The sequence below is a fragment of the Parasteatoda tepidariorum genome, chromosome 1 (genome assembly GCF_982258835.1).
Source record: "Parasteatoda tepidariorum strain Cologne lab strain chromosome 1, Ptep-v5.0, whole genome shotgun sequence".
Lineage (NCBI taxonomy): Eukaryota > Metazoa > Arthropoda > Arachnida > Araneae > Theridiidae > Parasteatoda > Parasteatoda tepidariorum.
The window spans coordinates 116,126,231-116,270,409 of NC_141755.1; positions in this window are offsets into that span (position 1 = coordinate 116,126,231).

A 144,179-nucleotide genomic window follows, 5' to 3' on the forward strand; every position below is an offset into this window, starting at 1 on the left:
ACACTTTTCAATGTTAACTAACGCCACGGTATCGGATCTTAATATTGGCCAATAATATTTTACTTGGTCCAGGTATTATATTACAGGGTAATAGTGTACACTTCTACAGGAAATAATTATAGGTCAATTAGGGGGCACACAGCGTGACCCTAAAGTTTACTAGGTATGCCTATGTGAAATAAAGTGTTCTGAGAAGCTTAAAATGAAGAAATAAGACTTCTAAAATGCTTTAAAAATTCAAAGACATCTTTCAATGGTTAACTAACGCAAGGCGCGATATCAGACCTTAATATTGACCTATAATATTTTAGTTGGACCAGGTATTGTATTACAGGGTAATAGTGTACCCTACCACGGGAAATAATTATATGTCAATTAGAGGGAACACAATGAGTTCCTGTATTTTACTATGTGTGCGTATCTAAAATAAGTGTTCGGAAGAGCTTAAAATGAGGAAATTCGCCTTCTAAAACCCTTTAAAGATAGGAAGCGAGAAGTCCCTCTTCACTGTTAGCCCGATTTCGGACCTTAATATTGACCTATAATATTTTAATTGGACCAGGTATTATATTGCAGGGTAATAGTGTACCCTACCACAGGAAATAATTATAGGTGAATTAGGGGGTACACTATGTATATTTTAAATAGTGCATTAAAACAAGGAAATTCGAAGACACTTTTCAATGTTAACTAACGCCACGGTATCGGATCTTAATATTGGCCTATAATATTTTAGTTGGACCAGGTATTATATTACTGGGTAATAGTGTACACTTCTACAGGAAATAATTATAGGTCAATTGGGGGCCAACAGCGTGACCCTAAAGTTTACTATGTATGCCTATGTGAAATAAAGTGTTCTGAGAAGCTTAAAATGAAGAAATAAGACTTCTAAAATGCTTTAAAAATTCAAAGACATCTTTCAATGGTTAACTAACGCAAGGCGCGATATCAGACCTTAATATTGACCTATAATATTTTAGTTGGACCAGGTATTTTATTACAGGGTAATAGTGTACCCAACCACGGGAAATAATTATATGTTAATTAGAGGGAACACAATGAGTTCCTGTATTTTACTATGTGTGCGTATCTAAAATAAGTGTTCGGAAGAGCTTAAAATGAGGAAATTCGCCTTCTAAAACCCTTTAAAGATAGGAAGCGCGAAGTCCCTCTTCACTGTTAGCCCGATTTCGGACCTTAATATTGACCTATATTATTTTAATTGGACCAGGTATTATATTGCAGGGTAATAGTGTACACTTCTACAGAAAATAATTATAGGTCAATTAGGGGGCACACAGCGTGACCCTAAAGTTTACTATGTATGCCTATGTGAAATAAAGTGTTCTGAGAAGTTTAAAATGAAGAAATAAGACTTCTAAAATGCTTTAAAAATTCAAAGACATCTTTCAATGGTTAACTAACGCAAGGCGCGATATCAGACCTTAATATTGACCAATAATATTTTAGTTTGACCAGGTATTATATTACAGGGTAATAGTGTACCCTACCACGGGAAATAATTATATGTCAATTAGAGGGAACACAATGAGTTCCTGTATTTTACTATGTGTAAGTATCTAAAATAAGTGTTCGGAAGAGCTTAAAATGAGGAAATTCGCCTTCTAAAACCCTTTAAAGATAGGAAGCGCGAAGTCCCTCTTCACTGTTAGCCCGATTTCGGACCTTAATATTGACCTATAATATTTTAATTGGACCAGGTATTATATTGCAAGGTAATAGTGTACCCTACCACAGGAAATAATTATAGGTGAATTAGGGGGTACACTATGTATATTTTAAATAGTGCATTAAAACAAGGAAATTCGAAGACACTTTTCAATGCTAACAAACGGCACGATATCTGACCTTAAAAATGACTTAATTCACTATTGCTCAAAACGAGTAAATTCGCTTTCTAAAACCCTTTAAAGATAGGAAGCGCGAAGTCACTTTTCAATGTTAACGTAAAGATCGATTTCAGATCCTAATATTGACCCATAATATTTAAATTGGACCACATATTATATTACAGGGTGATAGTGTACCCTACCACAGGAAATAATTATAGGTGAATTAGGGGGTACACTATGTATATTTAAAATAGTGCCTTAAAACAAGGAAATTCAAAGACACTTTTCAATGTTAACTAACGCCACGGTATCGGATCTTACTATTGGCCAATAATATTTTAGTTGGTCCAGGTATTATATTACAGGGTAATAGTGTACACTTCTACAGGAAATAATTATAGGTCAATTAGGGGGCACACAGCGTGACCCTAAAGTTTACTAGGTATGCCTATGTGAAATAAAGTGTTCTGAGAAGCTTAAAATGAAGAAATAAGACTTCTAAAATGCTTTAAAAATTCAAAGACATCTTTCAATGGTTAACTAACGCAAGGCGCGATATCAGACCTTAATATTGACCTATAATATTTTAGTTGGACCAGGTATTATATTACAGGGTAATAGTGTACCCTACCACGGGAAATAATTATATGTCAATTAGAGGGAACACAATGAGTTCCTGTATTTTACTATGTGTGCGTATCTAAAATAAGTGTTCGGAAGAGCTTAAAATGAGGAAATTCGTCTTCTAAAACCCTTTAAAGATAGGAAGCGCGAAATCCGTCTTCACTGTTAGCCCGATTTCGGACCTTAATATTGACCTATAATATTTTAAATGGACCAGGTATTATATTGCAGGGTAATAGTGTACCCTACCACAGGAAATAATTATAGGTTAATTAGGGGGTACACTATGTGTATTTTAAATAGTGCATTAAAACAAGGAAATTCGAAGACACTTTTCAATGCTAACAAACGGCACGATATCTGATCTTAAAAATGACTTAATTCACTATTGCTCAAAACCAGGAAATTCGCCTTCTAAAACCCTTTAAAGATAGGAAGCGTGAAGTCACTTTTCAATGTTAACGTAAAGATCGATTTCAGATCTTAATATTGACCCATAATATTTAAATTGGACGTCATATTATTTTACAGGATGATAGTGTACCCTACCACAGGAAATAATTATAGGTGAATTAGGGGGTACACTATGTATATTTTAAATAGTGCATTAAAACAAGGAAATTCAAAGACACTTTTCAATGTTAACTAACGCCACGGTATCGGATCTTAATATTGGCCCATAATATTTTATTTGGTCCATGTATTATATTACAGGGTAATAGTGTACTCTTCTGCAGGAAATAATTATAGGTCAATTAGGGGGCACACAGCGTGACCCTAAAGTTTACTATGTATGCCTATGTGAAACAAAGTGTTCTGAGAAGCTTAAAATGAAGAAATAAGACTTCTAAAATGCTTTAAAAATTCAAAGACATCTTTCAATGGTTAACTAACGCAAGGCGCGATATCAGACCTTAATATTGACCTATAATATTTTAGTTGGACCAGGTATTATATTACAGGGTAATAGTGTACCCTACCACGGGAAATAATTATATGTCAATTAGAGGGAACACAATGAGTTCCTGTATTTTACTATGTGTGCGTATCTAAAATAAGTGTTCGGAAGAGCTTAAAATGAGGAAATTCGCCTTCTAAAACCCTTTAAAGATAGGAAGCGAGAAGTCCCTCTTCACTGTTAGCCCGATTTCGGACCTTAATATTGACCTATAATATTTTAATTGGACCAGGTATTATATTGCAGGGTAATAGTGTACCCTACCACAGGAAATAATTATAGGTGAATTAGGGGGTACACTATGTATATTTTAAATAGTGCATTAAAACAAGGAAATTCGAAGACACTTTTCAATGTTAACTAACGCCACGGTATCGGATCTTAATATTGGCCTATAATATTTTAGTTGGACCAGGTATTATATTACTGGGAAATAGTGTACACTTCTACAGGAAATAATTATAGGTCAATTGGGGGCCAACAGCGTGACCCTAAAGTTTACTATGTATGCCTATGTGAAATAAAGTGTTCTGAGAAGCTTAAAATGAAGAAATAAGACTTCTAAAATGCTTTAAAAATTCAAAGACATCTTTCAATGGTTAACTAACGCAAGGCGCGATATCAGACCTTAATAATGACCTATAATATTTTAGTTGGACCAGGTATTTTATTACAGGGTAATAGTGTACCCAACCACGGGAAATAATTATATGTTAATTAGAGGGAACACAATGAGTTCCTGTATTTTACTATGTGTGCGTATCTAAAATAAGTGTTCGGAAGAGCTTAAAATGAGGAAATTCGCCTTCTAAAACCCTTTAAAGATAGGAAGCGCGAAGTCCCTCTTCACTGTTAGCCCGATTTCGGACCTTAATATTGACCTATATTATTTTAATTGGACCAGGTATTATATTGCAGGGTAATAGTGTACACTTCTACAGAAAATAATTATAGGTCAATTAGGGGGCACACAGCGTGACCCTAAAGTTTACTATGTATGCCTATGTGAAATAAAGTGTTCTGAGAAGCTTAAAATGAAGAAATAAGACTTCTAAAATGCTTTAAAAATTCAAAGACATCTTTCAATGGTTAACTAACGCAAGGCGCGATATCAGATCTTAATATTGACCTATAATATTTTAGTTGGACCAGGTATTATATTACAGGGTAATAGTGTACCCTACCACGGGAAATAATTATATGTCAATTAGAGGGAACACAATGAGTTCCTGTATTTTACTATGTGTGCGTATCTAAAATAAGTGTTCGGAAGAGCTTAAAATGAGGAAATTCGCCTTCTAAAACCCTTTAAAGATAGGAAGCGCGAAATCCGTCTTCACTGTTAGCCCGATTTCGGACCTTAATATTGACCTATAATATTTTAATTGGACCAGGTATTATATTGCAGGGTAATAGTGTACCCTACCACAGGAAATAATTATAGGTTAATTAGGGGGTACACTATGTGTATTTTAAATAGTGCATTAAAACAAGGAAATTCGAAGACACTTTTCAATGCTAACAAACGGCACGATATCTGATCTTAAAAATGACTTAATTCACTATTGCTCAAAACCAGGAAATTCGCCTTCTAAAACCCTTTAAAGATAGGAAGCGTGAAGTCACTTTTCAATGTTAACGTAAAGATCGATTTCAGATCTTAATATTGACCCATAATATTTAAATTGGACGTCATATTATTTTACAGGATGATAGTGTACCCTACCACAGGAAATAATTATAGGTGAATTAGGGGGTACACTATGTATATTTTAAATAGTGCATTAAAATAAGGAAATTCAAAGACACTTTTCAATGTTAACTAACGCCACGGTATCGGATCTTAATATTGGCCCATAATATTTTAGTTGGTCCATGTATTATATTACAGGGTAATAGTGTACTCTTCTACAGGAAATAATTATAGGTCAATTAGGGGGCACACAGCGTGACCCTAAAGTTTACTATGTATGCCTATGTGAAACAAAGTGTTCTGAGAAGCTTAAAATGAAGAAATAAGACTTCTAAAATGCTTTAAAAATTCAAAGACATCTTTCAATGGTTAACTAACGCAAGGCGCGATATCAGACCTTAATACTGACCTATAATATTTTAGTTGGACCAGGTATTATATTACAGGGTAATAGTGTACCCTACCACGGGAAATAATTATATGTCAATTAGAGGGAACACAATGAGTTCCTGTATTTTACTATGTGTGCGTATCTAAAATAAGTGTTCGGAAGAGCTTAAAATGAGGAAATTCGCCTTCTAAAACCCTTTAAAGATAGGAAGCGAGAAGTCCCTCTTCACTGTTAGCCCGATTTCGGACCTTAATATTGACCTATAATATTTTAATTGGACCAGGTATTATATTGCAGGGTAATAGTGTACCCTACCACAGGAAATAATTATAGGTGAATTAGGGGGTACACTATGTATATTTTAAATAGTGCATTAAAACAAGGAAATTCGAAGACACTTTTCAATGTTAACTAACGCCACGGTATCGGATCTTAATATTGGCCTATAATATTTTAGTTGGACCAGGTATTATATTACTGGGTAATAGTGTACACTTCTACAGGAAATAATTATAGGTCAATTGGGGGCCAACAGCGTGACCCTAAAGTTTACTATGTATGCCTATGTGAAATAAAGTGTTCTGAGAAGCTTAAAATGAAGAAATAAGACTTCTAAAATGCTTTAAAAATTCAAAGACATCTTTCAATGGTTAACTAACGCAAGGCGCGATATCATACCTTAATATTGACCAATAATATTTTAGTTGGACCAGGTATTATATTACAGGGTAATAGTGTACCCTACCACGGGAAATAATTATATGTCAATTAGAGGGAACACAATGAGTTCCTGTATTTTACTATGTGTAAGTATCTAAAATAAGTGTTCGGAAGAGCTTAAAATTAGGAAATTCGCCTTCTAAAACCCTTTAAAGATAGGAAGCGCGAAGTCCCTCTTCACTGTTAGCTCGATTTCGGACCTTAATATTGACCTATAATATTTTAATTGGACCAGGTATTATAATGCAGGGTAATAGTGTACATTTCTACAGGAAATAATTATAGGTCAATTAGGGGGCACACAGCTTGACCCTAAAGTTTACTATATATGCCTATGAGAAATAAAGTGTTCTGGGAAGCTTAAAATGAAGAAATAAGACTTCTAAAATGCTTTAAAAATTTAAAGACATCTTTCAATGGTTAACTAACGCAAGACGCGATATCAGACCTTAATATTGACCTATAATATTTTAGTTGGAAAAGGTATTATATTACAGGGTAATAGTGTACCCTTCCACGGGAAATAATTATATGTCAATTAGAGGGAACACAATGAGTTCCTGTATTTTACTATGTGTGCGTATCTAAAATAAGTGTTCGGAAGAGCTTAAAATGAGGAAATTCGCCTTCTAAAACCCTTTAAAGATAGGAAGCGCTAAGTCCCTCTTCACTGTTAGCCCGATTTCGGACCTTAATATTGACCTATAATATTTTAATTGGACCAGGTATTATATTGCAGGGTAATAGTGTACACTTCTACAGGAAATAATTATAGGTCAATTAGGGGGCACACAGCGTGACCCTAAAGTTTACTATGTATGCCTATGTGAAATAAAGTGTTCTGAGAAGCTTAAAATGAAGAAATAAGACTTCTAAAATGCTTTAAAAATTTAAAGACATCTTTCAATGGTTAACTAACGCAAGGCGCGATATCAGACCTTAATATTGACCTGTAATATTTTAGTTGGAAAAGGTATTATATTACAGGGTAATAGTGTACCCTTCCACGGGAAATAATTATATGTCAATTAGAGGGAACACAATGAGTTCCTGTATTTTACTACGTGTGCGTATCTAAAATAAGTGTTCGGAAGAGCTTAAAATGAGGAAATTCGCCTTCTAAAACCCTTTAAAGATAGAAAGCGCGAAGTCCCTCTTCACTGTTAGCCCGATTTCGGACCTTAATATTGACCTATAATATTTTAATTGGACCAGGTATTATATTGCAGGGTAATAGTGTACACTTCTACAGGAAATAATTATAGGTCAATTAGGGGGCACACAGCGTGACCCTTAAGTTTACTATGTATGCCTATGTGAAATAAAGTGTTCTGAGAAGCTTAAAATGAAGAAATAAGACTTCTAAAATGCTTTAAAAATTCAAAGACATCTTTCAATGGTTAACTAACGCAAGGCGCGATATCAGACCTTAATATTGACCTATAATATTTTAGTTGGACCAGGCATTATATTACAGGGTAATAGTGTACCCTACCACGGGAAATAATTATATGTCAATTAGAGGGAACACAATGAGTTCCTGTATTTTACTATGTGTGCGTATCTAAAATAAGTGTTCGGAAGAGCTTAAAATGAGGAAATTCGCCTTCTAAAACCCTTTAAAGATAGGAAGCGAGAAGTCCCTCTTCACTGTTAGCCCGATTTCGGACCTTAATATTGACCTATAATATATTAATTGTACCATGTATTATATTGCAGGGTAATAGTGTACCCTACCACAGGAAATAATTATAGGTGAATTAGGGGGTACACTATGTATATTTTAAATAGTGCATTAAAACAAGGAAATTCGAAGACACTTTTCAATGTTAACTAACGCCACGGTATCGGATCTTAATATTGGCCTATAATATTTTAGTTGGTCCAGGTATTATATTACAGGGAAATAGTGTACACTTCTACAGGAAATAATTATAGGTCAATTAGGGGGCACACAGCGTGACCCTAAAGTTTACTATGTATGTCTATGTGAAATAAAGTGTTCTGAGAAGCTTAAAATGAAGAAATAAGACTTCTAAAATGCTTTAAAAATTCAAAGACATCTTTCAATTGTTAACTAACGCAAGGCGCGATATCAGACCTTAATATTGACTTATAATATTGTAGTTGGACCAGGTATTATATTACAGGGTAATAGTGTACCCTACCACGGGAAATAATTATATGTCAATTAGAGGGAACACAATGAGTTCCTGTATTTTACTATGTGTGCGTATCTAAAATAAGTGTTCGGAAGAGCTTAAAATGAGGAAATTCGCCTTCTAAAACCCTTTAAAGATAGGAAGCGCGAAGTCCCTCTTCACTGTTAGCCCGATTTCGGACCTTAATATTGACCTATAATATTTAAATTGGACCAGGTATTATATTGCAGGGTAATAGTGTACACTTCTACAGGAAATAATTATAGGTCAATTAGGGGGCACACAGCGTGACCCTAAAGTTTACTATGTATGCCTCTGTGAAATAAAGTGTTCTGAGAAGCTTAAAATGAAGAAATAAGACTTCTAAAATGATTTAAAAATTCAAAGACATCTTTCAATGGTTAACTAACGCAAGGCGCGATATCAGACCTTAATATTGACCTATAATATTTTAGTTGGACCAGGTATTATATAACAGGGTAATAGTGTACCCTACCACGGGAAATAATTATATGTCAATTAGAGGGAACACAATGAGTTCCTGTATTTTACTATGTGTGCGTATCTAAAATAAGTGTTCGGAAGAGCTTAAAATGAGGAAATTCGCCTTCTAAAACCCTTTAAAGATAGGAAGCGCGAAATCCCTCTTCACTGTTAGCCCGATTTCAGACCTTAATATTGACCTATAATATTTTAATTGGACCAGGTATTATATTGCAGGGTAATAGTGTACCCTGCCACAGGAAATAATTATAGGTGAATTAGGGGGTACACTATGTATATTTTAAATAGTGCATTAAAACAGGGAAATTCGAAGACACTTTTCAATGCTAACAAACTCCACGGTATCGGATCTTAATATTGGCCTATAATATTTTAATTGGACCAGGTATTATATTGCAGGGTAATAGTGTACCCTACCACAGGAAATAATTATAGTTTTAATTAGGGGGTACACTATGTGTATTTTAAATAGTGCATTAAAACAAGGAAATTCGAAGACACTTTTCAATGCTAACAAACAGCACGATATCTGACCTTAAAAATGACTTAATTCACTATTGCTCAAAACCAGGAAATTCGCCTTCTAAAACCCTTTAAAGATAGGAAGCGCGAAGTCACTTCTCAATGTTAACGTAAAGATCGATTTCAGATCTTAATATTGACCCATAATATTTAAATTGGACCACATATTATATTACAGGGTGATAGTGTACCCTACCACAGGAAATAATTATAGGTGAATTAGGGGGTACACTATGTATATTTAAAATAGTGCCTTAAAACAAGGAAATTCAAAGACACTTTTCAATGTTAACTAACGCCACGGTATCGGATCTTAATATTGGCCTATAATATTTTAGTTGGTCCAGGTATTATATTACAGGGTAATAGTGTACACTTCTACAGGAAATAATTATAGGTCAATTAGGGGGCACACAGCGTGACCCTAAAGTTTACTATGTATGCCTATGTGAAATAAAGTGTTCTGAGAAGCTTAAAATGAAGAAATAAGACTTCTAAAATGCTTTAAAAATTCAAAGACATCTTTCAATGGTTAACTAACGCAAGGCGCGATATCAGACCTTAATATTGACCTATAATATTTTAGTTGGACCAGGTATTATATTACAGGCTAATAGTGTACCCTACCACGGGAAATAATTATATGTCAATTAGAGGGAACACAATGAGTTCCTGTATTTTACTATGTGTGCGTATCTAAAATAAGTGTTCGGAAGAGCTTAAAATGAGGAAATTCGCCTTCTAAAACCCTTTAAAGATAGGAAGCGCGAAATCCCTCTTCACTGTTAGCCCGATTTCAGACCTTAATATTGACCTATAATATTTTAATTGGACCAGGTATTATATTGCAGGGTAATAGTGTACCCTGCCACAGGAAATAATTATAGGTGAATTAGGGGGTACACTATGTATATTTTAAATAGTGCATTAAAACAGGGAAATTCGAAGACACTTTTCAATGCTAACAAACTCCACGGTATCGGATCTTAATATTGGCCTATAATATTTTAATTGGACCAGGTATTATATTGCAGGGTAATAGTGTACCCTACCACAGGAAATAATTATAGGTTAATTAGGGGGTACACTATGTGTATTTTAAATAGTGCATTAAAACAAGGAAATTCGAAGACACTTTTCAATGCTAACAAACAGCACGATATCTGACCTTAAAAATGACTTAATTCACTATTGCTCAAAACGAGGAAATTCGCCTTCTAAAACCCTTTAAAGATAGGAAGCGCGAAGTCACTTTTCAATGTTAACGTAAAGATCTATTTCAGATCTTAATATTGACCCATAATATTTAAATTGGACCACATATTATATTACAGGGTGATAGTGTACCCTACCACAGGAAATAATTATAGGTGAATTAGGGGGTACACTATGTATATTTAAAATAGTGCCTTAAAACAAGGAAATTCAAAGACACTTTTCAATGTTAACTAACGCCACGGTATCGGATCTTAATATTGGCCTATAATATTTTAGTTGGTCCAGGTATTATATTACAGGGTAATAGTGTACACTTCTACAGGAAATAATTATAGGTCAATTAGGGGGCACACAGCGTGACCCTAAAGTTTACTATGTATGCCTATGTGAAATAAAGTGAAGCTTAAAATGAAGAAATAAGACTTCTAAAATGCTTTAAAAATTCAAAGACATCTTTCAATGGTTAACTAACGCAAGGCGCGATATCAGACCTTAATATTGACCTATAATATTTTAGTTGGACCAGGTATTATATTACAGGCTAATAGTGTACCCTACCACGGGAAATAATTATATGTCAATTAGAGGGAACACAATGAGTTCCTGTATTTTACTATGTGTGCGTATCTAAAATAAGTGTTCGGAAGAGCTTAAAATGAGGAAATTCGCCTTCTAAAACCCTTTAAAGATAGGAAGCGCGAAATCCCTCTTCACTGTTAGCCCGATTTCAGACCTTAATATTGACCTATAATATTTTAATTGGACCAGGTATTATATTGCAGGGTAATAGTGTACCCTGCCACAGGAAATAATTATAGGTGAATTAGGGGGTACACTATGTATATTTTAAATAGTGCATTAAAACAGGGAAATTCGAAGACACTTTTCAATGCTAACAAACTCCACGGTATCGGATCTTAATATTGGCCTATAATATTTTAATTGGACCAGGTATTATATTGCAGGGTAATAGTGTACCCTACCACAGGAAATAATTATAGGTTAATTAGGGGGTACACTATGTGTATTTTAAATAGTGCATTAAAACAAGGAAATTCGAAGACACTTTTCAATGCTAACAAACAGCACGATATCTGACCTTAAAAATGACTTAATTCACTATTGCTCAAAACCAGGAAATTCGCCTTCTAAAACCCTTTAAAGATAGGAAGCGCGAAGTCACTTTTCAATGTTAACGTAAAGATCGATTTCAGATCTTAATATTGACCCATAATATTTAAATTGGACGTCATATTATGTTACAGGGTGATAGTGTACCCTACCACAGGAAATAATTATAGGTGAATTAGGGGGTACACTATGTATATTTTAAATAGTGCATTAAAACAAGGAAATTCAAAGACACTTTTCAATGTTAACTAACGCCACGGTATCGGATCTTAATATTGGCCCATAATATTTTAGTTGGTCCAGGTATTATATTACAGGGTAATAGAGTACTCTTCTACAGGAAATAATTATAGGTCAATTAGGGGGCACACAGCGTGACCCTAAAGTTTACTATGTATGCCTATGTGAAATAAAGTGTTCTGAGAAGCTTAAAATGAAGAAATAAGACTTCTAAAATGCTTTAAAAACTCAAAGACATCTTTCAATGGTTAACTAACGCAAGGCGCGATATCAGACCTTAATATTGACCTATAATATTTTAGTTGGACCAGGTATTATATTACAGGGTAATAGTGTACCCTACCACGGGAAATAATTATATGTCAATTAGAGGGAACACAATGAGTTCCTGTATTTTACTATGGGTGCGTATCTAAAATAAGTGTTCGGAAGAGCTTAAAATGAGGAAATTCGCCTTCTAAAACCCTTTAAAGATAGGAAGCGAGAAGTCCCTCTTCACTGTTAGCCCGATTTCGGACCTTAATATTGACCTATAATATTTTAATTGGACCAGGTATTATATTGCAGGGTAAACGTGTACCCTACCACAGGAAATAATTATAGGTGAATTGGGGGGTACACATTATGTATATTTTAAATAGTGCATTAAAACAAGGAAATTCGAAGACACTTTTCAATGCAAACAAACGGCACGATATCTGACCTTAAAAATGACTTAATTCACTATTGCTCAAAACGAGGAAATTCGCCTTCTAAAATCCTTTAAAGATAGGAAGCGCGAAGTCACTTTTCAATGTTAACGTAAAGATCGTTTTCAGATCTTAATATTGACCCATAATATTTAAATTGGACCACATATTATATTACTGGGTGATAGTGTACCCTACCACAGGAAATAATTATAGGTGAATTAGGGGGTATACTATGTATATTTAAAATAGTGCCTTAAAACAAAGAAATTCAAAGACACTTTTTAATGTTAACTAACGCCACGGTATCGGATCTTAATATTGGCCTATAATATTTTAGTTGGTCCAGGTATTATATTACAGGGTAATAGTGTACACTTCAACAGGAAATAATTATAGGTCAATTAGGGGGCACACAGCGTGACCCTAAAGTTTACTATGTATGCCTATGTGAAATAAAGTGTTCTGAGAAGCTTAAAATGAAGAAATAAGACTTCTAAAATGCTTTAAAAATTCAAAGACATCTTTCAATGGTTAACTAACGCAAGGCGCGATATCAGACCTTAATATTGACCTATAATATTTTAGTTGGACCAGGTATTATATTACAGGGTAATAGTGTACCCTACCACGGGAAATAATTATATGTCAATTAGAGGGAACACAATGAGTTCCTGTATTTTACTATGTGTGCGTATCTAAAATAAGTGTTCGGAAGAGCTTAAAATGAGGAAATTCGCCTTCTAAAACCCTTTAAAGATAGGAAGCGCGAAATCCCTCTTCACTGTTAGCCCGATTTCAGACCTTAATATTGACCTATAATAGTTTAATTGGACCAGGTATTATATTGCAGTGTAATAGTGTACCCTGCCACAGGAAATAATTATAGGTGAATTAGGGGGTACACTATGTATATTTTAAATAGTGCATTTAAACAAGGAAATTCGAAGACACTTTTCAATGCTAACAAACTCCACGGTATCGGATCTTAATATTGGCCTATAATATTTTAATTGGACCGGGTATTATATTGCAGGGAAATAGTGTACCCTACCACAGGAAGTAATTATAGGTTAATTAGGGGGTACACTATGTGTATTTTAAATAGTGCATTAAAACAAGGAAATTCGAAGATACTTTTCGATGCTAACAAACGGCACGATATCTGACCTTAAAAATGACTTAATTCACTATTGCTCAAAACCAGGAAATTTGCCTTCTAAAACCCTTTAAAGATAGGAAGCGCGAAGTCACTTTTCAATGTTAACGTAAAGATCGATTTCAGATCTTAATATTGACCCATAATATTTAAATTGGACGTCATATTATGTTACAGGGTGATAGTGTACCCTACCACAGGAAATAATTATAGGTGAATTAGGGGGTACACTATGTATATTTTAAATAGTGCATTAAAACAAGGAAATTCAAAGACACTTTTCAATGTTAACTAACGCCACGGTATCGGATCTTAATATTGGCCCATAATATTTTAGTTGGTCCAGGTATTATATTACAGGGTAATAGTGTACTCTTCTACAGGAAATAATTATAGGTCAATTAGGGGGCACACAGCGTGACCCTAAAGTTTACTATGTATGCCTATGTGAAATAAAGTGTTCTGAGAAGCTTAAAATGAAGAAATAAGACTTCTAAAATGCTTTAAAAATTCAAAGACATCTTTCAATGGTTAACTAACGCAAGGCGCGATATCAGACCTTAATATTGACCTATAATATTTTAGTTGGACCAGGTATTATATTACAGGGTAATAGTGTACCCTACCACGGGAAATAATTATATGTCAATTAGAGGGAACACAATGAGTTCCTGTATTTTACTATGTGTGCGTATCTAAAATAAGTGTTCGGAAGAGCTTAAATTGAGGAAATTCGCCTTCTAAAACCCTTTAAAGATAGGAAGCGAGAAGTCCCTCTTCACTGTTAGCCCGATTTCGGACCTTAATATTGACCTATAATATTTTAATTGGACCAGGTATTATATTGCAGGGTAATAGTGTACCCTACCACAGGAAATAATTATAGGTGAATTAGGGGGTACACTATGTATATTTTAAATAGTGCATTAAAACAAGGAAATTCGAAGACACTTTTCAATGTTAACTAACGCCACGGTATCGGATCTTAATATTGGCCTATAATATTTTAGTTGGTCCAGGTATTATATTACAGGGAAATAGTGTACACTTCTACAGGAAATAATTATAGGTCAATTAGGGGGCACACAGCGTTACCCTAAAGTTTACTATGTATGCCTATGTGAAATAAAGTGTTTTGAGAAGCTTAAAATGAAGAAATAAGACTTCTAAAATGCTTTAAAAATTCAAAGACATCTTTCAATTGTTAACTAACGCAAGGCGCGATATCAGACCTTAATATTGACTTATAATATTTTAGTTGGACCAGGTATTATATTACAGGGTAATAGTGTACCCTACCACGGGAAATAATTATATGTCAATTAGAGGGAACACAATGAGTTCTTGTATTTTACTATGTGTGCGTATCTAAAATAAGTGTTCGGAAGAGCTTAAAATGAGGAAATTCGCCTTCTAAAACCCTTTAAAGATAGGAAGCGCGAAGTCCCTCTTCACTGTTAGCCCGATTTCGGACCTTAATATTGACCTATAATATTTAAATTGGACCAGGTATTATATTGCAGGGTAATAGTGCACACTTCTACAGGAAATAATTATAGGTCAATTAGGGGGCACACAGCGTGACCCTAAAGTTTACTATGTATGCCTATGTGAAATAAAGTGTTCTGAGAAGCTTAAAATGAAGAAATAAGACTTCTAAAATGATTTAAAAATTCAAAGACATCTTTCAATGGTTAACTAACGCAAGGCGCGATATCAGACCTTAATATTGACCTATAATATTTTAGTTGGACCAGATATTATATTACAGGGTAATAGTGTACACTTCTACAGGAAATAATTATAGGTCAATTGGGGGCCAACAGCGTGACCCTAAAGTTTACTATGTATGCCTATGTGAAATAAAGTGTTCTGAGAAGCTGAAAATGAAGAAATAAGACTTCTAAAATGCTTTGAAAATTCAAAGACATCTTTCAATGGTTAACTAACGCAAGGCGCGATATCAGACCTTAATATTGAACTATAATATTTTAGTTGGACCAGGTATTTTATTACAGGGTAATAGTGTACCCTACCACGGGAAATAATTATATGTTAATTAGAGGGAACACAATGAGTTCCTGTATTTTACTATGTGTGCGTATCTAAAATAAGTGTTCGGAAGAGCTTAAAATGAGGAAATTCGCCTTCTAAAACCCTTTAAAGATAGGAAGCGCGAAGTTTCTCTTCACTGTTAGCCCGATTTCGGACCTTAATATTGACCTATAATATTTTAATTGGACCAGGTATTATATTGCAGGGTAATAGTGTACACTTCTACAGGAAATAATTATAGGTCAATTAGGGGGCACACAGCGTGACCCTAAAGTTTACTATGTATGCCTATGTGAAATAAAGTGTTCTGAGAAGCTTAAAATGAAGAAATAAGACTTCTAAAATGCTTTAAAAATTCAAAGACATCTTTCAATGGCTAACAAACGCAAGGCGCGATATCAGACCTTAATATTGACCTATAATATTTTAGTTGGACCAGGTATTATATTACAGGGTAATAGTGTACACTTCTTCAGGAAATAATTATAGGTCAATTAGGGGGCACACAGCGTGACCCTAAAGTTTACTATGTATGCCTATGTGAAATAAAGTGTTCTGAGAAGCTTAAAATGAAGAAATAAGACTTCTAAAATGCTTTAAAAATTCAAAGACATCTTTCAATGGTTAAGTAACGCAAGGCGCGATATCAGACCTTAATATTGACCAATAATATTTTAGTTGGACGAGGTATTATATTACAGGGTAATAGTGTACCCTACCACGTGAAATAATTATATGTCAATTAGAGGGAACACAATGAGTTCCTGTATTTTACTATGTGTGTGTATCTAAAATAAGTGTTCGGAAGAGCTTAAAGTGAGGAAATTCGCCTTCTAAAACCCTTTAAAGATAGGAAGCGCGAAGTCCCTCTTCACTGTTAGCCCGATTTCGGACCTTAATATTGACCTATAATATTTTAATTGGACCAGATATTATATTGCAGGGTAATAGTGTACACTTCTGCAGGAAATAATTATAGGTCAATTAGGGGGCACACAGCGTGACCCTAAAGTTTACTATGTATGCCTATGTGAAATAAAGTGTTCTGAGAAGCTTAAAATGAAGAAATAAGACTTCTAAAATGCTTTAAAAATTCAATGACATTTTTCAATGGTTAACTAACGCAAGGCGCGATATCAGACCTTAATATTGACCTATAATATTTTAGTTGGACCAGGTATTATATTACAGGGTAATAGTGTACCCTACCACGGGAAATAATTATATGTCAATTAGAGGGAACACAATGAGTTCCTGTATTTTACTATGTGTGCGTATCTAAAATAAGTGTTCGGAAGAGCTTAAAATGAGGAAATTCGCCTTCTAAAACCCTTTAAAGATAGGAAGCGCGAAGTCCCTCTTCACTGTTAGCCCGATTTCGGACCTTAATATTGACCTATAATATTTTAATTGGACCAGGTATTATATTGCAGGGTAATAGTGTACACTTCTACAGGAAATAATTATAGGTCAATTAGGTTGCACACAGCGTGACCCTAAAGTTTACTATGTATGCCTATGTGAAACAAAGTGTTCTGAGAAGCTTAAAATGAAGAAATAAGACTTCAAAAAGGCTTTAAAAATTCAAAGACATCTTTCAATGGTTAACTAACGCTAGGCGCGATATCAGACCTTAATATTGACCTATAATATTTTAGTTGGACCAGGTATTATATTACAGGGTTATAGTGTTCCCTACCACGGGAAATAATTATATGTCAATTAGAGGGAACACAATGAGTTCCTGTATTTTACTATGTGTGCGTATCTAAAATAAGTGTTCAGAAGAGCTTAAAATGAGGAAATTCGCCTTCTAAAACCCTTTAAAGATAGGAAGCGCAAATTCCCTCTTCACTGTTAGCCCGATTTCGGACCTTAATATTGAACTATAATATTTTAATTGGACCAGGTATTATATTGCAGGGTAATAGTGTACACTTCTTCAGGAAATAATTATAGGTCAATTAGGGGGCACACAGCGTGACCCTAAAGTTTACTATGTATGCCTATGTGAAATAAAGTGTTCTGAGAAGCTTAAAATGAAGAAATAAGAGTTCTAAAATGCTTTTAGAATTCAAAGACATCTTTCAATGGATAACTAACGCAAGGCGCGATATCAGACCTTAATATTGACCTATAATATTTTAGTTGGACCGGGTATTATATTTCAGGGTAATAGTGTACCCTACCACGGGAAATAATTATATGTCAATTTGAGTGAACACAATGAGTTCCTGTATTTTACTATGTGTGCGTATCTAAAATAAGTGTTCGGAAGAGCTTAAAATGAGGAAATTCGCCTTCTAAAACCCTTTAAAGATAAGAAGCGCGAAGTCCCTCTTCACTGTTAGCCCGATTTCGGACCTTAATATTGACCTGTAATATTTTAATTGGACCAGGTATTATATTGCAGGGTAATTGTGTACACTTCTACATGAAATAATTATAGGTCAATTAGGGGGCACACAGCGTGACCCTAAAGTTTACTATGTATGCCTATGTGAAATAAAGTGTTCTGAGAAGCTTAAAATGAAGAAATAAGACTTCTAAAATGCTTTAAAAATTCAAACACATCTTTCAATGGTTAACTAACGCAAGGCGCGATATCAGACCTTAATATTGACCTATAATATTTTAATTGGACCAGATATTATATTGAAGGGTACTAGTGTACACTTCTGCAGGAAATAATTATAGGTCAATTAGGGGGCACACAGCGTGACCCTAAAGTTTACTATGTATGCCTATGTGAAATAAAGTGTTCTGAGAAGCCATAAATGAAGAAATAAGACTTCTAAAATGCTTTAAAAATTCAATGACATCTTTCAATGGTTAACTAACGCAAGGCGCGATATCAGACCTTAATATTGACCTATAATATTTTAGTTGGACCAGGTATTATATTACAGGGTAATAGTGTCCCCTACCACGGGAAATAATTATATGTCAATTAGAGGGAACACAATGAGTTCCTGTATTTTACTATGTGTGTGTATCTAAAATAAGTGTTCGGAAGAGCTTAAAGTGAGGAAATTCGCCTTCTAAAACCCTTTAAAGATAGGAAGCGCGAAGTCCCTCTTCACTGTTAGCCCGATTTCGGACCTTAATATTGACCTATAATATTTTAATTGGACCAGATATTATATTGCAGGGTAATAGTGTACACTTCTGCAGGAAATAATTATAGGTCAATTAGGGGGCACACAGCGTGACCCTAAAGTTTACTATGTATGCCTATGTGAAATAAAGTGTTCTGAGAAGCTTAAAATGAAGAAATAAGACTTCTAAAATGCTTTAAAAATTCAATGACATTTTTCAATGGTTAACTAACGCAAGGCGCGATATCAGACCTTAATATTGACCTATAATATTTTAGTTGGACCAGGTATTATATTACAGGGTAATAGTGTACCCTACCACGGGAAATAATTATATGTCAATTAGAGGGAACACAATGAGTTCCTGTATTTTACTATGTGTGCGTATCTAAAATAAGTGTTCGGAAGAGCTTAAAATGAGGAAATTCGCCTTCTAAAACCCTTTAAAGATAGGAAGCGCGAAGTCCCTCTTCACTTTTAGCCCGATTTCGGACCTTAATATTGACCTATAATATTTTAATTGGACCAGGTATTATATTGCAGGGTAATAGTGTACACTTCTACAGGAAATAATTATAGGTCAATTGGGGGCCAACAGCGTGACCCTAAAGTTTACTATGTATGCCTATGTGAAATAAAGTGTTCTGAGAAGCTGAAAATGAAGAAATAAGACTTCTAAAATGCTTTGAAAATTCAAAGACATCTTTCAATGGTTAACTAACGCAAGGCGCGATATCAGACCTTAATATTGAACTATAATATTTTAGTTGGACCAGGTATTTTATTACAGGGTAATAGTGTACCCTACCACGGGAAATAATTATATGTTAATTAGAGGGAACACAATGAGTTCCTGTATTTTACTATGTGTGCGTATCTAAAATAAGTGTTCGGAAGAGCTTAAAATGAGGAAATTCGCCTTCTAAAACCCTTTAAAGATAGGAAGCGCGAAGTTTCTCTTCACTGTTAGCCCGATTTCGGACCTTAATATTGACCTATAATATTTTAATTGGACCAGGTATTATATTGCAGGGTAATAGTGTACACTTCTACAGGAAATAATTATAGGTCAATTAGGGGGCACACAGCGTGACCCTAAAGTTTACTATGTATGCCTATGTGAAATAAAGTGTTCTGAGAAGCTTAAAATGAAGAAATAAGACTTCTAAAATGCTTTAAAAATTCAAAGACATCTTTCAATGGCTAACAAACGCAAGGCGCGATATCAGACCTTAATATTGACCTATAATATTTTAGTTGGACCAGGTATTATATTACAGGGTAATAGTGTACACTTCTTCAGGAAATAATTATAGGTCAATTAGGGGGCACACAGCGTGACCCTAAAGTTTACTATGTATGCCTATGTGAAATAAAGTGTTCTGAGAAGCTTAAAATGAAGAAATAAGACTTCTAAAATGCTTTAAAAATTCAAAGACATCTTTCAATGGTTAAGTAACGCAAGGCGCGATATCAGACCTTAATATTGACCAATAATATTTTAGTTGGACGAGGTATTATATTACAGGGTAATAGTGTACCCTACCACGGGAAATAATTATATGTCAATTAGAGGGAACACAATGAGTTCCTGTATTTTACTATGTGTGCGTATCTAAAATAAGTGTTCGGAAGAGCTTAAAATGAGGAAATTCGCCTTCTAAAACCCTTTAAAGATAGGAAGCGCGAAGTCCCTCTTCACTGTTAGCTCGATTTCGGACCTTAATATTGACCTATAATATTTTAATTGGACCAGGTATTATAATGCAGGGTAACAGTGTACACTTCTCCAGGAAATAATTATAGGTCAATTAGGGGGCACACAGCGTGACCCTAAAGTTTACTATGTATGCCTATGTGAAATAAAGTGTTCTGAGAAGCTTAAAACGAAGAAATAAGACTTCTAAAATGCTTTAAAAATTCAAAGACATCTTTCAATGGTTAACTAACGCAAGGCGCGATATCATACCTTAATATTGACCTATAATATTTTAGTTGGAAAAGGTATTATATTACAGGGTAATAGTGTACCCTTCCACGGGAAATAATTATCTGTCAATTAGAGGGAACACAATGAGTTCCTGTATTTTACTATGAGTGCGTATCTAAAATAAGTGTTCGGAAGAGCTTAAAATGAGGAAATTCGCCTTCTAAAACCCTTTAAAGATAGGAAGCGCGAAGTCCCTCTTCACTGTTAGCCCGATTTCGGACCTTAATATTGACAAATAATATTTTAATTGGACCAGATATTATATTGAAGGGTACTAGTGTACACTTCTGCAGGAAATAATTATAGGTCAATTAGGGGGCACACAGCGTGACCCTAAAGTTTACTATGTATGCCTATGTGAAATAAAGTGTTCTGAGAAGCCATAAATGAAGAAATAAGACTTCTAAAATGCTTTAAAAATTCAATGACATCTTTCAATGGTTAACTAACGCAAGGCGCGATATCAGACCTTAATATTGACCTATAATATTTTAGTTGGACCAGGTATTATATTACAGGGTAATAGTGTCCCCTACCACGGGAAATAATTATATGTCAATTAGAGGGAACACAATGAGTTCCTGTATTTTACTATGTGTGTGTATCTAAAATAAGTGTTCGGAAGAGCTTAAAGTGAGGAAATTCGCCTTCTAAAACCCTTTAAAGATAGGAAGCGCGAAGTCCCTCTTCACTGTTAGCCCGATTTCGGACCTTAATATTGACCTATAATATTTTAATTGGACCAGATATTATATTGCAGGGTAATAGTGTACACTTCTGCAGGAAATAATTATAGGTCAATTAGGGGGCACACAGCGTGACCCTAAAGTTTACTATGTATGCCTATGTGAAATAAAGTGTTCTGAGAAGCTTAAAATGAAGAAATAAGACTTCTAAAATGCTTTAAAAATTCAATGACATTTTTCAATGGTTAACTAACGCAAGGCGCGATATCAGACCTTAATATTGACCTATAATATTTTAGTTGGACCAGGTATTATATTACAGGGTAATAGTGTACCCTACCACGGGAAATAATTATATGTCAATTAGAGGGAACACAATGAGTTCCTGTATTTTACTATGTGTGCGTATCTAAAATAAGTGTTCGGAAGAGCTTAAAATGAGGAAATTCGCCTTCTAAAACCCTTTAAAGATAGGAAGCGCGAAGTCCCTCTTCACTGTTAGCCCGATTTCGGACCTTAATATTGACCTATAATATTTTAATTGGACCAGGTATTATATTGCAGGGTAATAGTGTACACTTCTACAGGAAATAATTATAGGTCAATTAGGTTGCACACAGCGTGACCCTAAAGTTTACTATGTATGCCTATGTGAAACAAAGTGTTCTGAGAAGCTTAAAATGAAGAAATAAGACTTCTAAAATGCTTTAAAAATTCAAAGACATCTTTCAATGGTTAACTAACGCTAGGCGCGATATCAGACCTTAATATTGACCTATAATATTTTAGTTGGACCAGGTATTATATTACAGGGTTATAGTGTTCCCTACCACGGGAAATAATTATATGTCAATTAGAGGGAACACAATGAGTTCCTGTATTTTACTATGTGTGCGTATCTAAAATAAGTGTTCAGAAGAGCTTAAAATGAGGAAATTCGCCTTCTAAAACCCTTTAAAGATAGGAAGCGCAAATTCCCTCTTCACTGTTAGCCCGATTTCGGACCTTAATATTGAACTATAATATTTTAATTGGACCAGGTATTATATTGCAGGGTAATAGTGTACACTTCTTCAGGAAATAATTATAGGTCAATTAGGGGGCACACAGCGTGACCCTAAAGTTTACTATGTATGCCTATGTGAAATAAAGTGTTCTGAGAAGCTTAAAATGAAGAAATAAGAGTTCTAAAATGCTTTTAGAATTCAAAGACATCTTTCAATGGATAACTAACGCAAGGCGCGATATCAGACCTTAATATTGACCTATAATATTTTAGTTGGACCGGGTATTATATTTCAGGGTAATAGTGTACCCTACCACGGGAAATAATTATATGTCAATTTGAGTGAACACAATGAGTTCCTGTATTTTACTATGTGTGCGTATCTAAAATAAGTGTTCGGAAGAGCTTAAAATGAGGAAATTCGCCTTCTAAAACCCTTTAAAGATAAGAAGCGCGAAGTCCCTCTTCACTGTTAGCCCGATTTCGGACCTTAATATTGACCTGTAATATTTTAATTGGACCAGGTATTATATTGCAGGGTAATTGTGTACACTTCTACATGAAATAATTATAGGTCAATTAGGGGGCACACAGCGTGACCCTAAAGTTTACTATGTATGCCTATGTGAAATAAAGTGTTCTGAGAAGCTTAAAATGAAGAAATAAGACTTCTAAAATGCTTTAAAAATTCAAACACATCTTTCAATGGTTAACTAACGCAAGGCGCGATATCAGACCTTAATATTGACCTATAATATTTTAATTGGACCAGATATTATATTGAAGGGTACTAGTGTACACTTCTGCAGGAAATAATTATAGGTCAATTAGGGGGCACACAGCGTGACCCTAAAGTTTACTATGTATGCCTATGTGAAATAAAGTGTTCTGAGAAGCCATAAATGAAGAAATAAGACTTCTAAAATGCTTTAAAAATTCAATGACATCTTTCAATGGTTAACTAACGCAAGGCGCGATATCAGACCTTAATATTGACCTATAATATTTTAGTTGGACCAGGTATTATATTACAGGGTAATAGTGTCCCCTACCACGGGAAATAATTATATGTCAATTAGAGGGAACACAATGAGTTCCTGTATTTTACTATGTGTGTGTATCTAAAATAAGTGTTCGGAAGAGCTTAAAGTGAGGAAATTCGCCTTCTAAAACCCTTTAAAGATAGGAAGCGCGAAGTCCCTCTTCACTGTTAGCCCGATTTCGGACCTTAATATTGACCTATAATATTTTAATTGGACCAGATATTATATTGCAGGGTAATAGTGTACACTTCTGCAGGAAATAATTATAGGTCAATTAGGGGGCACACAGCGTGACCCTAAAGTTTACTATGTATGCCTATGTGAAATAAAGTGTTCTGAGAAGCTTAAAATGAAGAAATAAGACTTCTAAAATGCTTTAAAAATTCAATGACATTTTTCAATGGTTAACTAACGCAAGGCGCGATATCAGACCTTAATATTGACCTATAATATTTTAGTTGGACCAGGTATTATATTACAGGGTAATAGTGTACCCTACCACGGGAAATAATTATATGTCAATTAGAGGGAACACAATGAGTTCCTGTATTTTACTATGTGTGCGTATCTAAAATAAGTGTTCGGAAGAGCTTAAAATGAGGAAATTCGCCTTCTAAAACCCTTTAAAGATAGGAAGCGCGAAGTCCCTCTTCACTTTTAGCCCGATTTCGGACCTTAATATTGACCTATAATATTTTAATTGGACCAGGTATTATATTGCAGGGTAATAGTGTACACTTCTACAGGAAATAATTATAGGTCAATTAGGTTGCACACAGCGTGACCCTAAAGTTTACTATGTATGCCTATGTGAAACAAAGTGTTCTGAGAAGCTTAAAATGAAGAAATAAGACTTCTAAAATGCTTTAAAAATTCAAAGACATCTTTCAATGGTTAACTAACGCTAGGCGCGATATCAGACCTTAATATTGACCTATAATATTTTAGTTGGACCAGGTATTATATTACAGGGTTATAGTGTTCCCTACCACGGGAAATAATTATATGTCAATTAGAGGGAACACAATGAGTTCCTGTATTTTACTATGTGTGCGTATCTAAAATAAGTGTTCAGAAGAGCTTAAAATGAGGAAATTCGCCTTCTAAAACCCTTTAAAGATAGGAAGCGCAAATTCCCTCTTCACTGTTAGCCCGATTTCGGACCTTAATATTGAACTATAATATTTTAATTGGACCAGGTATTATATTGCAGGGTAATAGTGTACACTTCTTCAGGAAATAATTATAGGTCAATTAGGGGGCACACAGCGTGACCCTAAAGTTTACTATGTATGCCTATGTGAAATAAAGTGTTCTGAGAAGCTTAAAATGAAGAAATAAGAGTTCTAAAATGCTTTTAGAATTCAAAGACATCTTTCAATGGATAACTAACGCAAGGCGCGATATCAGACCTTAATATTGACCTATAATATTTTAGTTGGACCGGGTATTATATTTCAGGGTAATAGTGTATCCTACCACGGGAAATAATTATATGTCAATTTGAGTGAACACAATGAGTTCCTGTATTTTACTATGTGTGCGTATCTAAAATAAGTGTTCGGAAGAGCTTAAAATGAGGAAATTCGCCTTCTAAAACCCTTTAAAGATAAGAAGCGCGAAGTCCCTCTTCACTGTTAGCCCGATTTCGGACCTTAATATTGACCTGTAATATTTTAATTGGACCAGGTATTATATTGCAGGGTAATTGTGTACACTTCTACATGAAATAATTATAGGTCAATTAGGGGGCACACAGCGTGACCCTAAAGTTTACTATGTATGCCTATGTGAAATAAAGTGTTCTGAGAAGCTTAAAATGAAGAAATAAGACTTCTAAAATGCTTTAAAAATTCAAACACATCTTTCAATGGTTAACTAACGCAAGGCGCGATATCAGACCTTAATATTGACCTATAATATTTTAGTTGGACCAGGTATTATATTACAGGGTAATAGTATACACTTCTACAGGAAATAATTATAGGTCAATTAGGGGGCACACAGCGTGACCCTAAAGTTTACTATGTATGCCTATGTGAAATAAAGTGTTCTGAGAAGCTTAAAATGAAGAAATAAGACTTCTAAAATTCTTTAAAAATTCAAAGACATCTTTCAATGGTTAACTAACGCAAGGCGAATTATCAGACCTTAATATTGACCTATAATATTTTAGTTGGACCGGGTATTTTATTACAGGGTAATAGTGTACCCTACCACGGGAAATAATTATATGTCAATTTGAGTGAACACAATGAGTTCCTGTATTTTACTATGTGTGCGTATCTAAAATAAGTGTTCGGAAGAGCTTAAAATGAGGAAATTCGCCTTCTAAAACCCTTTAAAGATAAGAAGCGCGAAGTCCCTCTTCACTGTTAGCCCGATTTCGGACCTTAATATTGACCTGTAATATTTTAATTGGACCAGGTATTATATTGCAGGGTAATTGTGTACACTTCTACATGAAAAAATTATAGGTCAATTAGGGGGCACACAGCGTGACCCTAAAGTTTACTATGTATGCCTATGTGAAATAAAGTGTTCTGAGAAGCTTAAAATGAAGAAATAAGACTTCTAAAATGCTTTAAATATTCAAAGACATCTTTCAATGGTTAACTAACGCAAGGCGCGATATCAGACCTTAATATTGACCTATAATATTTTTGTTGGACCAGGTATTATATTACAGGGTAATAGTGTACACTTCTACAGGAAATAATTATAGGTCAATTAGGGGGCACACAGCGTGACCCTAAAGTTTACTATGTATGCCTATGTGAAATAAAGTGTTCTGAGAAGCTTAAAATGAAGAAATAAGACTTCTAAAATGCTTTAAAAATTCAAAGACATCTTTCAATGGTTAACTAACGCAAGGCGCGATATCAGACCTTAATATTGACCTATAATATTTTAGTTGGACTGGGTATTTTATTACAGGGTAATAGTGTACCCTACCACGGGAAATAATTATATGTCAATTAGAGGGAACACAATAAGATCCTGTATTTTACTATGTGTGCGTATCTAAAATATGTGTTCGGAAGAGCTTAAAATGAGGAAATTCGCCTTCTAAAACCCTTTAAAGATAGGAAGCGCGAGGTCCCTCTTCACTGTTAGCCCGATTTCGGACCTTAATATTGACCTATAATATTTTAGTTGGACCAGGTATTATATTACAGGGTAATAGTGTACACTTCTACAGGAAATAATTATAGGTCAATTAGGGGGCACACAGCGTGACCCTAAAGTTTACTATGTATATCTATGTGAAATAAAGTGTTCTGAGAAGCTTAAAATGAAGAAATAAGACTTCTAAAATGCTTTAAAAATTCAAAGACATCTTTCAATGGTTAACTAACGCAAGGCGCGATATCAGACCTTAATATTGACCTATAATATTTTAGTTGGACCGGGTATTATATTACAGGGTAATAGTGTACCCTACCACGGGAAATAATTATATGTCAATTAGAGGGAACACAATGAGTTTCTGTATTTCACTATGTGTGCGTATCTAAAATAAGTGTTCGGAAGAGCTTAAAATGAGGAAATTCGCCTTCTAAAACCCTTTAAAGATAGGAAGCGCGAAGTCCCTCTTCACTGTTAGCCCGATTTCAGACCTTAATATTGACCTATACTATTTTAATTGGACCAGGTATTATATTGCAGGGTAATTGTGTACACTTCTACATGAAATAATTATAGGTCAATTAGGGGGCACACAGCGTGACCCTAAAGTTTACTATGTATGCCTATGTGAAATAAAGTGTTCTGAGAAGCTTAAAATGAAGAAATAAGACTTCTAAAATGCTTTAAAAATTCAAAGACATCTTTCAATGGTTAACTAACGCAAGGCGTGATATCAGACCTTAATATTGACCTATAATATTTTTGTTTACCAGGTATTATATTACAGGGTAATAGTGTACACTTCTACAGGAAATAATTATAGGTCAATTAAGGGGAACACAGCGTGACCCTAAAGTTTACTATGTATGCCTATGTGAAATAAAGTGTTCTGAGAAGCTTAAAATGAAGAAATAAGACTTCTAAAATGCTTTAAAAATTCAAAGACATCTTTCAATGGTTAACTAACGCAAGGCGCGATATCAGACCTTAATATTGACCTATAATATTTTAGTTGGACCCGGTATTTTATTACAGGGTAATAGTGTACCCTACCACGGGAAATAATTATATGTCAATTAGAGGGAACACAATGAGTTCCTGTATTTTACTATGTGTGCGTATCTAAAATAAGTGTTCGGAAGAGCTTAAAATGAGGAAATTCGCCTTCTAAAACCCTTTAAAGATAGGAAGCGCGAAGTCCCTCTTCACTGTTAGCCCGATTTCGGACCTTAATATTGACCTATAATATTTTAATTGGACCAGGTATTATATTGCAGGGTAATAGTGTACTCTTCTGCAGGAAATAATTATAGGTCAATTAGGGGGCACACAGCGTGACCCTAAAGTTTACTATGTATGCCTATGTGAAATAAAGTGTTCTAAGAAGCTTAAAACGAAGAAATAAGACTTCTAAAATGCTTTAAAAATTCAAAGACATCTTTCAATGGTTAACTAACGCAAGGCGCGATATCAGACCTTAATATTGACCTATAATATTTTAGTTGGACCAGGTATTATATTACAGGGTAATAGTGTACACTTCTACAGGAAATAATTATAGGTCAATTGAGGGGCACACAGCGTGACCCTAAAGTTTACTATGTATGCCTATGTGAAATAAAGTGTTCTGAGAAGCTTAAAATGAAGAAATAAGACTTCGAAAATGCTTTAAAAATTCAAAGACATCTTTCAATGGTTAACTAACGCAAGGCGCGATATCAGACCTTAATATTGACCTATAATATTTTAGTTGGACCAGGTATTATATTACAGGGTAATAGTGTACCCTACCACGGGAAATAATTATATGTCAATTAGAGGGAACACAATGAGTTCCTGTATTTTACTATGTGTGCGTATCTAAAATAAGTGTTCGGAAGAGCTTAAAATGAGGAAATTCGCCTTCTAAAACCCTTTAAAGATAGGAAGCGCGAAGTCCCTCTTCACTGTTAGCCCGATTTTGGACCTTAATATTGACCTATAATATTTTAATTGGACCAGGTATTATATTGCAGGGTAATAGTGTACCCTACCACAGGAAATAATTATAGGTGAATTAGGGGGTACATTATGTATATTTTAAATAGTGCATTAAAACAAGGAAATTCGAAGACACTTTTCAATGCTAAGAAACGCCACGGTATCGGATCTTAATATTGGCCTATAATATTTTAGTTGGACCAGGTATTATATTACAGGGTAATAGTGTACCCTACCACGGGAAATAATTATATGTCAATTAGAGGGAACACAATGAGTTCCTGTATTTTACTATGTGTGCGTATCTAAAATAAGTGTTCGGAAGAGCTTAAAATGAGGAAATTCGCCTTCTAAAACCCTTTAAAGATAGGAAGCGCGAAGTCCCTCTTCACTGTTAGCACGATTTTGGACCTTAATATTGACCTATAATATTTTAATTGGACCAGGTATTATATTGCAGGGTAATAGTGTACCCTACCACAGGAAATAATTATAGGTGAATTAGGGGGTACACTATGTATATTTTAAATAGTGCATTAAAACAAGGAAATTCGAAGACACTTTTCAATGCTAAGAAACGCCTCGGTATCGGATCTTAAAATTGGCCTATAATATTTTAGTTGGACCAGGTATTATATTACAGGGTAATAGTGTACCCTACCACGGGAAATAATTATATGTCAATTAGAGGGAACACAATGAGTTCCTGTATTTTACTATGTGTGCGTATCTAAAATAAGTGTTCGGAAGAGCTTAAAATGAGGAAATTCGACTTCTAAAACCCTTTAAAGATAGGAAGCGCGAAGTCCCTCTTCACTGTTAGCACGATTTTGGACCTTAATATTGACCTATAATATTTTAATTGGACCAGGTATTATATTGCCGGGTAATAGTGTACCCTACCACAGGAAATAATTATAGGTGAACTAGGGGGTACACTATGTATATTTTAAATGGTGCATTAAAACAAGGATATTCGAAGACACTTTTCAATGCTAACAAACGGCACGATATCTGACCTTAAAAATGACTTAATTCACTATTGCTCAAAACGAGAAAATTCGCCTTCTAAAACCCTTTAAAGATAGGAAGCGCGAAGTCACTTTTCAATGTTAACGTAAAGATCGATTTCAGATCTTAATATTGACCCATAATATTTTAATTGGACCAGGTATTATATTGCAGGGTAATAGTGTACCCTACCACAGGAAATAATTATAGGTGTATTAGGGGGTACATTATGTATATTTTAAATAGTGCATTAAAACAAGGAAATTCGAAGACACTTTTCAATGCTAAGAAACGCCACGGTATCGGATCTTAATATTGGCCTATAATATTTTAGTTGGACCAGGTATTATATTACAGGGTAATAGTGTACCCTACCACGGGAAATAATTATATGTCAATTAGAGGGAACACAATGAGTTCCTGTATTTTACTATGTGTGCGTATCTAAAATAAGTGTTCGGAAGAGCTTAAAATGAGGAAATTCGCCTTCTAAAACCCTTTAAAGATAGGAAGCGCGAAGTCCCTCTTCACTGTTAGCACGATTTTGGACCTTAATATTGACCTATAATATTTTAATTGGACCAGGTATTATATTGCATGGTAATAGTGTACCCTACCACAGGAAATAATTATAGGTGAATTAGGGGGTACACTATGTATATTTTAAATAGTGCATTAAAACAAGGAAATTCGAAGACACTTTTCAATGCTAAGAAACGCCTCGGTATCGGATCTTAAAATTGGCCTATAATATTTTAGTTGGACCAGGTATTATATTACAGGGTAATAGTGTACCCTACCACGGGAAATAATTATATGTCAATTAGAGGGAACACAATGAGTTCCTGTATTTTACTATGTCTGCGTATCTAAAATAAGTGTTCGGAAGAGCTTAAAATGAGGAAATTCGCCTTCTAAAACCCATTAAAGATAGGAAGCGCGAAGTCCCTCTTCACTGTTAGCACGATTTTGGACCTTAATATTGACCTATAATATTTTAATTGGACCAGGTATTATATTGCCGGGTAATAGTGTACCCTACCACGGGAAATAATTATAGGTGAACTAGGGGGTACACTATGTATATTTTAAATGGTGCATTAAAACAAGGATATTCGAAGACACTTTTCAATGCTAACAAACGGCACGATATCTGACCTTAAAAATGACTTAATTCACTATTGCTCAAAACGAGAAAATTCGCCTTCTAAAACCCTTTAAAGATAGGAAGCGCGAAGTCACTTTTCAATGTTAACGTAAAGATCGATTTCAGATCTTAATATTGACCCATAATATTTTAATTGGACCAGGTATTATATTGCAGGGTAATAGTGTACCCTACCACAGGAAATAATTATAGGTGAATTAGGGGGTACATTATGTATATTTTAAATAGTGCATTAAAACAAGGAAATTCGAAGACACTTTTCAATGTTAACTAACGCCACGGTATCGGATCTTAATATTGGCCTATAATATTTTAGTTGGTCCAGGTATTATATTACAGGGTAATAGTGTACACTTCTACAGGAAATAATTATAGGTCAAATAGGGGGCACACAGCGTGACCCTAAAGTTTACTATGTATGCCTATGCGAAATAAAGTGTTCTGAGAAACTTAAAATGAAGAAATAAAACTTCTAAAATGCTTTAAAAATTCAAAGACATCTTTCAATGGTTAACTAACGCAAGGCGCGATATCAGACCTTAATATTGACCTATAATATTTTAGTTGGACCAGGTATTATATTACAGGGTAATAGTGTACCCTACCACGGGAATGTTATATATATGTCAATTAGAGGGAACACAATGAGTTCCTGTATTTTACTATGTGTGCGTATCTAAAATAAGTGTTCGGAAGAGCTTAAAATGAGGAAATTCGCCTTCTAAAACCCTTTAAAGATAGGAAGCGCGAAGTCCCTCTTCACTGTTAGCCCGATTTCGGAAATTAATATTGACCTATAATATTTTAATTGGACCAGGTATTATATTGCAGGGTAATAGTGTACCCTACCACAGGAAATAATTATATGTGAATTAGGGGGTACACTAAGTATATTTTAAATAGTGCATTAAAACAAGGATATTCGAAGACACTTTTTAATGTTAACTAACGCCACGGTATCGGATCTTAATATTGGCCTATAATATTTTAGTTGGTCCAGGTATTATATTACAGGGTAATAGTGTACACTTCTACAGGAAATAATTATAGGTCAATTAGGGGGCACACAGCGTGACCATAAAGTTTACTATGTATGCCTATGTGAAATAAAGTGTTCTAAGAAGCTTAAAACGAAGAAATAAGACTTCTAAAATGCTTTAAAAATTCAAAGACATCTTTCAATGGTTAACTAACGCAAGGCGCGATATCAGACCTTAATATTGACCTATAATATTTTAGTTGGACCAGGTATTATATTACAGGGTAATAGTGTACACTTCTACAGGAAATAATTATAGGTCAATTGAGGGGCACACAGCGTGACCCTAAAGTTTACTATGTATGCCTATGTGAAATAAAGTGTTCTGAGAAGCTTAAAATGAAGAAATAAGACTTCGAAAATGCTTTAAAAATTCAAAGACATCTTTCAATGGTTAACTAACGCAAGGCGCGATATCAGACCTTAATATTGACCTATAATATTTTAGTTGGACCTGGTATTATATTACAGGGTAATAGTGTACCCTACCACGGGAAATAATTATATGTCAATTAGAGGGAACACAATGAGTTCCTGTATTTTACTATGTGTGCGTATCTAAAATAAGTGTTCGGAAGAGCTTAAAATGAGGAAATTCGCCTTCTAAAACCCTTTAAAGATAGGAAGCGCGAAGTCCCTCTTCACTGTTAGCCCGATTTTGGACCTTAATATTGACCTATAATATTTTAATTGGACCAGGTATTATATTGCAGGGTAATAGTGTACCCTACCACAGGAAATAATTATAGGTGAATTAGGGGGTACATTATGTATATTTTAAATAGTGCATTAAAACAAGGAAATTCGAAGACACTTTTCAATGCTAAGAAACGCCACGGTATCGGATCTTAATATTGGCCTATAATATTTTAGTTGGACCAGGTATTATATTACAGGGTAATAGTGTACCCTACCACGGGAAATAATTATATGTCAATTAGAGGGAACACAATGAGTTCCTGTATTTTACTATGTGTGCGTATCTAAAATAAGTGTTCGGAAGAGCTTAAAATGAGGAAATTCGCCTTCTAAAACCCTTTAAAGATAGGAAGCGCGAAGTCCCTCTTCACTGTTAGCACGATTTTGGACCTTAATATTGACCTATAATATTTTAATTGGACCAGGTATTATATTGCAGGGTAATAGTGTACCCTACCACAGGAAATAATTATAGGTGAATTAGGGGGTACACTATGTATATTTTAAATAGTGCATTAAAACAAGGAAATTCGAAGACACTTTTCAATGCTAAGAAACGCCTCGGTATCGGATCTTAAAATTGGCCTATAATATTTTAGTTGGACCAGGTATTATATTACAGGGTAATAGTGTACCCTACCACGGGAAATAATTATATGTCAATTAGAGGGAACACAATGAGTTCCTGTATTTTACTATGTGTGCGTATCTAAAATAAGTGTTCGGAAGAGCTTAAAATGAGGAAATTCGCCTTCTAAAACCCTTTAAAGATAGGAAGCGCGAAGTCCCTCTTCACTGTTAGCACGATTTTGGACCTTAATATTGACCTATAATATTTTAATTGGACCAGGTATTATATTGCCGGGTAATAGTGTACCCTACCACAGGAAATAATTATAGGTGAACTAGGGGGTACACTATGTATATTTTAAATGGTGCATTAAAACAAGGATATTCGAAGACACTTTTCAATGCTAACAAACGGCACGATATCTGACCTTAAAAATGACTTAATTCACTATTGCTCAAAACGAGAAAATTCGCCTTCTAAAACCCTTTAAAGATAGGAAGCGCGAAGTCACTTTTCAATGTTAACGTAAAGATCGATTTCAGATCTTAATATTGACCCATAATATTTTAATTGGACCAGGTATTATATTGCAGGGTAATAGTGTACCCTACCACAGGAAATAATTATAGGTGTATTAGGGGGTACATTATGTATAGTTTAAATAGTGCATTAAAACAAGGAAATTCGAAGACACTTTTCAATGCTAAGAAACGCCACGGTATCGGATCTTAATATTGGCCTATAATATTTTAGTTGGACCAGGTATTATATTACAGGGTAATAGTGTACCCTACCACGGGAAATAATTATATGTCAATTAGAGGGAACACAATGAGTTCCTGTATTTTACTATGTGTGCGTATCTAAAATAAGTGTTCGGAAGAGCTTAAAATGAGGAAATTCGCCTTCTAAAACCCTTTAAAGATAGGAAGCGCGAAGTCCCTCTTCACTGTTAGCACGATTTTGGACCTTAATATTGACCTATAATATTTTAATTGGACCAGGTATTATATTGCAGGGTAATAGTGTACCCTACCACAGGAAATAATTATAGGTGAATTAGGGGGTACACTATGTATATTTTAAATAGTGCATTAAAACAAGGAAATTCGAAGACACTTTTCAATGCTAAGAAACGCCTCGGTATCGGATCTTAAAATTGGCCTATAATATTTTAGTTGGACCAGGTATTATATTACAGGGTAATAGTGTACCCTACCACGGGAAATAATTATATGTCAATTAGAGGGAACACAATGAGTTCCTGTATTTTACTATGTGTGCGTATCTAAAATAAGTGTTCGGAAGAGCTTAAAATGAGGAAATTCGCCTTCTAAAACCCTTTAAAGATAGGAAGCGCGAAGTCCCTCTTCACTGTTAACACGATTTTGGACCTTAATATTGACCTATAATATTTTAATTGGACCAGGTATTATATTGCCGGGTAATAGTGTACCCTACCACAGGAAATAATTATAGGTGAACTAGGGGGTACACTATGTATATTTTAAATGGTGCATTAAAACAAGGATATTCGAAGACACTTTTCAATGCTAACAAACGGCACGATATCTGACCTTAAAAATGACTTAATTCACTATTGCTCAAAACGAGAAAATTCGCCTTCTAAAACCCTTTAAAGATAGGAAGCGCGAAGTCACTTTTCAATGTTAACGTAAAGATCGATTTCAGATCTTAATATTGACCCATAATATTTTAATTGGACCAGGTATTATATTGCAGGGTAATAGTGTACCCTACCACAGGAAATAATTATAGGTGAATTAGGGGGTACACTATGTATATTTTAAATAGTGCATTAAAACAAGGAAATTCAAAGACACTTTTCAATGTTAACTAACGCCACGGTATCGGATCTTAATATTGGCCTATAATATTTTAGTTGGTCCAGGTATTATATTACAGGGTAATAGTGTACACTTCTACAGGAAATAATTATAGGTCAAATAGGGGGCACACAGCGTGACCCTAAAGTTTACTATGTATGCCTATGCGAAATAAAGTGTTCTGAGAAACTTAAAATGAAGAAATAAAACTTCTAAAATGCTTTAAAAATTCAAAGACATCTTTCAATGGTTAACTAACGCAAGGCGCGATATCAGACCTTAATATTGACCTATAATATTTTAGTTGGACCAGGTATTATATTACAGGGTAATAGTGTACCCTACCACGGGAATGTTATATATATGTCAATTAGAGGGAACACAATGAGTTCCTGTATTTTACTATGTGTGCGTATCTAAAATAAGTGTTCGGAAGAGCTTAAAATGAGGAAATTCGCCTTCTAAAACCCTTTAAAGATAGGAAGCGCGAAGTCCCTCTTCACTGTTAGCCCGATTTCGGAAATTAATATTGACCTATAATATTTTAATTGGACCAGGTATTATATTGCAGGGTAATAGTGTACCCTACCACAGGAAATAATTATAGGTGAATTAGGGGGTACACTAAGTATATTTTAAATAGTGCATTAAAACAAGGATATTCGAAGACACTTTTCAATGCTAACAAACGGCACGATATCTGACCTTAAAAATGACTTAATTCACTATTGCTCAAAACGAGAAAATTCGCCTTCTAAAACCCTTTAAAGATAGGAAGCGCGAAGTCACTTTTCAATGTTAACGTAAAGATCGATTTCAGATCTTAATATTGACCCATAATATTTTAATTGGACCAGGTATTATATTGCAGGGTAATAGTGTACCCTACCACAGGAAATAATTATAGGTGAATTAGGGGGTACATTATGTATATTTTAAATAGTGCATTAAAACAAGGAAATTCGAAGACACTTTTCAATGCTAAGAAACGCCACGGTATCGGATCTTAATATTGGCCTATAATATTTTAGTTGGACCAGGTATTATATTACAGGGTAATAGTGTACCCTACCACGGGAAATAATTATATGTCAATTAGAGGGAACACAATGAGTTCCTGTATTTTACTATGTGTGCGTATCTAAAATAAGTGTTCGGAAGAGCTTAAAATGAGGAAATTCGCCTTCTAAAACCCTTTAAAGATAGGAAGCGCGAAGTCCCTCTTCACTGTTAGCACGATTTTGGACCTTAATATTGACCTATAATATTTTAATTGGACCAGGTATTATATTGCAGGGTAATAGTGTACCCTACCACAGGAAATAATTATAGGTGAATTAGGGGGTACACTATGTATATTTTAAATAGTGCATTAAAACAAGGAAATTCGAAGACACTTTTCAATGCTAAGAAACGCCTCGGTATCGGATCTTAAAATTGGCCTATAATATTTTAGTTGGACCAGGTATTATATTACAGGGTAATAGTGTACCCTACCACGGGAAATAATTATATGTCAATTAGAGGGAACACAATGAGTTCCTGTATTTTACTATGTGTGCGTATCTAAAATAAGTGTTCGGAAGAGCTTAAAATGAGGAAATTCGCCTTCTAAAACCATTTAAAGATAGGAAGCGCGAAGTCCCTCTTCACTGTTAACACGATTTTGGACCTTAATATTGACCTATAATATTTTAATTGGACCAGGTATTATATTGCCGGGTAATAGTGTACCCTACCACAGGAAATAATTATAGGTGAACTAGGGGTACACTATGTATATTTTAAATGGTGCATTAAAACAAGGATATTCGAAGACACTTTTCAATGCTAACAAACGGCACGATATCTGACCTTAAAAATGACTTAATTCACTATTGCTCAAAACGAGAAAATTCGCCTTCTAAAACCCTTTAAAGATAGGAAGCGCGAAGTCACTTTTCAATGTTAACGTAAAGATCGATTTCAGATCTTAATATTGACCCATAATATTTTAATTGGACCAGGTATTATATTGCAGGGTAATAGTGTACCCTACCACAGGAAATAATTATAGGTGAATTAGGGGGTACACTATGTATATTTTAAATAGTGCATTAAAACAAGGAAATTCAAAGACACTTTTCAATGTTAACTAACGCCACGGTATCGGATCTTAATATTGGCCTATAATATTTTAGTTGGTCCAGGTATTATATTACAGGGTAATAGTGTACACTTCTACAGGAAATAATTATAGGTCAAATAGGGGGCACACAGCGTGACCCTAAAGTTTACTATGTATGCCTATGCGAAATAAAGTGTTCTGAGAAACTTAAAATGAAGAAATAAAACTTCTAAAATGCTTTAAAAATTCAAAGACATCTTTCAATGGTTAACTAACGCAAGGCGCGATATCAGACCTTAATATTGACCTATAATATTTTAGTTGGACCAGGTATTATATTACAGGGTAATAGTGTACCCTACCACGGGAATGTTATATATATGTCAATTAGAGGGAACACAATGAGTTCCTGTATTTTACTATGTGTGCGTATCTAAAATAAGTGTTCGGAAGAGCTTAAAATGAGGAAATTCGCCTTCTAAAACCCTTTAAAGATAGGAAGCGCGAAGTCCCTCTTCACTGTTAGCCCGATTTCGGAAATTAATATTGACCTATAATATTTTAATTGGACCAGGTATTATATTGCAGGGTAATAGTGTACCCTACCACAGGAAATAATTATAGGTGAATTAGGGGGTACACTAAGTATATTTTAAATAGTGCATTAAAACAAGGATATTCGAAGACACTTTTCAATGCTAACAAACGGCACGATATCTGACCTTAAAAATGATTTAATTCACTATTGCTCAAAACGAGAAAATTCGCCTTCTAAAACCCTTTAAAGATAGGAAGCGCGAAGTCACTTTTCAATGTTAACGTAAAGATAGATTTCAGATCTTAATATTGACCCATAATATTTTAATTGGTCCAGGTATTATATTGCAGGGTAATAGTGTACCCTACCACAGGAAATAATTATAGGTGAATTAGGGGGTACACTATGTATATTTCAAATAGTGCATTAAAACAAGGAAATTCAAAGACACTTTTCAATGCTAACTAACGCCACGGTATCGGATCTTAATATTGGCCTATAATATTTTAGTTGGTCCAGGTATTATATTACAGGGTAATAGTGTACACTTCTACAGGAAATAATTATAGGTCAAATAGGGGGCACAAAGCGTGACCCTAAAGTTTACTATGTATGCCTATGCGAAATAAAGTGTTCTGAGAAGCTTAAAATGAAGAAATAAAACTTCTAAAATGCTTTAAAAATTCAAAGACATCTTTCAATGGTTAACTAACGCAAGGCGCGATATCAGACCTTAATATTGACCTATAATATTTTAGTTGGACCAGGTATTATATTACAGGGTAATAGTGTACCCTACCACGGGAATGTTATATATATGTCAATTAGAGGGAACACAATGAGTTCCTGTATTTTACTATGTGTGCGTATCTAAAATAAGTGTTCGGAAGAGCTTAAAATGAGGAAATTCGCCTTCTAAAACCCTTTAAAGACAGGAAGCGCGAAGTCCCTCTTCACTGTTAGCCCGATTTCAGACCTTAATATTGACCTATAATATTTTAATTGGACCAGGTATTATATTGCAGGGTAATAGTGTACCCTACCACAGGAAATAATTATAGGTGAATTAGGGGGTACAATATGTATATTTTAAATAGTGCATTAAAACAAGGAAATTCGAAGACACTTTTTAATGTTAACTAACGCCACGGTATCGGATCTTAATATTGGCCTATAATATTTTAGTTGGTCCAGGTATTATATTACAGGGTAATAGTGTACACTTCTACAGGAAATAATTATAGGTCAATTAGGGGGCACACAGCGTGACCATAAAGTTTACTATGTATGCCTATGTGAAATAAAGTGTTCTGAGAAGCTTAAAATGAAGAAATAAAACTTCTAAAATGCTTTAAAAATTCAAAGACATCTTTCAATGGTTAACTAACGCAAGGCGCGATATCAGACCTTAATATTGACCTATAATATTTTAGTTGGACCAGGTATTATATTTCAGGGTAATAGTGTACCCTACCACGGGAAATAATTATATGTCAATTAGAGGGAACACAATGAGTTCCTGTATTTTACTATGTGTGCGTATCTAAAATAAGTGTTTGGAAGAGCTTAAAATGAGGAAATTCGCCTTCTAAAACCCTTTAAAGATAGGAAGCGCGAAGTCCCTCTTCACAGTTAGCCCGATTTCAGACCTTAATATTGACCTATAATATTTTAATTGGACCAGGTATTATATTGCAGGGTAATAGTGTACCCTACCACAGGAAATAATTATAGGAGAATTAGGGGGTACACTATGTATATTTAAAATAGTGCGTTAAAACAAGGAAATTCGAAGACACTTTTCAATGCTAACAAACGGCACGATATCTGACCTTAAAAATGACTTAATTCACTATTGCTCAAAACGAGGAAATTCGCCTTCTAAAACCCTTTAAAGATAGGAAGCGCGAAGTCACTTTTCAATGTTAACGTAAAGATCGATTTCAGATCTTAATATTTACCCATAATATTTTAATTGGACCAGGTATTATATTGCAGGGTAATAGTGTACCCTACCACAGGAAATAATTATAGGTGAATTAGGGGGTACACTATGTATATTTTAAATAGGGCATTAAAACAAGGAAATTCAAAGACACTTTTCAATGTTAACTAACGCCACGGTATCGGATCTTAATATTGGCCTATAATATTTTAGTTGGTCCAGGTATTATATTACAGGGTTATAGTGTACACTTCTACAGGAAATAATTATAGGTCAATTAGGGGGCACACAATGAGTTCCTGTATTTTACTATGTGTGCGTATCTAAAATAAGTGTTCGGAAGAGCTTGAAATGAGGAAATTCGCCTTCTAAAACCCCTTAAAGATAGGAAGCGCGAAGTCCCTCTTCACTGTTAGCCCGATTTCGGACCTTAATATTGACCTATAATATTTTAATTGGACCAGGTATTATATTGCAGGGTAATAGTGTACCCTACCTTAGGAAATAATTATAGGTGAATCAGGGGGTACACTAAGTATATTTTAAATAGTGCATTAAAACAAGGAAATTCGAAGACACTTTTCAATGCTAACAAACGGCACGATATCTGACTTTAAAAATGACTTAATTCACTATTGCTCAAAACGAGGAAATTCGCCTTCTTAAACCCTTTAAAGATAGGAAGCGCGAAGTCACTTTGCAATGTTAACGTAAAGATCGATTTCAGATCTTAATATTGACACATAATATTTAAATTGGACCACATATTATATTACAGGGTGATAGTGTACCCTACCACAGGAAATAATTATAGGCGAATTAGGGGGTACACTATGTATATTTTAAATTGTGCATTAAAACAAGGAAATTCGAAGACACTTTTCAATGTTAACTAACGCCACGGTATCGGATCTTAATATTGGCTTAAAATATTTTAGTTGGTCCAGGTATTATATTACAGGGTAATAGTGTACACTTCTACAGGAAATAATTATAGGTCAATTAGGGGGCACACAGCGTGACCCTAAAGTTTACTATGTATGCCTATGTGAAATAAAGTGTTCTGAGAAGCTTAAAATGAAGAAATAAGACTTCTAAAATGCTTTAAAAATTCAAAGACATCTTTCAATGGTTAACTAACGCAAGGCGCGATATCAGACCTTAATATTGACCTATAATATTTTAGTTGGACCAGGTATTATATTACAGGGTAATAGTGTACCCTACCACGGAAAATAATTATATGTCAATTAGAGGGAACACAATGAGTTCCTGTATTTTACTATGTGTGCGTATCTAAAATAAGTGTTCGGAGGAGCTTAAAATGAGGAAATTCGCCTTCTAAAACCCTTTAAAGATAGGAAGCGCGAAGTCCCTCTTCACTGTTAGCCCGATTTCGGACCTTAATATTGACCTATAATATTTTAATTGGACCAGGTATTATATTGCAGGGTAATAGTGTACCCTACCACAGGAAATAATTATAGGTGAATTAGGGGGTACACTATGTATATTTAAAATAGTGCATTAAAACAAGGGAATTCGAAGACACTTTTCAATGCTAAGAAACGGCACGATATCTGACCTTAAAAATGACTTAATTCACTATTGCTCAAAACGAGGAAATTCGCCTTCTAAAACCCTTTAAAGATAGGAAGCGCGAAGTCACTTTTCAATGTTAACGTAAAGATCGATTTCAGATCTTAATATTTACCCATAATATTTTAATTGGACCAGGTATTATATTGCAGGGTAATAGTGTACCCTACCACAGGAAATAATTATAGGTGAATTAGGGGGTACACTATGTATATTTTAAATAGGGCATTAAAACAAGGAAATTCAAAAACACTTTTCAATGTTAACTAACGCCACGGTATCGGATCTTAATATTGGCCTATAATATTTTAGTTGGTCCAGGTATTATATTACAGGGTTATAGTGTACACTTCTACAGGAAATAATTATAGGTCAATTAGGGGGCACACAATGAGTTCCTGTATTTTACTATGTGTGCGTATCTAAAATAAGTGTTCGGAAGAGCTTGAAATGAGGAAATTCGCCTTCTAAAACCCCTTAAAGATAGGAAGCGCGAAGTCCCTCTTCACTGTTAGCCCGATTTCGGACCTTAATATTGACTTATAATATTTTAATTGGACCAGGTATTATATTGCAGGGTAATAGTGTACCCTACCTTAGGAAATAATTATAGGTGAATTAGGGGGTACACTAAGTATATTTTAAATAGTGCATTAAAACAAGGAAATTCGAAGACACTTTTCAATGCTAACAAACGGCACGATATCTGACTTTAAAAATGACTTAATTCACTATTGCTCAAAACGAGGAAATTCGCCTTCTTAAACCCTTTAAAGATAGGAAGCGCGAAGTCACTTTTCAATGTTAACGTAAAGATCGATTTCAGATCTTAATATTGACACATAATATTTAAATTGGACCACATATTATATTACAGGGTGATAGTGTACCCTACCACAGGAAATAATTATAGGTGAATTAGGGGGTACACTATGTATATTTTAAATAGTGCATTAAAACAAGGAAATTCAAAGACACTTTTCAATGTTAACTAACGCCACGGTATCGGATCTTAATATTGGCCTATAATATTTTAGTTGGTCCAGGTATTATATTACAGGGTAATAGTGTACACTACTACAGGAAATAATTATAGGTCAATTAGGGGGCACACAGCGTGACCCTAAAGTTTACTATGTATGCCTATGTGAAATAAAGTGTTCTGAGAAGCTTAAAATGAAGAAATAAGACTTCGAAATTGCTTTAAAAATTCAAAGACATCTTTCAATGGTTAACTAACGCAAGGCGCGATATCAGACCTTAATATTGACCTATAATATTTTAGTTGGACCAGGTATTATATTACAGGGTAATAGTGTACCCTACCACGGGAAATAATTATATGTCAATTAGAGGGAACACAATGAGTTCCTGTATTTTACTATGTGTGCGTATCTAAAATAAGTGTTCGGAAGAGCTTAAAATGAGGAAATTCTCCTTCTAAAACCCTTTAAAGATAGGAAACGCAAAGTCCCTCTTCACTGTTAGCCTGATTTCGGACCTTAATATTGACCTATAATATTTTAATTGGACCAGGTATTATATTGCAGGGTAATAGTGTTCCCTACCACAGGAAATAGTTATAGGTGAATTAGGGGGTACACTAAGTATATTTTAAATAGTGCATTAAAACAAGGAAATTCGAAGACACTTTTCAATGCTAACAAACGGCAGGATATCTGACTTTAAAAATGACTTAATTCACTATTGCTCAAAACGAGGAAATTCGCCTTCTAAAACCCTTTAAAGATAGGAAGCGCGAAGTCACTTTTCAATGTTAACGTAAAGATCGATTTCAGATCTTAATATTGACACATAATATTTAAATTGGACCACATATTATATTACAGGGTGATAGTGTACCTTACCAAAGGAAATAATTATAGGTGAATTAGGGGGTACACTATGTATATTTTAAATAGTGCATTAAAACAAGGAAATTCGAAGACACTTTTCAATGTTAACTAACGCCACGGTATCGGATCTTAATATTGGCTTAAAATATTTTAGTTGGTCCAGGTATTATATTACAGGGTAATAGTGTACACTTCTACAGGAAATAATTATAGGTCAATTAGAGGGAACACAATGAGTTCCTGTATTTTACTATGTGTGCGTATCTAAAATAAGTGTTCGGAAGAGCTTAAAATGAGGAAATTCGCCTTCTAAAACCCTTTAAAGATAGGAAGCGCGAAGTCCCTCTTCACTGTTAGCCCGATTTTGGACCTTAATATTGACCTATAATATTTTAATTGGACCAGGTATTATATTGCAGGGTAATAGTGTTCCCCACCACAGGAAATAATTATAGGTGAATTAGGGGGTACACTATGTATATTTTAAATAGTGCATTAAAACAAGGAAATTCGAAGACACTTTTCAATGCTAACAAACGGCCCGATATCTGACCTTAAAAATGCCTTAATTCACTATTGCTCTAAACGAGGAAATTCGCCTTCTAAAACCCTTTAAAGATAGGAAGCGCGAAGTCACTTTTCAATGTTAACGTAAAGATCGATTTCAGATCTTAATATTGACCCATAATATTTTAATTGGACCAGGTATTATATTGCAGGGTAATAGTGTACCCTACCACAGGAAATAATTATAAGTGAATTAGGGGGTACACTACGTATATTTTAAATAGTGCATTAAAACAAGGAAATTCAAAGACACTTTTCAATGTTAACTAACGCCACGATATCGGATCTTAATATTGGCCTATAATATTTTAGTTGGTCCAGGTATTATATTACAGGGTAATAGTGTACACTTCTACAGGAAATAATTATAGGTCAATTAGGGGGCACACAGCGTGACCCTAAAGTTTACTATGTATGATTATGTGAAATAAAGTGTTCTGAGAAGCTTAAAATGAAGAAATAAGACTTCTAAAATGTTTTAAAAATTCAAAGACATCTTTCAATGGTTAACTAACGCAAGGCGCGATATCAGACCTTAATATTGACCTATAATATTTTAGTTGGACCAGGTATTATATTACAGGGTAATAGTGTACCCTACCACGGGAAATAATTATATGTCAATTAGAGGGAACACAATGAGTTCCTGTATTTTACTATGTGTGCGTATCTAAAATAAGTGTTCGGAAGAGCTTAAAATGAGGAAATTCGCCTTCTAAAACCCTTTAAAGATAGGAAGCGCGAAGTCCCTCTTCACTGTTAGTCCGATTTCGGACGTTAATATTGACCTATAATATTTTAATTGAATCAGGTATTATGTTGCAGGGTAATAGTGTACACTTCTACAGGAAATAATTATAGGTCAATTAGGGGGCACACAGCGTGACCCTAAAGTTTACTATGTATGCCTATGTGAAATAAAGTGTTCTAAGAAGCTTAAAATGAAGAAATAAGACTTCTAAAATGCTTTAAAATTTCAAAGACATCTTTCAATGGTTAACTAACGCAAGGCGCGATATCAGACCTTAATATTGACCTATAATATTTTAGTTGGACCAGGTATTATATTGCAGGGTAATAGTGTACCCTACCACGGGAAATAATTATATGTCAATTAGAGGGAACACAATGAGTTCCTGTATTTTACTATGTGTGCGTATCTAAAATAAGTGTTCGGAAGAGCTTAAAATGAGGAAATTCGCCTTCTAAAACCCTTTAAAGATAGGAAGCGCGAAGTCCCTCTTCACTGTTATCCCGATTTCGGAAATTAATATTGACCTATAATATTTTAATTGGACCAGGTATTATATTGCAGGGTAATAGTGTACCCTACCACAGGAAATAATTATAGGTGAATTAGGGGGTACACTATGTATATTTTAAATAGTGCATTAAAACAAGGAAATTCGAAGACACTTTTCAATGCTAACAAACGCCACGGTATCGGATCTTAATATTGGCCTATAATATTTTAGTTGGACCAGGTATTATATTACAGGGTAGTAGTGTACCCTACCTCGGGAAATAATTAAGTGTCATATAGAGGGAACACAATGAGTTCCTGTATTTTACTATGTGTGCGTATCTAAAATAAGTGTTCGGAAGAGCTTAAAATGAGGAAATTCGCCTTCTAAAACCCTTTAAGGATAGGAAGCGCGAAGTCCATCTTCACTGTTAGCCCGATTTTGGACCTTAATATTGACCTATAATATTTTAATTGGACCAGGTATTATATTGCAGGGTAATAGTGTACCCTGCCACAGGAAATAATAATAGGTGAATTAGGGGGTACACCATGTATATTTTAAATAGTGCATTAAAACAAGGAAATTCGAAGACATTTTTCAATGCTAACAAACGGCAAGATATCTGACCTTAAAAATGACTTAATTCACTATTGCTCAAAACGAGGAAATTCGCCTTCTAAAACCCTTTAAAGATAGGAAGCGCGAAGTCACTTTTCAATGTTAACGTAAAGATCGATTTCAGATCTTAATATTGACCCATAATATTTTAATTGGACCAGGTATTATATTGCAGGGTAATAGTGTACCCTACCACAGGAAATAATTATAGGTGAATTAGGGGGTACACTATGTATATTTTAAATAGTGCATTAAAACAAGGAAATTCGAAGACACTTTTCAATGTTAACTAACGCCACGTAATCGGATCTTAATATTGGCTATAATATTTTAGTTGGTCCAGGTATTATATTACAGGGTAATAGTGTGCACTTCTACAGGAAATAATTATAGGTCAATTAGGGGGCACACAGCGTGACCCTAAAGTTTACTATGTATGGCCATGTGAAATAAAGTGTTCTGAGAAGCTTAAAATGAAGAAATAAGACTTCTAAAATGCTTTAAAAATTCAAAGACATCTTTCAATGTTTAACTAACGCAAGGCGCGATATCAGACCTTAATATTGACCTATAATATTTTAGTTGGACCAGGTATTATATTACAGGGTAATAGTGTACCCTACCACGGGAAATTATTATATGTCAATTAGAGGGAACACAATGAGTTCCTGTATTTTACTATGTGTGCGTATCTAAAATAAGTGTTCGGAAGAGCTTAAAATGAGGAAATTCGCCTTCTAAAACCCTTTAAAGATAGGAAGCGCGAAGTCCCTCTTCACTGTTAGCCCGATTTCGGACCTTAATATTGACCTATAATATTTTAATTGGACCAGGTATTATATTGCAGGGTAATAGTGTACCCTACCACAGTAAATAATTATAGGTGAATTAGGGGGTACACTATGTATATTTTAAATAGTGCATTAAAACAAGGAAATTCAAAGACACTTTTCACTGTTAACTAACGCCACGGTATCGGATCTTAATATTGGCCTATAATATTTTAGTTGGTCCAGGTATTATATTGCAGGGTAATAGTGTACACTTCTACTGGAAATATTAATAGGTCAATTAGGGGGCACACAGCGTGACCCTAAAGTTTACTATGTATGCCTATGTGAAATAAAGTGTTCTGAGAAGCTTAAAAGGAAGAAATAAGACTTCTAAAATGCTTTAAAAATTCAAAGACATCTTTCAATGGTTAACTAACGCAAGGCGCGATATCAGACCTTAATATTGAAATATAATATTTTAGTTGGTCCAGGTTTTATATTACAGGGTAATAGTGTACCCTACCACGGGAAATAATTATATGTCAATTAGAGGGAACACAATGAGTTCCTGTATTTTACTATGTGTGCGTATCTAAAATAAGTGTTCGGAAGAGCTTAAAATGAGGAAATTCGCCTTCTAAAACCCTTTAAAGATAGGAAGCGCGAAGTCCCTCTTCACTGTTAGCCCGATTTCGGACCTTAATATTGACCTATAATATTTTAATTGGACCAGGTATTATATTGCAGGGTAATAGTGTACCCTACCACAGGAAATAATTATAGGTGAATTAGGGGGTACACTATGTATATTTTAAATAGTGCATTAAAACAAGGAAATTCGAAGATACTTTTCAATGCTAACAAACGCCACGGTATCGGATCTTAATCTTGGCCTATAATATTTTAGTAGGACCAGGTATTATATTACAGGGTAATAGTGTACCCTACCACGGGAAATAATTTTATGTCATATAGAGGGAACACAATGAGTTCCTGTATTTTACTATGTGTGCGTATCTAAAATAAGTGTTCGGAAGAGCTTAAAATGAGGAAATTCGCCTTCTAAATCCCTTTATGGATAGGAAGCGCGAAGTCCATCTTCACTGTTAGCCCGATTTTGGACCTTAATATTGACCTATAATATTTTAATTGGACCAGGTATTATATTGCAGGGTAATAGTGTACCCTACCACAGGAAATAATAATAGGTGAATTAGGGGGTACACAATGAGTTCCTGTATTTTACTATGTGTGCGTATCTAAAATAAGTGTTCGGAAGAGCTTAAAATGAGGAAATTCGCCTTCTAAAACCCTTTAAAGATAGGAAGCGCGAAGTCCCTCTTCACTGTTAGCTCGATTTCGGACCTTAATATTGACCTATAATATTTTAATTGGACCAGGTATTAAATTGCAGGGTAATAGTGTACCCTACCACAGGAAATAATTATAGGTGAATTAGGGGGTACACTATGTATATTTTAAATAGTGCATTAAAACAAGGAAATTCAAAGACACTTTTCAATGTTAACTAACGCCACGGTATCGGATCTTAATATTGGCCTATAATATTTTAGTTGGTCCAGGTATTATATTGCAGGGTAATAGTGTACACTTCTACTGGAAATATTTATAGGTCAATTAGGGGGCACACAGCGTGACCCTAAAGTTTACTATGTATGCCTATGTGAAATAAAGTGTTCTGAGAAGCTTAAAATGAAGAAATAAGACTTCTAAAATGCTTTAAAAATTCAAAGACATCTTTCAATGGTTAACTAACGCAAGGCGCGATATCAGACCTTAATATTGACCTATAATATTTTAGTTGGACCAGGTATTATATTACAGGGTAATAGTGTACCCTACCACGGGAAATAATTATATGTCAATTAGAGGGAACACAATGAGTTCCTGTATTTTACTATGTGTGCGTATCTAAAATAAGTGTTCGGAAGAGCTTAAAATGAGGAAATTCGCCTTCCAAAACCCTTAAAAGATAGGACGCGCGAAGTCCCTCTTCTCTGTTAGCCCGATTTTGGACCTTAATATTGACCTATAATATTTTAATTGGACCAGGTATTATATTGCAGGGTAATAGTGCACCCTACCACAGGAAATAATTATAGGTGAATTAGGGGGTACACTATGTATATTTTAAATAGTGCATTAAAACAAGGAAATTCGAAGACACTTTTCAATGCTAACAAACGGCACGATATCTGACCTTAAAAATGACTTAATTCACTATTTCTCAAAACGAGGAAATTCGCCTTCTAAAACCCTTTAAAGATAGGAAGCGCGAAGTCACTTTTCAATGTTAGCCCGATTTTGGACCTTAATATTGACCTATAATATTTTAATTGGACCACATATTATATTACAGGGTGATAGTGTACCCTACCACAGGAAATAATTGTAGGTGAATTAGGGGTTACACTATGTATATTTTAAATAGTGCATTAAAACAAGGAAATTCGAAGACACTTTTCAATGCTAACAAACGTCACGGTATCGGATCTTAATATTGGCCTATAATATTTTAATTGGACCAGGTATTATATTGCAGGGTAATAGTGTACCCTACCACAGGAAATAATTATAGGTGAATTAGGGGGTACACTATGTATATTTTAAATAGTGCATTAAAACAAGGAAATTCGAAGACACTTTTCAATGCTAACAAACGCCACGGTATCGGATCTTAATATTGGCCTATAATATTTTAGTTGGACCAGGTATTATATTACAGGGTAGTAGTGTACCCTACCTCGGGAAATAATTAAGTGTCATATAGAGGGAACACAATGAGTTCCTGTATTTTACTATGTGTGCGTATCTAAAATAAGTGTTCGGAAGAGCTTAAAATGAGGAAATTCGCCTTCTAAAACCCTTTAAGGATAGGAAGCGCGAAGTCCATCTTCACTGTTAGCCCGATTTTGGACCTTAATATTGACCTATAATATTTTAATTGGACCAGGTATTATATTGCAGGGTAATAGTGTACCCTGCCACAGGAAATAATAATAGGTGAATTAGGGGGTACACCATGTATATTTTAAATAGTGCATTAAAACAAGGAAATTCGAAGACATTTTTCAATGCTAACAAACGGCAAGATATCTGACCTTAAAAATGACTTAATTCACTATTGCTCAAAACGAGGAAATTCGCCTTCTAAAACCCTTTAAAGATAGGAAGCGCGAAGTCACTTTTCAATGTTAACGTAAAGATCGATTTCAGATCTTAATATTGACCCATAATATTTTAATTGGACCAGGTATTATATTGCAGGGTAATAGTGTACCCTACCACAGGAAATAATTATAGGTGAATTAGGGGGTACACTATGTATATTTTAAATAGTGCATTAAAACAAGGAAATTCGAAGACACTTTTCAATGTTAACTAACGCCACGTAATCGGATCTTAATATTGGCTATAATATTTTAGTTGGTCCAGGTATTATATTACAGGGTAATAGTGTGCACTTCTACAGGAAATAATTATAGGTCAATTAGGGGGCACACAGCGTGACCCTAAAGTTTACTATGTATGGCCATGTGAAATAAAGTGTTCTGAGAAGCTTAAAATGAAGAAATAAGACTTCTAAAATGCTTTAAAAATTCAAAGACATCTTTCAATGGTTAACTAACGCAAGGCGCGATATCAGACCTTAATTTTGGCCTATAATATTTTAGTTGGATAAGGTATTATATTACAGGGTAATAGTGTACCCTACCACGGGAAATAATTATATGTCAATTAGAGGGAACACAATGAGTTCCTGTATTTTACTATGTGTGCGTATCTAAAATAAGTGTTCGGAAGAGCTTAAAATGAGGAAATTCGCCTTCTAAAACCCTTTAAAGATAGGAAGCGCGAAGTCCCTCTTCACTGTTAGCCCGATTTCGGACCTTAATATTGACCTATAATATTTTAATTGGACCAGGTATTATATTGCAGGGTAATAGTGTACCCTACCACAGGAAATAATTATAGGTGAATTAGGGGGTACACTATGTATATTTTAAATAGTGCATTAAAACAAGGAAATTCGAAGACACTTTTCAATGTTAACTAACGCCACGGTATCGGATCTTAATATTGGCCTATAATATTTTAGTTGGTCCAGGTATTATATTGCAGGGTAATAGTGTACACTTCTACTGGAAATATTTATAGGTCAATTAGGGTTCACACAGCGTGACCCTAAAGTTTACTATGTATGCCTATGTGAAATAAAGTGTTCTGAGAAGCTTAAAATGAAGAAATAAGACTTCTAAAATGCTTTAAAAATTCAAAGACATCTTTCAATGTTTAACTAACGCAAGGCGCGATATCAGACCTTAATATTGACCTATAATATTTTAGTTGGACCAGGTATTATATTACAGGGTAATAGTGTACCCTACCACGGGAAATTATTATATGTCAATTAGAGGGAACACAATGAGTTCCTGTATTTTACTATGTGTGCGTATCTAAAATAAGTGTTCGGAAGAGCTTAAAATGAGGAAATTCGCCTTCTAAAACCCTTTAAAGATAGGAAGCGCGAAGTCCCTCTTCACTGTTAGCCCGATTTCGGACCTTAATATTGACCTATAATATTTTAATTGGACCAGGTATTATATTGCAGGGTAATAGTGTACCCTACCACAGTAAATAATTATAGGTGAATTAGGGGGTACACTATGTATATTTTAAATAGTGCATTAAAACAAGGAAATTCAAAGACACTTTTCACTGTTAACTAACGCCACGGTATCGGATCTTAATATTGGCCTATAATATTTTAGTTGGTCCAGGTATTATATTGCAGGGTAATAGTGTACACTTCTACTGGAAATATTAATAGGTCAATTAGGGGGCACACAGCGTGACCCTAAAGTTTACTATGTATGCCTATGTGAAATAAAGTGTTCTGAGAAGCTTAAAAGGAAGAAATAAGACTTCTAAAATGCTTTAAAAATTCAAAGACATCTTTCAATGGTTAACTAACGCAAGGCGCGATATCAGACCTTAATATTGAAATATAATATTTTAGTTGGTCCAGGTATTATATTACAGGGTAATAGTGTACCCTACCACGGGAAATAATTATATGTCAATTAGAGGGAACACAATGAGTTCCTGTATTTTACTATGTGTGCGTATCTAAAATAAGTGTTCGGAAGAGCTTAAAATGAGGAAATTCGCCTTCTAAAACCCTTTAAAGATAGGAAGCGCGAAGTCCCTCTTCACTGTTAGCCCGATTTCGGACCTTAATATTGACCTATAATATTTTAATTGGACCAGGTATTATATTGCAGGGTAATAGTGTACCCTACCACAGGAAATAATTATAGGTGAATTAGGGGGTACACTATGTATATTTTAAATAGTGCATTAAAACAAGGAAATTCGAAGATACTTTTCAATGCTAACAAACGCCACGGTATCGGATCTTAATATTGGCCTATAATATTTTAGTAGGACCAGGTATTATATTACAGGGTAATAGTGTACCCTACCACGGGAAATAATTTTATGTCATATAGAGGGAACACAATGAGTTCCTGTATTTTACTATGTGTGCGTATCTAAAATAAGTGTTCGGAAGAGCTTAAAATGAGGAAATTCGCCTTCTAAATCCCTTTATGGATAGGAAGCGCGAAGTCCATCTTCACTGTTAGCCCGATTTTGGACCTTAATATTGACCTATAATATTTTAATTGGACCAGGTATTATATTGCAGGGTAATAGTGTACCCTACCACAGGAAATAATAATAGGTGAATTAGGGGGTACACAATGAGTTCCTGTATTTTACTATGTGTGCGTATCTAAAATAAGTGTTCGGAAGAGCTTAAAATGAGGAAATTCGCCTTCTAAAACCCTTTAAAGATAGGAAGCGCGAAGTCCCTCTTCACTGTTAGCTCGATTTCGGACCTTAATATTGACCTATAATATTTTAATTGGACCAGGTATTAAATTGCAGGGTAATAGTGTACCCTACCACAGGAAATAATTATAGGTGAATTAGGGGGTACACTATGTATATTTTAAATAGTGCATTAAAACAAGGAAATTCAAAGACACTTTTCAATGTTAACTAACGCCACGGTATCGGATCTTAATATTGGCCTATAATATTTTAGTTGGTCCAGGTATTATATTGCAGGGTAATAGTGTACACTTCTACTGGAAATATTTATAGGTCAATTAGGGGGCACACAGCGTGACCCTAAAGTTTACTATGTATGCCTATGTGAAATAAAGTGTTCTGAGAAGCTTAAAATGAAGAAATAAGACTTCTAAAATGCTTTAAAAATTCAAAGACATCTTTCAATGGTTAACTAACGCAAGGCGCGATATCAGACCTTAATATTGACCTATAATATTTTAGTTGGACCAGGTATTATATTACAGGGTAATAGTGTACCCTACCACGGGAAATAATTATATGTCAATTAGAGGGAACACAATGAGTTCCTGTATTTTACTATGTGTGCGTATCTAAAATAAGTGTTCGGAAGAGCTTAAAATGAGGAAATTCGCCTTCCAAAACCCTTAAAAGATAGGACGCGCGAAGTCCCTCTTCTCTGTTAGCCCGATTTTGGACCTTAATATTGACCTATAATATTTTAATTGGACCAGGTATTATATTGCAGGGTAATAGTGCACCCTACCACAGGAAATAATTATAGGTGAATTAGGGGGTACACTATGTATATTTTAAATAGTGCATTAAAACAAGGAAATTCGAAGACACTTTTCAATGCTAACAAACGGCACGATATCTGACCTTAAAAATGACTTAATTCACTATTTCTCAAAACGAGGAAATTCGCCTTCTAAAACCCTTTAAAGATAGGAAGCGCGAAGTCACTTTTCAATGTTAGCCCGATTTTGGACCTTAATATTGACCTATAATATTTTAATTGGACCACATATTATATTACAGGGTGATAGTGTACCCTACCACAGGAAATAATTGTAGGTGAATTAGGGGTTACACTATGTATATTTTAAATAGTGCATTAAAACAAGGAAATTCGAAGACACTTTTCAATGCTAACAAACGTCACGGTATCGGGTCTTAATATTGGCCTATAATATTTTAATTGGACCAGGTATTATATTGCAGGGTAATAGTGTACCCTACCACAGGAAATAATTATAGGTGAATTAGGGGGTACACTATGTATATTTTAAATAGTGCATTAAAACAAGGAAATTCGAAGACACTTTTCAATGCTAACAAACGGCACGATATCTGTCCTTAAAAATGACTTAATTCACTATTGCTCAAAACGAGGAAATTCGGCTTCTAAAACCCTTTAAAGATAGGAAGCGCGAAGTCACTTTTCAATGTTAACGTAAAGATCGATTTCAGATCTTAATATTGACCCATAATATTTAAATTGGACCTCATATTATATTACAGGGTGATAGTGTACCCTACCACAGGAAATAATTATAGGTGAATTAGGGGGTACACTATGTATATTTTAAATAGTGCATTAAAACAAGGAAATTCTAAGACACTTTTCAATGTTAACTAACGCCACGGTATCGGATCTTAATATTGGCCTATAATATTTTAGTTGGTCCAGGTATTATATTGCAGGGTAATAGTGTACACTTCTACTGGAAATATTTATAGGTCAATTAGGGGGCAAACAGCGTGACCCTAAAGTTTACTATGTATGCCTATGTGAAATAAAGTGTTCTGAGAAGCTTAAAATGAAGAAATAAGACTTCTAAAATGCTTTAAAAATTCAAAGACATCTTTCAATGGTTAACTAACGCAAGGCGCGATATCAGACCTTAATATTGACCTATAATATTTTAGTTGGACCAGGTATTATATTACAGGGTAATAGTGTACCCTACCACGGGAAATAATTATATGTCAATTAGAGGGAACACAATGAGTTCCTGTATTTTACTATGTGTGCGTATCTAAAATAAGTGTTCGGAAGAGCTTAAAATGAGGAAATTCGCCTTCCAAAACCCTTAAAAGATAGGACGCGCGAAGTCCCTCTTCTCTGTTAGCCCGATTTTGGACCTTAATATTGACCTATAATATTTTAATTGGACCAGGTATTATATTGCAGGGTAATAGTGCACCCTACCACAGGAAATAATTATAGGTGAATTAGGGGGTACACTATGTATATTTTAAATAGTGCATTAAAACAAGGAAATTCGAAGACACTTTTCAATGCTAACAAACGGCACGATATCTGACCTTAAAAATGACTTAATTCACTATTTCTCAAAACGAGGAAATTCGCCTTCTAAAACCCTTTAAAGATAGGAAGCGCGAAGTCACTTTTCAATGTTAGCCCGATTTTGGACCTTAATATTGACCTATAATATTTTAATTGGACCACATATTATATTACAGGGTGATAGTGTACCCTACCACAGGAAATAATTGTAGGTGAATTAGGGGTTACACTATGTATATTTTAAATAGTGCATTAAAACAAGGAAATTCGAAGACACTTTTCAATGCTAACAAACGTCACGGTATCGGGTCTTAATATTGGCCTATAATATTTTAATTGGACCAGGTATTATATTGCAGGGTAATAGTGTACCCTACCACAGGAAATAATTATAGGTGAATTAGGGGGTACACTATGTATATTTTAAATAGTGCATTAAAACAAGGAAATTCGAAGACACTTTTCAATGCTAACAAACGGCACGATATCTGTCCTTAAAAATGACTTAATTCACTATTGCTCAAAACGAGGAAATTCGGCTTCTAAAACCCTTTAAAGATAGGAAGCGCGAAGTCACTTTTCAATGTTAACGTAAAGATCGATTTCAGATCTTAATATTGACCCATAATATTTAAATTGGACCTCATATTATATTACAGGGTGATAGTGTACCCTACCACAGGAAATAATTATAGGTGAATTAGGGGGTACACTATGTATATTTTAAATAGTGCATTAAAACAAGGAAATTCTAAGACACTTTTCAATGTTAACTAACGCCACGGTATCGGATCTTAATATTGGCCTATAATATTTTAGTTGGTCCAGGTATTATATTACAGGGTAATAGTGTACACTTCTACAGGAAATAATTATAGGTCAATTAGGGGGCACAAAGCGTGACCCTGAAGTTTACTATGAATGCCTATGTGAAATAAAGTGTTCTGAGAAGCTTAAAATGAAAATATAAGACTTCTAAAATGCTTTAAAAATTCAAACACATCTTTCAAGGGTTAACTAACGCAAGGCGCGATATCAGACCTTAATATTGACCTATAATATTTTAGTTGGACAGGGTATTGTATTACAGGGTAATAGTGTACCCTACCACGGGAAATAATTATATGTCAATTAGAGGGAACACAATGAGTTCCTGTATTTTACTATGTGTGCGTATCTAAAATAAGTGTTCGGAAGAGCTTAAAATGAGAAAATTCGCCTTCTAAAACCCTTTAAAGATAGGAAGCGTGAAGTCCCTCTTCACTGTTAGCCCGATTTCGGATCTTAATATTGACCTATAATATTTTAATTGGATCAGGTATTATATTGCAGGGTAATAGTGTACACTTCTACAGGAAATAATTATAGGTCAATTAGGGGGCACACAGCGTGACCCTAAAGTTTACTATGTATGCCCATGTGAAATAAAGTGTTCTGAGAAGCTTAAAATGAAGAAATAAGACTTCTAAAATGCTTTAAAAATTCAAAGACATCTTTCAATGGTTAACTAACGCAAGGCGCAATATCAGACTTTAATATTGACCTATAATATTTTAGTTGGACCAGGTATTATATTACAGGGTAATAGTGTACCCCACCTCGGGAAATAATTATATGTCAAATAGAGGGAACACAATGAGTTCCTGTATTTTACTATGTGTGCGTATCTAAAATAAGTGTTCGGAAGAGCTTAAAATGAAGAAATTCGCCTTCTAAAACCCTTAAAAGATAGGAAGCGCGAAGTCCCTCTTAACTGTTAGCCCGATTTCGGACCTTAATATTGACCTATAATATTTTAATTGGACCAGGTATTATATTGCAGGGTAATAGTGTACCCAACCACAGGAAATAATTATAGGTGAATTAGGGGGTACACTATGTATATTTTAAATAGTGCATTAAAACAAGGAAATTCGAAGACACTTTTCAATGTTAACTAACGCCACGATATCGGATCTTAATATTGGCCTATAATATTTTAGTTGGTCCAGGTATTATATTACAGGGAAATAGTGTACACTTCTACCGGAAATAATTATAGGTCAATTAGGGGGCACACAGCGTGACCCTAAAGTTTACTATGTATGCCAATGAGAAATAAAGTGTTCTGAGAAGCTTAAAATGAAGAAATAAGACTTCTAAAATGCTTTTAAAAATTCAAAGAAATCTTTCAATGGTTAACTAACGCAAGGCGCGATATCAGACCTTAATATTGACCTATAATATTTTAGTTGGACCACTTATTATATTACAGGGTAATAGTGTACCCTACCACGGGAAATAATTATATGACAATTAGAGGGAACACAATGAGTTCCTGTATTTTACTATGTGTGCGTATCTAAAATAAGTGTTCGGAAGAGCTTAAAATGAGGAAATTCGCCTTCTATAACCCTATAAAGATAGGTAGCGCGAAGTCCCTCTTCACTGTTAGCCCGATTTCGGACCTTAATATTAACCTATAATATTTTAATTGGACCAGGTATTATATTGCAGGGTAATAGTGTACCCTACCACAGGAAATAATTATAGGTGAATTAGGGGGTACACTATGTATATTTTAAATAGTGCATTAAAACAAGGAAAGTCGAAGACACTTTTCAATGCTAACAAACGGCACGATATCTGACCTTAAAAATGACTTAATTCACTATTGCTCAAATCGAGGAAATTCGCCTTCTAAAACACTTTAAAGATAGGAAGCGCGAAGTCCCTCTTCACTGTTAGCCCGATTTCGGACCTTAATAATGACCTATAATATTTTAATTGGACCAGGTATTATATTGCAGGGTAATAGTGTACCCTACCACAGGAAATAATTATAGGTGAATTAGGGGGTACACTATGTATATCTTAAATAGTGCATTAAAACAAGGAAATTCGAAGACACTTTTCAATGTTAACTAACGCCACGGTATCGGATCTTAATATTGGCCTATAATATTTTAGTTGGTCCAGGTATTATATTACAGGGTAATATTGTACACTTCTACAGAAAATATTTATAGGTCAATTACGGGGCACACAGCGTGACCCTAAAGTTTACTATGTATGCCTATTTGAAATAAAGTGTTCTGAGAAGCTTAAAATGAAGAAATAAGACTTCTAAAATGCTTTAAAAATTCAAAGTCATCTTTCAATGGTTAACTAACGCAAGGCGCAATATCAGACCTTAATATTGACCTATAATATTTTTGTTGGACCAGGTATTATATTACAGGGTAATAGTGTACCCTACCTCGGGAAATAATTATATGTCAATTAGAGGGAAGACAATGAGTTCCTGTATTTTACTATGTGTGCGTATCTAAAATAAGTGTTCGGAAGAGCTTAAAATGAGGAAACTCGCCTTCTAAAACCCTTAAAAGATAGGAAGCGCGAAGTCCCTCTTCACTGTTAGCCCGATTTCGGACCTTAATATTGACCTATAATATTTTAATTGAACCAGGTATTATATTGCAGGGTAATAGTGTACCCTACCACAGGAAATAATTATAGGTGAATTAGGGGGTACACTATGTATATTTTAAATAGTGCATTAAAACAAGGAAATTCGAAGACACTTTTCAATGTTAACTAACGCCACGGTATCGGATCTTAATATTGGCCTATAATATTTTAGTTGGTCCAGGTATTATATTACAGGGTAATAGTGTACACTTCTACAGGAAATAATTATAGGTCAATTAGGGGGCACACAGCGTGACCCTGAAGTTTACTATGTATGCCTATGTGAAATAAAGTGTTCTGAGAAGCTTAAAATGAAGAAATAAGACTTCTAAAATGCTTTAAAAATTCAAAGACATCTTTCAATGGTTAACTAACGCAAGGCGCGATATCAGACCTTAATATTGACCTATAATATTTTAGTTGGACCAGGTATTATATTACAGGGTAATAGTGTACCCTACCACGGGAAATAATTATATGTCAATTAGAGGGAACACAATGAGTTCCTGTATTTTACTATGTGTGCGTATCTAAAATAAGTGTTCAGAAGAGCTTAAAGTGAGGAAATTCGCCTTCTAAAACCCTTTAAAGATAGGAAGCGCGAAGTCCCTCTTCACTGTTAGCCCGATTTCGGACCTTAATATTGACCTATGATATTTTTATTGGACTAGGTATTATATTGCAGGGTAATAGTGTACACTTCTACAGGAAATAATTATAGGTCAATTAGGGGGCACACAGCGTGACCCTAAAGTTTACTATGTATGCCTATGTGAATTAAAGTGTTCTGAGAAGCTTAAAATGAAGAAATAAGACTTCTAAAATGCTTTAAAAATTCAAAGACATCTTTCAATGGTTAACTAACGCAAGGCGCGATATCAGACCTTAATATTGACCTATAATATTTTAGTTGGACCAGGTATTATATTACAGGGTTATAGTGTACCCTACCACGGGAAATAATTATATGTCAACTTGAGGGAACACAATGAGTTCCTGTATTTTATTATGTGTGCGTATCTAAAATAAGTGTTCGGAAGAGCTTAAAATGAGGAAATTCGCCTTCTAAAACCCTTTAAAGATAGGAAGCGCGAAGTCCCTCTTCACTGTTAGCCCGATTTCGGACCTTAATAATGACCTATAATATTTTAATTGGACCAGGTATTATATTGCAGGGTAATAGTGTACACTTCTACAGGAAATAATTATAGGTCAATTAGGGGGCACACAGCGTGACCCTAAAGTTTACTATGTATGCCTATGTGAAATAAAGTGTTCTGAGAAGCTTAAAATAAAGAAATAAGACTTCTAAAATGCTTTAAAAATTCAAAGACATCTTTCAATGGTTAACTAACGCAAGGCGCGATATCAGACTTTAATATTGACCTATAATACTTTAGTTGGACCAGGTATTATATTACAGGGTAATAGTGTACCCTACCACGGGAAATAATTATATGTCAATTAGAGGGAACACAATGAGTTCCTGTATTTTACTATGTGTGCGTATCTAAAAGAAGTGTTCGGAAGAGCTTAAAATGAGGAAATTCGCCTTCTATAACCCTATAAAGATAGGTAGCGCGAAGTCCCTCTTCACTGTTAGCCCGATTTCGGACCTTAATATTGACCTATAATATTTTAATTGGACCAGGTGTTATATTGCAGGGTAATAGTGTACCCTACCACAGGAAATAATTATAGGTGAATTAGGGGGTACACTATGTATATTTTAAATAGTGCATTGAAACAAGGAAATTCGAAGACACTTTTCAATGCTAACAAACGGCACGATATCTGACCTTAAAAATGACTTAATTCACTATTGCTCAAAACGAGGAAATTCGCATTCTAAAACCCTTTAAAGATAGGAAGCGCGAAGTCACTTTTCAATGTTAACGTAAAGATCGATTTCAGATCTTAATATTGACCCATAATATTTAAATTGGACCTCATATTATATTACAGGGTGATAGTGTACCCTACCACAGGAAATAATTATAGGTGAATTAGGGGGTACACTATGTATATTTTAAATAGTGCAGTAAAACAAGGAAATTCGAAGACACTTTTCAATGTTAACTAACGCCACGGTATCGGATCTTAATATTGGCCTATAATATTTTAGTTGGTCCAGGTATTATATTACAGGGTAATAGTGTACACTTCTGCAGGAAATAATTATAGGTCAATTAGGGGGCACCCAGCGTTTCCCTGAAGTTTACTATGTATGCCTATGTGAAATAAAGTGTTCTGAGAAGCTTAAAATGAAGAAATAAGACTTCTAAAATGCTTTAAAAATTCAAAGACATCTTTCAATGGCTAACGAACGCAAGGCGCGATATCAGACCTTAATATTGACCTATAATATTTTAGTTGGACCAGGTATTATATTACAGGGTAATAGTGTACCCTACCACGGTAAATAATTATATGTCAATTAGAGGGAACACAATGAGTTCCTGTATTTTACTATGTGTGCGTATCTAAAATAAGTGTTCGGAAGAGCTTAAGATGAGGAAATTCGCCTTCTAAAACCCTTTAAAGATAGGAAGCGCGAAGTCCCTGTTCACTTTTAGCCCGATTTCGAGCCTTAATTTTGACCTATAATATTTTAATTGGACCAGGTATTATATTGCAGGGTAATAGTGTACCCTACCACAGGAAATAATTATAGGTGAATTAGGGGGTACACTATGTATATCTTAAATAGTGCATTAAAACAAGGAAATTCGAAGACACTTTTCAATGTTAACTAACGCCACGGTATCGGATCTTAATATTGGCCTATAATATTTTAGTTGGTCCAGGTGTTATATTGCATGGTAATAGTGTACCCTACCACAGGAAATAATTATAGGTGAATTAGGGGGTACACTATGTATATTTTAAATAGTGCATTGAAACAAGGAAATTCGAAGACACTTTTCAATGCTAACAAACGGCACGATATCTGACCTTAAAAATGACTTAATTCACTATTGCTCAAAACGAGGAAATTCGCATTCTAAAACCCTTTAAAGATAGGAAGCGCGAAGTCACTTTTCAATGTTAACGTAAAGATCGATTTCAGATCTTAATATTGACCCATAATATTTAAATTGGACCTCATATTATATTACAGGGTGATAGTGTACCCTACCACAGGAAATAATTATAGGTGAATTAGGGGGTACACTATGTATATTTTAAATAGTGCAGTAAAACAAGGAAATTCGAAGACACTTTTCAATGTTAACTAACGCCACGGTATCGGATCTTAATATTGGCCTATAATATTTTAGTTGGTCCAGGTATTATATTACAGGGTAATAGTGTACACTTCTACAGGAAATAATTATAGGTCAATTAGGGGGCACACAGCGTGACCCTAAAATTTACTATGTATGCCTATGTGAAATAAAGTGTTCTTAGAAACTTAAAATGAAGAAATGAGACTTCTAAAATGCTTTAAAAATTCAAAGACATCTTTCAATGGTTAACTAACGCAAGGCGCGATATCAGACCTTAATATTGACCTATAATATTTTAGTTGGACCAGGTATTATATTACAGGGTAATAGTGTACCCTTCCACGGGAAATAATTATATGTCAATTAGAGGGAACACAATGAGTTCCGGTATTTTACTATGTGAACGTATCTAAAATAAGTGTTCGGAAGAGCTTAAAATGAGGAAATTCGCCTTCTAAAACCCTTTAAAGATAGGAAGCGCGAAGTCCCTCTTCACTGTTAGCCCGATTTCGGACCTTAATATTGACCTATAATATTTTAACTGGACCCGGTATTATATTGCAAGGTAATAGTGTACCCTACCACAGGAAATAATTATAGGTGAATTAGGGGGTACACTATGTATATTTTAAATAGTGCATTAAAACAAGGAAATTCGAAGACACTTTTCAATGATAGGAAGCGCGAAGTCCCTCTTCACTGTTAGCCCGATTTCGGACCTTAATATTGACCTATAATATTTTAATTGGACCAGATATTATATTGCAGGGTAATAGTGTACACTTCTGCAGGAAATAATTATAGGTCAATTAGGGGGCACACAGCGTCACCCTAAAGTTTACTATGTGTGCCTATGTGAAATAAAGTGTTCTGAGAAGCTTAAAATGAAGAAATAAGACTTCTAAAATGCTTTAAAAATTCAATGACATCTTTCAATGGTTAACTAACGCAAGGCGCGATATCAGACCTTAATATTGACCTATAATATTTCAGTTGGACCAGGTATTATATTACAGGGTAATAGTGTACCCTTCCACGGGAAATAATTATATGTCAATTAGAGGGAACACAATGAGTTCCTGTATTTTACTATGTGTGCGTATCTAAAATAAGTGTTCGGAAGAGCTTAAAATGAGGAAATTCGCCTTCTAAAATCCTTTAAAGATAGGAAGCGCGAAGTCCCTCTTCACTGTTAGCCCGATTTCGGACCTTAATATTGACCTATAATATTTTAATTGGACCAGGTATTATATTGCAGGGTAATAGTGTACACTTCTACAGGAAATAATTATAGGTCAATTAGGTTGCACACAGCGTGACCCTAAAGTTTACTATGAATGCCTATGTGAAACAAAGTGTTCTGAGAAGCTTAAAATGAAGAAATAAGACTTCTAAAATGCTTTAAAAATTCAAAGACATCTTTCAATGGTTAACTAACGCAAGGCGCGATATCAGACCTTAATATTGACCTATAATATTATAGTTGGATCAGGTATTATATTACAGGGTAATAGTGTACACTTCTACAGGAAATAATTATAGGTTAATTAGGGGGTACACAGCGTGACCCTAAAGTTTACTATGTATGCCTATGTGAAATAAAGTGTTCTGAGAAGCTTAAAATGAAGAATTAAGACTTCTAATATGCTTTAAAAATTCAAAGACATCTTTCAATGGTTAACTAACGCAAGGCGCGATATCAGACCTTAATATTGACCTATAGTATTTTAGTTGGACCGGGTATTGTATTACAGGGTAATAGTGTACCCTACCACGGGAAATAATTATATGTCAATTAGAGGGAACACAATGAGTTCCTGTATTTTACTATGTGTGCGTATCTAAAATAAGTGTTCGGAAGAGCTTAAAATGAGGAAATTCGCCTTCTAAAACCCTTTAAAGATAGGAAGCGCGAAGTCCCTCTTCACTGTTAGCCCGATTTCGGACCTTAATATTGACCTATAATATTTTAATTGGACCAGGTATTATATTGCAGGGTAATAGTGTACACTTCTACAGGAAATAATTATAGGTCAATTAGGGGGCACACAGCGTGACCCTAAAGTTTACTATGTATGCCTATGTGAAATAAAGTGTTCTAAGAAGCTTAAAATGAAGAAATAAGACTTCTAAAATGCTTTAAAAATTCAAAGACATCTTTCAATGGTTAACTAACGCAAGGCGCGATATCAGACCTTAATATTGACCTATAATATTTTAGTTGGAACAGGTATTATATTACAGGGTAATAGTGTACACTTCTGCAGGAAATAATTATAGGTCAATTAGGGGGCACACAGCGTGACCCTGAAGTTTACTATGTATGCCTATGTGAAATAAAGTGTTCTGAGAAGCTTAAAATGAAGAAATAAGACTTCTAAAATGCTTTAAAAATTCAAAGACATCTTTCAATGGTTAACGAACGCAAGGCGCGATATCAGACCTTAATATTGACCTATAATATTTTAGTTGGACCAGGTATTATATTACAGGGTAATAGTGTACCCTACCACGGGAAATAATTATATGTCAATTAGAGGGAACACAATGAGTTCCTGTATTTTACTATGTGTGCGTATCTAAAATAAGGGTTCGGAAGATCTTAAAATGAGGAAATTCGCCTTCTAAAACCCTTTGAAGATAGGAAGCGCGAAGTCCCTCTTCACTGTTAGCCCGATTTTGGACCTTAATAATGACCTATAATATTTTAATTGGACCAGGTATTATATTGCAGGGTAATAGTGTTCACTCCTACAGGAAATAATTATAGGTCAATTAGGGGGCACACAGCGTGACCCAAAAGCTCACTATGTATGCCTATGTGAAATAAAGTGTTCTGAGAAGCTTAAAATGAAGAAATAAGACTTCTAAAATGCTTTGAAAATTCAAAGACATCTTTCAATGGTTAACTAACGCAAGGCGCGATATCAGATCTTAATATTGACCTACAATATATTAGTTGGACCAGGTATTATATTACAGGGTAATAGTGTACCCTACCACGGTAAATAATTATATGTCAATTAGAGGGAACACAATGAGTTCCTGTATTTTACTATGTGTGCGTATCTAAAATAAGTGTTCGGAAGAGCTTAAGATGAGGAAATTCGCCTTCTAAAACCCTTTAAAGATAGGAAGCGCGAAGTCCCTCTTCACTTTTAGCCCGATTTCGAACCTTAATATTGACCTATAATATTTTAATTGGACCAGGTATTATATTGCAGGGTAATAGTGTACCCTACCACAGGAAATAATTATAGGTGAATTAGGGGGTACACTATGTATATCTTAAATAGTGCATTAAAACAAGGAAATTCGAAGACACTTTTCAATGTTAACTAACGCCACGGTATCGGATCTTAATATTGGCCTATAATATTTTAGTTGGTCCAGGTATTATATTACAGGGTAATAGTGTACACTTCTACAGAAAATATTTATAGGTCAATTACGGGGCACACAGCGTGACCCTAAAGTTTACTATGTATGCCTATTTGAAATAAAGTGTTCTGAGAAGCTTAAAATGAAGAAATAAGACTTCTAAAATGCTTTAAAAATTCAAAGTCATCTTTCAATGGTTAACTAACGCAAGGCGCAATATCAGACCTTAATATTGACCTATAATATTTTAGTTGGACCAGGTATTATATTACAGGGTCATAGTGTACCCTACCACGGGAAATAATTATATGTCAATTAGAGGGAACACAATGAGTTCCTGTATTTTACTATGTGTGCGTATCTAAAATAAGTGTTCGGAAGAGCTTAAAATGAGGAAATTCGCCTTCTAAAACCCTTTAAAGATAGGAAGCGCGAAGTCCCTCTTCACTGTTAGCCCGATTTCGGACCTTAATATTGACCTATAATATTTTAATTGGACCAGGTATTATATTGCAGGGTAATAGTGTACCCTACCACAGGAAATAATTAAAGGTGAATTAGGGGGTACACTATGTATATTTTAAATAGCGCATTAAAACAAGGAAATTCGAAGACACTTTTCAATGCTAACAAACGCCACGATATCGGATCTTAATATTGGCCTATAATATTTTAATTGGACCAGGTATTATATTGCAGGGTAATAGAGTACCCTACCACAGGAAATAATTATAGGTGAATTAGGGGGTACACTATGTATATTTTAAATATACATTAAAACAAGGAAATTCGAAGACACTTTTCAATGCTAACAAACGGCACGATATCTGACCTTAAAAATGACTTAATTCACTATTGCTCAAAACGAGGAAATTCGCCTTCTAAAATCCTTTAAAGATAGGAAGCGCGAAGTCACTTTTCAATGTTAACGTAAAGATCGATTTCAGATCTTAATATTGACCCATAATATTTAAATTGGACCTCATATTATATTAGAGGGTGATAGTGTTCCCTACCACGGGAAATAATTATATGTCAATTAGAGGGAACACAATGAGTTCCTGTATTTTACTATGTGTGCGTATCTAAAATAAGTGTTCGGAAGAGCTTAAAATGAGGAAATTCGCCTTCAAAAACCCTTTAAAGATAGGAAGCGCGAAGTCCCTCTTCACTGTTAGCCCGATTTCGGACCTTAATATTGACCTATAATATTTTAACTGGACCCGGTATTATATTGCAAGGTAATAGTGTACCCTACCACAGGAAATAATTATAGGTGAATTAGGGGTACACTATGTATATTTTAAATAGTGCATTAAAACAAGGAAATTCGAAGACACTTTTCAATGATAGGAAGCGCGAAGTCCCTCTTCACTGTTAGCCCGATTTCGGACCTTAATATTGACCTATAATATTTTTATTGGACCAGGTATTATATTGCAGGGTAATAGTGTACTCTTCTACAGGAAATAATTATAGGTCAATTAGGGGGCACACAGCGTGACCCTAAAGTTTACTATGTATGCCTATGTGAAATAAAGTGTTCTAAGAAGCTTAAAACGAAGAAATAAGACTTCTAAAATGCTTTAAAAATTCAAAGACATCTTTCAATGGTTAACTAAGGCAATTCGCGATATCAGACCTTAATATTGACCTATAATATTTTAGTTGGATCAGGTATTATATTACAGGGTAATAGTGTACCCTACCACGGGAAATAATTATATGTCAATTAGAGGGAACACAATGAGTTCCTGTATTTTACTATGTGTGCGTATCTAAAATAAGTGTTCGGATGAGCTTAAAATGAGGAAATTCGCCTTCTAAAACCCTTTAAAGATAGGCGAAGTCCCTCTTCACTGTTAGCCCGATTTCGGACCTTAATATTGACCTATAATATTTTAATTGGACCAGGTATTATATTGCAGGGTAATAGTGTACCCTACCACAGGAAATAATTATAGGTGAATTAGGGGGTACACTATGTATATTTTAAATAGTGCATTAAAACAAGGAAATTCGAAGACACTTTTCAATGTTAACTAACGCCACGGTATCGGATCTTAATATTGGCCTATAATATTTTAGTTGGTCCAGGTATTATATTACAGGGTAATAGTGTACACTTCTACAGGAAATAATTATTGGTCAATTAGGGGGCACACAGCGTGACCCTAAAGTTTACTATGTATGCCTATGTGAAATAAAGTGTTCTGAGAAGCTTAAAATGAAGAAATAAGACTTCTAAAATGCTTTAAAAATTCAAAGACATCTTTCAATGGTTAACTAACGCAAGGCGCGATATCAGACCTTAATATTGACCTATAATATTTTAGTTGAACCAGGTATTATATTACAGGGTAGTAGTGTACCCTACAACGGGAAATAATTATATGTCAATTAGAGGGAACACAATGAGTTCCTGTATTTTACTATGAGTGCGTATTTAAACTAAGTGTTCGGAAGATCTTAAAATGAAGAAATTCGCCTTCTAAAACCCTTTAAAGATAGGAAGCGCGAAGTCCCTCTTCACAGTTAGCCCGATTTCGGACCTTAATATTGACCTGTAATATTTTAATTGGACCAGATATTATATTGCAGGGTAATAGTGTACACTTCTGCAGGAAATAATTATAGGTCAATTAGGGGGCACACAGCGTGACCCTAAAGTTTACTATGTATGCCTATGTGAAATAAAGTGTTCTGAGAAGCTTAAAATGAAGAAATAAGACTTCTAAAATGCTTTAAAAATTCAATGACATCTTTCAATGGTTAACTAACGCAAGGCGCGATATCAGACCTTAATATTGCCCTATAATATTTTAGTTGGACCAGGTATTATATTACAGGGTAATAGTGTACCCTACCACGGGAAATAATTATATGTCAATTAGAGGGAACACAATGAGTTCCTGTATTTTACTATGTGTGCGTATCTAAAAAAAGTGTTCGGAAGAGCTTAAAATGAGGAAATTCGCCATCTAAAACCCTTTAAAGATAGGAAGCGCGAATTCCCTCTTCACTGTTAGCCCGATTTCGGACTTTAATATTGACCTATAATATTTTAATTGGACCAGGTATGATATTGCAGGGTAATAGTGTACACTTCTGCAGGAAATAATTATAGGTCAATTAGGGGGCCCACAGCGTGACCCTAAAGTTTACTATGTATGCCTATGTGAAATAAAGTGTTCTGAGAAGCTTAAATGGAGAAATAAGACTTCTAAAATGTTTTAAAAATTCAAAGACATCTTTCAATGGTTAACTAACGCAAGGCGCGATATCAGACCTTAATATTGACCTATAATATTTTAGTTGGATCAGGTATTATATTACAGGGTAATAGTGTACCCTACCACGGGAAATAATTATATGTCAATTAGAGGGAACACAATGAGTTCCTGTATTTTACTATGTGTGCGTATCTAAAATAAGTGTTCGGAAGAGCTTAAAATGAGGAAATTCGCCTTCTAAAACCCTTTAAAGATAGGAAGCGCGAAGTCCCTCTTCACTGTTAGCCCGATTTCGGACCTTAATATTGACCTGTAATATTTCAATTGGACCAGATATTATATTGCAGGGTAATAGTGTACACTTCTGCAGGAAATAATTATAGGTCAATTAGGGGGCACACAGCGTGACCCTAAAGTTTACTATGTATGCCTATGTGAAATAAAGTGTTCTGAGAAGCTTAAAATGAAGAAATAAGACTTCTAAAATGCTTTATAAATTCAATGACATCTTTCAATGGTTAACTAACGCAAGGCGCGATATCAGACCTTAATATTGACCTATAATATTTTAGTTGTACCAGGTATTATATTACAGGGTAATAGTGTACCCTACCACGGGAAATAATTATATGTCAATTAAAGGGAACACAATGAGTTCCTGTATTTTACTATGTGTGCGTATCTAAAATAAGTGTTCGGAAGAGCTTAAAATGAGGAAATTCGCCTTCTAAAACCCTTTAAAGATAGGAAGCGCGAAATCCCTCTTCACTGTTAGCCCGATTTCGGACCTTAATATTGACCTATAATATTTTAATTGGACCAGGTATTATATTGCAGGGTAATAGTGTACACTTCTACAGAAAATAATTATAGGTCAATTAGGGGGGACACAGCGTGACCCTAAAGTTTACTATGTATGCCTATGTGAAATAAAGTGTTCTGAGAAGCTTAAAATGAAGAAATAAGACTTCTAAAATGCTTTAAAAATTCAAAGACATCTTTCAATGGTTAACTAACTCAAGGCGCGATATCAGACCTTAATATTGACCAATAATATTTTAGTTGGACCAGGTATTATATTACAGGGTAATAGTGTACCCTACCACGGGAAATAATTATATGTCAATTAGAGGGAACACAATGAGTTCCTGTATTTTACTATGTGTAAGTATCTAAAATAAGTGTTCGGAAGAGCTTAAAATGAGGAAATTCGCCTTCTAAAACCCTTTAAAGATAGGAAGCGCGAAGTCCCTCTTCACTGTTAGCTCGATTTCGGACCTTAATATTGACCTATAATATTTTAATTGGACCAGGTATTATAATGCAGGGTAATAGTGTACATTTCTACAGGAAATAATTATAGGTCAATTAGGGGGTACACTATGTATATTTTAAATAGTGCATTAAAACAAGGAAATTCGAAGACACTTTTCAATGCAAACAAGCGGCACGATATCTGACCTTAAAAATGACTTAATTCACTATTGCTCAGAACGAGGAAATTCGCCTTCTAAAACCCTTTAAAGATAGGATGCGCGAAGTCACTTTTCAATGTTAACGTAAAGATCGATTTCAGATCTTAATATTGACCCATAATATTTAAATTGGACCACATATTATATTACAGGGTGATAGTGTACCCTACCACAGGAAATAATTATAGGTGAATTAGGGGGTACACTATGTATATTTAAAATAGTGCCTTAAAACAAAGAAATTGAAAGACACTTTTCAATGTTAACTAACGCCACGGTTTCGGATCTTAATATTGGCCTATAATATTTTAGTTGGTCCAGGTATTATATTACAGGGTAATAGTGTACACTTCAACAGGAAATAATTATAGGTCAATTAGGGGGCACATAGCGTGACCCGAAAGTTTACTATGTATGCCTATGTGAAATAAAGTGTTCTGAGAAGCTTAAAATGAAGAAATAAGACTTCTAAAATGCTTTAAATATTCAAAGACATCTTTCAATGGTTAACTAACGCAAGGCGCGATATCAGACCTTAATATTGACCTATAATATTTTAGTTGGACCAGGTATTATATTACAGGGTAATAGTGTACCCTACCACGGGAAATAATTATATGTCAATTAGAGGGAACACAATGAGTTCCTGTATTTTACTATGTGTGCGTATCTAAAATAAGTGTTCGGAAGAGCTTAAAATGAGGAAATTCGCCTTCTAAAACCCTTTAAAGATAGGAAGAGCGAAATCCCTCTTCACTGTTAGCCCGATTTCAGACCTTAATATTGACCTATAATAGTTTAATTGGACCAGGTATTATATTGCAGGGTAATAGTGTACCCTGCCACAGGAAATAATTATAGGTGAATTAGGGGGTACACTATGTATATTTTAAATAGTGCATTAAAACAAGGAAATTCGAAGACACTTTTCAATGCTAACAAACTCCACGGTATCGGATCTTAATATTGGCCTATAATATTTTAATTGGACCAGGTATTATATTGCAGGGAAATAGTGTACCCTACCACAGGAAGTAATTATAGGTTAATTAGGGGGTACATTTTTGTATTTTAAATAGTGCATTAAAACAAGGAAATTCGAAGACACTTTTCTATGCTAACAAACGGCACGATATCTGACCTTAAAAATGACTTAATTCACTATTGCTCAAAACCAGGAAATTCGCCTTCTAAAACCCTTTAAAGATAGGAAGCGCGATGTCACTTTTCAATGTTAACGTAAAGATCGATTTCAGATCTTAATATTGACCCATAATATTTAAATTGGACGTCATATTATGTTACAGGGTGATAGGGTACCCTACCACAGGAAATAATTATAGGTGAATTAGGGGGTACACTATGTATATTTTAAATAGTGCATTAAAACAAGGAAATTCAAAGACACTTTTCAATGTTAACTAACGCCACGGTATCGGATCTTAATATTGGCCCATAATATTTTAGTTGGTCCAGGTATTATATTACAGGGTAATAGTGTACTCTTCTACAGGAAATAATTATAGGTCAATTAGGGGGCACACAGCGTGACCCTAAAGTTTACTATGTATGCCTATGTGAAATAAAGTGTTCTGAGAAGCTTAAAATAAAGAAATAAGACTTCTAAAATGCTTTAAAAATTCAAAGACATCTTTCAATGGTTAACTAACGCAAGGCGCGATATCAGACCTTAATATTGACCTATAATATTTTAGTTGGACCAGGTATTATATTACAGGGTAATAGTGTACCCTACCACGGGAAATAATTATATGTCAATTAGAGGGAACACAATGAGTTCCTGTATTTTACTTTGTGTGCGTACCTAAAATAAGTGTTCGGAAGAGCTTAAAATGAGGAAATTCGCCTTCTAAAACCCTTTAAAGACAGGAAGCGAGAAGTCCCTCTTCACTGTTAGCCCGATTTCGGACCTTAATATTGACCTATAATATTTTAATTGGACCAGGTATTATATTGCAGGGTAATAGTGTACCCTACCACAGGAAATAATTATAGGTGAATTAGGGGGTACACTATGTATATTTTAAATAGTGCATTAAAACAAGGAAATTCGAAGACACTTTTCAATGTTAACTAACGCCACAGTATCGGATCTTAATATTGGCCTATAATATTTTAGTTGGTCCAGGTATTATATTACAGGGAAATAGTGTACATTTCTACAGGAAATAATTATAGGTCAATTAGGGGGCACACAGCGTGACCCTAAAGTTTACTATGTATGCCTATGTGAAATAAAGTGTTCTGAGATGCTTAAAATGAAGAAATAAGACTTCTAAAATGCTTTAAAAATTCAAAGACATCTTTCAATTGTTAACTAACGCAAGGCGCGATATCAGACCTTAATATTGACTTATAATATTTTAGTTGGACCAGGTATTATATTACAGGGTAATAGTGTACCCTACCACGGAAAATAATTATATGTCAATTAGAGGGAACACAATGAGTTCCTGTATTTTACTATGTGTGCGTATCTAAAATAAGTGTTCGGAAGAGCTTAAAATGAGGAAATTCGCCTTCTAAAACCCTTTAAAGATAGGAAGAGCGAAATCCCTCTTCACTGTTAGCCCGATTTCAGACCTTAATATTGACCTATAATAGTTTAATTGGACCAGGTATTATATTGCAGGGTAATAGTGTACCCTGCCACAGGAAATAATTATAGGTGAATTAGGGGGTACACTATGTATATTTTAAATAGTGCATTAAAACAAGGAAATTCGAAGACACTTTTCAATGCTAACAAACTCCACGGTATCGGATCTTAATATTGGCCTATAATATTTTAATTGGACCAGGTATTATATTGCAGGGAAATAGTGTACCCTACCACAGGAAGTAATTATAGGTTAATTAGGGGGTACATTTTTGTATTTTAAATAGTGCATTAAAACAAGGAAATTCGAAGACACTTTTCTATGCTAACAAACGGCACGATATCTGACCTTAAAAATGACTTAATTCACTATTGCTCAAAACCAGGAAATTCGCCTTCTAAAACCCTTTAAAGATAGGAAGCGCGATGTCACTTTTCAATGTTAACGTAAAGATCGATTTCAGATCTTAATATTGACCCATAATATTTAAATTGGACGTCATATTATGTTACAGGGTGATAGGGTACCCTACCACAGGAAATAATTATAGGTGAATTAGGGGGTACACTATGTATATTTTAAATAGTGCATTAAAACAAGGAAATTCAAAGACACTTTTCAATGTTAACTAACGCCACGGTATCGGATCTTAATATTGGCCCATAATATTTTAGTTGGTCCAGGTATTATATTACAGGGTAATAGTGTACTCTTCTACAGGAAATAATTATAGGTCAATTAGGGGGCACACAGCGTGACCCTAAAGTTTACTATGTATGCCTATGTGAAATAAAGTGTTCTGAGAAGCTTAAAATAAAGAAATAAGACTTCTAAAATGCTTTAAAAATTCAAAGACATCTTTCAATGGTTAACTAACGCAAGGCGCGATATCAGACCTTAATATTGACCTATAATATTTTAGTTGGACCAGGTATTATATTACAGGGTAATAGTGTACCCTACCACGGGAAATAATTATATGTCAATTAGAGGGAACACAATGAGTTCCTGTATTTTACTTTGTGTGCGTACCTAAAATAAGTGTTCGGAAGAGCTTAAAATGAGGAAATTCGCCTTCTAAAACCCTTTAAAGACAGGAAGCGAGAAGTCCCTCTTCACTGTTAGCCCGATTTCGGACCTTAATATTGACCTATAATATTTTAATTGGACCAGGTATTATATTGCAGGGTAATAGTGTACCCTACCACAGGAAATAATTATAGGTGAATTAGGGGGTACACTATGTATATTTTAAATAGTGCATTAAAACAAGGAAATTCGAAGACACTTTTCAATGTTAACTAACGCCACAGTATCGGATCTTAATATTGGCCTATAATATTTTAGTTGGTCCAGGTATTATATTACAGGGAAATAGTGTACATTTCTACAGGAAATAATTATAGGTCAATTAGGGGGCACACAGCGTGACCCTAAAGTTTACTATGTATGCCTATGTGAAATAAAGTGTTCTGAGATGCTTAAAATGAAGAAATAAGACTTCTAAAATGCTTTAAAAATTCAAAGACATCTTTCAATTGTTAACTAACGCAAGGCGCGATATCAGACCTTAATATTGACTTATAATATTTTAGTTGGACCAGGTATTATATTACAGGGTAATAGTGTACCCTACCACGGAAAATAATTATATGTCAATTAGAGGGAACACAATGAGTTCCTGTATTTTACTATGTGTGCGTATCTAAAATAAGTGTTCGGAAGAGCTTAAAATGAGGAAATTCGCCTTCTAAAACCCTTTAAAGATAGGAAGCGCGAAGTCCCTCTTCACTGTTAGCCCAATTTCGGACCTTAATATTGACCTATAATATTTAAATTGGACCAGGTATTATATTGCAGGGTAATAGTGTACACTTCTACAGGAAATAATTATAGGTCAATTAGGGGGCACACAGCGTGACCCTAAAGTTTACTGTGTATGCCTATGTGAAATAAAGTGTTCTGAGAAGCTTAAAATGAAGAAATAAGACTTCTAAAATGATTTAAAAATTCAAAGACATCTTTTAATGGTTAACTAACGCAAGGCGCGATATCAGACCTTAATATTGACCTATAATATTTTAGTTGGACCAGATATTATATTACAGAGTAATAGTGTACCCTACCACAGGAAGTAATTATAGGTTAATTAGGGGGTACATTTTTGTATTTTAAATAGTGCATTAAAACAAGGAAATTCGAAGACACTTTTCAATGCTAACAAACGGCACGATATCTGACCTTAAAAATGACTTAATTCACTATTGCTCAAAACCAGGAAATTCGCCTTCTAAAACCCTTTAAAGATAGGAAGCGCGAAGTCACTTTTCAATGTTAACGTAAAGATCGATTTCAGATCTTAATATTGACCCATAATATTTAAATTGGACGTCATATTATGTTACAGGGTGATAGTGTACCCTACCACAGGAAATAATTATAGGTGAATTAGGGGGTACACTATGTATATTTTAAATAGTGCATTAAAACAAGGAAATTCAAAGACACTTTTCAATGTTAACTAACGCCACGGTATCGGATCTTAATATTGGCCCATAATATTTTAGTTGGTCCAGGTATTATATTACAGGGTAATAGTGTACTCTTCTACAGGAAATAAGTATAGGTCAATTAGGGGGCACACAGCGTGACCCTAAAGTTTACTTTGTATGCCTATGTGAAATAAAGTGTTCTGAGAAGCTTAAAATGAAGAAATAAGACTTCTAAAATGCTTTAAAAATTCAAAGACATCTTTCAATGGTTAACTAACGCAAGGCGCGATATCAGACCTTAATATTGACCTATAATATTTTAGTTGGACCAGGTATTATATTACAGGGTAATAGTGTACCCTACCACGGGAAATAATTATATGTCAATTAGAGGGAACACAATGAGTTCCTGTATTTTACTATGTGTGCGTACCTAAAATAAGTTTTCGGAAGAGCTTAAAATGAGGAAATTCGCCTTCTAAAACCCTTTAAAGACAGGAAGCGAGAAGTCCCTCTTCACTGTTAGCCCGATTTCGGACCTTAATATTGACCTATAATATTTTAATTGGACCAGGTATTATATTGCAGGGTAATAGTGTACACTTCTACAGGAAATAATTATAGGTAAACTAGGGGGCACACAGCGTGACCCTAAAGTTTACTATGTATGCCTATGTGAAATAAAGTGTTCTGAGAAGCTTAAAATGAAGAAATAAGACTTCTAAAATGCTTTATAAATTCAATGACATCTTTCAATGGTTAACTAACGCAAGGCGCGATATCAGACCTTAATATTGACCTATAATATTTTAGTTGTACCAGGTATTATATTACAGGGTAATAGTGTACCCTACCACGGGAAATAATTATATGTCAATTAAAGGGAACACAATGAGTTCCTGTATTTTACTATGTGTGCGTATCTAAAATAAGTGTTCGGAAGAGCTTAAAATGAGGAAATTCGCCTTCTAAAACCCTTTAAAGATAGGAAGCGCGAAATCCCTCTTCACTGTTAGCCCGATTTCGGACCTTAATATTGACCTATAATATTTTAATTGGACCAGGTATTATATTGCAGGGTAATAGTGTACACTTCTACAGAAAATAATTATAGGTCAATTAGGGGGGACACAGCGTGACCCTAAAGTTTACTATGTATGCCTATGTGAAATAAAGTGTTCTGAGAAGCTTAAAATGAAGAAATAAGACTTCTAAAATGCTTTAAAAATTCAAAGACATCTTTCAATGGTTAACTAACTCAAGGCGCGATATCAGACCTTAATATTGACCAATAATATTTTAGTTGGACCAGGTATTATATTACAGGGTAATAGTGTACCCTACCACGGGAAATAATTATATGTCAATTAGAGGGAACACAATGAGTTCCTGTATTTTACTATGTGTAAGTATCTAAAATAAGTGTTCGGAAGAGCTTAAAATGAGGAAATTCGCCTTCTAAAACCCTTTAAAGATAGGAAGCGCGAAGTCCCTCTTCACTGTTAGCTCGATTTCGGACCTTAATATTGACCTATAATATTTTAATTGGACCAGGTATTATAATGCAGGGTAATAGTGTACATTTCTACAGGAAATAATTATAGGTCAATTAGGGGGTACACTATGTATATTTTAAATAGTGCATTAAAACAAGGAAATTCGAAGACACTTTTCAATGCAAACTAGCGGCACGATATCTGACCTTAAAAATGACTTAATTCACTATTGCTCAGAACGAGGAAATTCGCCTTCTAAAACCCTTTAAAGATAGGATGCGCGAAGTCACTTTTCAATGTTAACGTAAAGATCGATTTCAGATCTTAATATTGACCCATAATATTTAAATTGGACCACATATTATATTACAGGGTGATAGTGTACCCTACCACAGGAAATAATTATAGGTGAATTAGGGGGTACACTATGTATATTTAAAATAGTGCCTTAAAACAAAGAAATTGAAAGACACTTTTCAATGTTAACTAACGCCACGGTTTCGGATCTTAATATTGGCCTATAATATTTTAGTTGGTCCAGGTATTATATTACAGGGTAATAGTGTACACTTCAACAGGAAATAATTATAGGTCAATTAGGGGGCACATAGCGTGACCCGAAAGTTTACTATGTATGCCTATGTGAAATAAAGTGTTCTGAGAAGCTTAAAATGAAGAAATAAGACTTCTAAAATGCTTTAAATATTCAAAGACATCTTTCAATGGTTAACTAACGCAAGGCGCGATATCAGACCTTAATATTGACCTATAATATTTTAGTTGGACCAGGTATTATATTACAGGGTAATAGTGTACCCTACCACGGGAAATAATTATATGTCAATTAGAGGGAACACAATGAGTTCCTGTATTTTACTATGTGTGCGTATCTAAAATAAGTGTTCGGAAGAGCTTAAAATGAGGAAATTCGCCTTCTAAAACCCTTTAAAGATAGGAAGAGCGAAATCCCTCTTCACTGTTAGCCCGATTTCAGACCTTAATATTGACCTATAATAGTTTAATTGGACCAGGTATTATATTGCAGGGTAATAGTGTACCCTGCCACAGGAAATAATTATAGGTGAATTAGGGGGTACACTATGTATATTTTAAATAGTGCATTAAAACAAGGAAATTCGAAGACACTTTTCAATGCTAACAAACTCCACGGTATCGGATCTTAATATTGGCCTATAATATTTTAATTGGACCAGGTATTATATTGCAGGGAAATAGTGTACCCTACCACAGGAAGTAATTATAGGTTAATTAGGGGGTACATTTTTGTATTTTAAATAGTGCATTAAAACAAGGAAATTCGAAGACACTTTTCTATGCTAACAAACGGCACGATATCTGACCTTAAAAATGACTTAATTCACTATTGCTCAAAACCAGGAAATTCGCCTTCTAAAACCCTTTAAAGATAGGAAGCGCGATGTCACTTTTCAATGTTAACGTAAAGATCGATTTCAGATCTTAATATTGACCCATAATATTTAAATTGGACGTCATATTATGTTACAGGGTGATAGGGTACCCTACCACAGGAAATAATTATAGGTGAATTAGGGGGTACACTATGTATATTTTAAATAGTGCATTAAAACAAGGAAATTCAAAGACACTTTTCAATGTTAACTAACGCCACGGTATCGGATCTTAATATTGGCCCATAATATTTTAGTTGGTCCAGGTATTATATTACAGGGTAATAGTGTACTCTTCTACAGGAAATAATTATAGGTCAATTAGGGGGCACACAGCGTGACCCTAAAGTTTACTATGTATGCCTATGTGAAATAAAGTGTTCTGAGAAGCTTAAAATAAAGAAATAAGACTTCTAAAATGCTTTAAAAATTCAAAGACATCTTTCAATGGTTAACTAACGCAAGGCGCGATATCAGACCTTAATATTGACCTATAATATTTTAGTTGGACCAGGTATTATATTACAGGGTAATAGTGTACCCTACCACGGGAAATAATTATATGTCAATTAGAGGGAACACAATGAGTTCCTGTATTTTACTTTGTGTGCGTACCTAAAATAAGTGTTCGGAAGAGCTTAAAATGAGGAAATTCGCCTTCTAAAACCCTTTAAAGACAGGAAGCGAGAAGTCCCTCTTCACTGTTAGCCCGATTTCGGACCTTAATATTGACCTATAATATTTTAATTGGACCAGGTATTATATTGCAGGGTAATAGTGTACCCTACCACAGGAAATAATTATAGGTGAATTAGGGGGTACACTATGTATATTTTAAATAGTGCATTAAAACAAGGAAATTCGAAGACACTTTACAATGTTAACTAACGCCACAGTATCGGATCTTAATATTGGCCTATAATATTTTAGTTGGTCCAGGTATTATATTACAGGGAAATAGTGTACATTTCTACAGGAAATAATTATAGGTCAATTAGGGGGCACACAGCGTGACCCTAAAGTTTACTATGTATGCCTATGTGAAATAAAGTGTTCTGAGATGCTTAAAATGAAGAAATAAGACTTCTAAAATGCTTTAAAAATTCAAAGACATCTTTCAATTGTTAACTAACGCAAGGCGCGATATCAGACCTTAATATTGACTTATAATATTTTAGTTGGACCAGGTATTATATTACAGGGTAATAGTGTACCCTACCACGGAAAATAATTATATGTCAATTAGAGGGAACACAATGAGTTCCTGTATTTTACTATGTGTGCGTATCTAAAATAAGTGTTCGGAAGAGCTTAAAATGAGGAAATTCGCCTTCTAAAACCCTTTAAAGATAGGAAGCGCGAAGTCCCTCTTCACTGTTAGCCCAATTTCGGACCTTAATATTGACCTATAATATTTAAATTGGACCAGGTATTATATTGCAGGGTAATAGTGTACACTTCTACAGGAAATAATTATAGGTCAATTAGGGGGCACACAGCGTGACCCTAAAGTTTACTGTGTATGCCTATGTGAAATAAAGTGTTCTGAGAAGCTTAAAATGAAGAAATAAGACTTCTAAAATGATTTAAAAATTCAAAGACATCTTTTAATGGTTAACTAACGCAAGGCGCGATATCAGACCTTAATATTGACCTATAATATTTTAGTTGGACCAGATATTATATTACAGAGTAATAGTGTACCCTACCACAGGAAGTAATTATAGGTTAATTAGGGGGTACATTTTTGTATTTTAAATAGTGCATTAAAACAAGGAAATTCGAAGACACTTTTCAATGCTAACAAACGGCACGATATCTGACCTTAAAAATGACTTAATTCACTATTGCTCAAAACCAGGAAATTCGCCTTCTAAAACCCTTTAAAGATAGGAAGCGCGAAGTCACTTTTCAATGTTAACGTAAAGATCGATTTCAGATCTTAATATTGACCCATAATATTTAAATTGGACGTCATATTATGTTACAGGGTGATAGTGTACCCTACCACAGGAAATAATTATAGGTGAATTAGGGGGTACACTATGTATATTTTAAATAGTGCATTAAAACAAGGAAATTCAAAGACACTTTTCAATGTTAACTAACGCCACGGTATCGGATCTTAATATTGGCCCATAATATTTTAGTTGGTCCAGGTATTATATTACAGGGTAATAGTGTACTCTTCTACAGGAAATAAGTATAGGTCAATTAGGGGGCACACAGCGTGACCCTAAAGTTTACTTTGTATGCCTATGTGAAATAAAGTGTTCTGAGAAGCTTAAAATGAAGAAATAAGACTTCTAAAATGCTTTAAAAATTCAAAGACATCTTTCAATGGTTAACTAACGCAAGGCGCGATATCAGACCTTAATATTGACCTATAATATTTTAGTTGGACCAGGTATTATATTACAGGGTAATAGTGTACCCTACCACGGGAAATAATTATATGTCAATTAGAGGGAACACAATGAGTTCCTGTATTTTACTATGTGTGCGTACCTAAAATAAGTTTTCGGAAGAGCTTAAAATGAGGAAATTCGCCTTCTAAAACCCTTTAAAGACAGGAAGCGAGAAGTCCCTCTTCACTGTTAGCCCGATTTCGGACCTTAATATTGACCTATAATATTTTAATTGGACCAGGTATTATATTGCAGGGTAATAGTGTACACTTCTACAGGAAATAATTATAGGTAAACTAGGGGGCACACAGCGTGACCCTAAAGTTTACTATGTATGCCTATGTGAAATAAAGTGTTCTGAGAAGCTTAAAATGAAGAAATAAGACTTCTAAAATGCTTTAAAAATTCAAAGACATCTTTCAATGGCTAACAAACGCAAGGCGCGATATCAGACCTTAATATTGACCTATAATATTTTAGTTGGACCAGGTATTATATTACAGGGTAATAGTGTACACTTCTTCAGGAAATAATTATAGGTCAATTAGGGGGCACACAGCGTGACCCTAAAGTTTACTATGTATGCCTATGTGAAATAAAGTGTTCTGAGAAGCTTAAAATGAAGAAATAGGACTTCTAAAATGCTTTAAAAATTCAAAGACATCTTTCAATGGTTAAGTAACGCAAGGCGCGATATCAGACCTTAATATTGACCAATAATATTTTCGTTGGACCAGGTATTATATTACAGGGTAATAGTGTACCCTACCACGGGAAATAATTATATGTCAATTAGAGGGAACACAATGAGTTCCTGTATTTTACTATGTGTGCGTATCTAAAATAAGTGTTCGGAAGAGCTTAAAATGAGGAAATTCGCCTTCTAAAACCCTTTAAAGATAGGAAGCGCGAAGTCCCTCTTCACTGTTAGCTCGATTTCGGACCTTAATATTGACCTATAATATTTTAATTGGACCAGGTATTATAATGCAGGGTAATAGTGTACACTTCTCCAGGAAATAATTATAGGTCAATTAGGGGGCACACAGCGTGACCCTAAAGTTTACTATGTATGCCTATGTGAAATAAAGTGTTCTGAGAAGCTTAAAATGAAGAAATAAGACTTCTAAAATGCTTTAAAAATTCAAAGACATCTTTCAATGGCTAACTAACGCAAGGCGCGATATCAGACCTTAATATTGACCTATAATATTTTAGTTGGACCAGGTATTATATTACAGGGTAATAGTGTACCCTACCACGGGAAATAATTATATGTCAATTAGAGGGAACACAATGAGTTCCTGTATTTTACTATGTGTGCGTACCTAAAATAAGTTTTCGGAAGAGCTTAAAATGAGGAAATTCGCCTTCTAAAACCCTTTAAAGACAGGAAGCGAGAAGTCCCTCTTCACTGTTAGCCCGATTTCGGACCTTAATATTGACCTATAATATTTTAATTGGACCAGGTATTATATTGCAGGGTAATAGTGTACACTTCTACAGGAAATAATTATAGGTAAACTAGGGGGCACACAGCGTGACCCTAAAGTTTACTATGTATGCCTATGTGAAATAAAGTGTTCTGAGAAGCTTAAAATGAAGAAATAAGACTTCTAAAATGCTTTAAAAATTCAAAGACATCTTTCAATGGCTAACAAACGCAAGGCGCGATATCAGACCTTAATATTGACCTATAATATTTTAGTTGGACCAGGTATTATATTACAGGGTAATAGTGTACACTTCTTCAGGAAATAATTATAGGTCAATTAGGGGGCACACAGCGTGACCCTAAAGTTTACTATGTATGCCTATGTGAAATAAAGTGTTCTGAGAAGCTTAAAATGAAGAAATAAGACTTCTAAAATGCTTTAAAAATTCAAAGACATCTTTCAATGGTTAAGTAACGCAAGGCGCGATATCAGACCTTAATATTGACCAATAATATTTTCGTTGGACCAGGTATTATATTACAGGGTAATAGTGTACCCTACCACGGGAAATAATTATATGTCAATTAGAGGGAACACAATGAGTTCCTGTATTTTACTATGTGTGCGTATCTAAAATAAGTGTTCGGAAGAGCTTAAAATGAGGAAATTCGCCTTCTAAAACCCTTTAAAGATAGGAAGCGCGAAGTCCCTCTTCACTGTTAGCTCGATTTCGGACCTTAATATTGACCTATAATATTTTAATTGGACCAGGTATTATAATGCAGGGTAATAGTGTACACTTCTCCAGGAAATAATTATAGGTCAATTAGGGGGCACACAGCGTGACCCTAAAGTTTACTATGTATGCCTATGTGAAATAAAGTGTTCTGAGAAGCTTAAAATGAAGAAATAAGACTTCTAAAATGCTTTAAAAATTCAAAGACATCTTTCAATGGCTAACTAACGCAAGGCGCGATATCAGACCTTAATATTGACCTATAATATTTTAGTTGGACCAGGTATTATATTACAGGGTAATAGTGTACACTTCTACAGGAAATAATTATAGGTTAATTAGGGGGCACACGGCGTGACCCTAAAGTTTACTATGTATGCCTATGTGAAATAAAGTGTTCTGAGAAGCTTAAAATGAAGAAATAAGACTTCAAAAATGCTTTAAAAATTCAAAGACATCTTTCAGTGGTTAACTAACGCAAGGCGCGATATCAGACCTTAATATTGACCTATAATATTTTAGTTGGACCAGGTATTGTATTACAGGGTAATAGTGTACCCTACCACGAGAAATAATTATATGTCAATTAGAGGGAGCACAATGAGTTCCTGTATTTTACTATGTGTGCGTATCTAAAATAAGTGTTCGGAAGAGCTTAAAATGAGGAAATTCGCCTTCTAAAACCCTTTAAAGATAGGAAACCCGAAGTCCCTCTTCACTGTTAGCCCGATTTCGGACCTTAATCATGAACTATAAAATTTTAATTGGACCAGGTATTATATTGCAGGGTAATAGTGTACACTTCTACAGGAAATAATTATAGGTCAATTAGGGGGCACACAGCGTGACCCTTAAGTTTACTATGTATGCCTATGTGAAATAAAGTGTTCTGAGAAGCGTAAAATGAAGAAATAAGACTTATAAAATGCTTTAAAAATTCAAAGACATCTTTCAATGGTTAACTAACGCAAGGCGCGATATCAGACCTTAATATTGACCTATAATATTTTAGTTGGACCAGGTATTATATTACAGGGTTATAGTGTTTCCTACCACGGGAAATAATTATATGTCAATTAGAGGGAACACAATGAGTTCCTGTATTTTACTATGTGTGCGTATCTTAAATAAGAGTTCGGAAGAGCTTAAAATGAGGAAATTCGCCTTCTAAAACCCTTTAAAGATAGGAAGCGCAAATTCCCTCTTCACAGTTAGCCCGATTTCGGACCTTAATATTGAACTATAATATTTTAATTGGACCAGGTATTATATTGCAGGGTAATAGTGTACACTTCTTCAGGAAATAATTATAGGTCAATTAGGGGGCACACAGCGTGACCCTAAAGTTTACTATGTATGCCTATGTGAAATAAAATGTTCTGAGAAGCTTAAAACGAAGAAATAAGACTTCTAAAATGCTTTAAAAATTCAAAGACATCTTTCAATGGTTAACTAACGCAAGGCGCGATATCAGACCTTAATATTGACCTATAATATTTTAGTTGGAAAAGGTATTATATTACAGGGTAATAGTGTACCCTTCCACGGGAAATAATTATATGTCAATTAGAGGGAACACAATGAGTTCCTGTATTTTACTATGAGTGCGTATCTAAAATAAGTGTTCGGAAGAGCTTAAAATAAGGAAATTCGCCTTCTAAAACCCTTTAAAGATAAGAAGCGCGAAGTCCCTCTTCACTGTTAGCCCGATTTCGGACCTTAATATTGACCTATAATAGTTTAATTGGACCAGGTATTATATTGCAGGGTAATAGTGTACCCTGCCACAAGAAATAATTATAGGTGAATTAGGGGGTACACTATGTATATTTTAAATAGTGCATTAAAACAAGGAAATTCGAAGACACTTTTCAATGCTAACAAACTCCACGGTATCGGATCTTAATATTGGCCTATAATATTTTAATTGGACCAGGTATTATATTGCAGGGTAATAGTGTACCCTACCACAGGAAGTAATTATAGGTTAATTAGGGGGTACATTTTTGTATTTTAAATAGTGCATTAAAACAAGGAAATTCGAAGACACTTTTCAATGCTAACAAACGGCACGATATCTGACCTTAAAAATGACTTAATTCACTATTGCTCAAAACCAGGAAATTCGCCTTCTAAAACCCTTTAAAGATAGGAAGCGCGAAGTCACTTTTCAATGTTAACGTAAAGATCGATTTCAGATCTTAATATTGACCCATAATATTTAAATTGGACGTCATATTATGTTACAGGGTGATAGTGTACCCTACCACAGGAAATAATTATAGGTGAATTAGGGGGTACACTATGTATATTTTAAATAGTGCATTAAAACAAGGAAATTCAAAGACACTTTTCAATGTTAACTAACGCCACGGTATCGGATCTTAATATTGGCCCATAATATTTTAGTTGGTCCAGGTATTATATTACAGGGTAATAGTGTACTCTTCTACAGGAAATAATTATACGTCAATTAGGGGGCACACAGCGTGTCCCTAAAGTTTACTATGTATGCCTATGTGAAATAAAGTGTTCTGAGAAGCTTAAAATGAAGAAATAAGACTTCTAAAATGCTTTAAAAATTCAAAGACATCTTTCAATGGTTAACTAACGCAAGGCGCGATATCAGACCTTAATATTGACCTATAATATTTTAGTTGGACCAGGTATTATATTACAGGGTAATAGTGTACCCTACCACGGGAAATAATTATATGTCAATTAGAGGGAACACAATGAGTTCCTGTATTTTACTATGTGTGCGTACCTAAAATAAGTGTTCGGAAGAGCTTAAAATGAGGAAATTCGCCTTCTAAAACCCTTTAAAGACAGGAAGCGAGAAGTCCCTCTTCACTGTTAGCCCGATTTCGGACCTTAATATTGACCTATAATATTTTAATTGGACCAGGTATTATATTGCAGGGTAATAGTGTACCCTACCACAGGAAATAATTATAGGTGAATTAGGGGGTACACTATGTATATTTTAAATAGTGCATTAAAACAAGGAAATTCGAAGACACTTTTCAATGTTAACTAACGCCACGGTATCGAATCTTAATATTGGCCTATAATATTTTAGTTGGTCCAGGTATTATATTACAGGGAAATAGTGTACATTTCTACAGGAAATAATTATAGGTCAATTAGGGGGCACACAGCGTGACCCTAAAGTTTACTATGTATGCCTATGTAAAATAAAGTGTTCTGAGAAGCTTAAAATGAAGAAATAAGACTTCTAAAATGCTTTAAAAATTCAAAGACATCTTTCAATGGTTAACCAACGCAAGGTGCGATATCAGACCTTAATATTGACCTATAATATTTTAGTTGGACCAGATATTATATTACAGGGTAATAGTGTACACTTCTACAGGAAATAATTATAGGTCAATTGGGGGCCAACAGCGTGACCCTAAAGTTTACTATGTATGCCTATGTGAAATAAAGTGTTCTGAGAAGCTTAAAATGAAGAAATAAGACTTCTAAAATGCTTTAAAAATTCAAAGACATCTTTCAATGGTTAACTAACGCAAGGCGCGATATCAGACCTTAATATTGAACTATAATATTTTAGTTGAACCAGGTATTTTATTACAGGGTAATAGTGTACCCTACCACGGGAAATAATTATATGTTAATTAGAGGGAACACAATGAGTTCCTGTATTTTACTATGTGTGCGTATCTAAAATAAGTGTTCGGAAGAGCTTAAAATGAGGAAATTCGCCTTCTAAAACCCTTTAAAGATAGGAAGCGCGAAGTTTCTCTTCACTGTTAGCCCGATTTCGGACCTTAATATTGACCTATAATATTTTAATTGGACCAGGTATTATATTGCAGGGTAATAGTGTACACTTCTACAGGAAATAATTATAGGTCAATTAGGGGGCACACAGCGTGACCCTAAAGTTTACTATGTATGCCTATGTGAAATAAAGTGTTCTGAGAAGCTTAAAATGAAGAAATAAGACTTCTAAAATGCTTTAAAAATTCAAAGACATCTTTCAATGGTTAACTAACGCAAGGCGCGATATCAGACCTTAATATTGACCAATAATATTTTAGTTGGACCAGGTATTATATTACAGGGTAATAGTGTACCCTACCACAAGAAATAATTATATGTCAATTAGAGGGAACACAATGAGTTCCTGTATTTTACTATGTGTGCGTACCTAAAATAAGTGTTCGGAAGAGCTTAAAATGAGGAAATTCGCCTTCTAAAACCCTTTAAAGATAAGAAGCGCGAAGTCCCTCTTCACTGTTAGCCCGATTTCGGACCTTCATATTGACCTATAATAGTTTAATTGGACCAGGTATTATATTGCAGGGTAATAGTGTACCCTGCCACAGGAAATAATTATAGGTGAATTAGGGGGTACACTATGTATATTTTAAATAGTGCATTAAAACAAGGAAATTCGAAGACACTTTTCAATGCTAACAAACTCCACGGTATCGGATCTTAATATTGGAATATAATATTTTAATTGGACCAGGTATTATATTGCAGGGTAATAGTGTACCCTACCACAGGAAGTAATTATAGGTTAATTAGGGGGTACATTTTTGTATTTTAAATAGTGCATTAAAACAAGGAAATTCGAAGACACTTTTCAATGCTAACAAACGGCACGATATCTGACCTTAAAAATGACTTAATTCACTATTTCTCAAAACCAGGAAATTCGCCTTCTAAAACCCTTTAAAGATAGGAAGCGCGAAGTCACTTTTCAATGTTAACGTAAAGATCGATTTCAGATCTTAATATTGACCCATAATATTTAAATTGGACGTCATATTATGTTACAGGGTGATAGTGTACCCTACCACAGGAAATAATTATAGGTGAATTAGGGGGTACACTATGTATATTTTAAATAGTGCATTAAAACAAGGAAATTCAAAGACACTTTTCAATGTTAACTAACGCCACGGTATCGGATCTTAATATTGGCCCATAATATTTTAGTTGGTCCAGGTATTATATTACAGGGTAATAGTGTACTCTTCTACAGGAAATAATTATAGGTCAATTAGGGGGCACACAGCGTGACCCTAAAGTTTACTATGTATGCCTATGTGAAATAAAGTGTTCTGAGAAGCTTAAAATGAAGAAATAAGACTTCTAAAATGCTTTAAAAATTCAAAGACATCTTTCAATGGTTAACTAACGCAAGGCGCGATATCAGACCTTAATATTGACCTATAATATTTTAGTTGGACCAGGTATTATATTACAGGGTAATAGTGTACCCTACCACGGGAAATAATTATATGTCAATTAGAGGGAACACAATGAGTTCCTGTATTTTACTATGTGTGCGTACCTAAAATAAGTGTTCGGAAGAGCTTAAAATGAGGAAATTCGCCTTCTAAAACCCTTTAAAGACAGGAAGCGAGAAGTCCCTCTTCACTGTTAGCCCGATTTCGGACCTTAATATTGACCTATAATATTTTAATTGGACCAGGTATTATATTGCAGGGTAATAGTGTACCCTACCACAGGAAATAATTATAGGTGAATTAGGGGGTACACTATGTATATTTTAAATAGTGCATTAAAACAAGGAAATTCGAAGACACTTTTCAATGTTAACTAACGCCACGGTATCGGATCTTAATATTGGCCTATAATATTTTAGTTGGTCCAGGTATTATATTACAGGGAAATAGTGTACATTTCTACAGGAAATAATTATAGGTCAATTAGGGGGCACACAGCGTGACCCTAAAGTTTACTATGTATGCCTATGTGAAATAAAGTGTTCTGAGAAGATTAAAATGAAGAAATAAGACTTCTAAAATGCTTTAAAAATTCAAAGACATCTTTCAATTGATAACTAACGCAAGGCGCGATATCAGACCTTAATATTGACTTATAATATTTTAGTTGGACCAGGTATTATATTACAGGGTAATAGTGTACCCTACCACAGGAAGTAATTATAGGTTAATTAGGGGGTACATTTTTGTATTTTAAATAGTGCATTAAAACAAGGAAATTCGAAGACACTTTTCAATGCTAACAAACGGCACGATATCTGACCTTAAAAATGACTTAATTCACTATTGCTCAAAACCAGGAAATTCGCCTTCTAAAACCCTTTAAAGATAGGAAGCGCGAAGTCACTTTTCAATGTTAACGTAAAGATCGATTTCAGATCTTAATATTGACCCATAATATTTAAATTGGACGTCATATTATGTTACAGGGTGATAGTGTACCCTACCACAGGAAATAATTATAGGTGAATTAGGGGGTACACTATGTATATTTTAAATAGTGCATTAAAACAAGGAAATTCAAAGACACTTTTCAATGTTAACTAACGCCACGGTATCGGATCTTAATATTGGCTCATAATATTTTAGTTGGTCCAGGTATTATATTACAGGGTAATAGTGTACTCTTCTACAGGAAATAATTATAGGTCAATTAGGGGGCACACAGCGTGTCCCTAAAGTTTACTATGTATGCCTATGTGAAATAAAGTGTTCTGAGAAGCTTAAAATGAAGAAATAAGACTTCTAAAATGCTTTAAAAATTCAAAGACATCTTTCAATGGTTAACTAACGCAAGGCGCGATATCAGACCTTAATATTGACCTATAATATTTTAGTTGGACCAGGTATTATATTACAGGGTAATAGTGTACCCTACCACGGGAAATAATTATATGTCAATTAGAGGGAACACAATGAGTTCCTGTATTTTACTATGTGTGCGTACCTAAAATAAGTGTTCGGAAGAGCTTAAAATGAGGAAATTCGCCTTCTAAAACCCTTTAAAGACAGGAAGCGAGAAGTCCCTCTTCACTGTTAGCCCGATTTCGGACCTTAATATTGACCTATAATATTTTAATTGGACCAGGTATTATATTGCAGGGTAATAGTGTACCCTACCACAGGAAATAATTATAGGTGAATTAGGGGGTACACTATGTATATTTTAAATAGTGCATTAAAACAAGGAAATTCGAAGACACTTTTCAATGTTAACTATCGCCACGGTATCGGATCTTAATATTGGCCTATAATATTTTAGTTGGTCCAGGTATTATATTACAGGGAAATAGTGTACATTTCTACAGGAAATAATTATAGGTCAATTAGGGGGCACACAGCGTGACCCTAAAGTTTACTATGTATGCCTATGTGAAATAAAGTGTTCTGAGAAGCTTAAAATGAAGAAATAAGACTTCTAAAATGCTTTAAAAATTCAAAGACATCTTTCAATGGTTAACCAACGCAAGGCGCGATATCAGACCTTAATATTGACCTATAATATTTTAGTTGGACCAGATATTATATTACAGGGTAATAGTGTACACTTCTACAGGAAATAATTATAGGTCAATTGGGGGCCAACAGCGTGACCCTAAAGTTTACTATGTATGCCTATGTGAAATAAAGTGTTCTGAGAAGCTTAAAATGAAGAAATAAGACTTCTAAAATGCTTTAAAAATTCAAAGACATCTTTCAATGGTTAACTAACGCAAGGCGCGATATCAGACCTTAATATTGAACTATAATATTTTAGTTGAACCAGGTATTTTATTACAGGGTAATAGTGTACCCTACCACGGGAAATAATTATATGTTAATTAGAGGGAACACAATGAGTTCCTGTATTTTACTATGTGTGCGTATCTAAAATAAGTGTTCGGAAGAGCTTAAAATGAGGAAATTCGCCTTCTAAAACCCTTTAAAGATAGGAAGCGCGAAGTTTCTCTTCACTGTTAGCCCGATTTCGGACCTTAATATTGACCTATAATATTTTAATTGGACCAGGTATTATATTGCAGGGTAATAGTGTACACTTCTACAGGAAATAATTACAGGTCAATTAGGGGGCACACAGCGTGACCCTAAAGTTTACTATGTATGCCTATGTGAAATAAAGTGTTCTGAGAAGCTTAAAATGAAGAAATAAGACTTCTAAAATGCTTTAAAAATTCAAAGACATCTTTCAATGGTTAACTAACGCAAGGCGCGATATCAGACCTTAATATTGACCAATAATGTTTTGGTTGGACCAGGTATTATATTACAGGGTAATAGTGTACCCTACCACAAGAAATAATTATATGTCAATTAGAGGGAACACAATGAGTTCCTGTATTTTACTATGTGTGCGTACCTAAAATAAGTGTTCGGAAGAGCTTAAAATGAGGAAATTCGCCTTCTAAAACCCTTTAAAGATAAGAAGCGCGAAGTCCCTCTTCACTGTTAGCCCGATTTCGGACCTTCATATTGACCTATAATAGTTTAATTGGACCAGGTATTATATTGCAGGGTAATAGTGTACCCTGCCACAGGAAATAATTATAGGTGAATTAGGGGGTACACTATGTATATTTTAAATAGTGCATTAAAACAAGGAAATTCGAAGACACTTTTCAATGCTAACAAACTCCACGGTATCGGATCTTAATATTGGCCTATAATATTTTAATTGGACCAGGTATTATATTGCAGGGTAATAGTGTACCCTACCACAGGAAGTAATTATAGGTTAATTAGGGGGTACATTTTTGTATTTTAAATAGTGCATTAAAACAAGGAAATTCGAAGACACTTTTCAATGCTAACAAACGGCACGATATCTGACCTTAAAAATGACTTAATTCACTATTTCTCAAAACCAGGAAATTCGCCTTCTAAAACCCTTTAAAGATAGGAAGCGCGAAGTCACTTTTCAATGTTAACGTAAAGATCGATTTCAGATCTTAATATTGACCCATAATATTTAAATTGGACGTCATATTATGTTACAGGGTGATAGTGTACCCTACCACAGGAAATAATTATAGGTGAATTAGGGGGTACACTATGTATATTTTAAATAGTGCATTAAAACAAGGAAATTCAAAGACACTTTTCAATGTTAACTAACGCCACGGTATCGGATCTTAATATTGGCCCATAATATTTTAGTTGGTCCAGGTATTATATTACAGGGTAATAGTGTACTCTTCTACAGGAAATAATTATAGGTCAATTAGGGGGCACACAGCGTGACCCTAAAGTTTACTATGTATGCCTATGTGAAATAAAGTGTTCTGAGAAGCTTAAAATGAAGAAATAAGACTTCTAAAATGCTTTAAAAATTCAAAGACATCTTTCAATGGTTAACTAACGCAAGGCGCGATATCAGACCTTAATATTGACCTATAATATTTTAGTTGGACCAGGTATTATATTACAGGGTAATAGTGTACCCTACCACGGGAAATAATTATATGTCAATTAGAGGGAACACAATGAGTTCCTGTATTTTACTATGTGTGCGTACCTAAAATAAGTGTTCGGAAGAGCTTAAAATGAGGAAATTCGCCTTCTAAAACCCTTTAAAGACAGGAAGCGAGAAGTCCCTCTTCACTGTTAGCCCGATTTCGGACCTTAATATTGACCTATAATATTTTAATTGGACCAGGTATTATATTGCAGGGTAATAGTGTACCCTACCACAGGATATAATTATAGGTGAATTAGGGGGTACACTATGTATATTTTAAATAGTGCATTAAAACAAGGAAATTCGAAGACACTTTTCAATGTTAACTAACGCCACGGTATCGGATCTTAATATTGGCCTATAATATTTTAGTTGGTCCAGGTATTATATTACAGGGAAATAGTGTACATTTCTACAGGAAATAATTATAGGTCAATTAGGGGGCACACAGCGTGACCCTAAAGTTTACTATGTATGCCTATGTGAAATAAAGTGTTCTGAGAAGCTTAAAATGAAGAAATAAGACTTCTAAAATGCTTTAAAAATTCAAAGACATCTTTCAATGGTTAACTAACGCAAGGCGCGATATCAGACCTTAATATTGAACTATAATATTTTAGTTGAACCAGGTATTTTATTACAGGGTAATAGTGTACCCTACCACGGGAAATAATTATATGTTAATTAGAGGGAACACAATGAGTTCCTGTATTTTACTATGTGTGCGTATCTAAAATAAGTGTTCGGAAGAGCTTAAAATGAGGAAATTCGCCTTCTAAAACCCTTTAAAGATAGGAAGCGCGAAGTTTCTCTTCACTGTTAGCCCGATTTCGGACCTTAATATTGACCTATAATATTTTAATTGGACCAGGTATTATATTGCAGGGTAATAGTGTACACTTCTACAGGAAATAATTACAGGTCAATTAGGGGGCACACAGCGTGACCCTAAAGTTTACTATGTATGCCTATGTGAAATAAAGTGTTCTGAGAAGCTTAAAATGAAGAAATAAGACTTCTAAAATGCTTTAAAAATTCAAAGACATCTTTCAATGGTTAACTAACGCAAGGCGCGATATCAGACCTTAATATTGACCAATAATGTTTTGGTTGGACCAGGTATTATATTACAGGGTAATAGTGTACCCTACCACAAGAAATAATTATATGTCAATTAGAGGGAACACAATGAGTTCCTGTATTTTACTATGTGTGCGTACCTAAAATAAGTGTTCGGAAGAGCTTAAAATGAGGAAATTCGCCTTCTAAAACCCTTTAAAGATAAGAAGCGCGAAGTCCCTCTTCACTGTTAGCCCGATTTCGGACCTTCATATTGACCTATAATAGTTTAATTGGACCAGGTATTATATTGCAGGGTAATAGTGTACCCTGCCACAGGAAATAATTATAGGTGAATTAGGGGGTACACTATGTATATTTTAAATAGTGCATTAAAACAAGGAAATTCGAAGACACTTTTCAATGCTAACAAACTCCACGGTATCGGATCTTAATATTGGCCTATAATATTTTAATTGGACCAGGTATTATATTGCAGGGTAATAGTGTACCCTACCACTGGAAGTAATTATAGGTTAATTAGGGGGTACATTTTTGTATTTTAAATAGTGCATTAAAACAAGGAAATTCGAAGACACTTTTCAATGCTAACAAACGGCACGATATCTGACCTTAAAAATGACTTAATTCACTATTTCTCAAAACCAGGAAATTCGCCTTCTAAAACCCTTTAAAGATAGGAAGCGCGAAGTCACTTTTCAATGTTAACGTAAAGATCGATTTCAGATCTTAATATTGACCCATAATATTTAAATTGGACGTCATATTATGTTACAGGGTGATAGTGTACCCTACCACAGGAAATAATTATAGGTGAATTAGGGGGTACACTATGTATATTTTAAATAGTGCATTAAAACAAGGAAATTCAAAGACACTTTTCAATGTTAACTAACGCCACGGTATCGGATCTTAATATTGGCCCATAATATTTTAGTTGGTCCAGGTATTATATTACAGGGTAATAGTGTACTCTTCTACAGGAAATAATTATAGGTCAATTAGGGGGCACACAGCGTGACCCTAAAGTTTACTATGTATGCCTATGTGAAATAAAGTGTTCTGAGAAGCTTAAAATGAAGAAATAAGACTTCTAAAATGCTTTAAAAATTCAAAGACATCTTTCAATGGTTAACTAACGCAAGGCGCGATATCAGACCTTAATATTGACCTATAATATTTTAGTTGGACCAGGTATTATATTACAGGGTAATAGTGTACCCTACCACGGGAAATAATTATATGTCAATTAGAGGGAACACAATGAGTTCCTGTATTTTACTATGTGTGCGTACCTAAAATAAGTGTTCGGAAGAGCTTAAAATGAGGAAATTCGCCTTCTAAAACCCTTTAAAGACAGGAAGCGAGAAGTCCCTCTTCACTGTTAGCCCGATTTCGGACCTTAATATTGACCTATAATATTTTAATTGGACCAGGTATTATATTGCAGGGTAATAGTGTACCCTACCAAAGGAAATAATTATAGGTGAATTAGGGGGTACACTATGTAGATTTTAAATAGTGCATTAAAACAAGGAAATTCGAAGACACTTTTCAATGTTAACTAACGCCACGGTATCGGATCTTAATATTGGCCTATAATATTTTAGTTGGTCCAGGTATTATATTACAGGGAAATAGTGTACATTTCTACAGGAAATAATTATAGGTCAATTAGGGGGCACACAGCGTGACCCTAAAGTTTACTATGTATGCCTATGTGAAATAAAGTGTTCTGAGAAGCTTAAAATGAAGAAATAAGACTTCTAAAATGCTTTAAAAATTCAAAGACATCTTTCAATTGTTAACTAACGCAAGGCGCGATATCAGACCTTAATATTGACTTATAATATTTTAGTTGGACCAGGTATTATATTACAGGGTAATAGTGTACCCTACCACGGGAAATAATTATATGTCAATTAGAGGGAACACAATGAGTTCCTGTATTTTACTATGTGTGCGTATCTAAAATAATTGTTCGGAAGAGCTTAAAATGAGGAAATTCGCCTTCTAAAACCCTTTAAAGATAGGAAGCGCGAAGTCCCTCTTCACTGTTAGCCCGATTTCGGACCTTAATATTGACCTATAATATTTAATTTGGACCAGGTATTATATTGCAGGGTAATAGTGTACACTTCTACAGGAAATAATTATAGGTCAATTAGGGGGCACACAGCGTGACCCTAAAGTTTACTATGTATGCCTATGTGAAATAAAGTGTTCTGAGAAGCTTAAAATGAAGAAATAAGACTTCTAAAATGATTTAAAAATTCAAAGACATCTTTCAATGGTTAACCAACGCAAGGCGCGATATCAGACCTTAATATTGACCTATAATATTTTAGTTGGACCAGATATTATATTACAGGGTAATAGTGTACACTTCTACGGGAAATAATTATAGGTCAATTGGGGGCCAACAGCGTGACCCTAAAGTTTACTATGTATGCCTATGTGAAATAAAGTGTTCTGAGAAGCTTAAAATGAAGAAATAAGACTTCTAAAATGCTTTAAAAATTCAAAGACATCTTTCAATGGTTAACTAACGCAAGGCGCGATATCAGACCTTAATATTGAACTATAATATTTTAGTTGGACCAGGTATTTTATTACAGGGTAATAGTGTACCCTACCTCGGGAAATAATTATATGTTAATTAGAGGGAACACAATGAGTTCCTGTATTTTACTATGTGTGCGTATCTAAAATAAGTGTTCGGAAGAGCTTAAAATGAGGAAATTCGCCTTCTAAAACCCTTTAAAGATAGGAAGCGCGAAGTTTCTCTTCAATGTTAGCCCGATTTCGGACCTTAATATTGACCTATAATATTTTAATTGGACCAGGTATTATATTGCAGGGAAATAGTGTACACTTCTACAGGAAATAATTATAGGTCAATTAGGGGGCACACAGCGTGACCCTAAAGTTTACTATGTATGCCTATGTGAAATAAAGTGTTCTGAGAAGCTTAACCCCTTGCATCCGAAGCGTCATGAAAAGACATTTACAAGCAAACTACGGCAAGTGTCGTTTCGTGACGGTCTTGTTTTTTTGGGGTAGGGAGAGTAGAAAAAGAGATTCTTGGGTGAGGAAAGAAATGGGGGTCAGTTAAGGAGAGGACGAACAAAGAGAAGGGTTGGCCGTTTACCTCAATTACTCAAACTATTATCCTTCCCCTAAGTTTCTTCTGAATGGGTTACTTTTTGCTTTGAAATTTGGCCTTCAAGAAAAACGCCAATACTATCATTTTACTTACATTGAAAACTATTTTGAAAAGCACAACTAAGAAGCTTTATCTTAAGCAATGTTTTTTTTTTCTTAAATAACATTATTAAAAATATGTAATCTAAGATTATGATTATTCGATAATAATCTACTTCAAATAATGTTTTATTTTTTTTATCCGCATTTTGTTATCATTAAAAATAAATAAATAAATAAAGTAAAAAAAATTGATAATAATATTAAAAAAAAAAAATTCAGTGCTTTTATATTGTTTTAGTTACCTTAATTTTTACAGATTTCAATTGTTATAAAACTTTTTATAGTTTTTCGGCAAAGAATATAATAAAGATTCTTTGAATAATACATTTTTTCTTCATTTTCCTTCCATTTTATCAGATAAGTGATTCTTTAAATTTTTATTAATCGAGGATTTATTCATCAAAATATTAAACAAAAAATCTGATTATAAGAACTTTACACAATTTTATAATTTTCAAGATTTTTTCGTTTAATAGAAATACAAAAATAATGATTAATAGATATGGCGCGAAATATTAAGAAAAGTTTCATTTTATTTTACTTCATATTTATATAATATTTATTTTCTTTCAATGCATGTAATAAATTTATTAATATTATATTTACGGATTTACTAAAAGCAAACAATTTAAACGGAACAAGGGATGTTATTTTTTAAATTATTTTACCTGCCTTTTTTCAAACGAACCTTCAGCGAAGAATTAATAAGAGTTATTTAAAATCAGAATCAAATAAAAGTTGTTTAAAACCAGAATAGTTAAAATCCACGAATATTTGATACGAAAAAGCTTCTCGACTAATCTTTCTAATCACTATAGAAGGGGGTGAAAAACTTGTTCTTTAACTATAAGTTAGATGTTTTTGACATAAAATTTTAAAATTCGAGACTTGCTAAATCACGGTAAGCATCTCAGGGTACCAGAAAAAGTATAAATAACTTGATATAATCATATAATTACAGACTTAGTCATACAATTTAATATGATTTATTATTTATTATATAATATATTCATATTATTACACAATTAAAAGTTAGCCTTTCGTAAATTTGGTCTTTTTATAGATAATTTAATGTGATTTAAAAATTAATCTCGTCTGGATCAGCTTGAATTCCTGATTAGTCCAATTTTAAAAGCTCAGTGGAAATTATTTAGTTCTTGAAAAATATGCATCAATAGTAACAATACCGAATGAACAGGAAGCATAATTTGAATTCAGATTGACCATCATACTATCGCGATTACAAATAATTTGAAGTACTGAGTGTATACTAAGAACATGGTTGAGATCTAGAAATATTTTGTTACGAGAACAATAACAGTACTATTATTCATGCTACAACAGTACTATTTTTGCACTAAAAGAGAAAACGAAGTAATTTCCATGCTATTCTGTGATTATTATTACTATTTTTGGTAAAAAATTAAATCAAATGCGGATTCATTTGCATCAGTACTATTTAAAAAAATATGTTTAAAATTTATTATAAGTGTAACATAAATTGAGCAGATTGATTTTATTGATTGATTTTATAATCCTTAAATTTAGTTTTTAAAAGAAATCAGGACATGGATTGCACAAATTTGTAGTAAATTATTATTTTTTAGTTATTAACTTAATTATTATTTTTCATTATTTGGGAAAAAAACATCCTACTGTAAAAACAGCTTAATTTAATTGTGAAAACAACAGTTAAAACTCCAATACATATATTAAAAAGGATTTTTTAAGGGAAAAAGAACTTTTAACAACAAATTACATTAACCACCGAAACTGACTTTAAAGTTAGCAATCAGTGATGTTACAAATGGGTAAATATAGAGCATTTTTGTCATTATCAAATCATAATATTTATAACGATTACGGATTAAATCAAAATAAAAACATAAAACTATGAAAAAAATTGTTTCTGCTTAATTATTTATTCACACAATTCATATTATTAGGTGTAAGTACAATATTTAAAAGGAAAAAACCTGTTTTTTTTTTTTTTTTCTTTTTTTTTTTTTTTTTTTTTTTTAGAATGAATGGACTTTTATATCGTAAGACCAAGATATAAGGAATAAAAATCAACATGAAAATAAATTCATTAATTTTAGAATTTTCCTAAATATTTTGAAAACAAAACTCGTTAGTTATTTGTTGCATCTTACTTCCCCTGTTTCCGTAAATATTAAATATTTTTTGCAATTACATTGAATGTGAAAATAAATTGATAAATAGAGTTAAAAATAAACCATCTATTGTTCTTGAGTTCTTGAAGTAAGCACTTCAAGAGAATATTACTAGAAAGAAAAAGCATGGCGAATGGAAGAAAGTAACTAATTCCTTGCAATACGAAAGCATTTCCTGTATCATATTATAGAATTCACCGGAATCATTATTTTTAAACAGGCTGTCAACAAGTAAATAAGTATTGTAAAAACTACACAATACACGTTCTTGAAAGGATAACAATATACAACAAAATATAGCTCTTGACACTTATAACCTAGTTATACCATCCACCACTCCCCTTTGTGTGCTATCGGCATCACAGAAAGGGAAATACTTCTGCATTTACAGTGAAATCGTGTGCTAACTCATTAAGTATTAGCGAGCATATTACTTTGATTATTACATATTTCATAGGGAAAAAAAATGGAATTTTGTTATGTTGAAAGAAAGATTGAAGTTTTTCCCAATTGAAATTTCGGGTAAAACTTACACGACCTTATTATAACACATGGTCTGGTTTGAAATAATTAAGTAAATTAATGTTTTAGTAACTTACTTTTTATAATTATCAAAATAAAATAATTATCAACAGTGAAATCTTAAACATTTGGAATGTATCCACATATAAAAAATAACCACACAAAAAAAGTATTACACCATATTCATCTTAATCATAAAATGATTCTTAAAATATAAGTTGTAAGTTCAGGTAATTTTCATTCGCTTTAAAAAAAACTCTTAGGACAAAAGGATTTCTATTTTACCCGGACTGTAGAATCTGTAATTAATAAAAAAAATAATTAATCAATATAGACAGGGACGAATCAAGACAAATACGAAAGCACTAAATTTTCTCCGCATCTCAGTAAGTATTTTAAATTTTCTGTAGCAATAAATGACATTTCTAATACCGGGGAACTTCATGTAATAAATTTAACCAGCTTTATGTAATAAACTTTTGCTATAATAAAAACGAAATGCGCTATTATCTAAAAATTGACAATTTTCAGCAAATAAAGCATTTTAATTTTTTTTAGATTTGAAATGAAAAATAAAATGCAATATTTTTAATGATAGTAATATTATTGATCCGAGCTGGTGACTGGAAACCCACCCAGTTTTGGAGGGATGAGTACCAAGTAGCAGCTTGTCTAGGAAGTAAAGGTGGTTTGTGCGCAATAGTGACCATATTGCCGCGATCATGCCATCGCTGACAAAACACAGCTCGTGAGCTTCATTAACTATGTATTTGATTCTAAAATGCGTACATTTTTTAAAACTTTATCTGCCTCGATGCCCCATTTTAAACATAATATTTATAAACATAATGCCAAATTTATGAACATAATATTTTATTTTTAATATTAACATCGCAAATCTTGGAAAAAATGTTTCCCTGTGACTTGGACTTTTAGGTTATTTTACTTTCAAAATTTGTTTTCAGTTTTTTTTTTTAAATTTAAAGTCTAATTATTTTTAAATTATTTTTATTTTCTATGATCATATATATAAAGAGAAGTTACGCCTTATACATGTTTCAATTGTCAAATTTCCACCAGATGTTCAAAACAATTTATATTTTTGGAAAGATGTTGGAAGCTTTCCTTTTCAAAAAATATATAAGTGTGAATAATAAATAAAATAAAATTAAATGAACATGTCTTCTTATGTTTTATATAGAGTCGCCTGTGCCCCCCTTGTGGTCAGACCCTCCACTCCAAACAAATGTTTTCCTAATGGCACTTCTTTTTCTCCTGATGGCATTATAATATAGGGAATTGAATATTAGATTTAATAAACTTATTTCATATTGTAACAATTCTCAATAAAGCGTCAAAATTTATTGAAGATATTTAGCACTTAAACGATTTTTTTAAAATTCGTTTCCATCTTTCCTATTCGAGAAAAATTGCTAAAATTCCGATTCTTCTTTTATTCTCCCAATCATCTTTCTATTTTTTTTATTTATATTTAGATTATTTTAATTTTTTTATCTATCATATTATCTCTGTTTCGGTAAGAACCTGATAATTCTAAAACTGAGTTGCTCTATGACAGGAGAGAGAGAGACAGATGGAAGGAAGAGCCCATTCAACTTTTCTGAGAACAGAAGCAGGGAATATTTAGCGGTTCTCTTTTACCTAAGCTAAACGGTGAATTCCAGCCGTGTTCCTGAAAAGGCAGCACTATAACATGACACCTTTTGTCACACTCTATTGTAGAAAAACACGTTGCACATTTCCTTCTTTTCTACATACTTGGAGATTTATTAGAAAATCAACCAGTAACTAAAGACAGCTTTTTTTGTTAATCAAAATTGAATCTTAGATTATAAATCAACCGCTAATGTAACTTAGCTTTAAATGTAACGACAAAGGCTAAATTTTCTGTTTAAGTATTACGTAAGCGAAGTAATTACGAAAGTATTAAGTATTACGAAAGGAAGAAGAAGGAAGTTTGAGATCTCATTTTTTTAACAAAAGGGGTGAGGTCAATGAGCAATGTTTACAAAAAATATTATAGTCACATTATTTTAAATTTTTTTAAAATAAAAAATACATTTTAACGAAAAATTAGGAAAAATTAAATGTCCTGAAAGAAAATACTAGAATTTCCAGAAACAATATTCAAATTTTTTTTGTTCCTAAAAAGTTTCTTAAAAACCCAAAAATATGATCTATTATAACATTTCTATATAAGTTAAGTTAATTATTATTATTATGTTAATATATATATATATATATATATATATATATATATATATATATATATATATATATATATATATATATATATATATATATATATATATATATATATATATATATATATATATATATATATATATATAAATATATATATATATATATATATATATATATATATAATATTCTGTTGTTCGATGCCAACTTATAATGATAGTTAAAATAAAATTTAACACAATCAACAAAGCATACTTACTTATTCCTTTCAAGAGACCAAAAAACTATTTCCACTATATCTAGATTAGCGGTGTATCAATTGCATAATATTAGTTGGGCATATTACTAAATAAAATTAATCGTAATTGGTTCATACTAAAATTAAGTCACCAAAATTATTTAAGCGTCATACGGTTCCCCAAAATAGAAGAACCATTTCTCCATCCATTGTACTTTTTAATACATAGTTTATTCTTTTTTATTTCAATAAGTATCTATTAATAAAGTTGACTAATTATAACTGGTATCAATAATATTAAGGCGATTTTTTACGTTTCTCCTAAACATACTACGTAGTTCTCTTCATTTATTGTGACTTTCAGAACATAATCTTTTTTTTTGTTCCACTTATATTGATTTGAAATTATTTTGTATTATAGAAAAATATTTTAAAAGTATAACTTTGAACAAAATAAACATGCGATTTCGGAAAACTTACTAATTTCGAGACGCAGTCAACCATAGTTTTGTTCATCATTGGGTTTATCTGACATTAAAAGATAACACTTGAAAATATCGTGCAATAAACTCTTTTTATAATTAAATAGAGCTATAAGCTAGCAAACATTACTGATGATTTATCTTTAAAATATATATATTATAAAAATACATATATTTAAAATTGCTGAATTATTGTTTAATTTATAGCAAAGGTATCTGTAAAACCAATGAGTAAATTCTATTTTTCAAACTCTTGAACGATGTAATTAAATTTTTTAGAGAATTTTTAAGATGAGTGGTAGATTAGTTTCTTTCATCTTCTGTCCAAATTTTAAAATGCACTAACAGTCCTAATTAATACGAAACACAAACTCATAAATTGATAGTTATAGGTGTATATAAATATAGATCCATATAAATATAGATCCATATAAATATAGATGCAGAGAAAAATAAAATAAAAAACACACAAAATAAATATGCTTAAAATGTTTTATATTTCAGTATAAATTACTGTCGAAATTATAAAAAAAACTTTTTTAACTTCAGTAAGTAGATTTTACTCCTTATAATTATGACAATCTATAAAAATAGTTTATTCTAAAGAAATACTTTTAATTATATCAATCCCGCTACATATGAATGACTGATTTATGAACATACAAGAATAATAATTACTTATAATTTTTATATTTTTATTCAACTGTATTCTTCAGTAACGTTATTACAAAGTAATTATGATTGCAAATCCTGTCAATTTGAACACTGTTGATTTGAATTAAGAAGCAAGTCGTAAACAATTATATTGCATGCATCTTAATTTTTTTTTTCGGTCAGGACACTTAATAAAATGAAAGATATGTTTCAGAAGCCGTTTCTTATTATTGATTTATTTTAAAAGCTAATACTCTTAAATTTACTAAAATATAACTCGGAACCGTTTAGTATTAATTTCTTTATTTAAGAAATAAATTTAAAGATAACACAATCATAATATTAGATTTCATAAACCATGTTGCATTAAATAAAATTAATAAATCACTGTACTTATACAAAAATTAAACGGATGAGATAATTTGAATATTCGGCACTTATCAAAAGAGTCTTCCTCTCTTATTTAAAATGTCGAAAGAATAGAAAAAAAGGAAGAAAGAACGAAATAAATAAAAGAAAGAAAAAAATTAAAGTATAATTTATTACTCCTCTGGAATTGTTGACAAATTAGAACATTTACATGAAATATAAGTTTTCCGAAAATAAAAGTTTAGCACCTTATTGGCGATTTTCAAGTAGAGGAGTCCTCTACTTGAAAATCGCCAATAAGGTGCTAAACTTTTATTTTCGGAAAACTTATATTTCATGTAAATGTTCTAATTTGTCAACAATTCCCCTCCTTTGCCGCATGAGTGATTTTGAATACTCAACTGCGAGAAAACGATGACCCCTCCTCAACCCCTCACAGGAAGATAGTTTTGGACGAGTTCAATCATAGAAACTGCTTTCAGAAAACTCCCGTAATGAAGGGACACAAATTCTAGGACTCGATCGGAATCAGAGGGTTAAAATGAAGAAATAAGACTTCTAAAATGCTTTAAAAATTTAAAGACATCTTTCAATGGTTAACTAACGCAAGGCGCGATATCAGACCTTAATATTGACCAATAATATTTTAGTTGGACCAGGTATTATATTACAGGGTAATAGTGTACCCTACCACAAGAAATAATTATATGTCAATTAGAGGGAACACAATGAGTTCCTGTATTATACTATGTGTAAGTATCTAAAATAAGTGTTCGGAAGAGCTTAAAATGAGGAAATTCGCCTTCTAAAACCCTTTAAAGATAGGAAGCGCGAAGTCCCTCTTCACTGTTAGCTCGATTTCGGACCTTAATATTGACCTATAATATTTTAATTTAACCAGGTATTATAATGCAGGGTAATAGTGTACATTTCAACAGGAAATAATTATAGGTCAATTAGGGGGCACACAGCTTGACCCTTAAGTTTACTATGTATGCCTGTGTGAAATAAAGTGTTCTGAGAAGCATAAAATGAAGAAATAAGACTTCTAAAATGCTTTAAAAATTTAAAGACATCTTTCAATGGTTAACTAACGCAAGGCGCGATATCAGACCTTAATATTGACCTATAATATTTTAGTTTTACCGGGTATTGTATTACAGGGTAATAGTGTACCCTTCCACGGGAAATAATTATATGTCAATTAGAGGGAACACAATGAGTTCCTGTATTTTACTATGAGTGCGTATCTAAAATAAGTGTTCGGAAGAGCTTAAAATGAGGAAATTCGCCTTCTAAAACCCTTTAAAGATAAGAAGCGCGAAGTCCCTCTTCACTGTTAGCCCGATTTAGGACCTTAATATAGACCTATAATAGTTTAATTGGACCAGGTATTATATTGCAGGGTAATAGTGTATCCTGCCACAGGAAATAATTATAGGTGAATTAGGGGGTACACTATGTATATTTTAAATAGTGCATTAAAACAAGGAAATTCGAAGACACTTTTCAATGCTAACAAACTCCACGGTATCGGATCTTAATATTGGCCTATAATATTTTAATTGGACCAGGTATTATATTGCAGGGTAATAGTGTACCCTACCACAGGAAGTAATTATAGGTTAATTAGGGGGTACATTTTTGTATTTTAAATAGTGCATTAAAACAAGGAAATTCGAAGACACTTTTCAATGCTAACAAACGGCACGATATCTGACCTTAAAAATGACTTAATTCACTATTGCTCAAAACCAGGAAATTCGCCTTCTAAAATCCTTTAAAGATAGGAAGCGCGAAGTCACTTTTCAATGTTAACGTAAAGATCGATTTCAGATCTTAATATTGACCCATAATATTTAAATTGGACGTCATATTATGTTACAGGGTGATAGTGTACCCTACCACAGGAAATAATTATAGGTGAATTAGGGGGTACACTATGTATATTTTAAATAGTGCATTAAAACAAGGAAATTCAAAGACACTTTTCAATGTTAACTAACGCCACGGTATCGGATCTTAATATTGGCCCATAATATTTTAGTTGGTCCAGGTATTATATTACAGGGTAATAGTGTACTCTTCTACAGGAAATAATTATAGGTCAATTAGGGGGCACACAGCGTGACCCTAAAATTTACTATGTATGCCTATGTGAAATAAAGTGTTCTGAGAAGCTTAAAATGAAGAAATAAGACTTCTAAAATGCTTTAAAAATTCAAAGACATCTTTCAAAGGTTAACTAACGCAAGGCGCGATATCAGACCTTAATATTGACCTATAATATTTTAGTTGGACCAGGTATTATATTACAGGGTAATAGTGTACCCTACCACGGGAAATAATTATATGTCAATTAGAGGGAACACAATGAGTTCCTGTATTTTACTATGTGTGCGTACCTAAAATAAGTGTTCGGAAGAGCTTAAAATGAGGAAATTCGCCTTCTAAAACCCTTTAAAGACAGGAAGCGAGAAGTCCCTCTTCACTGTTAGCCCGATTTCGGACCTTAATATTGACCTATAATATTTTAATTGGACTAGGTATTATATTGCAGGGTAATAGTGTACCCTACCACAGGAAATAATTATAGGTGAATTAGGGGGTACACTATGTATATTTTAAATAGTGCATTAAAACAAGGAAATTCGAAGACACTTTTCAATGTTAACTAACGCCACGGTATCGGATCTTAATATTGGCCTATAATATTTTAGTTGGTCCAGGTATTATATTACAGGGAAATAGTGTACATTTCTACAGGAAATAATTATAGGTCAATTAGGGGGCACACAGCGTGACCCTAAAGTTTACTATGTATGCCTATGTGAAATAAAGTGTTCTGAGAAGCTTAAAATGAAGAAATAAGACTTCTAAAATGCTTTAAAAATTCAAAGACATCTTTCAATTGCTAACTAACGCAAGGCGCGATATCAGACCTTAATATTGACTTATAATATTTTAGTTGGACCAGGTATTATATTACAGGGTAATAGTGTACCCTACCACGGGAAATAATTATATGTCAATTAGAGGGAACACAATGAGTTCCTGTATTTTACTATGTGTGCGTATCTAAAATAAGTGTTCGGAAGAGCTTAAAATGAGGAAATTCGCCTTCTAAAACCCTTTAAAGAGAGGAAGCGCGAAGTCCCTCTTCACTGTTAGCCCGATTTCGGACCTTAATATTGACCTATAATATTTAAATTGGACCAGGTATTATATTGCAGGGTAATAGTGTACACTTCTACAGGAAATAATTATAGGTCAATTAGGGGGCACACAGCGTGACCCTAAAGTTTACTATGTATGCCTATGTGAAATAAAGTGTTCTGAGAAGCTTAAAATGAAGAAATAAGACTTCTAAAATGATTTAAAAATTCAAAGACATCTTTCAATGGTTAACTAACACAAGGCGCGATATCAGACCTTAATATTGACCTATAATATTTTAGTTGGACCAGATATTATATTACAGGGTAATAGTGTACACTTCTACAGGAAATAATTATAGGTCAATTGGGGGCCAACAGCGTGACCCTAAAGTTTACTATGTATGCCTATGTGAAATAAAGTGTTCTGAGAAGCTTAAAATGAAGAAATAAGACTTCTAAAATGCTTTAAAAAATCAAAGACATCTTTCAATGGTTAAGTAACGCAAGGCGCGATATCAGACCTTAATATTGACCTATAATATTTTAGTTGGACCAGGTATTATATTACAGGGTAATAGTGTACCCTACCACGAGAAATAATTATATGTCAATTAGAGGGAACACAATGAGTTCCTGTATTTTACTATGTGTGCGTATCTTAAATAAGAGTTCGGAAGAGCTTAAAATGAGGAAATTCGCCTTCTAAAACCCTTTAAAGATAGGAAGCGCAAATTCCCTCTTCACTGTTAGCCCGATTTCGGACCTTAATATTGAACTATAATATTTTAATTGGACCAGGTATTATATTGCAGGGTAATAGTGTACACTTCTTCAGGAAATAATTATAGGTCAATTAGGGGGCACACAGCGAGACCCTAAAGTTTACTATGTATGCCTATGTGAAATAAAGTGTTCTGAGAAGCTTAAAACGAAGAAATAAGACTTCTAAAATGCTTTAAAAATTCAATGACATCTTTCAATGGTTAACTAACGCAAGGCGCGATATCAGACCTTAATATTGACCTATAATATTTTAGTTGGACCAGGTATTATATTACAGGGTAATAGTGTACCCTACCACGGGAAATAATTATATGTCAATTAGAGGGAACACAATGAGTTCCTGTATTTTACTATGTGTGCGTATCTAAAATAAGTGTTCGGAAGAGCTTAAAATGAGGAAATTCGCCTTCTAAAACCCTTTAAAGATAAGAAGCGCGAAGTCCCTCTTCACTGTTAGCCCGATTTCGGACCTTAATATTGACGAATAATATTTTAATTGGACCAGATATTATATTGAAGGGTACTAGTGTACACTTCTGCAGGAAATAATTATAGGTCAATTAGGGGGCACACAGCGTGACCCTAAAGTTTACTATGTATGCCTATGTGAAATAAAGTGTTCTGAGAAGCCATAAATGAAGAAATAAGACTTCTAAAATGCTTTAAAAATTCAATGACATCTTTCAATGGTTAACTAACGCAAGGCGCGATATCAGACCTTAATATTGACCTATAATATTTTAGTTGGACCAGGTATTATATTACAGGGTAATAGTGTACCCTACCACGGGAAATAATTATATGTCAATTAGAGGGAACACAATGAGTTCCTGTATTTTACTATGTGTGTGTATCTAAAATAAGTGTTCGGAAGAGCTTAAAGGTAGGAAATTCGCCTTCTAAAACCCTTTAAAGATAGGAAGCGCGAAGTCCCTCTTCACTGTTAGCCCGATTTCGGACCTTAATATTGACCTATAATATTTTAATTGGACCAGATATTATACTGCAGGGTAATAGTGTACACTTCTGCAGGAAATAATTATAGGTCAATTAGGGGGCACACAGCGTGACCCTAAAGTTTACTATGTATGCCTATGTGAAATAAAGTGTTCTGAGAAGCTTAAAATGAAGAAATAAGACTTCTAAAATGCTTTAAAAATTCAATGACATCTTTCAATGGTTAACTAACGCAAGGCGCGATATCAAACCTTAATATTGACCTATAATATTTTAGTTGGACCAGGTATTATATTACAGGGTAATAGTGTACCCTACCACGGGAAATAATTATATGTCAATTAGAGGGAACACAATGAGTTCCTGTATTTTACTATGTGTGCGTATCTAAAATAAGTGTTCGGAAGAGCTTAAAATGAGGAAATTCGCCTTCTAAAACCCTTTAAAGATAGGAAGCGCGAAGTCCCTCTTCACTGTTAGCCCGATTTCGGACCTTAATATTGACCTATAATATTTTAATTGGACCAGGTATTATATTGCAGGGTAATAGTGTACACTTCTACAGGAAATAATTATAGGTCAATTAGGTTGCACACAGCGTGACCCTAAAGTTTACTATGTATGCCTATGTGAAACAAAGTGTTCTGAGAAGCTTAAAATGAAGAAATAAGACTTCTAAAATGCTTTAAAAATTCAAAGACATCTTTCAATGGTTAACTAACGCAAGGCGCGATATCAGACCTTAATATTGACCTATAATATTTTAGTTGGACCAGGTATTATATTACAGGGTAATAGTGTACACTTCTACAGGAAATAATTATAGGTCAATTAGGGGGCACAAAGCGTGACCCTAAAGTTTACTATGTATGCCTATGTGAAATAAAGTGTTCTGAGAAGCTTAAAATGAAGAAATAAGACTTCTAAAATGCTTTAAAAATTCAAAGACATCTTTCAATGGTTAACTAACGCAAGGCGCGATATCAGACCTTAATATTGACCTATAATATTTTAGTTTTACCGGGTATTGTATTACAGGGTAATAGTGTACCCTACCACGGGAAATAATTATATGTCAATTAGAGGGAACACAATGAGTTCCTGTATTTTACTATGTGTGCGTATCTAAAATAAGTGTTCGGAAGAGCTTAAAATGAGGAAATTCGCCTTCTAAAACCCTTTAAAGATAAGAAGCGCGAAGTCCCTCTTCACTGTTAGCCCGATTTCGGACCTTAATATTGACCTATAATATTTTAATTGGACCAGGTATTATATTGCAGGGTAATAGTGTACACTTCTACAGGAAATAATTATAGGTCAATTAGGGGGCACACAGCGTGACCCTAAAGTTTACTATGTATGCCTATGTGAAATAAAGTGTTCTAAGAAGCTTAAAATAAAGAAATAAGACTTCTAAAATGCTTTAAAAATTCAAAGACATCTTTCAATGGTTAACTAACGCAAGGCGCGATATCAGACCTTAATATTGACCTATAATATTTTAGTTGGACCGGGTATTATATTACAGGGTAATAGTGTACCCTACCACGGGAAATAATTATATGTCAATTTGAGTGAACACAATGAGTTCCTGTATTTTACTATGTGTGCGTATCTAAAATAAGTGTTCGGAAGAGCTTAAAATGAGGAAATTCGCCTTCTAAAATCCTTTAAAGATAAGAAGCGCGAAGTCCCTCTTCACTGTTAGCCCGATTTCGGACCTTAATATTGACCTATAATATTTTAATTGGACCAGGTATTATATTGCAGGGTAATTGTGTACACTTCTACATGAAATAATTATAGGTCAATTAGGGGGCACACAGCGTGACCCTAAAGTTTACTATGTATGCCTATGTGAAATAAAGTGTTCTGAGAAGCTTAAAATGAAGAAATAAGACTTCTAAAATGCTTTAAAAATTCAAAGACATCTTTCAATGGTTAACTAACGCAAGGCGCGATATCAGACCTTAATATTGACCTATAATATCTTAGTTGGACCAGGTATTATATTACAGGGTAATAGTGTACACTTCTACAGGAAATAATTATAGGTCAATTAGGGGGCACACAGCGTGACCCTAAAGTTTACTATGTATGCCTATGTGAAATAAAGTGTTCTGAGAAGCTTAAAATGAAGAAATAAGACTTCTAAAATGCTTTAAAAATTCAAAGACATCTTTCAATGGTTAACTAACGCAAGGCGCGATATCAGACCTTAATATTGACCTATAATATTTTTGTTGGACCGGGTATTTTATTACAGGGTAATAGTGTACCCTACCACGGGAAATAATTATATGTCAATTAGAGGGAACACAATGAGATCCTGTATTTTACTATGTGTACGTATCTGAAATATGTGTTCGGAAGAGCTTAAAATGAGGAAATTCGCCTTCTAAAACCCTTTAAAGATAGGAAGCGCGAGGTCCCTCTTCACTGTTAGCCCGATTTCGGACCTTAATATTGACCTATAATATTTTTATTGGACCAGGTATTATATTGCAGGGTAATAGTGTACTCTTCTACAGGAAATAATTATAAGTCAATTAGGGGGCACACAGCGTGACCCTAAAGTTTACTATGTATGCCTATGTGAAATAAAGTGTTCTAAGAAGCTTAAAATGAAGAAATAAGACTTCTAAAATGCTTCAAAAATTCAAAGACATCTTTCAATGGTTAACCAACGCAAGGAGCGATATCAGACCTTAATATTGACCTATAATATTTTAGTTGGACCAGGTATTATATTACAGGGTAATAGTGTACACTTCTACAGGAAATAATTATAGGTCAATTAGGGGGCACACAGCGTGACCCTAAAGTTTACTATGTATGCCTATGTGAAATAAAGTGTTCTGAGAAGCTTAAAATGAAGAAATAAGACTTCTAAAATGCTTTAAAAATTCAAAGACATCTTTCAATGGTTAACTAACGCAAGGCGCGATATCAGACCTTAATATTGACCTATAATATTTTAGTTGGACCGGGTATTTTATTACAGGGTAATAGTGTACCCTACCACGGGAAATAATTATATGTCAATTAGAGGGAACACAATGAGTTCCTGTATTTTACTATGTGTGCGTATCTAAAATAAGTGTTCGGAAGAGCTTAAAATGAGGAAATTCGCCTTCTAAAACCTTTTAAAGATAGGAAGCGCGAAGTCCCTCTTCACTGTTAGCCCGATTTCGGACCTTAATATTGACCTATAATAATTTAATTGGACCAGGTATTATATTGCAGGGTAATAGTGTACTCTTCTGCAGGAAATAATTATAGGTCAATTAGGGGGCACATAGCGTGACCCTAAAGTTTACTATGTATGCCTATGTGAAATAAAGTGTTCTAAGAAGCTTAAAACGAAGAAATAAGACTTCTAAAATGCTTTAAAAATTCAAAGACATCTTTCAATGGTTAACTAACGCAAGGCGCGATATCAGACCTTAATATTGACCTATAATATTTTAGTTGGACCGGGTATTATATAACAGGGTAATAGTGTACACTTCTACAGGAAATAATTATAGGTCAATTAGAGGGAACACAATGAGTTCCTGTATTTTACTATGTGTGCGTATCTAAAATAAGTGATCGGAAGAGTTTAAAATGAGGAAATTCGCCTTCTAAAACCCTTAAAAGATAGGAAGCGCGAAGTCCCTCTTCACTGTTAGCCCGATTTCGGACCTTAATATTGACCTATAATATTTTAATTGGACCAGGTATTATATTGCAGGGTAATAGTGTACCCTACCACAGGAAATAATTATAGGTGAATTAGGGGGTACACTATGTATATTTTAAATAGTGCATTAATACAAGGAAATTCGAAGACACTTTTCAATGTTAACTAACGCCACGGTATCGGATCTTAATATTGGCCTATAATATTTTAGTTGGTCTAGGTATTATATTACAGGGTAATAGTGTACACTTCTACAGGAAATAATTATAGGTCAATTAGGGGGCACACAGCGTGACCCTAAAGTTTACTATGTATGCCTATGTGAAATAAAGTGTTCTGAGAAGCTTAAAATGAAGAAATAAGACTTCTAAAATGCTTTAAAAATTCAAAGACATCTTTCAATGGTTAACTAACGCAAGGCGCGATATCAGACCTTAATATTGACCTGTAATATTTTAGTTGGACTAGGTATTATATTGAAGGGTAATAGTGTACCCTACCACGGGAAATAATTATATGTCAATTAGAGGGAACACAATGAGTTCCTGTATTTTACTATGTGTGCGTATCTAAAATAAGTGTTCGGAAGAGCATAAAATGAGGAAATTCTCCTTCTAAAACCCTTTAAAGATAGGAAACGCGAAGTCCCTCTTCACTGTTAGCCCGATTTCGGTCCTTAATATTGACCTATAATATTTTAATTGGACCAGGTATTATATTGCAGGGTAATAGTGTACCCTACCACAGGAAATAATTATAGGTGAATTAGGGGGTACACTAAGTATATTTTAAATAGTGCATTAAAACAAGGAAATTCGAAGACACTTTTCAATGCTAACAAACGGCACGATATCTGACCTTAAAAATGACTTAATTCACTATTGCTCAAAACGAGGAAATTCGCCTTCTGAAACCCTTTAAAGATAGGAAGCGCGAAGTCACTTTTCAATGTTAACGTAAAGATCGATTTCAGATCTTAATATTGACACATAATATTTAAATTGGACCGCATATTATATTACAGTGTGATAGTGTACCCTTCCACAGGAAATAATTATAGGTGAATTCGGGGGTACACTATGTGTATTTTAAATAGTGCATTAAAACAAGGAAATTCGAAGACACTTTTCAATGTTAACTAACGCCACGGTATCGGATCTTAATATTGGCCTATAATATTTTAGTTGGCCCAGGTATTATATTACAGGGTAATAGTGTACACTTCTACAGGAAATAATTATAGGTCAATTAGGGGGCACACAGCGTGACCCTAAAGTTTACTATGTATGCCTATGTGAAATAAAGTGTTCTGAGAAGCTTAAAATGAAGAAATAAGACTTCGAAAATGCTTTAAAAATTCAAAGACATCTTTCAATGGTTAACTAACGCAAGGCGCGATATCAGACCTTAATATTGACCTATAATATTTTAGTTGGACCAGGTATTATATTACAGGGTAATAGTGTACCCTACCACGGGAAATAATTATATGTCAATTAGAGGGAACACAATGAGTTCCTGTATTTTACTATGTGTGCGTATCTAAAATAAGTGTTCGGAAGAGCTTAAAATGAGGAAATTCGCCTTCTAAAACCCTTTAAAGATAGGAAGCGCGAAGTCCCTCTTCACTGTTAGCCCGATTTTGGACCTTAATATTGACCTATAATATTTTAATTGGACCAGGTATTACATTGCAGGGTAATAGTGTACCCTACCAAAGGAAATAATTATAGGTGAATTAGGGGGTACACTATGTATATTTTAAATAGTGCATTAAAACAAGGAAATTCGAAGACACTTTTCAATGCTAAGAAACGCCACGGTATCGGATGTTAATATTGGCCTATAATATTTTAGTTGGACCAGGTATTATATTACAGGGTAATAGTGTACCCTACCACGGGAAATAATTATATGTCAATTAGAGGGAACACAATGAGTTCCTGTATTTTACTATGTGTGCGTATCTAAAATAAGTGTTCGGAAGAGCTTAAAATGAGGAAATTCGCCTTCTAAAACCCTTTAAAGATAGGAAGCGCGAAGTCCCTCTTCACTGTTAGCACGATTTTGGACCTTAATATTGACCTATAATATTTTAATTGGACCAGGTATTATATTGCAGGGTAATAGTTTACCCTACCATAGGAAATAATTATAGGTAAATTAGGGGGTACACTATGTATATTTTAAATAGTGCATTAAAACAAGGAAATTCAAAGACACTTTTCAATGTTAACTAACGCCACGGTATCGGATCTTAATATTGGCCTATAATATTTTAGTTGGTCCAGGTATTATATTACAGGGTAATAGTGTACACTTCTACAGGAAATAATTATAGGTCAATTAGGGGGCACACAGCGTGACCCTAAAGTTTACTATGTATGCCTATGTGAAATAAAGTGTTCTGAGAAGCTTAAAATGAAGAAATAAGACTTCTAAAATGTTTTAAAAATTCAAAGACATCTTTCAATGGTTAACTAACGCAAGGCGCGATATCAGACCTTAATATTGACCTATAATATTTTAGTTGGACCAGGTATTATATTACAGGGTAATAGTGTACCCTACCACGGGAAATAATTATATGTCAATTAGAGGGAACACAATGAGTTCCTGTATTTTACTATGTGTGCGTATCTAAAATAAGTGTTCGGAAGAGCTTAAAATGAGGAAATTCGCCTTCTAAAACCCTTTAAAGATAGGAAGCGCGAAGTCCCTCTTCACTGTTAGCCCGATTTCGGACCTTAATATTGACCTATAATATTTTAATTGGACCAGGTATTATATTGCAGGGTAATAGTGTACCCTACCACAGGAAATAATTATAGGTGAATTAGGGGGTACACTAAGTATATTTTAAATAGTGCATTAAAACAAGGATATTCGAAGACACTTTTCAATGCTAACAAACGGCACGATATCTGACCTTAAAAATGACTTAATTCACTATTGCTCAAAACGAGAAATTCGCCTTCTAAAACCCTTTAAAGATAGGAAGCGCGAAGTCACTTTTCAATGTTAACGTAAAGATCGATTTCAGATCTTAATATTGACCCATAATATTTTAATTGGACCAGGTATTATATTGCAGGGTAATAGTGTACCCTACCACAGGAAATAATTATAGGTGAATTAGGGGGTACACTATGTATATTTTAAATAGTGCATTAAAACAAGGAAATTCAAAGACACTTTTCAATGTTAACTAACGCCACGGTATCGGATCTTAATATTGGCCTATAATATTTTAGTTGGTCCAGGTATTATATTACAGGGTAATAGTGTACACTTCTACAGGAAATAATTATAGGTCAATTAGGGGGCACACAGCGTGACCCTAAAGTTTACTATGTATGCCTATGTGAAATAAAGTGTTCTGAGAAGCTTAAAATGAAGAAATAAGACTTCTAAAATGTTTTAAAAATGCAAAGACATCTTTCAATGGTTAACTAACGCAAGGCGCGATATCAGACCTTAATATTGACCTATAATATTTTAGTTGGACCAGGTATTATATTACAGGGTAATAGTGTACCCTACCACGGGAAATAATTATATGTCAATTAGAGGGAACACAATGAGTTCCTGTATTTTACTATGTGTGCGTATCTAAAATAAGTGTTCGGAAGAGCTTAAAATGAGGAAATTCGCCTTCTAAAACCCTTTAAAGATAGGAAGCGCGAAGTCCCTCTTCACTGTTAGCCCGATTTCGGACCTTAATATTGACCTGTAAAATTTTAATTGGACCAGGTATTATATTGCAGGGTAATAGTGTACCCTACCACAGGAAATAATTATAGGTGAATTAGGGGATACACTATGTATATTTTAAATAGTGCATTAAAACAAGGAAAATCGAAGACACTTTTCAATGTTAACTAACGGCACGATATCTGTCCTTAAAAATGACTTAATTCACTATTGCTCAAAACGAGGAAATTCGCCTTCTAAAACCCTTTAAAGATAGGAAGCGCGAAGTCACTTTTCAATGTTAACGTAAAGATCGATTTCAGATCTTAATATTTACCCATAATATTTTAGTTGGACCAGGTATTATATTGCAGGGTAACAGTGTACCCTACCACAGGAAATAATTATAGGTGAATTAGGGGGTACACTATGTGTATTTTAAACAGTGCATTAAAACAAGGAAATTCGAAGACACTTTTCAATGTTAACTAACGCCACGGTATCGGATCTTAATATTGGCCTATAATATTTTAGTTGGTCCAGGTATTATATTACAGGATAATAGTGTACACTTCTACAGGAAATAATTATAGGTCAATTAGGGGGCACACAGCGTGACCCTAAAGTTTACTATGTATGCCTATGTGAAATAAAGTGTTCTGAGAAGCTTAAAATGAAGAAATAAGACTTCTAAAATGCTTTAAAAATTCAAAGATATCTTTCAATGGTTAACTAACGCAAGGTGCGATATCAGACCTTAATATTGACCTATAATATTTTAGTTGGACCAGGTATTATATTTCAGGGTAATAGTGTACCCTACCACGGGAAATAATTATATGTCAATTAGAGGGAACACAATTAGTTCCTGTATTTTACTATGTGTGTGTATCTAAAATAAGTGTTCGGAAGAGCTTAAAATGAGGAAATTCGCCTTCTAAAACCCTTTAAAGATAGGAAGCGCGAAGTCCCTCTTCACTGTTAGCCCGATTTCGGTCCTTAATATTGACCTATAATATTTTAATTGGACCAGGTATTATATTGCAGGGTAATAGTGTACCCTACCACAGGAAATAGTTATAGGTGAATTAGGGGGTACACTAAGTATATTTTAAATAGTGCATTAAAACAAGGAAATTCGAAGACACTTTTCAATGCTAACAAACGGCACGATATCTGACCTTAAAAATGACTTAATTCACTATTGCTCAAAACGAGGAAATTCGCCTTCTGAAACCCTTTAAAGATAGGAAGCGCGAAGTCACTTTTCAATGTTAACGTAAAGATCGATTTCAGATCTTAATATTGACACATAATATTTAAATTGGACCGCATATTATATTACAGTGTGATAGTGTACCCTTCCACAGGAAATAATTATAGGTGAATTCGGGGGTACACTATGTGTATTTTAAATAGTGCATTAAAACAAGGAAATTCGAAGACACTTTTCAATGTTAACTAACGCCACGGTATCGGATCTTAATATTGGCCTATAATATTTTAGTTGGCCCAGGTATTATATTACAGGGTAATAGTGTACACTTCTACAGGAAATAATTATAGGTCAATTAGGGGGCAGACAGCGTGACCCTAAAGTTTACTATGTATGCCTATGTGAAATAAAGTGTTCTGAGAAGCTTAAAATGAAGAAATAAGACTTCGAAAATGCTTTAAAAATTCAAAGACATCTTTCAATGGTTAACTAACGCAAGGCGCGATATCAGACCTTAATATTGACCTATAATATTTTAGTTGGACCAGGTATTATATTACAGGGTAATAGTGTACCCTACCACGGGAAATAATTATATGTCAATTAGAGGGAACACAATGAGTTCCTGTATTTTACTATGTGTGCGTATCTAAAATAAGTGTTCGGAAGAGCTTAAAATGAGGAAATTCGCCTTCTAAAACCCTTTAAAGATAGGAAGCGCGAAGTCCCTCTTCACTGTTAGCCCGATTTTGGAATTTAATATTGACCTATAATATTTTAATTGGACCAGGTATTATATTGCAGGGTAATAGTGTACCCTACCACAGGAAATAATTATAGGTGAATTAGGGGGTACACTATGTATATTTTAAATAGTGCATTAAAACAAGGAAATTCGAAGACACTTTTCAATGCTAAGAAACGCCACGGTATCGGATCTTAATATTGGCCTATAATATTTTAGTTGGACCAGGTATTATATTACAGGGAAATAGTGTACCCTACCACGGGAAATAATTATATGTCAATTAGAGGGAACACAATGAGTTCCTGTATTTTACTATGTGTGCGTATCTAAAATAAGTGTTCGGAAGAGCTTAAAATGAGGAAATTCGCCTTCTAAAACCCTTTAAAGATAGGAAGCGCGAAGTCCCTCTTCACTGTTAGCACGATTTTGGACCTTAATATTGACCTATAATATTTTAATTGGACCAGGTATTATATTGCAGGGTAATAGTGTACCCTACCATAGGAAATAATTATAGGTAAATTAGGGGGTACACTATGTATATTTTAAATAGTGCATTAAAACAAGGAAATTCAAAGACACTTTTCAATGTTAACTAACGCCACGGTATCGGATCTTAATATTGGCCTATAATATTTTAGTTGGTCCAGGTATTATATTACAGGGTAATAGTGTACACTTCTACAGGAAATAATTATAGGTCAATTAGGGGGCACACAGCGTGACCCTAAAGTTTACTATGTATGCCTATGTGAAATAAAGTGTTCTGAGAAGCTTAAAATGAAGAAATAAGACTTCTAAAATGTTTTAAAAATTCAAAGGCATCTTTCAATGGTTAACTAACGCAAGGCGCGATATCAGACCTTAATATTGACCTATAATATTTTAGTTGGACCAGGTATTATATTACAGGGTAATAGTGTACCCTACCACGGGAAATAATTATATGTCAATTAGAGGGAACACAATGAGTTCCTGTATTTTACTATGTGTGCATATCTAAAATAAGTGTTCGGAAGAGCTTAAAATGAGGAAATTCGCCTTCTAAAACCCTTTAAAGATAGGAAGCGCGAAGTCCCTCCTCACTGTTAGCCCGATTTCGGACCTTAATATTGACCTATAATATTTTAATTGGACCAGGTATTATATTGCAGGGTAATAGTGTACCCTACCACAGGAAATAATTATAGGTGAATTAGGGGTTACACTAAGTATATTTTAAATAGTGCATTAAAACAAGGATATTCGAAGACACTTTTCAATGCTAACAAACGGCACGATATCTGACCTTAAAAATGACTTAATTCACTATTGCTCAAAACGAGAAAATTCGCCTTCTAAAACCCTTTAAAGATAGGAAGCGCGAAGTCACTTTTCAATGTTAACGTAAAGATCGATTTCAGATCTTAATATTGACCCATAATATTTTAATTGGACCAGGTATTATATTGCAGGGTAATAGTGTACCCTACCACAGGAAATAATTATAGGTGAATTAGGGGGTACACTATGTATATTTTAAATAGTGCATTAAAACAAGGAAATTCAAAGACACTTTTCAATGTTTACTAACGCCACGGTATCGGATCTTAATATTGGCCTATAATATTTTAGTTGGTCCAGGTATTATATTACAGGGTAATAGTGTACACTTCTACAGGAAATAATTATAGGTCAATTAGGGGGCACACAGCGTGACCCTAAAGTTTACTATGTATGCCTATGTGAAATAAAGTGTTCTGAGAAGCTTAAAATGAAGAAATAAGACTTCTAAAATGTTTTAAAAATGCAAAGACATCTTTCAATGGTTAACTAACGCAAGGCGCGATATCAGACCTTAATATTGACCTATAATATTTTAGTTGGACCAGGTATTATATTACAGGGTAATAGTGTACCCTACCACGGGAAATAATTATATGTCAATTAGAGGGAACACAATGAGTTCCTGTATTTTACTATGTGTGCGTATCTAAAATAAGTGTTCGGAAGAGCTTAAAATGAGGAAATTCGCCTTCTAAAACCCTTTAAAGATAGGAAGCGCGAAGTCCCTCTTCACTGTTAGCCCGATTTCGGACCTTAATATTGACCTGTAATATTTTAATTGGACCAGGTATTATATTGCAGGGTAATAGTGTACCCTACCACAGGAAATAATTATAGGTGAATTAGGGGATACACTATGTATATTTTAAATAGTGCATTAAAACAAGGAAATTCGAAGACACTTTTCAATGTTTACTAACGGCACGATATCTGACCTTAAAAATGACTTAATTCACTATTGCTCAAAACGAGGAAATTCGCCTTCTAAAACCCTTTAAAGATAGGAAGCGCGAAGTCACTTTTCAATGTTAACGTAAAGATCGATTTCAGATCTTAATATTTACCCATAATATTTTAGTTGGACCAGGTATTATATTGCAGGGTAACAGTGTACCCTACCACAGGAAATAATTATAGGTGAATTAGGGGGTACACTATGTGTATTTTAAACAGTGCATTAAAACAAGGAAATTCGAAGACACTTTTCAATGTTAACTAACGCCACGGTATCGGATCTTAATATTGGCCTATAATATTTTAGTTGGTCCAGGTATTATATTACAGGATAATAGTGTACACTTCTACAGGAAATAATTATAGGTCAATTAGGGGGCACACAGCGTGACCCTAAAGTTTACTATGTATGCCTATGTGAAATAAAGTGTTCTGAGAAGCTTAAAATGAAGAAATAAGACTTCGAAAATGCTTTAAAAATTCAAAGACATCTTTCAATGGTTAACTAACGCAAGGCGCGATATCAGACCTTAATATTGACCTATAATATTTTAGTTGGACCGGGTATTATATTACAGGGTAATAGTGTACCCTACCACGGGAAATAATTATATGTCAATTAGAGGGAACACAATGAGTTTCTGTATTTTACTATGTGTGCGTATCTAAAATAAGTGTTCGGAAGAGCTTAAAATGAGGAAATTCGCCTTCTAAAACCCTTTAAAGATAGGAAGCGCGAAGTCCCTCTTCACTGTTAGCCCGATTTCGGACCTTAATATTGACCTATAATATTTTTGTTGGACCAGGTATTATATTACAGGGTAATAGTGTACACTTCTACAGGAAATAATTATAGGTCAATTAGGGGGAACACAGCGTGACCCTAAAGTTTACTATGTATGCCTATGTGAAATAAAGTGTTCTGAGAAGCTTAAAATGAAGAAATAAGACTTCTAAAATGCTTTAAAAATTCAAAGACATCTTTCAATGGTTAACTAACGCAAGGCGCGATATCAGACCTTAATATTGACCTATAATATTTTAGTTGGACCGGGTATTTTATTACAGGGTAATAGTGTACCCTACCACGGGAAATAATTATATGTCAATTAGAGGGAACACAATGAGTTCCTGTATTTTACTATGTGTGCGTTTCTAAAATAAGTGTTCGGAAGAGCTTAAAATGAGGAAATTCGCCTTCTAAAACCCTTTAAAGATAGGAAGCGCGAAGTCCCTCTTCACTGTTAGCCCGATTTCGGACCTTAATATAGACCTATAATATTTTAATTGGACCAGGTATTATATTGCTGGGTAATAGTGTACTCTTCTGCAGGAAATAATTATAGGTCAATTAGGGGGCACACAGCGTGACCCTAAAGTTTACTATGTATGCCTATGTGAAATAAAGTGTTCTGAGAAGCTTAAAATGAAGAAATAAGACTTCTAAAATGCTTTAAAAATTCAAAGACATCTTTCAATGGTTAGCTAACGCAAGGCGCGATATCAGACCTTAATATTGACCTATAATATTTTAGTTGGACAGGGTATTATATTACAGGGTAATAGTGTACACTTCTACAGGAAATAATTATAGGTCAATTAGAGGGAACACAATGAGTTCCTGTATTTTACTATGTGTGCGTATTTAAAATAAGTGATCGGAAGAGCTTAAAATGAGGAAATTCGCCTTCTAAAACCCTTAAAAGATAGGAAGCGCGAAGTCCCTCTTCACTGTTAGCCCGATTTCGGACCTTAATATTGACCTATAATATTTTAATTGGACCAGGTATTATATTGCAGGGTAATAGTGTACCCTACCACAGGAAATAATTATAGGTGAATTAGGGGGTACACTATGTATATTTTAAATAGTGCATTAATACAAGGAAATTCGAAGACACTTTTCAATGTTAACTAACGCCACGGTATCGGATCTTAATATTGGCCTATAATATTTTAGTTGGTCTAGGTATTATATTACAGGGTAATAGTGTACACTTCTACAGGAAATAATTATAGGTCAATTAGGGGGCACACAGCATAACCCTAAAGTTTACTATGTATGCCTATGTGAAATAAAGTGTTCTGAGAAGCTTAAAATGAAGAAATAAGACTTCTAAAATGCTTTAAAAATTCAAAGATATCTTTCAATGGTTAACTAACGCAAGGTGCGATATCAGACCTTAATATTGACCTATAATATTTTAGTTGGACCAGGTATTATATTTCAGGGTAATAGTGTACCCTACCACGGGAAATAATTATATGTCAATTAGAGGGAACACAATGAGTTCCTGTATTTTACTATGTGTGTGTATCTAAAATAAGTGTTCGGAAGAGCTTAAAATGAGGAAATTCGCCTTCTAAAACCCTTTAAAGATAGGAAGCGCGAAGTCCCTCTTCACTGTTAGCCCGATTTCGGACCTTAATATTGACCTATAATATTTTAATTGGACCAGGTATTATATTACAGGGTAATAGTGTACACTTCTACAGGAAATAATTATAGGTCAATTGGGGGGCACACAGCGTGACCCTAAAGTTTACTATGTATGCCTATGTGAAATAAAGTGTTCTGAGAAGCTTAAAATGAAGAAATAAGACTTCGAAAATGCTTTAAAAATTCAAAGACATCTTTCAATGGTTAACTAACGCAAGGCGCGATATCAGACCTTAATATTGACCTATAATATTTTAGTTGGACTAGGTATTATATTGAAGGGTAATAGTGTACCCTACCACGGGAAATAATTATATGTCAATTAGAGGGAACACAATGAGTTCCTGTATTTTACTATGTGTGCGTATCTAAAATAAGTGTTCGGAAGAGCATAAAATGAGGAAATTCTCCTTCTAAAACCCTTTAAAGTTAGGAAACGCGAAGTCCCTCTTCACTGTTAGCCCGATTTCGGTCCTTAATATTGACCTATAATATTTTAATTGGACCAGGTATTATATTGCAGGGTAATAGTGTACCCTACCACAGGAAATAATTATAGGTGAATTAGGGGGTACACTAAGTATATTTTAAATAGTGCATTAAAACAAGGAAATTCGAAGACACTTTTCAATGCTAACAAACGGCACGATATCTGACCTTAAAAATGACTTAATTCACTATTGCTCAAAACGAGGAAATTCGCCTTCTGAAACCCTTTAAAGATAGGAAGCGCGAAGTCACTTTTCAATGTTAACGTAAAGATCGATTTCAGATCTTAATATTGACACATAATATTTAAATTGGACCGCATATTATATTACAGTGTGATAGTGTACCCTTCCACAGGAAATAATTATAGGTGAATTCGGGGGTACACTATGTATATTTTAAATAGTGCATTAAAACAAGGAAATTCGAAGACACTTTTCAATGTTAACTAACGCCACGGTATCGGATCTTAATATTGGCCTATAATATTTTAGTTGGCCCAGGTATTATATTACAGGGTAATAGTGTACACTTCTACAGGAAATAATTATAGGTCAATTAGGGGGCACACAGCGTGACCCTAAAGTTTACTATGTATGCCTATGTGAAATAAAGTGTTCTGAGAAGCTTAAAATGAAGAAATAAGACTTCGAAAATGTTTTAAAAATTCAAAGACATCTTTCAATGGTTAACTAACGCAAGGCGCGATATCAGACCTTAATATTGACCTATAATATTTTAGTTGGACCAGGTATTATATTACAGGGTAATAGTGTACCCTACCACGGGAAATAATTATATGTCAATTAGAGGGAACACAATGAGTTCCTGTATTTTACTATGTGTGCGTATCTAAAATAAGTGTTCGGAAGAGCTTAAAATGAGGAAATTCGCCTTCTAAAACCCTTTAAAGATAGGAAGCGCGAAGTCCCTCTTCACTGTTAGCCCGATTTTGGACCTTAATATTGACCTATAATATTTTAATTGGACCAGGTATTATATTGCAGGGTAATAGTGTACCCTACCACAGGAAATAATTATAGGTGAATTAGGGGGTACACTATGTATATTTTAAATAGTGCATTAAAACAAGGAAATTCGAAGACACTTTTCAATGCTAAGAAACGCCACGGTATCGGATCTTAATATTGGCCTATAATATTTTAGTTGGACCAGGTATTATATTACAGGGTAATAGTGTACCCTACCACGGGAAATAATTATATGTCAATTAGAGGGAACACAATGAGTTCCTGTATTTTACTATGTGTGCGTATCTAAAATAAGTGTTCGGAAGAGCTTAAAATGAGGAAATTCGCCTTCTAAAACCCTTTAAAGATAGGAAGCGCGAAGTCCCTCTTCACTGTTAGCACGATTTTGGACCTTAATATTGACCTATAATATTTTAATTGGACCAGGTATTATATTGCAGGGTAATAGTGTACCCTACCACAGGAAATAATTATAGGTGAATTAGGGGGTACACTATGTATATTTTAAATAGTGCTTTAAAACAAGGAGATTCGAAGACACTTTTCAATGCTAAGAAACGCCACGGTATCGGATCTTAATATTGGCCTATAATATTTTAGTTGGACCAGGTATTATATTACAGGGTAATAGTGTACCCTACCACGGGAAATAATTATATGTCAATTAGAGGGAACACAATGAGTTCCTGTATTTTACTATGTGTGCGTATCTAAAATAAGTGTTCGGAAGAGCTTAAAATGAGGAAATTCGCCTTCTAAAACCCTTTAAAGATAGGAAGCGCGAAGTCCCTCTTCACTGTTAGCACGATTTTGGACCTTAATATTGACCTATAATATTTTAATTGGACCAAGTATTATATTGCAGGGTAATAGTGTACCCTACCATAGGAAATAATTATAGGTGAATTAGGGGGTACACTATGTATATTTTAAATAGTGTATTAAAACAAGGAAATTCAAAGACACTTTTCAATGTTAACTAACGCCACGGTATCGGATCTTAATATTGGCCTATAATATTTTAGTTGGTCCAGGTATTATATTACAGGGTAATAGTGTACACTTCTACAGGAAATAATTATAGGTCAATTAGGGGGCACACAGCGTGACCCTGAAGTTCACTATGTATGCCTATGCGAAATAAAGTGTTCTGAGAAGCTTAAAATGAAGAAATAAAACTTCTAAAATGCTTTAAAAATTCAAAGACATCTTTCAATGGTTAACTAACGAAAGGCGCGATATCAGACCTTAATATTGACCTAAAATATTTTAGTTGGACCAGGTATTATATTACAGGGTAATAGTGTACCCTACCACGGGAAATATATATATGTCAATTAGAGGGAACACAATGAGTTCCTGTATTTTACTATGTGTGCGTATCTAAAATAAGTGTTCGGAAGAGCTTAAAATGAGGAAATTCGCCTTCTAAAACCCTTTAAAGATAGGAAACGCGAAGTCCCTCTTCACTGTTAGCCTGATTTCGGACCTTAATATTGACCTATAATATTTTAATTGGACCAGGTATTATATTGCAGGGTAATAGTGTACCCTACCACAGGAAATAATTATAGGTGAATTATGGGGTACACTAAGTATATTTTAAATAGCGCATTAAAACAAGGAAATTCGAAGACACTTTTCAATGCTAACAAATGGCAGGATATCTGACTTTAAAAATGACTTAATTCACTATTGCTCAAAACGAGGAAATTCGCCTTCTAAAACCCTTTAAAGATAGGAAGCGCGAAGTCACTTTTCAATGTTAACGTAAAGATCGATTTCAGATCTTAATATTGACACATAATATTTAAATTGGACCCCATATTATATTACAGGGTGATAGTGTACCCTACCACAGGAAATAATTATAGGTGAATTAGGGGGTACACTATGTATATTTTAAATAGTGCATTAAAACAAGGAAATTCAAAGACACTTTTCAATGTTAACTAACGCCACGGTATCGGATCTTAATATTGGCCTATAATATTTTAGTTGGTCCAGGTATTATATTACAGGGTAATAGTGTACACTACTACAGGAAATAATTATAGGTCAATTAGGGGGCACACAGCGTGACCCTAAAGTTTACTATGTATGCCTATGTGAAATAAAGTGTTCTGAGAAGCTTAAAATGAAGAAATAAGACTTCTAAAATGCTTTAAAAATTCTAAGACATCTCTCAATGGTTAACTAACGCAAGGCGCGATATCAGACCTTAATATTGATCTATAATATTTTAGTTGGAAAAGGTATTATATTACAGGGTTATAGTGTACCCTACCACGGGAAATAATTATATGTCAATTAGAGGGAACACAATGAGTTCCTGTATTTTACTATGTGTGCGTATCTAAAATAAGTGTTCGGAAGAGCTTAAAATGAGGAAATTCGCCTTCTAAAACCCTTTAAAGATAGGAAGCGCGAAGTCCCTCTTCACTGTTAGCCCGATTTCGGACCTTAATATTGACCTATAATATTTAAATTGGACCAGGTTTTATATTGCAGGGTAATAGTGTACCCTACCACAGGAAATAATTATAGGTGAATTAGGGGGTACACTATGTGTATTTTAAATAGTGCATTAAAACAAGGAAATTCGAAGACACTTTTCAATGTTAACTAACGCCACGGTATCGGATCTTAATATTGGCCTATAATATTTTAGTTGGTCCAGGTATTATATTACAGGATAATAGTTTACACTTCTACAGGAAATAATTATAGGTCAATTAGGGGGCACACAGCGTGACCCTAAAGTTTACTATGTATGCCTATGTGAAATAAAGTGTTCTGAGAAGCTTAAAATGAAGAAATAAGACTTCGAAAATGCTTTAAAAATTCAAAGACATCTTTCAATGGTTAACTAACGCAAGGCGCGATATCAGACCTTAATATTGACCTATAATATTTTAGTTGGACCAGGTATTATATTACAGGGTAATAGTGTACCCTACCACGGGAAATAATTATATGTCAATTAGAGGGAACACAATGAGTTCCTGTATTTTACTATGTGTGCGTATCTAAAATAAGTGTTCGGAAGAGCTTAAAATGAGGAAATTCGCCTTCTAAAACCCTTTAAAGATAGGAAACGCGAAGTCCCTCTTCACTGTTAGCCTGATTTCGGACCTTAATATTGACCTATAATATTTTAATTGGACCAGGTATTATATTGCAGGGTAATAGTGTACCCTACCACAGGAAATAATTATAGGTGAATTATGGGGTACACTAAGTATATTTTAAATAGCGCATTAAAACAAGGAAATTCGAAGACACTTTTCAATGCTAACAAATGGCAGGATATCTGACTTTAAAAATGACTTAATTCACTATTGCTCAAAACGAGGAAATTCGCCTTCTAAAACCCTTTAAAGATAGGAAGCGCGAAGTCACTTTTCAATGTTAACGTAAAGATCGATTTCAGATCTTAATATTGACACATAATATTTAAATTGGACCACATATTATATTACAGGGTGATAGTGTACCCTACCACAGGAAATAATTATAGGTGAATTAGGGGGTACACTATGTATATTTTAAATAGTGCATTAAAACAAGGAAATTCAAAGACACTTTTCAATGTTAACTAACGCCACGGTATCGGATCTTAATATTGGCCTATAATATTTTAGTTGGTCCAGGTATTATATTACAGGGTAATAGTGTACACTACTACAGGAAATAATTATAGGTCAATTAGGGGGCACACAGCGTGACCCTAAAGTTTACTATGTATGCCTATGTGAAATAAAGTGTTCTGAGAAGCTTAAAATGAAGAAATAAGACTTCTAAAATGCTTTAAAAATTCTAAGGCATCTCTCAATGGTTAACTAACGCAAGGCGCGATATCAGACCTTAATATTGATCTATAATATTTTAGTTGGAAAAGGTATTATATTACAGGGTTATAGTGTACCCTACCACGGGAAATAATTATATGTCAATTAGAGGGAACACAATGAGTTCCTGTATTTTACTATGTGTGCGTATCTAAAATAAGTGTTCGGAAGAGCTTAAAATGAGGAAATTCGCCTTCTAAAACCCTTTAAAGATAGGAAGCGCGAAGTCCCTCTTCACTGTTAGCCCGATTTCGGACCTTAATATTGACCTATAATATTTAAATTGGACCAGGTTTTATATTGCAGGGTAATAGTGTACCCTACCACAGGAAATAATTATAGGTGAATTAGGGGGTACACTATGTGTATTTTAAATAGTGCATTAAAACAAGGAAATTCGAAGACACTTTTCAATGTTAACTAACGCCACGGTATCGGATCTTAATATTGGCCTATAATATTTTAGTTGGTCCAGGTATTATATTACAGGATAATAGTTTACACTTCTACAGGAAATAATTATAGGTCAATTAGGGGGCACACAGCGTGACCCTAAAGTTTACTATGTATGCCTATGTGAAATAAAGTGTTCTGAGAAGCTTAAAATGAAGAAATAAGACTTCGAAAATGCTTTAAAAATTCAAAGACATCTTTCAATGGTTAACTAACGCAAGGCGCGATATCAGACCTTAATATTGACCTATAATATTTTAGTTGGACCAGGTATTATATTACAGGGTAATAGTGTACCCTACCACGGGAAATAATTATATGTCAATTAGAGGGAACACAATGAGTTCCTGTATTTTACTATGTGTGCGTATCTAAAATAAGTGTTCGGAAGAGCTTAAAATGAGGAAATTCTCCTTCTAAAACCCTTTAAAGATAGGAAACGCGAAGTCCCTCTTCACTGTTAGCCTGATTTCGGACCTTAATATTGACCTATAATATTTTAATTGGACCAGGTATTATATTGCAGGGTAATAGTGTACCCTACCACAGGAAATAATTATAGGTGAATTATGGGGTACACTAAGTATATTTTAAATAGCGCATTAAAACAAGGAAATTCGAAGACACTTTTCAATGCTAACAAATGGCAGGATATCTGACTTTAAAAATGACTTAATTCACTATTGCTCAAAACGAGGAAATTCGCCTTCTAAAACCCTTTAAAGATAGGAAGCGCGAAGTCACTTTTCAATGTTAACGTAAAGATCGATTTCAGATCTTAATATTGACACATAATATTTAAATTGGACCACATATTATATTACAGGGTGATAGTGTACCCTACCACAGGAAATAATTATAGGTGAATTAGGGGGTACACTATGTATATTTTAAATAGTGCATTAAAACAAGGAGATTCAAAGACACTTTTCAATGTTAACTAACGCCACGGTATCGGATCTTAATATTGGCCTATAATATTTTAGTTGGTCCAGGTATTATATTACAGGGTAATAGTGTACACTACTACAGGAAATAATTATAGGTCAATTAGGGGGCACACAGCGTGACCCTAAAGTTTACTATGTATGCCTATGTGAAATAAAGTGTTCTGAGAAGCTTAAAATGAAGAAATAAGACTTCTAAAATGCTTTAAAAATTCTAAGACATCTCTCAATGGTTAACTAACGCAAGGCGCGATATCAGACCTTAATATTGATCTATAATATTTTAGTTGGAAAAGGTATTATATTACAGGGTTATAGTGTACCCTACCACGGGAAATAATTATATGTCAATTAGAGGGAACACAATGAGTTCCTGTATTTTACTATGTGTGCGTATCTAAAATAAGTGTTCGGAAGAGCTTAAAATGAGGAAATTCGCCTTCTAAAACCCTTTAAAGATAGGAAGCGCGAAGTCCCTCTTCACTGTTAGCCCGATTTCGGACCTTAATATTGACCTATAATATTTAAATTGGACCAGGTTTTATATTGCAGGGTAATAGTGTACCCTACCACAGGAAATAATTATAGGTGAATTAGGGGGTACACTATGTGTATTTTAAATAGTGCATTAAAACAAGGAAATTCGAAGACACTTTTCAATGTTAACTAACGCCACGGTATCGGATCTTAATATTGGCCTATAATATTTTAGTTGGTCCAGGTATTATATTACAGGATAATAGTTTACACTTCTACAGGAAATAATTATAGGTCAATTAGGGGGCACACAGCGTGACCCTAAAGTTTACTATGTATGCCTATGTGAAATAAAGTGTTCTGAGAAGCTTAAAATGAAGAAATAAGACTTCGAAAATGCTTTAAAAATTCAAAGACATCTTTCAATGGTTAACTAACGCAAGGCGCGATATCAGACCTTAATATTGACCTATAATATTTTAGTTGGACTAGGTATTATATTGAAGGGTAATAGTGTACCCTACCACGGGAAATAATTATATGTCAATTAGAGGGAACACAATGAGTTCCTGTATTTTACTATGTGTGCGTATCTAAAATAAGTGTTCGGAAGAGCATAAAATGAGGAAATTCTCCTTCTAAAACCCTTTAAAGTTAGGAAACGCGAAGTCCCTCTTCACTGTTAGCCCGATTTCGGTCCTTAATATTGACCTATAATATTTTAATTGGACCAGGTATTATATTGCAGGGTAATAGTGTACCCTACCACAGGAAATAATTATAGGTGAATTAGGGGGTACACTAAGTATATTTTAAATAGTGCATTAAAACAAGGAAATTCGAAGACACTTTTCAATGCTAACAGACGGCACGATATCTGACCTTAAAAATGACTTAATTCACTATTGCTCAAAACGAGGAAATTCGCCTTCTGAAACCCTTTAAAGATAGGAAGCGCGAAGTCACTTTTCAATGTTAACGTAAAGATCGATTTCAGATCTTAATATTGACACATAATATTTAAATTGGACCGCATATTATATTACAGTGTGATAGTGTACCCTTCCACAGGAAATAATTATAGGTGAATTCGGGGGTACACTATGTATATTTTAAATAGTGCATTAAAACAAGGAAATTCGAAGACACTTTTCAATGTTAACTAACGCCACGGTATCGGATCTTAATATTGGCCTATAATATTTTAGTTGGCCCAGGTATTATATTACAGGGTAATAGTGTACACTTCTACAGGAAATAATTATAGGTCAATTAGGGGGCACACAGCGTGACCCTAAAGTTTACTATGTATGCCTATGTGAAATAAAGTGTTCTGAGAAGCTTAAAATGAAGAAATAAGACTTCGAAAATGTTTTAAAAATTCAAAGACATCTTTCAATGGTTAACTAACGCAAGGCGCGATATCAGACCTTAATATTGACCTATAATATTTTAGTTGGACCAGGTATTATATTACAGGGTAATAGTGTACCCTACCACGGGAAATAATTATATGTCAATTAGAGGGAACACAATGAGTTCCTGTATTTTACTATGTGTGCGTATCTAAAATAAGTGTTCGGAAGAGCTTAAAATGAGGAAATTCGCCTTCTAAAACCCTTTAAAGATAGGAAGCGCGAAGTCCCTCTTCACTGTTAGCACGATTTTGGACCTTAATATTGACCTATAATATTTTAATTGGACCAGGTATTATATTGCAGGGTAATAGTGTACCCTACCACAGGAAATAATTATAGGTGAATTAGGGGGTACACTATGTATATTTTAAATAGTGCTTTAAAACAAGGAGATTCGAAGACACTTTTCAATGCTAAGAAACGCCACGGTATCGGATCTTAATATTGGCCTATAATATTTTAGTTGGACCAGGTATTATATTACAGGGTAATAGTGTACCCTACCACGGGAAATAATTATATGTCAATTAGAGGGAACACAATGAGTTCCTGTATTTTACTATGTGTGCGTATCTAAAATAAGTGTTCGGAAGAGCTTAAAATGAGGAAATTCGCCTTCTAAAACCCTTTAAAGATAGGAAGCGCGAAGTCCCTCTTCACTGTTAGCACGATTTTGGACCTTAATATTGACCTATAATATTTTAATTGGACCAGGTATTATATTGCAGGGTAATAGTGTACCCTACCATAGGAAATAATTATAGGTGAATTAGGGGGTACACTATGTATATTTTAAATAGTGTATTAAAACAAGGAAATTCAAAGACACTTTTCAATGTTAACTAACGCCACGGTATCGGATCTTAATATTGGCCTATAATATTTTAGTTGGTCCAGGTATTATATTACAGGGTAATAGTGTACACTTCTACAGGAAATAATTATAGGTCAATTAGGGGGCACACAGCGTGACCCTGAAGTTCACTATGTATGCCTATGCGAAATAAAGTGTTCTGAGAAGCTTAAAATGAAGAAATAAAACTTCTAAAATGCTTTAAAAATTCAAAGACATCTTTCAATGGTTAACTAACGAAAGGCGCGATATCAGACCTTAATATTGACCTAAAATATTTTAGTTGGACCAGGTATTATATTACAGGGTAATAGTGTACCCTACCACGGGAAATATATATATGTCAATTAGAGGGAACACAATGAGTTCCTGTATTTTACTATGTGTGCGTATCTAAAATAAGTGTTCGGAAGAGCTTAAAATGAGGAAATTCGCCTTCTAAAACCCTTTAAAGATAGGAAACGCGAAGTCCCTCTTCACTGTTAGCCTGATTTCGGACCTTAATATTGACCTATAATATTTTAATTGGACCAGGTATTATATTGCAGGGTAATAGTGTACCCTACCACAGGAAATAATTATAGGTGAATTATGGGGTACACTAAGTATATTTTAAATAGCGCATTAAAACAAGGAAATTCGAAGACACTTTTCAATGCTAACAAATGGCAGGATATCTGACTTTAAAAATGACTTAATTCACTATTGCTCAAAACGAGGAAATTCGCCTTCTAAAACCCTTTAAAGATAGGAAGCGCGAAGTCACTTTTCAATGTTAACGTAAAGATCGATTTCAGATCTTAATATTGACACATAATATTTAAATTGGACCACATATTATATTACAGGGTGATAGTGTACCCTACCACAGGAAATAATTATAGGTGAATTAGGGGGTACACTATGTATATTTTAAATAGTGCATTAAAACAAGGAAATTCAAAGACACTTTTCAATGTTAACTAACGCCACGGTATCGGATCTTAATATTGGCCTATAATATTTTAGTTGGTCCAGGTATTATATTACAGGGTAATAGTGTACACTACTACAGGAAATAATTATAGGTCAATTAGGGGGCACACAGCGTGACCCTAAAGTTTACTATGTATGCCTATGTGAAATAAAGTGTTCTGAGAAGCTTAAAATGAAGAAATAAGACTTCTAAAATGCTTTAAAAATTCTAAGACATCTCTCAATGGTTAACTAACGCAAGGCGCGATATCAGACCTTAATATTGATCTATAATATTTTAGTTGGAAAAGGTATTATATTACAGGGTTATAGTGTACCCTACCACGGGAAATAATTATATGTCAATTAGAGGGAACACAATGAGTTCCTGTATTTTACTATGTGTGCGTATCTAAAATAAGTGTTCGGAAGAGCTTAAAATGAGGAAATTCGCCTTCTAAAACCCTTTAAAGATAGGAAGCGCGAAGTCCCTCTTCACTGTTAGCCCGATTTCGGACCTTAATATTGACCTATAATATTTAAATTGGACCAGGTTTTATATTGCAGGGTAATAGTGTACCCTACCACAGGAAATAATTATAGGTGAATTAGGGGGTACACTATGTGTATTTTAAATAGTGCATTAAAACAAGGAAATTCGAAGACACTTTTCAATGTTAACTAACGCCACGGTATCGGATCTTAATATTGGCTTATAATATTTTAGTTGGTCCAGGTATTATATTACAGGATAATAGTTTACACTTCTACAGGAAATAATTATAGGTCAATTAGGGGGCACACAGCGTGACCCTAAAGTTTACTATGTATGCCTATGTGAAATAAAGTGTTCTGAGAAGCTTAAAATGAAGAAATAAGACTTCGAAAATGCTTTAAAAATTCAAAGACATCTTTCAATGGTTAACTAACGCAAGGCGCGATATCAGACCTTAATATTGACCTATAATATTTTAGTTGGACCAGGTATTATATTACAGGGTAATAGTGTACCCTACCACGGGAAATAATTATATGTCAATTAGAGGGAACACAATGAGTTCCTGTATTTTACTATGTGTGCGTATCTAAAATAAGTGTTCGGAAGAGCTTAAAATGAGGAAATTCTCCTTCTAAAACCCTTTAAAGATAGGAAACGCGAAGTCCCTCTTCACTGTTAGCCTGATTTCGGACCTTAATATTGACCTATAAAGTTTTAATTGGACCAGGTATTATATTGCAGGGTAATAGTGTACCCTACCACAGGAAATAATTATAGGTGAATTATGGGGTACACTAAGTATATTTTAAATAGCGCATTAAAACAAGGAAATTCGAAGACACTTTTCAATGCTAACAAATGGCAGGATATCTGACTTTAAAAATGACTTAATTCACTATTGCTCAAAACGAGGAAATTCGCCTTCTAAAACCCTTTAAAGATAGGAAGCGCGAAGTCACTTTTCAATGTTAACGTAAAGATCGATTTCAGATCTTAATATTGACACATAATATTTAAATTGGACCACATATTATATTACAGGGTGATAGTGTACCCTACCACAGGAAATAATTATAGGTGAATTAGGGGGTACACTATGTATATTTTAAATAGTGCATTAAAACAAGGAGATTCAAAGACACTTTTCAATGTTAACTAACGCCACGGTATCGGATCTTAATATTGGCCTATAATATTTTAGTTGGTCCAGGTATTATATTACAGGGTAATAGTGTACACTACTACAGGAAATAATTATAGGTCAATTAGGGGGCACACAGCGTGACCCTAAAGTTTACTATGTATGCCTATGTGAAATAAAGTGTTCTGAGAAGCTTAAAATGAAGAAATAAGACTTCTAAAATGCTTTAAAAATTCTAAGACATCTCTCAATGGTTAACTAACGCAAGGCGCGATATCAGACCTTAATATTGATCTATAATATTTTAGTTGGAAAAGGTATTATATTACAGGGTTATAGTGTACCCTACCACGGGAAATAATTATATGTCAATTAGAGGGAACACAATGAGTTCCTGTATTTTACTATGTGTGCGTATCTAAAATAAGTGTTCGGAAGAGCTTAAAATGAGGAAATTCGCCTTCTAAAACCCTTTAAAGATAGGAAGCGCGAAGTCCCTCTTCACTGTTAGCCCGATTTCGGACCTTAATATTGACCTATAATATTTAAATTGGACCAGGTTTTATATTGCAGGGTAATAGTGTACCCTACCACAGGAAATAATTATAGGTGAATTAGGGGGTACACTATGTGTATTTTAAATAGTGCATTAAAACAAGGAAATTCGAAGACACTTTTCAATGTTAACTAACGCCACGGTATCGGATCTTAATATTGGCCTATAATATTTTAGTTGGTCCAGGTATTATATTACAGGATAATAGTTTACACTTCTACAGGAAATAATTATAGGTCAATTAGGGGGCACACAGCGTGACCCTAAAGTTTACTATGTATGCCTATGTGAAATAAAGTGTTCTGAGAAGCTTAAAATGAAGAAATAAGACTTCGAAAATGCTTTAAAAATTCAAAGACATCTTTCAATGGTTAACTAACGCAAGGCGCGATATCAGACCTTAATATTGACCTATACTATTTTAGTTGGACCAGGTATTATATTACAGGGTAATAGTGTACCCTACCACGGGAAATAATTATATGTCAATTAGAGGGAACACAATGAGTTCCTGTATTTTACTATGTGTGCGTATCTAAAATAATTGTTCGGAAGAGCTTAAAATGAGGAAATTCTCCTTCTAAAACCCTTTAAAGATAGGAAACGCGAAGTCCCTCTTCACTGTTAGCCTGATTTCGGACCTTAATATTGACCTATAATATTTTAATTGGACCAGGTATTATATTGCAGGGTAATAGTGTACCCTACCACAGGAAATTATTATAGGTGAATTAGGGGGTACACTAAGTATATTTTAAATAGCGCATTAAAACAAGGAAATTCGAAGACACTTTTCAATGCTAACAAATGGCAGGATATCTGACTTTAAAAATGACTTAATTCACTATTGCTCAAAACGAGGAAATTCGCCTTCTAAAACCCTTTAAAGATAGGAAGCGCGAAGTCACTTTTCAATGTTAACGTAAAGATCGATTTCAGATCTTAATATTGACACATAATATTTAAATTGGACCACATATTATATTACAGGGTGATAGTGTACCCTACCACAGGAAATAATTATAGGTGAATTAGGGGGTACACTATGTATATTTTAAATAGTGCATTAAAACAAAGAAATTCAAAGACACTTTTCAATGTTAACTAACGCCACGGTATCGGATCTTAATATTGGCCTATAATATTTTAGTTGGTCCAGGTATTATATTACAGGGTAATAGTGTACACTACTACAGGAAATAATTATAGGTCAATTAGGGGGCACACAGCGTGACCCTAAAGTTTACTATGTATGCCTATGTGAAATAAAGTGTTCTGAGAAGCTTAAAATGAAGAAATAAGACTTCTAAAATGCTTTAAAAATTCTAAGACATCTCTCAATGGTTAACTAACGCAAGGCGCGATATCAGACCTTAATATTGATCTATAATATTTTAGTTGGAAAAGGTATTATATTACAGGGTAATAGTGTACCCTAAAACGGGAAATAATTATATGTCAATTAGAGGGAACACAATGAGTTCCTGTATTTTACTATGTGTGCGTATCTAAAATAAGTGTTCGGAAGAGCTTAAAATGAGGAAATTCGCCTTCTAAAACCCTTTAAAGATAGGAAGCGCGAAGTCCCTCTTCACTGTTAGCCCGATTTCGGACCTTAATATTGACCTATAATATTTAAATTGGACCAGGTATTATATTGCAGGGTAATAGTGTACCCTACCACAGGAAATAATTATAGGTGAATTAGGGGGTACACTATGTATATTTTAAATAGTGCATTAAAACAAGGAAATTCGAAGACACTTTTTAATGTTAACTAACGCCACGGTATCGGATCTTAATATTGGCCTATAATATTTTAGTTGGTCCAGGTATTATATTACAGGGTAATAGTGTACACTTCTACAGGAAATAATTATAGGTCAATTAGGGGGCACACAGCGTGACCCTAAAGTTTACTATGTATGCCTATGTGAAATAAAGTGTTCTGAGAAGCTTAAAATGAAGAAATAAAACTTCTAAAATGCTTTAAAAATTCAAAGACATCTTTCAATGGTTAACTAGCGCAAGGCGCGATATCAGACCTTAATATTGACCTATAATATTTTAGTTGGACCAGGTATTATATTACAGGGTAATAGTGTACCCTACCACGGGAAATAATTATATGTCAATTAGAGGGAACACAATGAGTTCCTGTATTTTACTATGTGTGCGTATCTAAAATAAGTGTTCGGAAGAGCTTAAAATGAGGAAATTCGCCTTCTAAAACCCTTTAAAGATAGGAAGCGCGAAGTCCCTCTTCACAGTTAGCCCGATTTCAGACCTCAATATTGACCTATAATATTTTAGTTGGACCAGGTATTATATTACAGGGTAATAGTGTACCCTACCACGGGAAATAATTATATGTCAATTAGAGGGAACACAATGAGTTCCTGTATTTTACTATGTGTGCGTATCTAAAATAAGTGTTCGGAAGAGCTTAAAATGAGGAAATTCTCCTTCTAAAACCCTTTAAAGATAGGAAACGCGAAGTCCCTCTTCACTGTTAGCCTGATTTCGGACCTTAATATTGACCTATAATATTTTAATTGGACCAGGTATTATATTGCAGGGTAATAGTGTACCCTTCCACAGGAAATAATTATAGGTGAATTAGGGGGTACACTAAGTATATTTTAAATAGCGCATTAAAACAAGGAAATTCGAAGACACTTTTCAATGCTAACAAATGGCAGGATATCTGACTTTAAAAATGACTTAATTCACTATTGCTCAAAACGAGGAAATTCGCCTTCTAAAACCCTTTAAAGATAGGAAGCGCGAAGTCACTTTTCAATGTTAACGTAAAGATCGATTTCAGATCTTAATATTGACACATAATATTTAAATTGGACCACATATTATATTACAGGGTGATAGTGTACCCTACCACAGGAAATAATTATAGGTGAATTAGGGGGTACACTATGTATATTTTAAATAGTGCATTAAAACAAGGAAATTCAAAGACACTTTTCAATGTTAACTAACGCCACGGTATCGGATCTTAATATTGGCCTATAATATTTTAGTTGGTCCAGGTATTATATTACAGGGTAATAGTGTACACTACTACAGGAAATAATTATAGGTCAATTAGGGGGCACACAGCGTGACCCTAAAGTTTACTATGTATGCCTATGTGAAATAAAGTGTTCTGAGAAGCTTAAAATGAAGAAATAAGACTTCTAAAATGCTTTAAAAATTCTAAGACATCTCTCAATGGTTAACTAACGCAAGGCGCGATATCAGACCTTAATATTGATCTATAATATTTTAGTTGGAAAAGGTATTATATTACAGGGTTATAGTGTACCCTACCACGGGAAATAATTATATGTCAATTAGAGGGAACACAATGAGTTCCTGTATTTTACTATGTGTGCGTATCTAAAATAAGTGTTCGGAAGAGCTTAAAATGAGGAAATTCGCCTTCTAAAACCCTTTAAAGATAGGAAGCGCGAAGTCCCTCTTCACTGTTAGCCCGATTTCGGACCTTAATATTGACCTATAATATTTAAATTGGACCAGGTTTTATATTGCAGGGTAATAGTGTACCCTACCACAGGAAATAATTATAGGTGAATTAGGGGGTACACTATGTGTATTTTAAATAGTGCATTAAAACAAGGAAATTCGAAGACACTTTTCAATGTTAACTAACGCCACGGTATCGGATCTTAATATTGGCCTATAATATTTTAGTTGGTCCAGGTATTATATTACAGGATAATAGTTTACACTTCTACAGGAAATAATTATAGGTCAATTAGGGGGCACACAGCGTGACCCTAAAGTTTACTATGTATGCCTATGTGAAATAAAGTGTTCTGAGAAGCTTAAAATGAAGAAATAAGACTTCGAAAATGCTTTAAAAATTCAAAGACATCTTTCAATGGTTAACTAACGCAAGGCGCGATATCAGACCTTAATATTGACCTATAATATTTTAGTTGGACCAGGTATTATATTACAGGGTAATAGTGTACCCTACCACGGGAAATAATTATATGTCAATTAGAGGGAACACAATGAGTTCCTGTATTTTACTATGTGTGCGTATCTAAAATAAGTGTTCGGAAGAGCTTAAAATGAGGAAATTCTCCTTCTAAAACCCTTTAAAGATAGGAAACGCGAAGTCCCTCTTCACTGTTAGCCTGATTTCGGACCTTAATATTGACCTATAATATTTTAATTGGACCAGGTATTATATTGCAGGGTAATAGTGTACCCTACCACAGGAAATAATTATAGGTGAATTATGGGGTACACTAAGTATATTTTAAATAGCGCATTAAAACAAGGAAATTCGAAGACACTTTTCAATGCTAACAAATGGCAGGATATCTGACTTTAAAAATGACTTAATTCACTATTGCTCAAAACGAGGAAATTCGCCTTCTAAAACCCTTTAAAGATAGGAAGCGCGAAGTCACTTTTCAATGTTAACGTAAAGATCGATTTCAGATCTTAATATTGACACATAATATTTAAATTGGACCACATATTATATTACAGGGTGATAGTGTACCCTACCACAGGAAATAATTATAGGTGAATTAGGGGGTACACTATGTATATTTTAAATAGTGCATTAAAACAAGGAAATTCAAAGACACTTTTCAATGTTAACTAACGCCACGGTATCGGATCTTAATATTGGCCTATAATATTTTAGTTGGTCCAGGTATTATATTACAGGGTAATAGTGTACACTACTACAGGAAATAATTATAGGTCAATTAGGGGGCACACAGCGTGACCCTAAAGTTAACTATGTATGCCTATGTGAAATAAAGTTTTCTGAGAAGCTTAAAATGAAGAAATAAGACTTCTAAAATGCTTTAAAAATTCTAAGACATCTCTCAATGGTTAACTAACGCAAGGCGCGATATCAGACCTTAATATTGATCTATAATATTTTAGTTGGAAAAGGTATTATATTACAGGGTTATAGTGTACCCTACCACGGGAAATAATTATATGTCAATTAGAGGGAACACAATGAGTTCCTGTATTTTACTATGTGTGCGTATCTAAAATAAGTGTTCGGAAGAGCTTAAAATGAGGAAATTCGCCTTCTAAAACCCTTTAAAGATAGGAAGCGCGAAGTCCCTCTTCACTGTTAGCCCGATTTCGGACCTTAATATTGACCTATAATATTTAAATTGGACCAGGTTTTATATTGCAGGGTAATAGTGTACCCTACCACAGGAAATAATTATAGGTGAATTAGGGGGTACACTATGTGTATTTTAAATAGTGCATTAAAACAAGGAAATTCGAAGACACTTTTCAATGTTAACTAACGCCACGGTATCGGATCTTAATATTGGCCTATAATATTTTAGTTGGTCCAGGTATTATATTACAGGATTATAGTTTACACTTCTACAGGAAATAATTATAGGTCAATTAGGGGGCACACAGCGTGACCCTAAAGTTTACTATGTATGCCTATGTGAAATAAAGTGTTCTGAGAAGCTTAAAATGAAGAAATAAGACTTCGAAAATGCTTTAAAAATTCAAAGACATCTTTCAATGGTTAACTAACGCAAGGCGCGATATCAGACCTTAATATTGACCTATAATATTTTAGTTGGACCAGGTATTATATTACAGGGTAATAGTGTACCCTACCACGGGAAATAATTATATGTCAATTAGAGGGAACACAATGAGTTCCTGTATTTTACTATGTGTGCGTATCTAAAATAAGTGTTCGGAAGAGCTTAAAATGAGGAAATTCGCCTTCTAAAACCCTTTAAAGATAGGAAGCGCGAAGTCCCTCTTCACAGTTAGCCCGATTTCAGACCTCAATATTGACCTATAATATTTTAGTTGGACCAGGTATTATATTACAGGGTAATAGTGTACCCTACCACGGGAAATAATTATATGTCAATTAGAGGGAACACAATGAGTTCCTGTATTTTACTATGTGTGCGTATCTAAAATAAGTGTTCGGAAGAGCTTAAAATGAGGAAATTCTCCTTCTAAAACCCTTTAAAGATAGGAAACGCGAAGTCCCTCTTCACTGTTAGCCTGATTTCGGACCTTAATATTGACCTATAATATTTTAATTTGACCAGGTATTATATTGCAGGGTAATAGTGTACCCTACCACAGGAAATAATTATAGGTGAATTAGGGGGTACACTAAGTATATTTTAAATAGCGCATTAAAACAAGGAAATTCGAAGACACTTTTCATTGCTAACAAATGGCAGGATATCTGACTTTAAAAATGACTTAATTCACTATTGCTCAAAACGAGGAAATTCGCCTTCTAAAACCCTTTAAAGATAGGAAGCGCGAAGTCACTTTTCAATGTTAACGTAAAGATCGATTTCAGATCTTAATATTGACACATAATATTTAAATTGGACCACATATTATATTACAGGGTGATAGTGTACCCTACCACAGGAAATAATTATAGGTGAATTAGGGGGTACACTATGTATATTTTAAATAGTGCATTAAAACAAAGAAATTCAAAGACACTTTTCAATGTTAACTAACGCCTCGGTATCGGATCTTAATATTGGCCTATAATATTTTAGTTGGTCCAGGTATTATATTACAGGGTAATAGTGTACCCTATCACGGGAAATAATTATATGTCAATTAGAGGGAACACAATGAGTTCCTGTATTTTACTATGTGTGCGTATCTAAAATAAGTGTTCGGAAGAGCTTAAAATGAGGAAATTCGCCTTCTAAAACCCTTTAAAGATAGGAAGCGCGAAGTCCCTCTTCACAGTTAGCCCGATTTCAGACCTCAATATTGACCTATAATATTTTAATTGGACCAGGTATTATATTGCAGGGTAATAGTGTACCCTACCACAGGAAATAATTATAGGTGAATTAGGGGGTACACTATGTATATTTAAAATAGTGCATTAAAACAAGGAAATTCGAAGACACTTTTCAATGCTAACAAACGGCACGATATCTGACCTTAAAAATGACTTAATTCACTATTGCTCAAAACGAGGAAATTCGCCTTCTAAAACCCTTTAAAGATAGGAAGCGCGAAGTCACTTTTCAATGTTAACGTAAAGATCGATTTCAAATCTTAATATTTACCCATAATATTTTAATTGGACCAGGTATTATATTGCAGGGTAATAGTGTACCCTACCACAGGAAATAATTATAGGTGAATTAGGGGGTACACTATGTATATTTTAAATAGGGCATTAAAACAAGGAAATTCAAAGACACTTTTCAATGTTAACTAACGCCTCGGTATCGGATCTTAATATTGGCCTATAATATTTTAGTTGGTCCAGGTATTATATTACAGGGTAATAGTGTACACTTCTACAGGAAATAATTATAGGTCAATTAGGGGGCACACAATGAGTTCCTGTATTTTACTATGTGTGCGTATCTAAAATAAGTGTTCGGAAGAGCTTAAAATGAGGAAATTCGCCTTCTAAAACCCCTTAAAGATAGGAAGCGCGAAGTCCCTCTTCACTGTTAGCCCGATTTCGGACCTTAATATTGACCTATAATATTTTAATTGGACCAGGTATTATATTGCAGGGTAATAGTGTACCCTACCACAGGAAATAATTATAGGTGAATTAGGAGGTACACTAAGTATATTTTAAATAGTGCATTAAAACAAGGAAATTCGAAGACACTTTTCAATGCTAACAAACGGCACGATATCTGACTTTAAAAATGACTTAATTCACTATTGCTCAAAACGAGGAAATTCGCCTTCTTAAACCCTTTAAAGATAGGAAGCGCGAAGTCACTTTTCAATGTTAACGTAAAGATCGATTTCAGATCTTAATATTGACACATAATATTTAAATTGGACCACATATTATATTACAGGGTGATAGTGTACCCTACCACAGGAAATAATTATAGGTGAATTAGGGGGTACACTATGTATATTTTAAATAGTGCATTAAAACAAGGAAATTCAAAGACACTTTTCAATGTTAACTAACGCCACGGTATCGGATCTTAATATTGGCCTATAATATTTTAGATGGTCAGGTGTTATATTACAGGGTAATAGTGTACACTACTACAGGAAATAATTATAGGTCAATTAGGGGGCACACAGCGTGACCCTAAAGTTTACTATGTATGCCTATGTGAAATAAAGTGTTCTGAGAAGCTTAAAATGAAGAAATAAGACTTCTAAAATGTTTTAAAAATTCAAAGACATCTTTCAATGGTTAACTAACGCAAGGCGCGATATCCGACCTTAATATTGACCTATAATATTTTAGTTGGACCAGGTATTATATTACAGGGTAATAGTGTACCCTACCACGGGAAATAATTATATGTCAATTAGAGGGAACACAATGAGTTCCTGTATTTTACTATGTGTGCGTATCTAAAATAAGTGTTCGGAAGAGCTTAAAATGAGGAAATTCGCCTTCTAAAACCCTTTAAAGATAGGAAGCGCGAAGTCCCTCTTCACTGTTAGCCCGATTTCGGACCATAATATTAACCTATAATATTTTAATTGGACCAGGTATTATATTGCAGGGTAATAGTGTACCCTACCACAGGAAATAATTATAGGTGAATTAGGGGGTACACTATGTATATTTTAAATAGTGCATTAAAACAAGGAAATTCGAAGACACTTTTCAATGTTAACTAACGCCACGTAATCGGATCTTAATATTGGCTATAATATTTTAGTTGGTCCAGGTATTATATTACAGGGTAATAGTGTACACTTCTACAGGAAATAATTATAGGTCAATTAGAGGGAACACAATGAGTTCCTGTATTTTACTATGTGTGCGTATCTAAAATAAGTGTTCGGAAGAGCTTAAAATGAGGAAATTCGCCTTCTAAAACCCTTTAAAGATAGGAAGCGCGAAGTCCCTCTTCACAGTTAGCCCGATTTCAGACCTCAATATTGACCTATAATATTTTAATTGGACCAGGTATTATATTGCAGGGTAATAGTGTACCCTACCACAGGAAATAATTATAGGTGAATTAGGGGGTACACTATGTATATTTAAAATAGTGCATTAAAACAAGGAAATTCGAAGACACTTTTCAATGCTAACAAACGGCACGATATCTGACCTTAAAAATGCCTTAATTCACTATTGCTCAAAACGAGGAAATTCGCCTTCTAAAACCCTTTAAAGATAGGAAGCGCGAAGTCACTTTTCAATGTTAACGTAAAGATCGATTTCAGATCTTAATATTGACCCATAATATTTTAATTGGACCAGGTATTATATTGCAGGGTAATAGTGTACCCTACCACAGGAAATAATTATAGGTGAATTAGGGGGTACACTATGTATATTTTAAATAGTGCATTAAAACAAGGAAATTCAAAGACACTTTTCAATGTTAACTAACGCCACGATATCGGATCTTAATATTAGCCTATAATATTTTAGTTGGTCCAGGTATTATATTACAGGGTAATAGTGTACACTTCTACAGGAAATAATTATAGGTCAATTAGGGGGCACACAGCGTGACCCTAAAGTTTACTATGTATGATTATGTGAAATAAAGTGTTCTGAGAAGCTTAAAATGAAGAAATAAGACTTCTAAAATGTTTTAAAAATTCAAAGACATCTTTCAATGGTTAACTAACGCAAGGCGCGATATCAGACCTTAATATTGACCTATAATATTTTAGTAGGACCAGGTATTATATTACAGGGTAATAGTGTACCCTACCACGGGAAATAATTATATGTTAATTAGAGGGAACACAATGAGTTCCTGTATTTTACTATGTGTGCGTATCTAAAATAAGTGTTCGGAAGAGCTTAAAATGAGGAAATTCGCCTTCTAAAACCCTTTAAAGATAGGAAGCGCGAAGTCCCTCTTCACTGTTAGCCCGATTTCGGACCATAATATTAACCTATAATATTTTAATTGGACCAGGTATTATATTGCAGGGTAATAGTGTACCCTACCACAGGAAATAATTATAGGTGAATTAGGGGGTACACTATGTATATTTTAAATAGTGCATTAAAACAAGGAAATTCGAAGACACTTTTCAATGTTAACTAACGCCACGTAATCGGATCTTAATATTGGCTATAATATTTTAGTTGGTCCAGGTATTATATTACAGGGTAATAGTGTACACTTCTACAGGAAATAATTATAGGTCAATTAGAGGGAACACAATGAGTTCCTGTATTTTACTATGTGTGCGTATCTAAAATAAGTGTTCGGAAGAGCTTAAAATGAGGAAATTCGCCTTCTAAAACCCTTTAAAGATAGGAAGCGCGAAGTCCCTCTTCACAGTTAGCCCGA